The sequence below is a fragment of the Narcine bancroftii genome, chromosome 13 (genome assembly GCF_036971445.1).
Source record: "Narcine bancroftii isolate sNarBan1 chromosome 13, sNarBan1.hap1, whole genome shotgun sequence".
NCBI lineage: Eukaryota > Metazoa > Chordata > Chondrichthyes > Torpediniformes > Narcinidae > Narcine > Narcine bancroftii.
The window spans coordinates 66,178,721-66,319,937 of NC_091481.1; the positions used below are offsets into that span (position 1 = coordinate 66,178,721).

The following is a 141,217-nucleotide window of genomic DNA, read 5'->3' on the forward strand; positions in this document are numbered from 1 at the left end:
AAGACACGCAGGAAAGATAAAAAGAAAATGATCCAGTAATGTTGCCACGAGTGGCCTGAGAATCCAATTAAGGGGTCTTCAGTATTTTGGCCAAAATACGGTTTGGATGAGGATTGGGTATGCCAGACATTGAATACCTGGCTTTATGAGCATAGACCTGAGGACTCCGAAAGTAGAGATTATGCTGCCTGCTGATTGTTTGTAGAATTTGACCAGATAGTGATGAATACAAGGGATCCGGTGAAATCTAAGGAACAGGAGCCTTTGGCTCCTCTTCCTGAATATTGGGACCCCTTGCAGGCATTACCTCCACCATATCCTGAGCCGGCTCCTCCCTTGCCCTCTCCTCCCCGCCCGCTTTATCCTCCCCTTCCTATGTCTGCCACTCCAACCCCTCCTAGACTCATCAATGAAAATGAACGAGAAAACACGATAAGGACTAGGTTACAAGCTAAGGGTCCTCCGCCGCCTCTTACTCCCCAGGTATATAACCCAGACTGTATGGGATTATTAGAAGAGCAGTGTGAAAAACTTCATGAAGAGAAGGCTGGGGAATTTGCTTTGGGTCCCAGACATCATAAGGAAGATCCAGTTCCATCAGGAGCCTGGGGACCGGACTCTTCTCAGGCGCAAATGTTTCCCCTTCGCGAGGTACCCTTGGGAGGTCCAGGGGGTGGAATAGGCTTTGTAAATGTTCCCTTGACTAGCACAGAAGTGAGAAATTTTAAACGGGAAATGAAGTCTTTAATTGAAGATCCTCAAGCCTGTGCAGAGCAATTAGATCAGTTTCTGGGACCTAACATTTACACCTGGGATGAGTTAATGTCTATATTCAAAGCTTTATTTTCTTTAGATGAGAGAGGAATGATTTGACAAGCTGGAATTAGGGTGTGGGATCGGGAACACCAGGGAGGTCCAGGAGCAGTTGCTGGAGAGGACAAATTCCCTCTGGTCAATCCACACTGGGATAAGGGGACGGTAGATGGTCGCATTTGGATGGAAGAATACAGGGTGAACCTGATAAAGGGAGTGAGGGAGTCAGTACCAAAAGGACAGAATTTTAAGAAAGCATTCGAGGTTTCCTAGGGCCCAGAGGAAACACCCTCGGCCTTTTTGACTAGACTGCGGGCAGCAATACAACAATATGGAGGATTGGATATAGAGTCACCAGTTGGGGAACAATTAGTTTTGACAGGATTTGTTACAAACTCAGCCCCAGATATATGAAAGAAACTTCAAAAGACTGAAAATTGGCATGAACAGGGATTATCCCAGCTCCTACAAAGAGCCCAAAGGGCATATGTCCAAAGGAGTGAGGATAAGCAGAAAGGAAAGGCGAAGATATTAATGCAGATATTAACCAACGGTCCGGGCGGATGGATGGGAATGAGAGAAAGAGGAGGGCCAGGATCTGAAGGATGGGACGAACCCCAGGGTCCCCGACCACGAGTGCGGACTCCAAGAGGTGGTCCCAACAAAGGATGGCAGACAGGGAATTTCCCCAGAGGGCCAGGGACACACGATCCTATGTCCTGATGGAGGAGGAAGATTAGGGGAGTCAGGGTTCTCTCATAAAGAGTGCCGTGGGGCAACATGGAGAACCATTGGTAAACTTAAGCGTAGGACCCCACGAAGAAGATATGATTTTTATGGTAGACTCGGGAGCTGCTCGTTCTAGTATTTTAACCAAACCCAAGGGAACAGTTTTTAACGGGAGGGTGATTATTTCAGGGGTCGGGGGAATCTAACTTTGAGGTTCCTGAATTAAGGGGCCTTAGGATACAAATGGGGAGAAAGGTGATAAGGGGAGACATTCTACTAGTCCCTCAGGCAGGAGTTTGCCTATTGGGTCGAGATTTGCAGGATTTGTTAGGCATTGGGACTCGGCCCCAGGGGAAAGGGATCGGAGTCCAGTTCTATACATTGACACAAGAAGATCACGAGTTGATTGACCCCAAAGTGTGGGCGAAGAAGGAAAATAGAGGGGGGTTGGGTGTTCCCCCACTTCGGGTCACGTTAAAGGATCCCAATCAGACAGTTAGGCATAAACAGTACCCGATTTCTATGGATGGAAGGAAGGGATTGCAACCCGTAATGGATCAACAACTACTGGATGGTTTGCTTGAACCCTGTATGTCCCCCTTTAACACCCCAATACTGCCAGTCCGAAAACCAGACGGTACTTATCGGCTGGTACAAGACCTACGAGAGTTAAACAAGGTAATTTTGGCCCGATACCCCGTTGTACCTAATCCATATACTATTATGGGAAAAATAGATCCAATTAGTAAATGGTTTCGTGTGATAGACCTGAAAGACGCCTTTTGGGCTTGCCCTCTGGATGAGGGCAGTAGGGACATGTTTGCCTTTGAATGGGAGAACCCGTATACTGGACGAAAGAACCAGTATTGCTGGACAGTTCTTCCGCAAGGCTTCACAGAGTCCCAAATCTGTTTGGCCAGGTATTAGAACAAGTGTTGGAAGAAGCTCCAAAAAGATCAGATTGTCAGCTTATACAATATGTGGATGACTTATTGATTACGGGGGAAGGACAAGAGTCTGTTAAACAATATACGGTGGATATGTTAAACTTTCTGGGAGAAAAGGGGTTGAGAGTAAGTGAGGCAAAATTGCAATTTGTGCAGCCAGAGGTAAAATACCTGGGCCATCTAATTAGTCAGGGGTGTCGGCGAATAAGCCCGGAGAGAATAGGTGGCATTTTGCAGGTCCCACCTCCCAAGGATGCCCGAGAGCTCAGGAAGTTCCTTGGTCTGGTGGGATATTGCCGAATTTGGATAGAAAATTATTCTAGTTTGGTAAAATTTTTGTATGATAAGTTAGCTGGCCTAGATAATTCTCTTTGGACAGAGGAAGAAATGGAGGGATTTAAGAGGATAAAGAGTTGTCTCGCCAAGGCTCCAGTGTTGGCATTACCTGATTTGAATAAACCATTTGACTTATTTACTAATGCAAAGGTTGGGGCAGCTACGGGCATATTGACCCAGGAGCGAATGGGGCTCTGGCAACCAGTGGCGTTTTTGTCCAAAATATTGGACCCAGTTTGCCGCGGATGGCCGGAGTGTGTCCAGGCTATTGCTGCCACCGCTGTCTTGGTAGAAGAGGGTCGAAAGATTACCTTTTGCGCACCCATGACTGCCCATACCCCGCACACCATCCGAACTATTCTGTTACAGCAAGCGGGGAGGTGGTTGACTGAATCGAGAATTCTAAAATATGAGGCAATTTTGATGGACCGAGATGATTTGACGCTGGTTATTAATCAGGACCAGAATCCAGCAGCATTCTTGGTATCTCCGTCAAGTGAGACAACTTCTGACTAGTTAGAACACGAATGTTTGGAAATAATAGATTTGCAGACTAAGATCCGGAGCGATCTAGGAGATGAGCCTCTATGTGAGGGAGAAAGATGGTTTATAGATGGTTCTTCTCGTTGTATAGAAGGAACCCGCTACAGAGGATATGGCATAGTGGATGGCAAAAATGGTTCCGTGATCGAAGCTGGTCGCCTCGGTCCCTGGTCGGCTCAGACATGCGAGTTGTATGCGCTGTATTGAGCCCTCCAGGGACTACAAGGAAAAGTGGGAACAATTTACACAGATTCTAAATATGCTTATGGGGTTGTACATACCTTTGGAAAAATTTGGAAGGAACGGGGGCTGATTACAGGAAAAGGCCAAAAATTGGTTCATGAAAATTTTAATAATTAAATGCTTGGATGCTTTAATTGCTGTGGTCCATGTGTGGGGACACCAAATAGGGGAAAGCCCCGAAGCCCGAGGTAATAGACAGGCAGATGAGGTCGCAAAGGAAGCCTCTATGGGAGAGACTATACAAATGCATGTATTGTTACCTGTACCCCAGGAGTTACAGAAAAATCCTATTTTTACCGAGACAGAGCAGAGACAGATGGAGACACAGGGGATGTATTAAACCCGAGATGGATTGTGGTGGACAACAGACGGGTTACAAGTATTAAATCAGGCCATAGCAAGACAGGTTATAACCGGACTCCATCAGGAATCGCACTGGGAAACGCAGGCATTTGTTGATGCCTTTAGTAGCCGGTACTATTGCTTTGGTATTTATACCCTCGCTAAGCCAAGTGTTCAGGGGTGCCCCCATGTCAACAAGTTAATAAAGCCTCTATGAGTAAGTCCATGAGTGGAGGTCGGGACCTGACTGTGCGCCCCTTTCAGCATATGCAGGTTGATTTCACCGAATTACCCAGGTCCGGTAGTTAGAAGTACCTGTTAGTAATGATTGATCATTTTACCCGTTGGGTTGAAGCCTTTCCTACTTCAAATGACTGAGCCGGAACAGTGGTTCGATTAATTCTAGAACAGATAATCCCACGATATGGCATTATCGAGACTATTGATTTGGATAGAGGACCCCATTTTACGTCCTGTGTGTTGCAGGAGGTCTGTAGATATTTGGGTGTAGATTGGCAATTGCATACCCCGTGGCACCCTCAGAGTTCAGGACGAGTTGAGCGTATGAACCGAACGCTTAAACTTCAGCTTACCCGCCTGTGTGCTGATACAGGTCTCCCCTGGCTTAAATGCTTACCTTTGGCTTTGATCCATATTCGTACTGCTCCCCGCCGGGATATTGCCGTCTCCCCGTATGAAATGCTGTTTGGCCTCCCTTATTTGGGCTCACATGCCAAATACCGGAGGCAAATGATCAATTTATATCCAAGTACTTGCAGGAGCTTTCCACCACATTGGCTGATTTGAGAAGGAGGGGAATTCTAGCACAGACACCACCTTTAGAATTCCCCATACATACCATTCAACCCGGTGACTGGGTATTGATAAAGTGTTGGAAAGATGTTAAGCTGATGCCAACCTGGGATGGTCCTTATTGTGTCCTTTTAGTTACAGACACTGCTGTTCGGACCCAAGAGAGAGGTTGGACACATGTACAACAAGTAAAACGTTTTTGTCCTCCCCCTGAAAATTGCAAGGACTCCAAAGGCTCAGAGTGGCAATCTGAACGACATACCGATGGACTTAAATTGACTTTGCAGAAGAAGAATCTAAGAAAATGATGAATATGTATCTTTTATTTTGTGTTATTGTAATGGGATGTTTCTCGGTTAATGTTACGTCACCAAATCTTACTCACTGTATTAAGAAAAAGGGGGAGAAGGAATGTAAAAAATCTGCCATACCTCCCTGTTCTCAGTTTAGTTGTGTGAAGTCCTATTGGAGAAGGGGCCGCACTGGGAAAAGATAAAGGGGAAGTTTGGAAAGTTAAGTATTTTGAGGAGTGGTCAGGTACACAGGCAGGATGCTTAATTCAACAGGAAAGTCTGAACTGTTTGTTTCTTGAATGTTCCTGGTGCGGAAACGAGAATAAAATCTATACTGTCCACCGAAGTACAGGGGAGGGCTCTAAACGAAGTAGGTCTCACCTATTGGGCCAATATGCTTAGCTCAATTGGGAAAACAGGGGGAACCCCTTGTCAGGTCATCATGGTACCTTGGTCGGGATCTTTCTAAAGTGGAGCGCCAGAATACAACAGAGAGGCCTCAAGATACGCCTGCTCTGCCACAAGGGGATCCAAAAGATTTATACGAAAGGGCAAGAAAACAAGCCAACAAACATAGGCTCGGGGATAACCTATGGGTCGATATCAACTTACAGTCCAAGAGCTTGGTGTTCGCAACTGTTGGATTTGTAGCGGACCAACCCGGGATGGAACTTGGCCATGGAGAGGTGAGCCATTAGATGATCGTACACTCCTTGCCTCCAATATTTCTACTAGCGCTTCTGGTCGATCCCGTGAGTTTTGGAAATTGGAAAATCATCCACAAGGCTTTGAGTGCTTGGTAAAAGAACACGGCAGGTACCCAAAAGACGATTTGGCTTGCCGGCGCTGGAAAAATATCACTAGTGGAAATTGGGTTCCTGCCCCGCCTACCGGATTTCTGTCCCTTTCTAATCGATCAGATGTTCCCTGTGTTCCCCTGGTTCCCATTAATGACACATCTGACCTTGTCGACGCTGGGTTTTGGAATTGCACTGGTTTCAACCTTTATCAGCCAATTCCTGCGCTGAGATCCTTCTGGGAAAATTCTAGTCCTTCTGGCTATGCACCCAACGGTTTATATTGGATTTGTGGTAATATGGCTTATACATACCTACAACCACACTTCCATCTTCTTCCTCCAGATTCTGATAAACATATTTCCACTCGACTACATTCCCCCATACAACGCCGTTCGGTTGAGATTGGCAGATGGGGGGATGACTGGCCCCCTGAATGCATAATTTCATACTATGGACCAGCTACGTGGGCACAGGATGGTTCATGGGGGTACCGAACTCCAATCTACATGCTCAATCGTTTAATCCGTTTGCAGGCTGTCCTAGAAATAATTACTAACCAGACAGCTACTGCTTTAGATTTGTTGACAGAGGAACAGCAACAGATACGAGCAACAGTTTATCAAAACCGCCCGGCCCTGGACTATTTATTGGCTGCAGAAGGTGGTGTGTGTGGCAAGCTGAATCTTTCTAATTGTTGCCTTAAAATTGATGATAATGGACAAGCTGTTAAAGACATATCTTCAGGTATACGGAAACTCTCTCATGTTCCGGTGCAGACATGGCACCCCGCCATTGACTCATGGTTTTCTAAATGGTTTAGTGGTTCCTGGTCATGGATACATTCAGCACTTGTCTTCGTTGCCTTTATACTTCTTGTCTTAATTCTAATCCCTTGTATTCTTCCTTGCCTCCAGTGTTTAGTTAAACGAGCCGTCCAACAAATCAGCCCCATTATGGTTCTGCAACAACAGAATTATGCTGAAGCAGCAGAGAACCTTCTGAAACTATGGGAGAAAGATACCTCTATTATTTAGACAGGTTTGAAAGCGTAGCTCTTTTTAAGGGGTGGATTGTAGGAGTTTAGTTACTATTTTAATGGAACTTAGAAACAATTATAGAAGGTAGAAAAAGCAAGGAAATAGCTAAGATGTTCTTTGTGTAAAATGGCGCATGAAAAAGTAGAGAGAAGATAACAAAGGAATTTAAGCAGATATAGAAATATGCACGTACACACAAAGAGCTTGTTTAACAGGGGGTGGGGAAAGGAGGTGTGAGTACGGGATAGGAGAAAGTCGGAGTCAGCCAAGAGTCAGGCGAATAGGGAAAAGTGCCAAACCAATCCAAGAAGGATATATGTAAGAAAAATGTAAGGGGAGGTGAATTGAAAAATGTATAAAAACAAAGAAGCTTCCCGCCCTCGGTGTACTTTCCCGAGGTAGGGGGAGAGTATCCAACCTTGCAATGTTGTAAATGTAAATAAATGTTCTTTGTTCTCAACTTTTGTCTCGAGCATATTTTGTGAACGTGAAGGCACTTCTCACAGGCTTGTGGGCCAAAGTTGCCTGTTACTGTGCTGTGTGTCTAAATCTAAATGTAAAATTTTTTTTGAAATTGGCATTATCATGGGGAGGCCAAGCTGTGAGCGTTGTGGGTAGATGGGCCTGTTTCTCTGCTATGCCACTCTGAGAGAAGCAGAAATAAGGACAAGCCAGATGATTGTGGCCAATATTTACTGGCGGACCCTCATTTTAACTTGGTTCTCACCGACACCCCCCCACCCCCGACACTACCAATGTGAATGCCAGGACCACTAGGCATCTTAAATTAATTATGAGCAGAAGACTAGAAATCTTTATGTAGAAATAAAAGGCCTTCCTGGGTTGTCCACATCACATTTAGAGAATATATTGGGGTAAGCTCATTGGAGTAGTGGGCCCTATGGACAACTTTAAATTGTAATAGGGAATGTCGAGCACAGAGAGAGGATGAAAGCAGGCATTTCAAAATAAACTCTCATGCATCTTCAGCAAACAGTAGTTGATGTTTGTTTAAAAATAAAACTATTGCTAAATCTTAAAAGTGGTTCAGTCCTTTCTGATTAGTTCTAAAGTTATACACTTCCCAGATAAGATTAAAATCTAAGTCTTGGGGAAGCCTCAACATTAAGGAGTTTAAGAAACTCCTAATCTGTAAAGAGCGAACAAAATGTTGATTTGGTCAATTAAATTTGGTAGATTGTTGCTCAGAAGAAGCAAGGTTTTGGTCTATATACGTCCAAGAAAAAGTGAATCCTGTGACAGACTATTTAGAGGTGGTTTGGGAGGAATTGTTAGGGCAGCTTGCACACACACACATTTTAAAGCACAGAATATTTGCAGGACTTTTGCAGAATGCTTTTCGCAGGAGGTAACAAAGTATCGACACCAGCTTGCCTGGAAGAGCAAGTGATCTTTGCAGGCAGAGGAGAAGAGGTTTGCTCTCAAAGAAGGAGGGAATGAAACTGAGAGGAGAGACACAGAAATCTTTTCCAGAAGGACAAAGCTGGCAAACTTTGGAAGGCTGCCTGGTCAAAAGAGAAGACTGGCTGTGTGAAAGGTGACCTGAAAGAAAGAGGCTCATCTGGAGAACCCTGAAGGGGGCAGGTTTTGTCAGCAAGACTGATTGAGAAGGAATCAGTTGTGGATGTCCTGGAAAAGGAATCTCTCTCTGAAAACCAGCAAGAACTCGCCTGAGTAATAAGTAAAAGTTTAATTCTGTCTTCTTGTTCAAATATCATTTAAAACTACTTTTGTTTATGTTACCCTGTCTTGTGGTGCATATCTACTACTGCTGGTTTTTGGGTCCTCTGGACTCCGTAACAATCCCCAAACTAGACCATTGAGTACGTTCTGGTGATGTCCCTCCCCTTTGGAAGGAGGTGTTTACTACACTATTTTTAATTCTTGATATAAATCTCTCTCCGAGGCCTTTCGTTGCTATTTTATTTTGGAACGAGTGGCCCGACGGAAGGTCTGGCTCCATCTCAGTCCCATGTTTTTGCTTCCCTGCTTGCCGCGGTGGAAAGACATTGCCCCTCCCATGCAGGCACAATGGTTACCGGATTTGATGGCGAATCAACTACTAAAACAAGTTAAAGAAAAAGAAAATAAGGTCCCTCTCCGGAGTTCTTTTTTCAAGTATTTTCAGAATTTATAGACCAGGGGTGTCAAACTCAAATTCACGGAGGGTCAAAATTAAAAACTTGGACTAAGTTGAGGGCCAAACTAAACATTTATTGAAAATTTTCAACAACATCTGCATGTTTTCTCTTCTTTCAACATATGTAATGTTAAACTTTAGGAGGGCGGGCCACCTCTAGTACATTTTTAAAATGATCTTGCGGGCCAAATATAATTATATCGCGGGCCAAATCAGCGTGGGGATAGATACAAGAGCGGGACAGTGAGATGAGCGTGGGGACTGATACAAGAGCGGGGCAGTGGGATCAGCATGGGGACTGATACAAGAGCGGGGCTGTGGGATCAGCGTGGGGACTGATACAAGAGTGGGGCAGTGGGGCAGTGGGGTCAGTGTGGGGACTGATACAAGAGCGGGGCTGTGGGATCAGCGTGGGGTCTGATACAAGAGCGGGGCTGTGGGATCAGCGTGGGGACTGATACAAAATCGGGGCAGTGGGATCAGTGTGGGGACCGATACAAGATCGGGGCAGTGGGATCAGCGTAGGGACTGATACAAGATCGGGGCAGTGGGATCAGCGTGGGGACTGATACAAGAGCGGGGCTGTGGGATCAGCGTGGGGACTGATACAAGAGCGGGGCAGTGGGATCAGTGTGGGGACTGATACAAGAGCGGGGCTGTCGGATCAGCGTGGGGACTGATACAAGAGCCGTGCTGTGGGATCAGTGTGGGGACTGATACAGGGTTTTGGGGATACTCAACATTATAGCATAGTCTAGGCAAAATTCAAAGGAGAGAACGGATTCTACCTTCTGAACTTCAAAAAAATCATGAGGAACCTTCGTAAATCGAGGACTGTGCAGGCAAAGTGTTACAAAATGTCATGAACACTTTATTGGAAAAATATCATTCAGGATTCACTGTTGAACTTTTACATATCAATTTGTCTGAGTTTGTTGGGGCCACAGGCTCAGGTCTTGCTTTTCCTACATCACAACATTGACTCCAACATCTGGAAAATATCATGGAACAGTCAGCTGCCATAAACTACAGGAGTAAACACTAGGGGACAAGAAGTGGAGTGCAAGCTCGGTTGATGTCACAAAACTTCACAGAGAAACTCAGCACAGTGTATGAATGAACCTTTCATTCCCTCCACTCAGGGCTCTGGAATCAGGTTACTGCGCAGGATTTGTTCATGTGCTCTGTGACCACTTGGGTTTCGCCAACATTCCAAACGGGTGTGAGTGTGTGTGAGTGTGTGTGTGTGTGAGAGAGAGAGAGTCTGTATGTGAGTGTGAGAGTGAGAGAGAGTCTGTATGTAAGTGTGAGAGTGAGAGAGAGTCTGTATGTGAGTGTGAGTGAGAGTGAGAGAGAGACTGTATGTGAGTGTGAGTGTGTGAGAGTGAGAGAGAGAGTTTGTATGTGAGTGTGAGAGTGAGAGAGTCTGTATGTGAGTGTGAGTGTGTGTGAGAGTGAGAGTCTGTATGTGAGTGTGAGTGTGTGAGAGAGAGTCTGTATGTGTGTGTGAGTGTGTGAGAGTCTGCATGTGAGTGTGAGAGAATCTGTATGTGAGTGTGAGTGTGTGTGAGAGTGAGAGGTTGTATGTGAGTGTGAGTGTGTGAGAGTCAGTATGTGAGTGTGAGTGTGTGTGAGAGTGAGAGCCTGTATGTGAGTGTGAGTGTGTGAGAGAGAGTCTGTATGTGAGTGTGTGTGTCAGTGAGAGTCTGTATGTGAGTGTGAGTGTGTGAGAGAGAGTCTGTATGTGAGTGTGAGTGTGTGTGAGAGTCTGTATGTGAGTGTGAGTGTGTGTGAGAGTGAGAGTCTGTATGTGAGTGTGAGTGTGAGTAAGAGAGTCTGTATGTGAGTGTGAGTGTGTGAGAGAGTCTGTATGTGAGTGTGAGTGTGTGTGAGAGTGAGAGTCTGTATGTGAGTGTGAGTGAGAGAGTCTGTATGTGAGTGTGAATGTGTGTGAGAGTGAGAGTCTGTATGTGAGTGTGAGTGTGAGTGAGAGAGTCTGTATGTGAGTGTGAGTGTGTGTGAGAGAGTCTGTATGTGAGTGCGAGTGTGTGAGTGAGAGAGTCTGTATGTGAGTGTGAGTGTGTGTGAGAGTGAGTCTGTATGTGAGTGTGAGAGTGTGTGAGAGTGAGAGTCAGTATGTGAGTGTGAGTGTGTGTGAGTGAGAGTCTGTATGTGAGTGTGTGAGAGAGAGTCTGTATGTGTGTGTGAGTGTGTGAGAGTATGTATGTGAGTGTGAGTGTGTGTGAGAGTGAGAGTCTGTATGTGAGTGTGAGTGAGAGAGTCTGTATGTGTGTGTGAGTGTGTGAGAGTCTGTATGTGAGTGTGAGTGTGTGAGAGAGTCTGTATGTGAGTGTGAGTGTGTGAGAGTCAGTATGTGAGTGTGAGTGTGTGTGAGAGTGAGAGTCTGTATGTGTGTGTGAGTGTGTGAGAGAGAGTCTGTATCTGTGTGTGAGTGTGTGAGAGTCTGCATGTGAGTGTGAGAGAGCCTGTATGTGAGTGTGAGTGTGTGTGAGAGTGAGAGGCTGTATGTGAGTGTGAGTGTGTGAGAGTCAGTATGTGAGTGTGAGTGTGTGTGAGAGTGAGAGCATGTATGTGAGTGTGAGTGGGTGAGAGAGTCTGTATGTGAGTGTGTGTGTGTGTGAGAGTGAGAGTCTGTATGTGAGTGTGAGAGTGTGTGAGAGTGAGAGTCTGTATGTGAGTGTGAGTGTGTGAGAGAGAGTCTGTATGTGAGTGTGAGTGTGTGTGAGTGAGAGTCTGTATGTGAGTGTGTGAGAGAGAGTCTGTATGTGTGTGTGAGTGTGTGAGAGTCTGTATGTGAGTGTGAGTGTGTGTGAGAGTGAGAGTCTGTATGTGAGTGCGAGAGTGTGTGAGAGTCTGTATGTGTGTGAGTGTGTGAGAGTCAGTATGTGAGTGTGTGTGAGAGTGAGAGTGTGTATGTGAGTGTGAGTGTGTGAGAGAGAGTCTGTATGTGAGTGTGAGTGTGTGAGAGAGTCTGTATGTGAGTGTGAGTGTGTGAGAGAGTCTGTATGTGAGTGTGAGTGTGTGAGAGTCAGTATGTGAGTGTGTGTGTGTGAGAGTGAGAGTCTGTATGTGAGTGTGAGTGTGTGAGAGAGTCTGTATGTGTGTGTGAGTGTGTGAGAGTCTGCATGTGAGTGTGAGAGAATCTGTATGTGAGTGTGAGTGTGTGTGAGAGTGAGAGGTTGTATGTGAGTGTGAGTGTGTGAAAGTCAGTATGTGAGTGTGAGTGTGTGTGAGAGTGAGAGCCTGTATGTGAGTGTGAGTGTGTGAGAGAGAGTCTGTATGTGTGTGTGAGTGTGTGAGAGTCTGTATGTGAGTGTGAGAGAGTCTGTATGTGAGTGTGTGTGTGTGTGAGAGAGTCTGTGTGTGAGAGAGTCTGTACGTGAGTGTGAGTGTGTGTGAGTGAGAGTCTGTATGTGAGTGTGAGTGTGTGAGAGAGAGTCTGTATGTGAGTGTGTGTGTGTGTGTGTGAGAGTGAGAGTCTGTATGTGAGTGTGAGTGAGAGTCTGTATGTGAGTGAGTGTGTGTGAGAGTGAGAGTATGTATGTGTGTGTGAGTGTGTGAGTCTGTATGTGAGTGTGAGAGAGTCTGTATGTGAGTGTGAGTGTGTGAGAGTCTGTATGTGAGTGTGTGTGTGAGTGAGAGTCTGTATGTGAGTGTGTGAGAGTGAGAGTCTGTATGTGAGTGTGAGTGTGTGTGAGAGAGTCTGTATGTGTGTGTGAGTGTGTGAGAGTCAGTATGTGAGTGTGAGTGTGTGTGAGAGCGAGAGTTTGTATGTGAATGTGAGTGTGTGAGAGAGTCTGTATGTGTGAGTGTGTGAGATTCAGTATGTGAGTGAGTGTGTGTGAGAGTGAGAGTATGTATGTGTGTGTGAGTGTGTGAGTCTGTATGTGAGTGTGAGTGAGAGTCTGTATGTGAGAGTGAGAGTCTGTATGTGAGTGTGAGAGTGTGTGAGAGTGAGAGTCAGTATGTGAGTGTGAGTGTGTGTGAGTGAGAGTCTGTATGTGAGTGTGTGAGAGAGAGTCTGTATGTGTGTGTGAGTGTGTGTGAGTATGTATGTGAGTGTGAGTGTGTGTGAGAGTGAGAGTCTGTATGTGAGTGTGAGTGAGAGAGTCTGTATGTGTGTGTGAGTGTGTGAGAGTGTGTATGTGAGTGCGAGAGTGTGTGAGAGTCTGTATGTGTGTGAGTGTGTGAGAGTCAGTATGTGAGTGTGTGTGAGAGTGAGAGTGTGTATGTGAGTGTGAGTGTGTGAGAGAGAGTCTGTATGTGAGTGTGAGTGTGTGAGAGTCTGTATGTGAGTGTGAGTGTGTGAGAGTCAGTATGTGAGTGTGTGTGTGTGTGAGAGTGAGAGTCTGTATGTGAGTGTGAGTGTGTGAGAGAGTCTGTATGTGTGTGTGAGTGTGTGAGAGTCTGCATGTGAGTGTGAGAGAATCTGTATGTGAGTGTGAGTGTGTGTGAGAGTGAGAGGTTGTATGTGAGTGTGAGTGTGTGAAAGTCAGTATGTGAGTGTGAGTGTGTGTGAGGGTGAGAGCCTGTATGTGAGTGTGAGTGTGTGAGAGAGAGTCTGTATGTGTGTGTGAGTGTGTGAGAGTCTGTATGTGAGTGTGAGAGAGTCTGTATGTGAGTGTGTGTGTGTGTGAGAGAGTCTGTGTGTGAGAGAGTCTGTATGTGAGTGTGAGTGTGTGTGAGTGAGAGTCTGTATGTGAGTGTGAGTGTGTGAGAGAGAGTCTGTATGTGAGTGTGTGTGTGTGTGAGAGTGAGAGTCTGTATGTGAGTGTGAGTGAGAGTCTGTATGTGAGTGAGTGTGTGTGAGAGTGAGAGTATGTATGTGTGTGTGAGTGTGTGAGTCTGTATGTGAGTGTGAGAGAGTCTGTATGTGAGTGTGAGTGTGTGAGAGTCTGTATGTGAGTGTGTGTGTGAGTGAGAGTCTGTATGTGAGTGTGTGAGAGTGAGAGTCTGTATGTGAGTGTGAGTGTGTGTGAGAGAGTCTGTATGTGTGTGTGAGTGTGTGAGAGTCAGTATGTGAGTGTGAGTGTGTGTGAGAGCGAGAGTTTGTATGTGAATGTGAGTGTGTGAGAGAGTCTGTATGTGTGAGTGTGTGAGATTCAGTATGTGAGTGAGTGTGTGTGAGAGTGAGAGTATGTATGTGTGTGTGAGTGTGTGAGTCTGTATGTGAGTGTGAGTGAGAGTCTGTATGTGAGTGTGAGAGTCTGTATGTGAGTGTGTGTGTGTGAGAGAGTCTGTATGTGAGTGTGTGTGTGTGAGAGAGAGTCTGTATGTGAGTGTGTGAGAGAGTCTGTATGTGAGTGTGAGTGTGTGTGAGAGTGAGAGTCTGTATGTGAGTGTGAGTGAGTCTGTGAGTGTGTGTGTGTCTGTATGTGAGTGTGAGTGAGACTGAGAGTCTTTATGTGAGTGTGAGTGTGAGAGTCTGTATGTGAGTGTGTGTGTGTGAGAGAGAGAGAGTCAGTATGTGAGTGTGTGTGAGAGAGAGAGTCTGTATGTGAGTGTGTGTGTGTGAGAGAGAGAGAGTCAGTATGTGAGTGTGTGTGAGAGAGAGAGTCTGTATGTGAGTGTGTGTGAGAGTGAGAGTCTTTATGTGAGTTTGTGTGTGAGTGAGAGAGTCTGTATGTGAGTGTGTGAGTGAGAGAGAGTCTGTATGTGAGTGTGTGTGTGTCTGTATGTGAGTGTGAGTGAGAGTCTGTATGTGAGTGTGAGAGTCTGTATGTGAGTGTGAGTGAGTCTGTATGTGAGTGAGTCTGTATGTGAGTGTGTGTGAGTCTGTATGAGTGTGAGTGTGTGAGTCTGTATGTGAGTGTGAATGTGTGTGAGAGTCTGTATGTGAGTGAGTGTGTGAGTCTGTATGTGAGTTTGTGTGTCTGTATGAGTGTGAGTGAGAGTGAGAGTCTTTAAGTGAGTGTTTGTGAGTCTGTATGAGTGTGAGTGTGTGAATCTGTATGTGAGTGTGAGTGTGTGTGAGAGTCTGTATGTGAGTGAGTGTGTGCCTGTATGTGTGTGTGTCTGTATGTGAGTGTGAGTGTGAGTCTGTAAGTGTGAGTGTGTGAGAGAGTGAGAGTCTGTATGTGAATGTGAGTGTGTGAGTGTGAGAGAGTCTGTTTGTGAGTGTGTGTGAGAGTCTGTATGTGAGTGTGAGTCTGTATGTGAGTGTGTGTGAGAGTGAGAGTCTGTATGTGAGTGAGAGTCTGTATGTGAGTGTGTGAGAGTGAGAGAGTCTGTGAGTGTGAGTGTGAGAGTCTGTATGTGAGTGTGAGTGTGTGTGAGAGAGTCTGTATGTGATGTGTGTGTGTGTGAGTCTGTATGTGAGCGTGAGTGTGTGTGAGAGTGAGAGTCTGTATGTGAGTGTGTGTGAGAGTGAGAGAGAGTCTGTATGTGTGTGAGTGTGAGAGAGTCTGTTCGTGAGTGTGTGTGTGTGAGAGTCTGTATGTGAGTGTGAGAGTCTGTATGTGAGTGTGTGTGAGAGTGAGAGTCTGTATGTGAGTGTGAGTGTGTGTGAGAGAGTCTGTATGTGAGTGTGTGTGTGAGTGAGAGTGAGTCTGTATGTGTGTGAGTGTGAGAGTCTGTTTGTGAGTGTGTGTGTGTGAGAGTCTGTATGTGAGTGTGAGAGTCTGTATGTGAGTGTGTGTGAGAGTGAGAGTCTGTATGTGAGTGTGAGTGTGGGAGAGAGAGTCTGTATGTGAGTGTGTGTGTGTGTGAGTGTGTGTGAGAGAGTCTGTAGGTGTGTGTGTGAGAGTCAGTATGTGAGTGTGAGTGTGTGTGAGAGCGAGAGTTTGTATGTGAGTGTGAGTGTGAGAGAGAGTCTGTATGTGAGTGTGTGTGAGAGAGTCTGTATGTGTGTGTGAGTGTGTGAGAGTCAGTATGTGAGTGTGAGTGTGTGTGAGAGTGAGAGTCTGTATGTGAGTGTGTGAGAGAGTCTGTATGTGTGTGTGAGTGTCTGTATGTGAGTGTGAGAGAGTCTGTATGTGAGTGTGTGTGTGAGAGAGTCTGTATGTGAGTGTGAGTGTGTGTGAGAGTGAGAGTCTGTATGTGAGTGTGAGTGTGTGAGAGAGAGTCTGTATGTGAGTGTGTGTGTGTGAGAGTGAGAGTCTGTATGTGAGTTGAGTGAGAGTCTGTATGTGAGTGAGTGTGTGTGAGAGTGAGAGTATGTATGTGTGTGTGAGTGTGTGAGTCTGTATGTGAGTGTGAGAGAGTCTGTATGTGAGTGTGAGTGTGTGTGAGAGTCTGTATGTGAGTGTGTGTGTGAGTGAGAGTCTGTATGTGAGTGTGTGAGAGTGAGAGTCTGTATGTGAGTGTGAGTGTGTGTGAGAGGGTCTGTATGTGTGTGTGAGTGTGTGAGAGTCAGAATGTGAGTGTGAGTGTGTGTGAGAGCAAGAGTTTGTATGTGAATGTGAGTGTGTGAGAGAGTCTGTATGTGAGTGTGAGTGTGTGAGAGAGTCTGTATGTGTGAGTGTGTGAGAGTCAGTATGTGAGTGAGTGTGTGTGTGAGAGTGAGTCTCTATGTGAGTGTGTGAGAGTCTGTATGTGTGTGTGTGTGAGTCTGTATGTGAGTGTGAGAGTCTGTATGTGTGTGTGTGTGAGTCTGTATGTGAATGTGAGAGTCTGTATGTGAGTGTGTGTGTGTGAGAGAGTCTGTATTGTGAGTGTGTGTGTGTGAGAGTGAGAGTCTGTATGTGAGTGTGTGAGAGTCTGTATGTGAGTGTGAGTGTGTGAGAGTGAGAGTCTGTATGTGAGTGTGAGTGAGTCTGTGAGTGTGTGTGTGTGTGTGTCTGTATGTGAGTGTGAGTGAGACTGAGAGTCTTTATGTGAGTGTGAGTGTGAGAGTCTGTATGTGTGAGTGTGTGTGTGTGAGAGAGAGAGAGTTAGTATGTGAGTGTATGTGTGAGAGAGAGTCTGTATGTGAGTGTGTGTGAGAGTGAGAGAGTCTTTATGTGAGTGTGTGTGTGAGTGAGAGAGTCTGTATGTGAGTGTGTGAGAGTGAGAGAGAGTCTGTATGTGAGTTTGTGTGTGTCTGTATGTAAGTGTGAGTGAGAGTCTGTATGTGAGTGTGAGAGTCTGTATGTGAGTGTGAGTGAGTCTGTATGTGAGTGAGTCTGTATGTGTGTGAGTCTGTATGTGAGTGTGAATGTGTGTGAGAGTCTGTATATGAGTGAGTGTGTGAGTCTGTATGTGAGTTTGTGTGTCTGTATGAGTGTGAGTGAGAGTGAGAGTCTTTAAGTGAGTGTGTGTGAGTCTGTATGATTGTGAGTGTGTGAATGTGAGTGTGAGTGTGTGTGAGAGTCTGTATGTGAGTGAGTGTGTGCCTGTATGTGTGTGTGTCTGTATGTGAGTGTGAGTGTGAGTCTGTAAGTGTGAGTGTGTGAGAGAGTGAGAGTCTGTAAGTGTGAGTGTGTGAGAGAGTGAGAGTCTGTTTGTGAGTGTGTGTGAGAGTCTGTATGTGAGTGTGAGTCTGTATGTGAGTGTGTGTGAGAGTGAGAGTCTGTATGTGAGTGAGAGTCTGTATGTGAGTGTGTGAGAGTGAGAGAGTCTGTGAGTGTGAGAGAGTGTGAGAGTCTCTATGTGAGTGTGAGTGTGTGTGAGGGAGTCTGTATGTGAGTGTGTGTGAGAGTGAGAGTCTGTATGTGAGTGTGCGAGAGAGTCTGTATGTGAGTGTGAGAGAGTCTGTATGTGTGTGTGAGTGTGTGAGAGTCTGCATGTGAGTGTGAGTGTGTGTGAGAGTGAGAGGTTGTATGTGAGTGTGAGTGTGTGAGAGTCAGTATGTGAGTGTGTGTGAGAGTGAGAGCCTGTATGTGAGTGTGAGTGTGTGAGAGAGAGTCTGTATGTGAGAGTGAGTGTGTGAGTGTGAGAGAGTCTGTATGTGAGTGTGAGTGAGAGTCTGTATGTGAGTGTGAGTGTGAGTGAGAGTCTGTATGTGTGTGTGTGAGAGAGTCTGTATGTGTGTGTGAGTGTGCGTGAGAGTGAGAGTCTGTATGTGAGTGTGAGTGTGTGTGAGAGAGTGTGTATGTGAATGTGAGTGTGTGAGAAAGAGAGTCTGTATGTGAGTGTGAGTGAGAGTGAGAGTCTGTATGTGAGTGTGAGAGTGTGTGAGAGTGAGAGTCAGTATGTGAGTGTGAGTGTGTGTGAGAGTGAGAGTCTGTATGTGAGTTTGTGAGAGAGTCTGTATGTGTGTGTGAGTGTGTGAGAGTCTGTATGTGAGTGTGAGTGTGTGTGAGAGTGAGAGGTTGTATGTGAGTGTGAGTGTGTGAGAGTCAGTATGTGAGTGTGTGTGAGAGTGAGAGCCTGTATGTGAGTGTGAGTGTGTGAGAGAGAGTCTGTATGTGAGAGTGAGTGTGTGAGTGTGAGAGAGTCTGTATGTGAGTGTGAGTGAGAGTCTGTATGTGAGTGTGAGTGTGAGTGAGAGTCTGTATGTGTGTGTGTGAGAGAGTCTGTATGTGTGTGTGAGTGTGCGTGAGAGTGAGAGTCTGTATGTGAGTGTGAGTCTGTATGTGTGTGTGAGTGTGTGAGAGAGTCTGTATGTGTGTGAGTGTGTGTGAGAGTGAGAGTCTGTATGTGAGTGTGAGTGTGAGTGAGAGTCTGTATGTGTGTGTGAGTGTGTGAGAGAGAGTCTGTATGTGTGTGTGAGTGTGTGAGAGAGTCTGTATGTGTGTGTGAGTGTGTGTGAGAGTGATAGTCTGTATGTGAGTGTGAGTGTGAGTGAGAGTCTGTATGTGAGTGTGAGTGTGTGAGAGAGAGTCTGTATGTGAGTGTGAGTGTGTGAGAGAGAGTCTGTATGTGAGTGTGAGTGTGTGAGAAAGAGTCGGTATGTGAGTGTGAGTGTGTGAGTGAGAGAGTCTGTATGTGAGTGTGAGTGTGTGAGAGAGTCTGTATGTGGGTGTGGGTGTGAGTGAGAGAGTCTGTATGTGAGTGTGAGTGTGTGAGAGAGTGAGAGTCTGTATGTGAGTGTGAGTGTGTGTGAGAGAGTGTGTATGTGAATGTGAGTGTGTGAGAAAGAGTCGGTATGTGAGTGTGAGTGTGTGAGTGAGAGAGTCTGTATGTGAGTGTGAGTGTGTGAGAGAGTCTGTATGTGGGTGTGGGTGTGAGTGAGAGAGTCTGTATGTGAGTGTGAGTGTGTGTGAGAGTGAGAGTCTGTATGTGAGTGTGAGTGTGTGAGAGAGTCAGTATGTGAGTGCGTGTGTGTGAGTCTGTATGTGAGTGTGAGTGTGTGTGAGAGTGAGAGTCTGTAGGTGAGTGTGAGTGAGAGTCTGTATGTGAGTGTGAGTGTGTGTGAGTGTGAGAGTCTGTATGTGAGTGTGAGTGTGTGAGAGAGTCAGTATGTGAGTGCGTGTGTGTGAGTCTGTATGTGAGTGTGTGTGTTAGTCTGTATGTGAGTGTGAGTGTGTGTGAGAGTGAGAGTCTGTAGGTGAGTGTGAGTGAGAGTCTGTATGTGAGTGTGAGTGTGTGTGAGTCTGAGAGTCTGTATGTGAGTGTGAGTGTGTGAGAGAGTCAGTATGTGAGTGCGTGTGTGTCTGTATGTGAGTGTGAGTGTGTGTGAGAGTGAGAGTCTGTATGTGAATGTGAGTGTGTGTGTGAGAGTCTGTATGTGAGTGTGTGTGTGTGAGAGTCTGTATGTGAGTGTGAGTGAGAGAGAGCCTGTATGTGTGTGAGTGTGAGAGAGTCTGTTTGTGAGTGTGTGTGTGTGAGAGTCTGTATGAGTGTGAGAGTCTGTATGTGAGTGTGTGTGAGAGTGAGTCTGTATGTGAGTGTGAGTGAGAGAGTCTGTATGTGAGTGTGTGTGAGAGTGAGAGTCTGTGAGTGTGAGTGAGTGTGAGAGTCTGTATGTGAGTGTGTGAGAGTCTGTATGTGAATGTGAGTGTGTGTGAGAGAGTCTGTATCTGTGTGTGAGTGTGTGAGAGTCTGCATGTGAGTGTGAGAGAGCCTGTATGTGAGTGTGTGTGTGTGTGAGAGTGAGAGTCTGTATGTGAGTGTGTGAGAGAGTCTGTATGTGAGTGTGTGTGTGTGAGTCTGTATGTGAGCGTGAGTGTGTGTGAGAGTGAGAGTCTGTATGTGAGTGTGTGAGAGTGAGAGAGAGTCTGTATGTGTGTGAGTGTGAGAGTCTGTATGTGAGTGTGTGTGTGTGTGAGAGTCTGTATGTGAGTGTGAGAGTCTGTATGTGAGTGTGTGTGAGAGTGAGAGTCTGTATGTGAGTGTGAGTGAGTGTGAGAGAGTCTGTATGTGAGTGTGTGTGTGAGTGAGAGAGAGTCTGTATGTGTGTGTGTGAGAGTCTGTTTGTGAGTGTGTGTGTGTGAGAGTCTGTATGTGAGTGTGAGAGTCTGTATGTGAGTGTGTGTGAGAGTGAGAGCCTGTATGTGAGTGTGAGTGTGGGAGAGAGTGTCTGTATGTGAGTGTGTGTGTGTGTGTGAGAGTGAGGGAGAGAGTCAGTATGTGAGTGTGAGTGTGTGTGAGAGAGTCTGTAGGTGTGTGTGTGTGAGAGTCAGTATGTGAGTGTGAGTGTGTGTGAGAGCGAGAGTTTGTATGTGAGTGTGAGTGTGAGAGAGTCTGTATGTGAGTGTGTGAGAGAGAGTCTGTATGTGAGTGTGAGTGTGTGTGAGAGTGAGAGTCTGTATGTGAGTGTGAGTGTGTGAGAGAGAGTCTGTATGTGAGTGTGAGTGTGTGTGAGAGTGAGAGTCTGTATGTGAGTGTGAGTGTGTGAGAGAGAGTCTGTATGTGAGTGTGTGTGTGTGTGTGAGAGTGAGAGTCGGTATGTGAGTGTGAGTGAGAGTCTGTATGTGAGTGAGTGTGTGAGAGAGTGAGAGTATGTATGTGTGTGTGAGTGTGTGAGTCTGTATGTGAGTGTGAGAGTCTGTATGTGAGTGTGAGTGTGTGAGAGAGTCTGTATGTGAGTGTGTGTGTGAGTGAGAGTCTGTATGTGAGTGTGTGAGAGTGAGAGTCTGTATGTGAGTGTGAGTGTGTGTGAGAGAGTCTGTATGTGTGTGTGAGTGTGTGAGAGTCAGTATGTGAGTGTGAGTGTGTGTGAGAGCGAGAGTTTGTATGTGAATGTGAGTGTGTGAGAGAGTCTGTATGTGAGTGTGAGTGTGTGAGAGTCAGTATGTGAGTGAGAGTGTGTGTGAGAGTGAGACTCTATGTGAGTGTGTGAGAGTCTGTATGTGTGTGTGTGTGAGTCTGTATGTGAGTGTGAGAGTCTGTATGTGAGTGTGTGTGTGAGAGAGTCTGTATGTGAGTGCGTGTGTGAGAGAGTGAGAGTCTGTATGTGAGTGTGTGAGAGAGTCTGTGAGTGTGAGTGTGTGTGAGAGTCTGTATGTGAGTGTGAGTGAGTCTGTGAGTGTGTGTGTGTCTGTATGTGAGTGTGAGTGAGACTGAGAGTCTTTATGTGAGTGTGAGAGTCTGTATGTGAGTGTGTGTGTGTGAGAGAGAGAGTCAGTATGTGAGTGTGTGTGTGAGAGAGAGTCTGTATGTGAGTGTGTGTGAGAGTGAGTCTTTATGTGAGTGTGTGTGTGAGTGAGAGAATCTGTATGTGAGTGTGTGAGAGTGAGAGAGAGTCTGTATGTGAGTGTGTGTGTGTCTGTATGTGAGTGAGTGAGAGTCTGTATGTGAGTGTGAGAGTCTGTATGTGAGTGTGAGTGAGTCTGTATGTGAGTGAGTCTGTATGTGAGTGTGTGTGAGTCTGTATGAGTGTGAGTGTGTGAGTCTGTATGTGAGTGTGAATGTGTGTGAGAGTCTGTATGTGAGTGAGTGTGTGAGTCTGTATGTGAGTTTGAGTGTCTGTATGAGTGTGAGTGAGAGTGAGAGTCTTTATGTGAGTGTGTGTGAGTCTGTATGTGTGAGTGTGTGAATCTGTATGTGAGTGTGAGTGTGTGTGAGAGTCTGTATGTGAGTGAGTGTTTGCCTGTATGTGTGTGTGTCTGTATGTGAGTGTGAGTGTGAGTCTGTAAGTGTGAGTGTGTGAGAGAGTGAGAGTCTGTATGTGAATGTGAGTGTGTGATTGTGAGAGTCTGTTTGTGAGTGTGTGTGAGAGTCTGTATGTGAGTGTGAGTCTGTATGTGAGGGTGTGTGAGAGTGAGAGTCTGTATGTGAGTGTGTGAGAGTGAGAGAGTCTGTGAGTGTGAGTGAGTGTGAGAGTCAGTATGTGAGTGTGAGTGTGTGTGAGGGAGTCTGTATGTGAGTGTGTGTGAGAGTGAGAGTCTGTATGTGAGTGTGAGAGAGTCTGTATGTGAGTGTGTGTGAGAGTCTGTATGTGAGTGAGAGTGTGTGAGAGTGAGAGTCTGTATGTGAGTGTGTGTGTGTGAGTCTGTATGTGAGTGTGAGTGAGAGTCTGTATGTGAGTGTGTGTGAGAGTCTGTATGTGAGTGAGAGTGTGTGAGAGTGAGAGTCTGTATGTGAGTGTGTGTGTGTGAGTCTGTATGTGAGTGTGAGTGAGAGTCTGTATGTGAGTGTGTGTGAGAGTGAGAGTCTGTATGTGAGTGTGAGTGTGAGTGAGAGAGTCTGTATGTGAGTGTGAGTGTGTGTGAGAGAGTCTGTATGTGAGTGCGAGTGTGTGAGTGAGAGAGTCTGTATGTGAGTGTGAGTGAGAGTGAGAGTCTGTATGTGAGTGTGAGAGTGTGTGAGAGTGAGAGTCAGTATGTGAGTGTGAGTGTGTGTGAGAGTGAGAGTCTGTATGTGAGTTTGTGAGAGAGTCTGTATGTGTGTGTGAGTGTGTGAGAGTATGTATGTGAGTGTGAGTGTGTGTGAGAGTGAGAGTCTGTATGTGAGTGTGAGTGAGAGTCTGTATGTGTGTGTGAGTGTGTGAGAGTCTGTATGTGAGTGTGAGTGTGTGAGAGAGTCTGTATGTGAGTGTGAGTGTGTGAGAGTCAGTATGTGAGTGTGAGTGCGTGTGAGAGTGAGAGTCTGTATGTGTGTGTGTGTGTGAGAGAGAGTCTGTATCTGTGTGTGAGTGTGTGAGAGTCTGCATGTGAGTGTGAGAGAGCCTGTATGTGAGTGTGAGTGTGTGTGAGAGTGAGAGCATGTATGTGAGTGTGAGTGGGTGAGAGAGTCTGTATGTGAGTGTGTGTGTGTGTGAGAGTGAGAGCATGTATGTGAGTGTGAGTGGGTGAGAGAGTCTGTATGTGAGTGTGTGTGTGTGTGAGAGTGAGAGTCTGTATGTGAGTGTGAGAGTGTGTGAGAGTGAGAGTCTGTATGTGAGTGTGAGTGTGTGAGAGAGAGTCTGTATGTGAGTGTGAGTGTGTAACTGTGTGAGAGTCTGTATGTGAGTGTGATTGTGTGTGAGAGTGAGAGTCTGTATGTGAGTGCGAGAGTGTGTGAGAGAGTCTGTATGTGTGTGAGTGTGTGAGAGTCAGTATGTGAGTGTGTGTGAGAGTGAGAGTGTGTATGTGAGTGTGAGTGTGTGAGAGAGAGTCTGTATGTGAGTGTGAGTGTGTGAGAGAGTCTGTATGTGAGTGTGAGTGTGTGAGAGTCAGTATGTGAGTGTGTGTGTGTGAGAGTGAGAGTCTGTATGTGAGTGTGAGTGTGTGAGAGAGTCTGTATGTGTGTGTGAGTGTGTGAGAGTCTGCATGTGAGTGTGAGAGAATCTGTATGTGAGTGTGAGTGTGTGTGAGAGTGAGAGGTTGTATGTGAGTGTGTGTGTGAAAGTCAGTATGTGAGTGTGAGTGTGTGTGAGAGTGAGAGCCTGTATGTGAGTGTGAGTGTGTGAGAGAGTCTGTATGTGTGTGTGAGTGTGTGAGAGTCTGTATGTGAGTGTGAGAGAGTCTGTATGTGAGTGTGTGTGTGTGTGAGAGAGTCTGTGTGTGAGAGAGTCTGTATGTGAGTGTGAGTGTGTGTGAGTGAGAGTCTGTATGTGAGTGTGAGTGTGTGAGAGAGAGTCTGTATGTGAGTGTGTGTGTGTGTGTGAGAGTGAGAGTCTGTATGTGAGTGTGAGTGAAAGTCTGTATGTGAGTGAGTGTGTGTGAGAGTGAGAGTATGTATGTGTGTGTGAGTGTGTGAGTCTGTATGTGAGTGTGAGAGTCTGTATGTGAGTGTGAGAGTCTGTATGTGAGTGTGAGTGTGTGAGAGTCTGTATGTGTGTGTGTGAGTGAGAGTCTGTATGTGAGTGTGTGTGAGTGAGAGTCTGTATGTGAGTGTGAGTGAGTGAGAGTCTGTATGTGAGTGTGAGTGTGTGTGAGAGAGTCTGTATGTGTGTGTGAGTGTGTGAGAGTCAGTATGTGAGTGTGAGTGTGTGTGAGAGCGAGAGTTTGTATGTGAATGTGAGTGTGTGAGAGAGTCTGTATGTGAGTGTGAGTGTGTGAGAGAGTCTGTATGTGTGAGTGTGTGAGATTCAGTATGTGAGTGAGTGTGTGTGAGAGTGAGAGTATGTATGTGTGTGTGAGTGTGTGAGTGTGTTGTATGTGAGTGTGAGTGAGAGTCTGTATGTGAGTGTGAGAGTCTGTATGTGAGTGTGTGTGTGAGTGAGAGTCTGTATGTGTGTGTGTGTGAGAGAGTCTGTATGTGTGTGTGAGTGTGTGAGTGTGAGAGAGTCTGTATGTGAGTGTGAGTGAGAGTCTGTATGTGAGTGTGAGTGTGAGTGAGAGTCTGTATGTGTGTGTGTGTGAGAGAGTCTGTATGTGTGTGTGAGTGCGTGTGAGAGTGAGAGTCTGTATGTGAGTGTGAGTGTGAGTCTGTATGTGTGGGTGAGTGTGTGAGAGAGTCTGTATGTGTGTGTGAGTGTGTGTGAGAGTGAGAGTCTGTATGTGAGTGTGAGTGAGAGTCTGTATGTGTGTGTGTGTGTGAGAGAGTCTGTATGTGTGTGTGTGTGTGAGAGAGTCTGTATGTGTGTGTGAGTGTGTGAGAGTCTGTATGTGTGTGTGTGTGTGTGAGAGTGATAGTCTGCATGTGAGTGTGAGTGAGAGTCTGTATGTGAGTGTGAGTGTGTGAGAGAGAGTCTGTATGTGAGTGTGAGTGTGTGAGAGAGAGTCTGTATGTGAGTGTGAGTGTGTGAGAAAGAGTCGGTATGTGAGTGTGAGTGTGTGAGTGAGAGAGTCTGTATGTGAGTGTGAGTGTGTGAGAGAGTCTGTATGTGGGTGTGGGTGTGAGTGAGAGAGTCTGTATGTGAGTGTGAGTGTGTGAGAGAGTGAGAGTCTGTATGTGAGTGTGAGTGTGTGTGAGAGTGTGTATGTGAGTGTGTGAGAAAGAGTCGGTATGTGAGTGTGAGTGTGTGAGTGAGAGAGTCTGTATGTGAGTGTGAGTGTGTGAGAGAGTCTGTATGTGGGTGTGAGTGAGAGAGTCTGTATGTGAGTGTGAGTGTGTGTGAGAGTGAGAGTCTGTATGTGAGTGTGAGTGTGTGAGAGAGTCAGTATGTGAGTGCGTGTGTGTGAGTCTGTATGTGAGTGTGAGTGTGTGTGAGAGTGAGAGTCTGTAGGTGAGTGTGAGTCTGTATGTGAGTGTGAGTGTGTGTGAGAGTCTGTATGTGAGTGTGAGTGTGTGAGAGTCAGTATGTGAGTGCGTGTGTGTGAGTCTGTATGTGAGTGTGTGTGTTAGTCTGTATGTGAGTGTGAGTGTGTGTGAGAGTGAGAGTCTGTAGGTGAGTGTGAGTGAGAGTCTGTATGTGAGTGTGAGTGTGTGTGAGTCTGAGAGTCTGTATGTGAGTGTGAGTGTGTGAGAGAGTCAGTATGTGAGTGCGTGTGTGTCTGTATGTGAGTGTGAGTGTGTGAGAGAGTCAGTATGTGAGTGCGTGTGTGTCTGTATGTGAGTGTGTGTGAGAGTGAGAGTCTGTATGTGAGTGTGTGTGAGAGTCTGTATGTGAGTGTGAGTGAGAGAGAGCCTGTATGTGTGTGTGTGAGTGTTTGTGAGTGTGTGTGTGTGAGAGTCTGTATGAGTGTGAGAGTCTGTATGTGAGTGTGTGTGAGAGTGAGTCTGTATGTGAGTGTGAGTGAGAGAGTCTGTATGTGAGTGTGTGTGAGAGTGAGAGTCTGTGAGTGTGAGTGAGAGTCTGTATGTGAGTGTGAGAGAGTCTGTATCTGTGTGTGAGTGTGTGAGAGTCTGCATGTGAGTGTGAGAGAGCCTGTATGTGAGTGTGTGTGTGTGTGAGAGTCTGTATGTGAGTGTGTGAGAGTCTGTATGTGAGTGTGTGTGTGTGAGTCTGTATGTGAGTGTGAGTGTGTGTGAGAGTGAGAGTCTGTATGTGAGTGTGTGTGAGAGTGAGAGAGAGTCTGTATGTGTGTGAGTGTGAGAGTCTGTATGTGAGTGTGTGTGTGTGAGAGTCTGTATGTGAGTGTGAGAGTCTGTATGTGAGTGTGTGTGAGTGAGTCTGTATGTGAGTGTGAGTGTGTGTGAGAGAGTCTGTATGTGAGTGTGTGTGTGAGTGAGAGAGAGTCTGTATGTGTGTGTGTGAGAGTCTGTATGTGAGTGTGAGAGTCTGTATGTGAGTGTGTGTGAGAGTGAGGGAGAGAGTCAGTATGTGAGTGTGTGTGAGAGAGTCTGTAGGTGTGTGTGTGTGAGAGTCAGTATGTGAGTGTGAGTGTGTGTGAGAGCGAGAGTTTGTATGTGAGTGTGAGTGTGAGAGAGTCTGTATGTGAGTGTGTGTGAGAGAGTCTGTATGTGTGTGTGAGTGTGTGAGTCAGTATGTGAGTGTGAGTGAGAGTGAGAGTCTGTATGTGAGTGTGTGAGAGAGTCTGTATGTGTGTGTGAAAGTGTGAGAGTCTGTATGTGAGTGTGAGAGTCTGTATGTGAGTGTGTGTGAGAGAGTCTGTATGTGAGTGTGAGTGTGTGTGAGAGTGAGAGTCTGTATGTGAGTGTGAGTGTGTGAGAGAGTCTGTATGTGAGTATGTGTGTGTGTGTGAGAGTGAGAGTCTGTATGTGAGTGTGAGTGAGAGTCTGTATGTGAGTGAGTGTGTGAGAGAGTGAGAGTATGTATGTGTGTGTGTGTGTGAGTCTGTATGTGAGTGTGAGTCTGTATGTGAGTGTGTGAGAGAGTCTGTATGTGAGTGTGTGTGTGAGTGAGAGTCTGTATGTGAGTGTGTGAGAGTGAGAGTCTGTATGTGAGTGTGAGTGTGTGTGAGAGAGTCTGTATGTGTGTGTGAGTGTGTGAGAGTCAGTATGTGAGTGTGAGTGTGTGTGAGAGCGAGAGTTTGTATGTGAATGTGAGTGTGTGAGAGAGTCTGTATGTGAGTGTGAGTGTGTGAGTGTGTGAGAGTCAGTATGTGAGTGAGAGTGTGTGTGAGAGTGAGACTCTATGTGAGTGTGTGAGAGTCTGTATGTGTGTGTGTGTGAGTCTGTATGTGAGTGTGAGAGTCTGTATGTGAGTGTGTGTGTGAGAGAGTCTGTATGTGAGTGCGTGTGTGAGAGAGTGAGAGTCTGTATGTGAGTGTGTGAGAGAGTCTGTATGTGAGTGTGAGTGTGTGTGAGAGTGAGAGTCTGTATGTGAGTGTGAGTGAGCTGTGAGTGTGTGTGTGTCTGTATGTGAGTGTGAGTGAGACTGAGAGTCTTTATGTGAGTGTGAGAGTCTGTATGTGAGTGTGTGTGTGTGAGAGAGAGTCAGTATGTGAGTGTGTGTGTGAGAGAGAGTCTGTATGTGAGTGTGTGAGAGTCTGTATGTGAGTGTGAGTGTGTGTGAGAGTGAGAGTCTGTATGTGAGTGTGAGTGAGTCTGTGAGTGTGTGTGTCTGTATGTGAGTGTGAGTGAGACTGAGTCTTTATGTGAGTGTGAGAGTCTGTATGTGAGTGTGTGTGTGTGAGAGAGAGAGAGTCAGTATGTGAGTGTGTGTGTGAGAGAGAGTCTGTATGTGAGTGTGTGTGAGAGTGAGAGTCTTTATGTGAGTGTGTGTGTGAGTGAGAGAGTCTGTATGTGAGTGTGTGAGAGTGAGAGAGAGTCTGTATGTGAGTGTGTGTGTGTCTGTATGTGAGTGTGAGTGAGAGTCTGTATGTGAGTGTGAGAGTCTGTATGTGAGTGTGAGTGAGTCTGTATGTGAGTGAGTCTGTATGTGAGTGTGTGTGAGTCTGTATGAGTGTGAGTGTGTGAGTCTGTATGTGAGTGTGAATGTGTGTGAGAGTCTATGTGAGTGAGTGTGTGAGTCTGTATGTGAGTTTGTGTGTCTGTATGAGTGTGAGTGAGAGTGAGAGTCTTTATGTGAGTGTGTGTGAGTCTGTATGTGTGAGTGTGTGAATCTGTATGTGAGTGTGAGTGTGTGTGAGAGTCTGTATGTGAGTGAGTGTTTGCCTGTATGTGTGTGTGTCTGTATGTGAGTGTGAGTGTGAGTCTGTAAGTGTGAGTGTGTGAGAGAGTGAGAGTCTGTATGTGAATGTGAGTGTGTGAGTGTGAGAGTCTGTTTGTGAGTGTGTGTGAGAGTCTGTATGTGAGTGTGAGTCTGTATGTGAGGGTGTGTGAGAGTGAGAGTCTGTATGTGAGTGTGTGAGAGTGAGAGAGTCTGTGAGTGTGAGTGAGTGTGAGAGTCTGTATGTGAGTGTGAGTGTGTGTGAGAGTCTGTATGTGAGTGTGAGTGTGTGTGAGAGAGTGTGTGTGAGTGAGAGAGCGAGCATCTGGAAAATGAAGGGCTGGGGAGAATCAGAGTGAGAACAGAATTTCTCGGTGAGTTTGCAGACACCAATGATCAGAATATCATCCTTCTATTTATAAAGAAATATGGAAATTCTCATCTAATTTCCTTCAAAGCCACAACTAAACCTGTTCCAAAGTCCAGAGATCTCAGTCTTCTGATGGGCTGTTTTGCCAAGTCCATGGTTCTTAACTGGTCTGAAGGGACAGTCGACAAAGACGATGCGGTCAAACAATAATCATGGCCTTTTATTAGCAATCAAGAAAGACAATAGGTGCATGTACAGTTTTACCCAAGGAGAGTGTCTTTCACAGTCGAGAATGTACAGCAAGGCAAGCCAAAGGGAAGACAGACACAGCTTGGCAGAGATTTGCCACACTGACTCGTAACTTGGTTTTATTCGTTGGTCTCCTATTTATTCCCCATTCCTAATTATCCTTCAGAAAGTCTTTTTAATTTAAAGATAGTGCAATGGTAACAGGTCATTTTGGTCCGTGCTGCCCAATTACAATCCTTTATGAGTGACATTGCACCAGTTCCTATTAGCAAAGGGTATAGCCACCAGCTGGAGGTGAAGCCATGGACATCCAGTGACTCTGAGGGGTGGGGGAGATTCTTCTGCTTCTCTTTCCTTGGCTGTAAGGGGTCACCGAGCAAATTTTTCCTGATAGCAAATCTTTGCCTGCCATATGGTAGGCTAAAGGAAATTTTGTGTAATATATTTTCTATTTTACACAAAAATAAAAATCTTGAGAATGTAAAATGGTGAAACTAGCTCTGAAATTTATCTAACAGGGAGTGGGGGGGTGGAAGAGGAGAGAAGAGAAATGTCAGACAATTCTAAAAATTAAGTCCTTACAGAGAACAGACAGGTGAATGAAGGATAATCCTGAAGCTGAAGAGTTAAAGATCACCATGACGGCACTTCAAACCATCTTCGGTATTTGTGCAAGATTGGAAACTAGTTCAAAGTCCCTATATTTTTTTCCACACAGCATTTAACAAGAAAGCCTCCATACAATGGCAAAGCTTCTCACAAGCTGCATGGCTCCAGTGACTGCAGCAAACTGAAGGACCCTGGTCTGATACTTACCACACAGACGAACAAACTTTTTTTTTTATAAATCATATTTTCCATATAAACCATGTAAAAGTCAACCCCCTTATTTTTGGCCCCGGCCACCCGCCTATCCGAGCTGCCGATGCCCCGACCGCAAACCTTCCCCTCGGCTGTCCACCTGTCCGAACTTCTGAACGCAGATCCTCGCCCTTTCCGCTCGCCCAAGCTCTCGATGACCCGACCGCTCCCAGGTCCTGACGCCCCAACTGCGGAGCCTCACCCCAGCTGCCCACTGGAGGTCCCGACACCTCTCACCCTGGCAGCCGCCAGAGGTCCTGAGCATGGACTAACCACCTAGTCCCAGCCAACCAAGCTCCCCGTGCCTTGAACGTTGCAGGTAATTACGGTGGGCAAAAGGTATGACCCGTGTAAAGGTCGACAACCGCCAGCAAATTTGACCCAACAAATTGTCCATAAAACTTATCTCTTACACAAATAAAGACAGAGTCGAGGTGCAGGAGAATGTAACATTACTCAGTGGCTCCATTACCATTTGTCATTTATTTAAAATAATGTAAAAAGCAGCTTGTTAGCAAAGAACACTGAAGCTCTGACTTGGAAAATTCCAAAAATTTATCCGGAAACAGATTTCAAAGGAGAAATTTTTGAAAAAATTCAGACCAAGGGTAACAGCAATGAAATGCCTTAAATGCTAATGGTATATTAGATGTGACTAGGGCAGTAGGGTGAAGAGTTGCAAAGTTAACCCATGTCAGGATTTGCAGGCTCTGAGGTGTGCCGTAGAACAGAGCAACTGAGGAAGAATCCTTGGTGGAAGCGCGCTCAAGACGGCTGCGTACATCTGCAGCAGCTTTGCAGGTGGGTTAAGTAGTTTTGACTTGTATGTTTTATCTGGTGCTCATGCTCGCTCATGACAGCAGTGCAGATTTGCAGTGGCTTCTGAGGTTGGCTGAGCGGTGCGCATGGGCCGTCTCTGCCCAAGAGAAAATATGCTCAAGCCCAAAGTTTATTTAAATTTCATTCAATGTGACCATGTTTCTAACATCAACACATCTAGAGAAACTTTAATGACATTTTTCTACCAACAGCAAGAAGCACCAAAAAGCTCAATCTATTCAATCATGACTTGGAAGTAGAATGCAAGTCAACATTTCCATTGCTCGCATAGGTTACCCTTCCAAACTTGGCCATAATGGGGACATTTAATGACTGTACACACAGGAAATGTGCAGAGGATCTATCAGACGCAAATAGGTCTCCAATCATTTTTGGATATTAAACACGGAGAGAGAGGTGTTGCCCCTCTCATTTTGGCCCGGATTCAAACAAGGCTTTAAAGCTCCCTGGCAGTAGGCAATTCTGGCAAGAACACTTCCTGCCTGACTTTTGTTCAAAAGATGAATCACGCCAACTCATTACAAAAGTAATGACAAGATTCATAAAGAGAAGGAATGGCGGCCAAGGCGAAAGTGCCAGGTCATTCACCGATCAGATTGCGATGGAAACAATAACTAGAGCCGGTGACTATGGGGGCAGCATCCTTCCAGTTGGACAGACCTGCTCAATCACATTTTGTGATCCTGATTGTAATTTCCCAATCCCACAAAGGATTCCAAGTCAAGTTCTTTTCTCTCCCCCCACCCCAAGTAAGAAGGGCCTTGGTTTGTGAGGACAAATTTCCATTCTGTAGTGCCTGTTGGAATAGGAATTCAGGAGGGTTTTGACACTTCCTCATCCAGTATCTGGTGACCTAGGGAACTGATAGGGGCCATCAATAAACATGTGAATTGGCAGAAAACTCATTTCACGGATAAGGAAGCAACTACAGTTAAAGTAGGGATGGCATGAGGAGGAGGAGGAGTGCGAGAAGGCGTTCAGTTCTCTACAGAATCCCATTCAATTGTGCAAAGAACCTATTAGAAAGCTTCAAAAGTCAAGTATGTTGCTCATTCTAAAGGTGAACAATGCGTTGAGTCTCTGCTTTCAACAGCAACTGTTGATAGGCTACACTTGCTATTTTAATAATATCAAAAAACATTTGCCAAGAACAGGCCAGATATGTTGTATTAGATCACACTAATATCTAATCAAACCATTCACATTACAATGGAAGTGACAAAAATATAACTAGATAGAACTACCCTTCTCTCAGTGCTGAGAATCTTTGGTTGAACCCCACCTGAGCTCTGGACAGATTGGGTTGCCATTCTCTATCCACCTGGTTCTAGTTGGCAAAGATCTCTCCCATGGGGATCCAGATATTCTTGCACTGTGTTGCATGATACAGGAACTCCTCTCCTGACCCCTGCTGAGAGTTGCGCCAGGCACGCCGGACCCCGTAGTTCACCCAGGTCCGCTTCAGGTTTTCCGCTGATGACCACTCCACAAACTTCGACCCCTAAAGGTTAAAAACAGGCATGTGTTTTGACAATTGAAAGCAAAACACCAGATGCCACCAAGATCAGCTTGGTGACCTGGAACTAGAATGAGGACAAAGAAAAATTGTTAGTATTTGATTGACATTATTCAGTTGCAGAACACGGCAAAAAATCTTTGAAGTCGATGAACTGCTTTGGAAAGTCACTGCCGTTTTTTAAAAAATCAAACACATACTTGCTGGATGCATTACAGCAAAGATTTTTGGTACAGGAGCAGAAATAAACATGATAAGCTTCAGACACAGTCACTGTAGTGAGAACACCAAAATGCTGGAGGAACTCGAGTGGTTTAGTGAGCATCAAGGATCTTTCTGACAAAGATATACCTTCAAAGTTTCAAGCCTGAGCCCTTCTTCAAGGATATATCAGAAAGTCTCAGGATTCAAACAATGGGAGAGGAAACCATGCCAGCAAAAGATGTGATAAGAATCTGGGTGAAATTCATCATGTCTGCATGAAAGGAGACCGTAAGCAGGGCGGGGGGAGTTTAACAAAGGCCAGAGAAGTCAATATTGATGCCGTCCATTTGGAAGGTGCCCAGTCAGAAAATGAGGGGTTGTTCCTCCAATCTGTGGTTGGTCTCATTCTGGCAGTGCGTGAGACCATGGGCAGAGACGTCGGCAAGGGAGAGGGATGGAGATTTGAAATGGGTGGCTACTGGGAGATCCACATTATTGGGGCAGACAGAGCCGAGATGCTTAACAAGGCGATCTCTCAGTCTGCGCCCAGTCTCTCCAACCTAGGTGGATCTTGCAGATTCACAAGTGAAACATTGCTTCACTTAGAAGGCCTGTTTGAAGCTGTTCTGCTCAAAGTTGGAAGACCAAGGGAGAACATAATGCAAAATTTCCTCTCTTGGTGGACCCCATCGCACCTCCTGCAAAGGAAAGGCAGCCAATGCACTGACGCTCCATCATCACCCAGACGTGCACACCTCGCTCTCTTCCCATTGGGGAGAAGGCTCAAGAGAGTGAAAGCAGCACTAACGGGCTAAACGACAGCTTCTACCCCATACCCATACATTTCTGAATGAAACCAATGACAATGCTCTCACGCTGCCCTTGCTTGGTTCTTATCGATCTTCCTTTTCATTGCAATCCAACGCACTGCAAACAAGTGCTCTTTACACGGCTGTATGAATGTTAGCTAACCTGCGGCTCTGCTCGCAGAAGAACCCTTCTCACTGGATTAGACATTTTGTGATAAAAATTTAACTTCAGAAATAATGTCACAATTTGCATACAAGCTCCTACAATGAGTAAGGAAGTGTGGGATGAGGGAGAGTGGTCAGTGAAGATACCAAGAACAAGTCCTCTTTCAATGTCATGCAAGTTTCTGCCTGCCCCAACAGATACCTCATTCTCAAGACCTAGTGACCCGAGTGACAGAAAAAAAAGTCTTTTCCTTAATTTCTCTTTAATCTTTCAACCTTTCTGGTCAGAGAAAAGTACCTGACTAGGCCGCCAGTAAATGTGCACACTAATTAAATCTCACTGAGCCACCTCAAATCTAAAAAAAAAACCAGTCTTGTCAACCTTGCATGAATAAAGTTTCCAGCTCTGTCCCCAGTTTTGTATATAATATGGTAAATTTAAACATGCAACACAGTAACTGGTCATTTTGCCCATGAGCAGATGCCACCCAAATGATCAACGTCCGCAGTAAGTTTTTGAATGGTGGTGGGAAACTGGAGTCCCGAGGGAAAACCCACGCAGATACAGGAAGAATGCACAAACTTCTTACAGACAGCACAGGGCTCAAATGCTGGTCTGATTCCCGATCATTGGTGCTGTAAAGGCATTACGTGACCCACTACACCAACTGTGCCACTTTTTTTTTTTAAAGACACAACCTATTTATGTGATTTCCTGCTATATTTTAAGTCTGCTAGTAATATGCCCACAGCTGTTTTGGTCAATCCAAACATTCTTTGGCCCTCAGGTGCTATGCAAATGTTTTCTTGGACCTGGGCATGTTTAGCCAGGATAGATGCAGTCATGCTATAAAAGCAGATGCAATGCACATGCATATATCAATATCCATTACATTGATATACAGTACAACTCCGATTATCCAAAATAGAATTCTTCAAAATTCTCGTTTATCCAAATTTTTTTCCAGAGATGAATTGACCTCAGGTTAAAAAAAATTCCTTCGACGTGAAACTCCCTCTTTACTTCTTTACCTTCCCCTATCGTCTTTTCTTTCCCTCTCAAACTGCGCACCACTGTCTCCCAGCAGTTGGAAGAATCTCTTGTCCCCAGCATCATCAAGGAGAGGCGCCTTCCAGGCAGGACCTGGAACTCTGGCTCAGTGGCGTTCCCTACCTCCTCTCCCCTTCCTGGCACAACAGAGCTCCCAACACCAAACCCTCTCTTCAGCCTACCGGACTCCCCAGTGTGTGCACAGTTGACTTAGGGGAGGATTTGGAGTCGGGTCGGGAGTCAGGAGCTTGTCAACTCGCTGAATCTTTATTATTAATTGCATTTTAAACACTTTCTCCATGACAGAAAACACTCTAAAGCTCTCCGATACAACCTTCATTTGTAAGGCTATTTAAAATTCAACTCACAGCACGTGATATTCCCCACGTACCCCCCTACCACTAACCCCTGTTATCCCTAGCATTCCAGAATTCAAAAAACCAGATGTTTACGTCCATCCAGCATGGAATATTGCCAACTTTTTCCAGTGTAACTATTTTATTCAGGGTCTCTAAAGGCAACATATTATTGCCCATCATTAATCTGCTTTGAGTTGGCAAAGAGGCTCAAACGTCTCCTGGCCTTCTGCTGAAGAGCCTCCCATGGTCGACTGGGGAACCCGATCCAAGACTGAGTGACCAGAATGGCGTGTTACTTTGGTGGGGGGTGGGAAGTGGGGAAAATACTTTCAGATGGTGCCATGGTTGGCGCAGGGGTTAGCGCAATGTCATTACAGTGGGGTTCGAATCCCGCGCTGTAAGGAATTTGTATGTTCTCCCCATGTCTGTGTGGGTGTTCCCCAGGGGCTCTGGTTTCCTCCCACCATAACTTTTCTAAACTTACTCACATATTAAATACACATTCACTTAAAATTAGAAGGGGGTTGTTAGGTTAAGTTAATAGTAATAAGTTAAAGTTTGATCCTGTTTTCATGTTTAAAGATAATTAAACGCATGTTTTGTTTAAGTAACCATGGGTCTTGGTGACTATCTATTGCTGCTGGGTTTTGGGGTCCTCTGGGCTCATAACACAACCTTAATGCAAGGTTAGACTCATCACTGGATTCCCAGTGACTTCAACTTTACCAGGATGCCTTGTTGCCATTTTTGGTCAAAGGATGGCTTGACATCCTGTGTACAAACTTTCAGAAATGACAACACCATCAGCTCTCAAAATTAATTTAACTTCCACCACCAGCTAAGATCTCTAAACAAACACCTCTGCTAATGTCAGGGCTTGTACCAAAAGATAAATCTCATTGGTATTGGAAAAATTAATGCACAAATTCCATTTTACAATGTTCAAAAAGGTCATTTTTGACCGTCAGCCTGAGAAATGTGATAAAGTCTCTGTAAGGTTGCGTTAGAATGAAATGGCAGTGCCCAGGATGAAGAGCCACTCGCGATCCTCCCAAAATGCCTCCCTACCTCGCCGAGCAAGAGTTTTTAATCTTTATTAGTATTAAATATATTAGTGATGTTTTTTCTGAAACTTGGAGTTAATTATGACGGCGGCATGGTTAGTGTAGCCAGCAACTGGGATTCAAATTTAAATTTAGCAAGTCACCTGATTAAAGTGAACTTTACATAATTAAGGTCTACAATACTGGTTTTTTTTCCCAAATTAATTTACACATTGCACTTTGGTCTTTTAATCAGTGTATTCTTAATGCTGGTATATTAGTTAGGTATTGCAAGAGTGAGTTCAGTTAACCAGAGAATTTGCCTATCTGGCATCCGCGATCTTCATAGATGCCAGATACTGGGGATTTTACTGTAGAGTGCTTTATTTTTAAGTGGAAACAAATGTCACAAATATTCATTGCCACCTCCTAGTTATCTCTTTTACTCCTCTGCCATACTGGTCTCGTCAAGGTTCAGAAGGAAATGATAAAAACTTTAGAAGTTACCCACTTTATCCCACAGCCTCCTCATGTGGAAACAGTGACTGCAATAACTGGTCAGCACTCCATTGTGGGGAAAATACTTAACATTTCCAAAATCAGACTTAATCAACCCCAACAGGAAATGAAGTGAAATTGAGGTCAGCATCTATTTTAATCATTAGTGAGAACAAACCAAAGAAATTAAATGAAATCAAAAAGTTGAACACAATCTACCAAACCATCCAAATTCACGCTTTCATTAAACTAGGGCAAACTTTCAACTGTGTGTGTTCTGGTTGATGAGCCAATGCATTCCCTGCCTTAACTCTATAATCTCTAAACTGTAGATTCAATTCTTGCACTGTAAATGGCCCAGATATCAACACCTCAGCTGCCAATAAAAACTGATTACAAAATCAAGTGGCAATGAGGAAGTGTACAGGAGGGAGATAGATCAGCTAGTTGAGTGGTGAGAACACAAGCCAGCCCTCAGAGGGCTCAGTGGTGGCAAGGGTTAAGAACATCAAATTCCTAGGTGTCAACATCTCCAAGAATCTGTCCTGGAGCCTCAATGTTGATGCAATCATGAAGGCGGCTCGCCATCGGCTAGAGGAGTTTGAGGAGATTCGGTACGTCATCAGAAACTTCTACAGGTGTACCGTAGAGAACATTTTGGCTGATTGCCTCCCTGACTGGTAAGTAAATGCCAACACAAATAAGAAAAAAAACTACAAAGGATTGTTAACTCAGCCTGCAATATCATGGGCACCAGTCTTCACTTCAGCAAGGACATCTACAAGAGGTGGTGTCTAAGAAAACAACCCCTATGCTCAGATGCCCACCACCCAGGCCATGCCCTCTTCACACTGCTACCATCAGGAAAAAGATACAGGAGCCCGAGGATAAGCACTCAGCAGCACTATTTTTATTTATTTTGTAAGGTGATTTATAGAAATGTTTTGTACTGTGATGCTGCCACAAAACAACATGACATGTTCACGATAATAAATTCTGATCCCGATTATGAGAGTGAAAAAGTGAAATTGTGAGGCACCGGAAAACATTAAAGAATAAAATTTGAGTAATTGGGAAAAAAAAATCTGTTCAGTTTTCTATTCAGTGATCTGTTCAATTTTGGCATTTGAACTTTGGCTTTCCCAGTCAAAAATACATTCCAAAAGTCAAATCCCCTGGTCTCTCTGAATGCCAAGACTCTCTTCAATAATCACTGGAGGAGGACATCACATGTGCCTTGAAAGTCCTAAAAGGGACCTTGCATTTAATGGCAGAATATGAAAATAAACCTCAAACACCAAAGTTAAACTCGGCCAAGTGAGTACAGTATAACTCAGATTATCCAAAATGGTCGGGACCGGGCCCATTTCGGATAAATGTTTTTGTCTGGAGAACTGGTCACTTGTTTAAAAAAAGACAGCCCAGAACCAACAGCAAATCAGTTATAACAGTGTTTAAACCAGAAACAAAAAGGGAATAAAATAATGTTTAATTCTCAACAACAAAAAAACTGCTGGCCATGGCTGATCACTGACACCTCACTACTGAGGAGGCCCTGCTTGAGGTCCCTGGTCAGTTCAGCTCCAAAAACATTTCAGATAAATAAGGATTTATGAGAATCCGATTTCGGATAATCGGAGCTGTACTGCATGTTCTCCTTGTGTCACCATGCAGCTCCAACTACCAGATTTTTGTTTGCATGGTTCAAGCACCATCTTAGCAGTGTGGAAACAGAACAGGAGGGTTTCCAACTTGATGAAATGTCATGAGTACAATCTGTAGTTACTGTTTAATCAAGGCATGTTCAAATAATTTCAAAACCTGTCATTAAAAATTTCAAAGAATACACTATATATTGTAAACAGGTGAAAGAAACTTTGAAAATCGCAACAGGAATCATATTAAGCTCATTGTTTACAATGCAATCTGAACTCTTAAATTATATGACATTGAAACTGGCTGCTGGGTTTGTTAATTTGATAGAAATCAGTTTAAATTTTAATTAGATTGTCGTGTATTCCCTTGTACGACAAAAACTGAAAAACATTTGATGAGGCTCCAGCCTTCAGATCACTACCTGGAGACTGAAACTTGCTGCTTCCAACCTTGGTATGACATTTGATTTCCCAGTTACCTACACTAAGCCCATCTAGTTCTCACCTCACAAGGTCAGAGTCTGCCTTCCTGCAATTCATCTGCTCTGGAAACCCTCATCCATGCTCTTGGTGTTGCCTGCTCACCCAGGCAGGTTTTCTACCTACTCCATCACTTTGTCTTCCTACACTTGTATGGCCAGTACAACTTGCACGAAACCTCTTTCCCACATGCTGCATCCCTGCCTCTGCCAACCTTGGCCGAATCCATTTTAAATTTCAGCCCATGAACCCGTGCTTCTCAATTACACCCAATAGACCTACAACCACCCCCCACCCCCAACCCAGGAGGAAACCTGAATATCTGGAGGAAACCCACAGTCACGGAGAGAATGCACAAACTCCTTACAGACAGCACTGGGTCCTAACCCCGATCACTGGCGCTGTAATGGCATTGCACTAACTGCTTTGATAACCATGACCCATAATAACACTCATATGTGAAGTACCTTGACAAAAAAAATGCAAGGAACTGCGCCAAACTGCAAAGATCTCAAACATTATATGCTGACCCTACATCTCTTTTTGCTTTACCTTATGTGGATTTTTCCCAATAAAAACAGCAACATACTTTTGTTTTCTCAGTGACCCAACTGCTTGGTCACTCCCAAAGCTGGAGAGGAGAAAAAAAAATCAGGTCAACCTTTCCCAATGAAAAGCAATCATAAAGCAACAGTCACCTTTGCAGAACCAAAGTACCACATGGCTTGGACATCCTGATGCTCAACCAGGAACTTGCTCAGATGATCTCGTGATCCAGTTAGAATATTCACCACACCAGCTGGAAGGTCTGAGGTTTCAAAAACCTACATTAAAATAAATAGGTCATGTAAGAGAGGATAAGTTGGCAACAAAGCTCAGAGCAAATGGTTGGAATTCTAAGAGGCATAGATAAGGTAGGCAGCCAGTGCCTTTTTCTCAGGGCGGGAGTAGCAAACACAGAAGATGCTTATAAAGTGAAGGGAGGATGGTTTAGGGGAGATTTTAGGAATAAGTTTTGTTTAAAGACGCAGAGTGGTGGCCTAGAATGCCTTGCCGGAGAGGTGGTGGGGGCTGAAACATTATGGGCATTTAAAAAGACTCTTGGGCAAATGGGGGTTACGAGGTAGGAAGTTTTAGTTTTTTTTTGGTAGGAACATACAGGTCCGCACAACCGAGGATCGAAGGACCTGTTCTGTGCTGTTATGTTGTGTTCCAAATGAAGGGACACTTCCTGATAATTTCACATTGCAAAACTGTGGCCGTGGATTGAACGAACGACGCTCCTAAAATGTTACTGAGATATAAATCCGTATAAGAATATTTTTGAAAGCTGCTTTGTAGGTTTGAAGATAGGCTGAGGGGTGACCTTGTAGAGTTCATAATATGAGGGGGCTAGAAAGGGTCCATAATAAGAATAGCTTTTTTGTGATGGAGGGGGGGGGGGGACAGAAGAGAGAGAGGAGGCTGAGAGAGCAATTTCCTCACCTACTGGGTGGTTTCAATCTGGAATGCTGTCTGAGTGGAGCAAAGTTTCTCAACTGAGACCAGCTGGACACAGTGACCAACTCGCATATATCTTGGATTTTTAAAATTCTCTTAAATCAACAGTCATTAGGATGAGTATTGACCACGGATCATTAGTCTTTAGCTCGACGTGTGATAGGTTTCTTTGCATTCAAATGGCGGAGCAGACTCTATGGCCTTATTCTGCTTCTACGTCTAAAGGTCTTATCTGCAGGGCTACAGACATCACGATGGAAGAGAAGGAAGCCAGTGAGCTCAGGGGAAGGAACAAAAAATACAAAAGTGCCAAAAGACCATTTACTACATTCCGAGCATCGGCAGACTTTTGTGTCTCATCGTAATGTCTTAAGAGTGCATAAATTAGCAAAGAAGGAGAGCTTGAAATGCATAACAGGTTGGATGAGTGCATGGATGTGAGGGGTTGGAGGGTTATGGGCAGGGAGCAGGTAGGTGGGACTAGTGGAGTTCACTTAAATCAGTGTGGACTAGAAGGGTCGACATGGTCTGTTTCCGTACTATAATTGTAATATGGTTATAAATCGTACTGAAAGGTTTTGACTCTCACCTGGGACACCACAGGTGCTCATTGATCTGAGTCTGTTTAACATTATCAGAAGTTGACACATTTCAAAACGAATAGGGATTGTAAGTCACTTGAGTAATTGGGCTGGAAGGGTGTGTTACTGTGATGTATGTGTCCTCACGACCATCCCACCTTGCCTGTAAGCCTGTGTCTATTCTGAAATATGGAGGAGGAGGCGATTTGTCAATATTATAAATCTTTGTGGGAGGTTGAATGTATTCTTGGAATTTTGTCATTAACCTCTTCCAATATCTCTTTTTATGGGTTGGAAGGAAACCAAAATACAAATAGATTTTCTTGCTCTCTTTGTGTGTGAAATCATGTTACAAGTGATGCTTAACGAGTGAGCTGGGATGAATGACATTATAGTGTGAGAAAGAGTGCATTGTTTCTCAGCCAATAGCAACAAGTTGAGGGTCTGACCATATCTAACCCATGGCAAGTATGAGAGAAGAATGCTGGGTCTCAGTCAGAGGTGGGGTGCCAATGGTGCACCTTTATTTTTTTTTAAAAGAAGGGCAGCAGGGAGAAGGATCAGATCCAAGAAAATTTTTCACTGAATGGATTCCACAAGTGTTAGGACAAGATAAGTTTCCGGAAGGCTTAATATTAGAATGAGCCCATAGAGCTTTGAGAAGAAAGCCTTTTCCAGGACAAAATCCAAGACCTGTTCTGGTTCGTTGTTTAAATTATTATGATAGAGAGACAATTTTGCGTGTGGCTATAAGAAATGCACAACAAAGAAGATCTCCTTTGATGGTTCAGAACAATCGTGTTTTTTTTAAATCTGGATTTGAGTCAAGAAGTTATGTCTCAACGACGTGAATTTAATCCTGTGAAAGAAGTGTTGTGGGAAAAAAGGATATAAAGCAACATTTAGATACCCTGCTGTATTGAAGATTTTTCAAGATGGCTATCAACCAAAATTTTTCGATAACCCTAAGGAAGCTATGGACTTTGCTCAATTGTTGTCAATTACGCAATTTCAGGAAAGACGTAGTCCATCACGGTCTCCAAGGAGAGTAGAGACACAAGATGGGAACCGAATTCCAAGAAGAAATGGAAACAATGGTGGTCGGAGTGATAAAGCGGATTAAAAAAAGAAAAATTTTCTGAGAAGGTTTCAGATAATGATGATAGCTTAATGTGAAACGGGAGTTGGGAGAGGGAGCTGGGCGGGCATCATTTTCCAGAAGTCATCAGCTATGTGTGGGTTATCTCACACCCAATACCTTGTGGGAGTTACCGCATTGAGCGGTTGAGACAGGAGGAGGTGGTTGCAACCTCCTACCTGTTTTTTTTCATTAATTTTTGGATTAAGGAGTAAAGTTTTTTTTAATTATTATCTTTAATTTTTTTTTCTTTTCTCTTTTTGTAGTTTTAGGAGGGGATAAGGGGAGGGGGTGTTTTTCTTTTTTTCCCCTTTTTTTCTTTTCTTTTTTTTCTCCTCTTTTTCTTTGTGTTATTGTAAGTAATGTCTAAACTTAAGTTTGCCTCTCTTAATGTTCAGGATTTAAATAATCCTATTAGGCGTAAGAAAGTACTTGCTTACTTAAAAAAATTAAAAGTTGATGTGGCTTTTTTGCAGGAAACTCATTTAACAGATAAGGAACATTTGAAACTTAAACGTGAATGGGTTGGACAAGTTTTCTATTCTTCATTTAATTCAAAGGCGAAAGGAGTGGCAATTCTGGTGCATAAGAATTTACCATTTCAGTTACAGAATGAAGAGAAAAATGGAGGAAGATTATTAAAATTGAATTGTACAATTCTTAATGAGGCTTGGACTCTGCTTGATGTTTATGCTCAAATGTTGAAAATACAGCTTTTATTGTAGATGTGTCTTTATTACTTGGACAAGCAAACTCTAATGTGATGATTGGGGGAGATTTAAATGTGGTATTGGAGCCTTTATTGGACAAGTATCCAAGAGTAATTAAGAAATCTAAGATGGCAGTACAAGTGACTAATATGATGAAAGATTTGAATTTAGTTGACATCTGGCAAAGACTTAATCCTACAGAGAAAGATTTTTCTTTTTATTCTTCACGTCATAATTCCTTTTCAAGAATTGATTATTTTTTAATCTCAACACATTTGCAGGATAAGGTTATATCTGTGGATTATAAGGCAAGATTGGTCTCAGATCATTCATTATTATTATTAGAATATCAGAGTTCACAAGATGTTCAGAGAACTCCAAGATGGAGATTTAACACTATGTTATTACAAAAACCAGAATTTATTAGTTATTTAAAAAAACAAATTGAGGATTTTATTAGTAATAATGTTAACTGTTTCCAGTCATTTTGTTTTATGGGACGCAATGAAAGCTTTTTTACGAGGTCAAATTATTAGTTATGCATCCAAAGTAAAGAAAGAGAGAATTAGAGAGATTGAAGATTTAGAGAAAAAGATAATGCTACTGAAATGCTACTGAAATGCAAAAGAACCAGTTAATTAATTTAAAATTAAAGTATAATGAATTACAAACATATCGATTTGAATGTTTAATGAAACATAAGTTTTATGAATGGGGCGAGAAAGCTCATAAAGTTTTATCATGGCAGTTAAAAAAAAACAATTATCCAGGATTATACCAGTAATTAGAAAAAAAATTGGGTATTACTTTTAGACAAAAAGAAATTAATGAGGAATTTTGCAATTTTTATAAAAAATTATATACATCTGAGTGTAAAGATGTAAGTGAAGATGCAATAGATTCTTTTTTGAAAAATATTAATTTGCCACAGCTGAATCAAGAAGATAGACAAGAGTTGGATAAATCTTTTACAGAAAATGAAATTGAAATGGCCATAAGAGATATGCCAAATGGAAAGGCACCCGGTGAAGATGGGTTTTCTATAGAATTTTATAAAACTTTTTATGTTGATATATCTTCTATTTATAAGAATGTAATACAGCAAATTTATAAAACTTTTCAATTACCTGAATCTTGTTCTAATGCAATAATTACGATTATACCAAAAAAAATCCTGATATATTTTTATTAGGGAATATGCAATCATTAATTGATTAGGATTAAATAAAATTGTAGCTAAAGTTATGGCTAATAGATTGGCTCAATATTTACCTAAAATAATACACAAAGATCAAACAGGATTTATAAAAAACAGATATGCGTCTGATAATATTTTGCGACTAATTACTTTGATAAATAAATTTAAATTTCAAATGAATTATCCAATAGTGGTTTCATTAGATGCAGAAAAGGCTTTTGATAGAGTGGAATGGAAGTTTTTATTTAAAGTACTTGAAAAATTTTGTTTTGGTTCTTCGTTTATTGGATTGGTAAAGGCTTTATATAATAGTCCGAAGGCTAGAGTTGCTACTAATGGAAAGATCTCATAATCTTTTGATTTAACAAGGTCTACTAGACAAGGATGTCCATTGTCACCTGCTTTATTTGCTATAGTTATTGAACCTTTGGCACAGTTAATACGTCAAAATGAAAATGTTAAGGGTATGAGAGTTTTCAATGAGGAACATAAGATTAATTTATTTGCAGATGATGTTTTATTATATCTGGTGGACCCTGATATTTCTTTACCAGCAATTCAAGAATCTTTAGAAAATTATGGTCAATTATCTGGCTATAAGGTAAATTGGGCTAAAAGTGAAATTTTGTCAATTTGTAAAGATGATTATTCGATATATAAAAATTTTACGAAATTGAAGTGGACACAACAAATTAAATATTTGGGAATTAATGTCAATACAGAATGTCAAGATTTATATTCAATTAATTAACTTCCTTTAATAAAAAAGATCAAACTAGACTTGATTAGGTGGAAGGACTTACCTTTAGGTTTACTGGGGAGGATTAATACTATAAAAATGAATATTTTTCCTCGGATGCAATATTTATTTCAATCAATTCCTTATTTTTTCTTTAAAAAGTTTTTTTTAAGGATTTATACAAAGCAGTTAGAGAATTTTTATGAAAGGAAAAATTTCCGAGGGTAGCAATGAAAAAATTGATGTGGGACTTTCAATTTGGAGGTTTGAGATTACCTAATTTTCAATATTATTATGAGGCAGCTCAATTTAAATTTCTTAGTGCACTAATGAATATGGAGGATCCACCCAGTTGGGCAAAGATAGAACTGGCAGTTATTTTAGAAAAATCTCCACATGAATTTTTGTTTCGATGGAATAAAAATTTGTTACGAACTTATGATGTACCAATATTGAAACATTTATTGAATCTATAGACGAGTAAACTTGATAAAATGGGGCTTAAAAATAAATGGTCTGGGCGATTGCCATTATATAATAATCAACTTGTTCCTTTTATGGTCTCCAATATCACTTTGAAACAATGGGAAAGGAAAGGAATAAAAAAACTTATCTGATTGTTTTTTTGAAGGACATTTTTGTTCTTTTGAGGAATTACAAAGGAAATTTGGTATTAGTGGAAATTCTGTATTTGTGTACTATCAGTTAAAATCATTTGTAAAACAGATATGTGGTCGGCAAATGACTTTATTGCCCAAAACTAGCTTTGAGAAATATGTACTTTCAATATCAAAAAAGGGGTATATATCTGATTTGTATTGTATTCTACAAGAAAATGAAAGTAAGAAAGATTGGGATAAAGATAAGTTGAAATGGGAAAAAGATTTAGGTTCTACAATAGCTGAAGAAGCTTGAATGGAAATTTGTCAAAACAGTTGATTAATGCTAGATTAGCGATGATTAATTATAATTTTATACATCAATTATACTTAACACCAGAAAAATTTAAAAAATTTGGTCTTAGTAAGTCAGATTGTTGTTTTCGTTGTGACCAGAAAGCCAGTACTTTTTTACATACTGTCTGGTCCTGTGACCGATTGCAACAGTTTTGGAAAGGTATTCAATCTATATTTAATAGATTATATATTTGTGCTGTATTAGATCCTGATATATTTTTATTAGGGAATATGCAATCATTAATTGATTAGGATTAAATAATTATCAGATTTCTATTATCTATTTAGCTTTAGCAGTGGCCAAGAAATGTATAGCGTTTACTTGGAAAGATAGAAATATACTAACTTTGGACAGGTGGTATTTAGAGATGAAGTCTTGTTTAATTATGGAAAGGATATCTTTTTATGTTGAAGTGGACTCCATTTGTTAAGTATATGCAATTAAGTTTGATTTAAGTATGCTCTTAGATGTGATATTTTAGATCTGATAAATCTTTTTCATTATTTTTATGTCATATTATGTATTAAAAAAACACAAAAAAGGAAAATATTATTAATTTTACTAATTCTTCACTTTTTATTTTGGGGAGGGGAAGGGTGGGTTTTTTTATATATAGATATATGTAGGGGGGGTTAGATTGAATTAAGTTAGGTTATTAATGTTGTATTGTAATTATATTATTTTATATATTTTCTTTAAATGTAATCTTTCTTTTTATTCCTGTGATAAAACCTTTAAATAAAGTTTAAAAAAAAGGACTTGTCAGTCACCAACGAGCCTGCAGCAGACGTGGACATACCCCTCCATAAATCTTCGTCCGTGAAGCCAAGCCAAAGAAGAAAAGAAGAGAATTTATGTACTTTCAGGAAAGATGGCTTTTCATGAAAAAAAATCATGTGCTCAAGATCCTAAATGATCCAACAACCACAATAGGTATTCATGGGATCAAAATCTGGCCAGGTAACTAACTACCCCTGTACATGGACTGTCAGACCAGTATTTACTCAGAAGTAGTTTTGGATGGTCAGTCTCACACCTCAATCTTCAAATTTGCCAACAACTCTACAGCAATGGGCCAGGTATCAATAATGATGGAATAAGTAAAAGACCAAAGTCTGCAGACAGAGTGACTGAAAAGCACGACACTGGAGAAACTCAGCTGGCAATCAGTGGACTTTATACAGCGAAGACAAAGATGCAGAACCAACAACTCGGGTTTGAGGCCTTCATCAAGGTACGCTTTCCATATGGCCTGTGTAAAAACATTTTGACCCTGACCACACACCTTTCCAAGTTCCCGATAGTCCAACTGCAGACCCTCCCTAGGCCGCCCCCTGCAGCTCCCACCCACCCACGGCAGCTCTCAACGCTCCGTTGCCAGGCCCTCACCCTGGCTGCCCACCTATCTGTGCACCAGAGGCCCCGAACTCCGACTTACCACCTGGTCCCGGCTATCTAAGGTCCCGATGCCTTGAACGACCGAGATGCTTAATACTGCCAAAAGTAATACGCACTCACCCCAAAATTGACATGAAAAATTGGTCCCCAAATCTTGACTATTACATGAATATATACAGCAATTCTGAAAACACCCAGCAGGTTACGATCTTCCAGCATAAGTTTGATTCCTTTACTAATCTGCAGACACCGGCGCAACCTCTTCCCTACTGACCTATCCCACTCGAGCAACCATATGCCAAGTCTCTCATGTCCTTGAATATTTTTCAGCGATCTGGTAATCCTCCCCATTATCAATGAGGGATAGTCTCCAATTTCACTGAACAATGAAAATTTAGCTTCCTCAACACCTTTGGGTGTATTTTATGGATTTTTGATGCTGATTGCGAAAGCCCAAAAAAGATCACTTTTCACTTAGTGCAGATGACATCCCGTGGTACTGCTCCACAAGAACCCAGCACACTTCAGATGTGAATATCGTGTCTGTTCAACGTAGAACTCCTCGAACTGAACTTAGTTATATCCCATTTCTAACTGCAGTCTGACCATTGTAACATTGGGAAGTATAACACAAAAGTCTGCAGGCACCGTGGTTGAAGTAAAAACACAACGCTGGAGAAACTTGGTAGGTCCAACAGTGTCCTTTATGCAGCAAAGATAAAGGAACATAACAAAAGTTTTGGGCTTGAGTCCTTCATTGAGGCACAGAAAAATATCAGCAGGCATCTGAACAAAATGGTAGGGGTGGAGTGGAGGGGTATGGTCCCAAAGGCACTTGTCAGGAGAAGCGGAGAGAGCAGCAATCAGTGCTGTGTTGGCACCAGAAATCTTTGTGGGGAGCCAAATTGGGAGGACTGGAATTGGAGTTGGAAACCACAAGGCAAAAGATGGTGGCGGAGACTAGTCTTTTTTTCTTTAGCTTGGCTTTGTGGATGAAGATTTATGGAGGGGTATGTCCACGTCTGCTGCAGGCTCGTTGGTGACTGACAAGTCCGATGCGGGACAGGCAGGCACGGTTGCAAGGGAAAATTGGTTGGTTGGGGTTGGGTGTTGGGTTTTTCCTCCTTTGTCTTTTGTCAGTGAGGTGGGCTCTGCGGTCTTCTTCAAAGGAGGTTGCTGGCCGCTGAACTGTGAGGTGGCAAGATGCACTGTTGGAGGAGATATTAGCCCACTGGCAGTGGTCAATGTGGCAGGCACCAAGAGATTTCTTTAAGCAGTCCTTGTACCTCTTCTTTGGTGTACCTCTGTCTCGGTGGCCAGTGGAGAGCTCGCCATATAACACGATCTTGATAAGGCGATGGTCCTCCATTCTGGAGACATGACCCACCCAGCGCAGCTGGGTTTTCAGCAGCGTGGACTCGATGCCTGCGGACTCTGCCAGCTCGAGTACTTTGATGTTGGTGATGAAGTCACTCCAATGAATGTTGAGGATGGAGCGGAGACAGCGCTGATGGAAGCCGTAAGTGATGGCGGTAGAGGACCCATGATTTGGAGCCGAACAGGAGCGTGGGTATGACAACGGCTCTGTACACGCTGATCTTTGTGTGTTTCTTCAGGTGGTTGTTTTTCCAGACTCTTTTGTGTAGTCTTCCAAAGGCACTATTTGCCTTGGCGAGTCTGTTGTCTATCTCGTTGTCGATTCTTGCATCAGATGAAATGGTGCAGCCGAGGAAGGTAAACTGGTTGACCGTTTTGAATTTTGTGTGCCCGATGGAGATGTGGGGGGGCTGGTGGTCATGGTGGGGAGCTGGCTGATGGAGGACCTCCGTTTTCTTCAGGCTGACTTCCAGGCCAAACATTTTGGCAGTTTCCGCAAAACAGGACGACATGCGCTGGAGAGCTGGCTCTGAATGGGCAACTAAAGCGGCATCATCTGCAAAGAGTAGTTCACGGACAAGTTGCTCTTGTGTCTTGGAGTGAGCTTGAAGGCGCCTCAGATTGAAGAGGCTGCCATCCGTGCAGTACCGGATGTAAACAGCGTCTTCATTGTTGAGGTCTTTCATGGCTTGTTTCAGCATCATGCTGAAGAAGATAGTAAAGAGGGTTGGTGCGAGGATGTAGCCTTGCTTCACGCCATTGTCAATGGAGAAGGGTTCGGAGAGCTCATTGCTGTATCTCTCCCAACCTTGTTGGTTTTTGTGCAGTTGGATAACCATGTTGAGGAACTTGGGGGGGGGGGGGGGGCATCCGAGGCGCTCTAGTATTTGCCAAAGCCCTTTCCTGCTCACGGTGTCGAAGGCTTTGGTGAGGTCAACAAAGGTGAAGTAGAGTCCTTTGTTTTGTTCTCTGCACTTTTCTTGGAGCTGTCTGAGGGCAAAGACCATGTCAGCAGTTCCTCCGTTTGCGCAAAAGCCACACTGTGATTCTGGGAGGACATTTTCGGCAACACTAGATATTAGTCTATTAAGGAGAATCCTAGCGAAGATTTTGCCTGTAATGGAGAGCAGCGTGATTCCCCTGTAGTTTGAGCAGTCTGATTTCTCACCTTTGTTTTTGTACAGGGTGATGATGATGGCATCACGAAGGTCCTGAGGCAGCTTTCCTTGGTCCCAGCAGAGCATGAAAAACTCATGCAGTTTGGTATGCAGAGTTTTACCGTCAGCCTTCCAGATCTCTGGGGGGGGGATTCCATCCATACTTGCTGCTTTGCCACTTTTCAGTTGTTCAATTGCCTTATATGTCTCTTCCCGGGTAAGGACCTCATCCAGCTCAAGACTCAAGGGCTGTTGAGGGAGCTGGAGCAGGGCGGTTTCTTGGACTGAGCGGTTGGCACTGAAGAGATTGGAAGTGTTCTGACCATCGATTGAGGATGGAGATCTTGTCGCTGAGGAGGACTTTGCCATTTGAGCTGCGCGGAGGGCTTTGGACTTGGGGTGAGGGGCCGTACACAGCCTTTAGAGCCTCGTAGAAACCCCTGAAGTCGCCAATGTCGGCGCTGAGCTGGGTTCGTTTGGCGAGGCTAGTCCATTTTGGATCTCCCGGAGTTTGTGCTGAAGATGGCTGCATGCGAGACGGAAGCCCGTCACACCACATTCACTCCCACATAATGGAAAGGTAATCTCCAAGGGTGAGGGAGTCCGCGGTTGTCCCTACTTCCAAGGTAAAGGCCAGGCCGCTCAACCAGGAACTCATGGGGGCGGTTTGGAACCCGCGGGCCGGCCTGCGGCTCTTGCACCATGCACCCGGAGCCCCAACTGGTCAGCGGGCCCCCACAAAACACAGACAGACTGGGCCAGGGGCGAGCCCCAAGTCTACGCCCCGCCAGAGCGGCCTTGCCTGGGGAACCTCCGGGGTGTTTTGCAAGGCGTGGGAAAGGTTGTGGTCCTGTGTGTTCCTGCCCACTCAACCCTGCGTGGTATAGCCAGGTTTGGAAGTAATCGAGCCGCCTGTCCGGGGGCTCCAGGGCCCAGCAGGAGGGGCAGAAGAAAGCTCGCCCACACTGCCAGCACTCAGCTGCAGCAGGAGTAAACGCACGCAGGCCAATTCCAGGGCGCACCACTCCATAACTGTGGGCAGCAGTCGTAGATCTCCAGATATGGTTCAACCTAAAAGGGGAGGCAGGCCTCTTCAGCCTGGTTAAGTAACCTGCATAGGAGAATGACACTCCGATATAAAACCTATGACCCAAGGACCTCGCTGCCACGTCGCAGCTTGCTTGGCCATGGCACACACACCATGGGTGTAAAGGGTGGGGCCAGTACCGCGCACACTGCACTCCACCTAAAAGCTCCTTTGCGCAGGCCCGAGGACATGTCCACGTCCTCCCCCTCAAAAGATGCACACAAACTCAAGCTAGCATGCTGGAACATCTGAACCATGCTAGACAAGGCTGACAGCCACCGACCTGAACGTCAGTCTGCCCTCATCGCACATGAACTCCTCAGACTCGACAGCGACATAACTGCTCTCAGCGAAGTCCACCTTGCAGATGTAGGCAGCCTCCAGGCAGAACCAGCAGAAAAGGACAAGTTCTACACTGATCTGCGCAACCTCATCCAACGCACCCCTACAGCCGACAAGGTTGTCATCCTTGGCGACTTCAACGCTCGCGTCGGCAAAGACTCAGAAACCCGGCCAGGAATCCTTGGCAAGTATGGTGTCGGCAAGTGCAATGACAACGGGCGCCTCCTGTTGGAGCTCTGCGCAGAACAGCGCCTTTTCATTACTAACACCCTTTTCCAGCAGAGAGACAGCCTGAAGACTACCTGGATGCATCCCCGATCCAAACACTGGCACCTCCTGGACAATATTCTGGTGCGAGGAAGAGACAAACGAGATGTGCTCCACACCAGGGTCATGCCCAGCGCGGAATGGCACACTGACCACTGGCTTGTTCACTGCAAGCTCAACCTTCACTTCAAGCCAAAGTTCAAGAACGGTGGAGCCCCCAGAAAGAGGTTCAATGTTGGAAATTTGCAGTCAGACGAAGCGAGAGGAAACTTCCAGGCAAACCTCCAAGCAAAGTTCGAGGATGCAATCCGCCTCACGGACCCGTCCCCTGAAACCCTCTGGGATCAGCTGAAAATGGCCAAACTGCAATCCACTGAAGAGGTACTGGGCTTCTCCTCCAGGAAAAACAAGGACTAGTTTGATAAAAACAACCAGGAAATCCAGGAGCTGTTGGCAAAGGAGTGATCTGCCCACCAGGCTCACCTTGCAAAGCCTTCCTGGCCAGAGGAAAAAACGAGCCTTAGTAAGGAAGTATTTGCCTTTGGGACTGTGCTCCTCCCTCCACTCTTCCCCCCCACCCCACATTCTGTCATACCTCGATGAAGGAAGGGCTCAAGCCTGAAACGTTGGCTGTTTCTTTATCCCTACTGTATAAAGTACACTGTGTGACCTGCTGAGTTTCTTCAGCGCTGCATTTTTATTTCTTTTTATTCTAACATTGGGTCCTAGATAGACAGCAGCAACTATTCTACACATCAAGGGTTGGAGTGTCAACAATAATGCATTTTTAATCTACTGGTGCAGCTCTTGAGAGGAGCCCATTACATTTCTACTCTCTGTGGCACTGTACCATAAAAGTCCAACAGCAGGCTTGAGATTTTGGCAGTGCCATTTTTACTTGTCGCACAGCCACGGAATAAACCGTGCAGTGAACCCATCTAGTTTAAAGGAAGTGGAAAATGGCAGATGCCAGAATCTCCAGCAAACATCGAGAACCCAGAGGAAGTCAGCAGGTCAGGCAGCATCCTTGGGTAGAGATGGCCAGTGAACATCATGTGCGGATTGAGACGGAGGCCTTCAAAGAGGGTCAGTGGTGGCGCAGCAGAACAACTACTGCAGGACAAAGCAAACTGGGGAGCATTTATCTGTAGTTAAACAGGGAAGTCTTCAGGTGCTGTGACTATAGTTCAATATACAATGCAGAAGACCATCGAGTCACGCTGAACCAATGTTTTTGTCCTGAACCCTTCATCAAGGTACGAGTGTAGAGGTCTGTACCTGATAGAGTTCCAAGGCTGGCAGAGGGTACCTCTCACTGGGGACAATAACCACCACATTACCACGAACGATGGCTGGGGCAAAGAGGCTCACAAAGTTGAGCAGGGGGTTCTCATCCGGGCAGGCAATGGCTATCAGACCAACAGGCTCTCGAACCATGATTGTTGCACCATACAGCTGTGTTTCCTGATATAGAAAAAGGAAAATGCATTTCATTGCCAGAACTTCTTGGCCCTTCCACCGAACCATGTGAGAAACATTGATTTTACTGAATGGATGGGAGCAAAACAACAAAAACAGGCAAGGTTACTAATCCAGAAACAAGAGAATTAGACAGCTAATAATATGGAAATACTGGGAGCTCACAAACTTTCATACAATGTTTGTACTTTCTGAAAAAGTAAACAATAAAACGGTTCTTATCTTGATATATTAGTTTGAAGAAGGAGCCACATTTCTATTCCCTTTCTTCATTTATCTCCAGGTTCCCCCCATGAGTCATGATTCACCAATCTGTACTGGAGATTGGGGCCATTTAACTTCCCCTGCAGCACTAGTGCACACATATTGCACTCCCACATTCCAGGAGCCATTTTGCAAATGTCAAAAAAAAATCAAGAATAGATTAACAATGACTATATGTTTTATTGTTGGCTGATAAAACAGCTCAACTGTGAACCCCACCTTCAGTCACCACTCAGGTACAAGACCCTACATCCATCAATTAGCACAGGAACATAGTAATATCCATTCTCGGCCTATTACGATGTGCTTTGCAATCTTTCAATCCTCTCAAGGTTGCCAGGATAGTTAATGTGGGATGTTGGGTTTCATTAATGGGGGAAATGAGTTCAAAGGTCATTTGCAACTCCCCAAATCTCTGGTGAGACCACAGTTGGAATATTGTGTTCAGTTCTGGTCATCTCATTATGGGAAGGATGTGGAAACTACAGAGAGTGCAGAGATTTACCAGGGTGTTGCCTGGATTGGAAAAATAAGTCTTACGAGGCAAGGTTAGCAGAGATGGAACTATCCTCTTTGGAGCGCAGGAGAAGACAAGATTCTGAGAGGCATAAATAGGGTGGACCGCCAGTGGACAGGAATAGCAAACACCAGGGGGCCTCTTTACAAAATGAGGGAGAAAAATTTAGGGGGGGGGGGGGATATCAGGGATAAGTTTTTACATTGAGTTGCAAGAGCCTGCAATGCCTTACCATGTGAGTTGGAGGAGGCTGAAATATTAGAGACTTTTAAAAGACTCAGACAGACATATGGATTTTAAAAAAAAAGGGTGATGAGGTAGGAAGGGTTTAGAACTTTTTTTTTGGTCAGAATATACAAGCTGGCACAACAACACTGAGGCTGAAGGGCCTGTCCCTTTGCTGTAATGTTCTATGTTGACTCTATATTGCTAACATTCATTTCCCTGCACTTTATCAAATATATACAATAATTGTGAAATAAGGATAAGGGATCAGTCATTTTGGACTGAGATGGGAAGTGTTCTTTTCTTGAACTTAGTAAACAAAAAAAAGGCCTCTCTTTCTTCACTACACACCATCCTGAAATGTATATATATTCAATGATCCTTTCATCATGACCAAAATCAGGGAGGGATGGAGTTGATGGGAAATCTCAAATGGAATACAGGCAAAATCATTGAAAATGATAGAATCATGGGCCAAATGGTCTTCTCTGACACAAAGATACAGCTTTATTCTTCCCAAAGCATTTACTCAGTTTCCCCACCTGGACAGTGCCGCCGTACTTGTCGCAATAGGCAGCCCAGTAGAAAAGTCTCTCGATGCAGGCGTTCACTTCACCTACAGCTTCCTCCGTGCCAACACCAGTCAGAGTGCACAGCCCACGAGCCACCTCTTCCCGGCGCAGCTCCAGGTTCTCAGCCACATAGTAAATGATCTGAGCCCGGTTGTGAGCAGCTCGTTTGCCCCAACTGCAGAGACAAGTCAGAATCTTTCACTTTCTGGCCTCACTTTCTTTGCATGCTCGCCTCAATCTATTTTTGTTATACAAAAAGGACCAATTCGGCAATAACTGCACAGTTTTAATTAAGCCAAATCATCAGGGTGGGAAGAAACCAGAGTTAACCAAAGCAGACACGGGGAGAATGTACAAACTCCTTGGACAGAGAAATTCGAACCCTGGTAGCTGGTACTGTAAACCGCTACGTTAACTGTGCTGCTTGGCTCATCCTTTTTTTAAAAAATTCTCCCCACGTCATCAACTCTCAAGAGCTCCAAATTTACACCATTATGTACACATCTTTCCCTGTGCTTCCAAGAAGATAGCTCTAACTTTTCTTTACTAGGGAAGCCCACTCTATCCTTCAAATGTCAGTCTTCAGTGAATTCTCATCAAGTTCCAAGACTGAAGAACTTAGAACTGAAGATTCTGATCTGTTTCATCCATTTCTTGCCTCGGGGCCCCACTCATACTGGAGACTGGCCTCACCCTAAGGGTGTTCCCCACTTGCAAACTGACAAGGATAGCCAACACCTCTGCTCTTTCACTCCCAGATTCATAGAACTTCAGAACAAAACGGTGACCAACACTCACCCAGGAGCTGCTGCACGAGCTGCTTCCACAGCATTTCGAACATCCTTCCTGGTGCAATCACCAACATAACCAACAGCCTTGCCCTCATGGTCAAAAATGGGCCGCGAGTACATACCAGAAGACCTCTTCTGAGCTCCTCCATAGTACACTTTGTATGTACGATCGACACTGTAGACAAACCAAAGAACAGGAAGTTAAATGAATATCTGAACACACCTGGGTTTGAGACTTCATAGCACCAATGCCACAGATGCATACCTTCAAGTTTACCATCATCCGACTACAAATACAATCCAATGAATCAGTGTTCTCCAGTCTTGGTGTAAGAACATGCAAGCACACATCCAGACATAATTCATACAAACGATACCTATACAGTGCATATATATGTGTGGACCAATTTTTAGGCTAAAATTTAGGGGGTCGACTATTATACGCATGCTACTTTTGACAGCGGTTGAGGGCCTGCATCGTCTGAGGCATCGAGAGCTTGGATGGGCGGTCAGCCAAGAGACCAGGTGCTAAGTCCACAGTCGGAGCCTTGGCATAATTCCACGTTTTGGGCATCAGGAGCTCCAATGGGTGGGTGGCCGGGCAAAGAAATAGGGAGGGTCAGCTTTTACACATGATATGGAAAGTACTAGATTTTTGGGCCAAAAATAGAGGATCAACCTGGTTTTGACTATTACATGAGTATACGGTATACATAAAAAATAACTAAATCTTGTTTAGAGTCTCAGAGAGTTTGTATGAGCAATTAATTTAGTCATTCAGCAGTGTCCATGAGAAGAACAGTACCTTGGAACATCATCAATCTGGAGCAACTTGGGCTGCATTATTTGCCCAGGGATTGGTGGTGTATCTGCACCATGTACAGCTGCAAATGTTTTGTACTCTATCTCTCCTGGCATTGGGTTGGGTCGTTCCTCCCAAGCAGATCTCACAAACTCGTACAAGCCCTGAATGGGAGAGATGGGCAAAAGGATGGAAAGGCAACTATAAATATCCAGACTAAATTAGGATCGCATGCACATTGCGCACTGGAGAATTAATTAGTAATGGATTTAAAATGCGTCAATGCCACTGGGTTCTGGATCTGCTGAATGAACTTAACCCCAAGAGGAACAGATGCTAAAAGAGCTCAAGTCTGAGAATCTGGAATACTCAGGAGCCTTGCAGAACCTTCACAGGCAGGCTCTTGGTTCGAGTAATGATTCAGTCTTTCACCCACAAAATCTGGACAGTAATGTTTTCAATGCAAGATAGCAACATGTCTCCTTCTGATTTTCATCAGTCTTCCTCAATTTGTTAATTTCTTACCCCTATTCCACCCCCAGCAACTATCAAATTTTCAATCTCCATGGTGCAACAATTAAAAATTGTCTGCATGTGTATTGGGAAGGGTTGTGGCTACCAGCTGCCAATCAGGTTTGGTTCCGCCCCACCCATTAGTGCACACCTTGCTGTTGGGCACGTGTAAATTACCTGGGCTGCTCTCTCCAGCCTGCCTGTACTTGGCCTTGGGCCATTGGCTGTAGTCATTAGATTAACCCTCCTGCCACTGAGCTATTGGCCCCCCAGTAAATGATGTGGGCTTGTCCCTCCAGCACTATAAATGTCCCATGTGCTCCTTGTTCTCTCTCTTTGCCAGTTTGGGACTATCCTGCTTCACTCCAAGCCTAGAAATGTGGAAGGGTGTTGGAGAAACTGTTGGTAAGATGTGCACTGGTAAAAGGCTTGGGAGCGTTTAATTAGTGTCCCTTGTAGCACAGAGCTGTGCCTGCATTGAGTCGAGGGGGGGGGGGGGGGGGGTGTGTGTGTGTGTGTGTGTGTGTGTGTGTGTGTGTGTGTGTGTGTGTGTGTGTGTGTGTGTGTGTGTGTGTGTGTGTGTGTGTGTGTGTGTGTGTGTGTGTGTGTGTGTGTGTGTGTGTAAAATCCTTCCTCCATCAAAACTGTGTTGAGTCCTTGCCTTTGTCACCTACCAAACCGGTTTCCCCACTCACAACATGCATGCCAAGAACATTTACTGTATTCTAATCCTAATGTAGTTAGTAGAATTTTTTTTTTAAGCATAATTCATCCACGTGTGGTACCCTGACCCTCAAGTTCCACATCATCTTTGGTGTTCTGTCACTGACCTCTTTCCCACCAGATCGTCCAAAGCCACTCTCTTTACAGCCACCAAATCCAGCCGCGGCATCAAACATGTTGTGCCCATTCACCCAGACGGCGCCAGCTTTTAAACTAAAGAGAGAATCCGTCAATAAATCAGGAATACCAGCGGCAAGAAGGGCTGGTGTCATTCATGGAGAGAAAAGGGAGAGCAAGTAAGAGAGGTGGAAAGAGGCAGAAAAGAAGCAAATAATTTCCATTATCTGCCAAAGGTTGAAACATATTGTGTCACCTCATTGCCACCTCCAGGGCCAAGGGCAGGTTTTCAGTCCAAATGCTGCCTGCAAGTCCGTAAGGGGAATTGTTTGCCAGAGCAATAGCCTCCTTCGTAGTGCGGAATGTCATGGCTACCAAAACTGGTCCAAATATCTAAAGGATTAAGGGGTTATGATTTATTAAATTCAGTGACAGTTCTGATCCACAATACCGACACACCCATTAACTTAACCCTTTGGACTCCAACCATTTTTAACCTTTCATAATATATATTCTGGACTGGGCTCATGGGTAAACTGTAGTACAAACCAGTTGGCAATTGAGTGTAAAACCAGTCCAGGGAAACAGAGTAGATGCGCTTGTTGGCAGTCTTTGAAAACAGGAACACGGAGCTAAAAGTGTTAAAATAAAGATTATAGTCAGATTAAAATAACTTCTTGGGTCAAAGAAATGACCCGAAATTCACACGAGTTTCCCCCTGAATCCATTTGCCAAGTTTTTTTTTTAAATCTCCCTATCAATGAACATTCTCATGTCACTCCCTTTTATTAACAGTTTTCTCCTCAGTTTATAGATTTGGATGAAAATGTAGGTATGCTGATTAAAAAAGCTTGCAGTCATGACAAAAATTAGAGTTGTGGAAAGTGAGGATGGTTGTCGCAAGTTGGTAACGTGGGCAGAGGGAGTTTTATTCAAACAAGTGCGACGTTTATCACTTTGGGAGGCTAGAAGTGGGGTGACCTTCTGTAAAGTTTAGGACCCCAAGGAGCGATGATACAGAGGGATCTTGGAAGGTAAAGGTGTACGTTGCGTTTTAACCCGCTCATTTCCTGTAAAAAAAAAAAAAAAATTCATCATTTTTTTTATTGCTTTGCCTTTTTCTTCAAACCTTTGAACAGGCTCTTTGAATAGTCATCAGGCTGATGGGAATCCAGCGTTAATCTTCAAGCCAAATTACCAACTGTTTTCTCACCACTTAGCCGCTTTAGAAGGATGTTTTCACGTGCTCAGAAATGCACGCTTTATCCTTTATCATGGCTCCATCGATTGAACGACTGAAATCCAACACTCTGCCAGCTTCTGATACCATGTCTTCCTTTTAAGATCGCTTAATTATCTCCACTTTTTTTGCAATTGACTTTTCTTCGCTTCACTACCATCACATCAGATTAGAAGCTATTTATTGTCATGCAACAAAACAGAAATGTAATATTACACAAAATTGCCTGAGCCAGACCATTAGCACTGCCCGGCACCCCCTATAGTTAAAAGAGAAGCAACACTGTCCCTCCAGAGTCACGAGTGTGCATGAATTGGCCTCCAGCAGTCCTGCAACCTCAAGACTCCAGTGCAGTTCAAACCATTAGCAATCTGAGCCCAGATCCAAACATCAGATGATAAGGAAGCCTTCAGCACACAAGGCCCCTTGGGAGCCCTTCTTGTCTTCACATCCTCTCAAATCCCGGTTCCGATACCTGGTTCTCACGAGCCAGTCTCCAGCAGCTCACAGCCTGGAGCGAGTCCTTTGACCTCAAGTTGCCAGTAGCCTGCATGGGTTCCTCACCCATAAGTCGCCAATAGATAATTGCCTGTATGGATCCTTCAGCCATAGAGCCCCTTGCTGATCTACCACCATGGTCACCATCCATAGGGTCAGCTTCTCTGTTTCTCCATGGGGGTGGGGAGAATGTTCTTCTCATTTCTGGTGCCCTTCACCAGTCCGCTGCTCCCCCCCCAATCTGCAACCCCTCGAAACTGCTGTCGAACATTGGTGCTGCCATCTTTTGGTAGACATAGCAACAGCAACACACCAAAATTATATAGAATGAGACCTGGACACTGTTTGTAAAGAAACAAGCACTATTCTCAAGACGACCGAAACGAGGAGAGCTTGGGTAGTGTTCTATCATGTTTACATTCGCCCAGTGGGAAGGAAACTGCTGTGTGTAGGAATGAAAATCTTTAAAACTTTTTAATTTATGAGAGTACATACAGGACACCCATGTCAGACATTTGTAACCTGCGAACAAACTATGCAAGGACAGTAAAACCCTCGGTATCCAGCACCTACAGGAATTGGTAGATATCAGATAAGTGAATTGTCTGGCTGCTTGTGACTGCATGTTGTGGGAATGGTGAGGTGTGCCAATTTTAAACTTCAGTATTTTTTTTACTCATTTATTTTCTGCAATTTTTTTTGCAAGTTGTTTGAATTCCGGATAACCCAGATTTTACTGCACATCTTGTATATGAAGGGAGACTCGGCCTGAAAGAATTTGCAGGCCATGAACTCACCAGGGCCTATACAATTCAGGCCATCTTTCTCTCAATTCAAATCCTCTTGCAATAAAGGGCATCATTATCATTTGCCTTCCTAATTACCTGTACCTTGCCGCAAGTTAGTTTTGTAAATAATTCTGCCTTTATGGCACCGATTAGTTGCTATCTGAACTTGAAATCACTTGCTGATATCGTGATAGGTTTACTTCAAAAGTACAATTGAATCAACATCAGAATTGTGTCAGAACACTGAAGAGTGACAACATAAGCTGGAATGTAGTGCATTCAGACGTGTGTAAATTGAAAAGGCATTGAAGATTGCAATAAATTATTTGTTACACAAGAAAAATCAAATTCTATTTTGGATGAGAATTTCAATGACCTCTTCACGAACCACACGGGAAACGGTATTCACGTTGGTAATGAGAGTGGGTGGGTAGAAGGGACCCTTTTCTTGATTTCCATCAGACAGCTGGAACACCTGAAACAAGAGTGCGCAAACTCAGCATCAGGCTCCATAAATCTCCAAAGACAAAGAGGAAAAATATTCATTTTTAATGTGCCTTTGGAAATTTTAGGATGTCTCAAAAGCACTATATGGTCAGTGAGGTTTCTTTTGAACGTAGGACAATAGGGCAATTAATTTTCATTTAGCAAGTGCCCAAAACCATAGAACATTACAACACAGAAACAGGTTCCTTCAGTCCTTCTAGTCTGTGCCAAACCATTTTTTTTTACCCCCAAGTTCCAATGAGCTGCACCCAGTCCATAGCCCTCCATATCACTTATCAGTGAAGCAGTCAAAATTCTTAAATATTAAAATCGAGCCCGGATTCACCAGCTGGCAGTTTGTTTCATAATCCTTACCTCCGCTCCTTCACTCCTGGCCTCTTCCACGTACTCTGCAATCATCTTCTTCTGGGATTCATCCACCAGAGCTCCCATGTCAGTGCTTTTGTCCATGCTGTTACCCACCCGCAGGCACTGCATGCGCTGCATCAATCGGGCAGCAAGTTCTGGAGCAATCGATTCCTGCATCAGGAGCCTGGAGCCTGCACTAGACATCTACAGTAAACGAGAACACCAGCAGCAATGAGAGGATCTGGCAAGTCTTTGGTTATTCAAAATCTGGGACAAGTTTTTTTTTTAGAGTGAAACATAAAAGTCTGCAGATTGTAGATAAAAGCACAGAGAAATGCTGGAAGAACTCACCGCAGTCCCCATAGGAGGTAAAGATATATTACCGACATTTTGGCTCTGAGCTCTTCTCAAGGTATGAGCAAAGAACAAGAAGGCATCAGAATAAAGACTGAAGACTGGCCGGGAGAGGAGTCCAGACCCACAAAAAATGTTAATTGGATACAGAGGTGAGAATTGATTTTGGCTCTGTGAAAGGAGGGAAAAGGGAAAAAAAGACAGACACAGATGGTGGGGGGTAGGCAGCAGGGAAAAATATTTCTCTTTTCCCTCTGTCTCCTTTCACAGAGTGAAAGGTTAATCTGAATGGTGAAAAGTTAAGAAAGGGGAGGTGCAATGAGACCTGGGTGTCATGTGGCTTCAGTATTTGAAGGGTGGAATGCAAGTATAGCAGATGGTGAAGAAAGAAAATGGCATGTTGGTCTTTATTGCAGGCAAGCAAGAAAATCAAGGGCTGGGTCTAATGCAGAACAAAAAGTGCTGGAGAAACTCAGGTGGTCACACAGCAACCTCAGAAAGGAAAATCATGGTTGACAAACCTAACACAATTCTTTGTAGAGATCACAAGTCAGAAAGAGAGGGGAGATGCAGTGGATGTTGTGTATTTCAACTTACAAAAGGCCTTCAACAAGGTGCTGAACGAGGTTGCTTGATGAGAATCCATGGAATTATGGAAAGGATACAAGGATGAACAGAGCATTGGCAAATCGGCAAGAAACGGAGTAGGAAGAAAGAGGTCCTAATGCAGTACTGTTTCACAGGGGCCAGTGTTAGGATCATTTCTTTTTACGTTGTACATAAATTATTTGGATTATGGAATAGATGGCTTTGTGGCTAAATTTGCATATGGTAAGAAAATAGGTACAGTAGTAGGGCGGAGGGTGCTGAGGATATAGAAAAGCTGCAGAAAGAGACAGATAAAGAGAATGGACAGAAGTGGCATGTGTAATACAATGCTGGAAAGTGTACTGTCATGTACTTTAGTAGAAGAAATAGACAGGCACACTATTACTTAGATGGGGAGAAAATTCAGAGTTCTGAGAAGCAAAGGGACTTGGGAGTGCAGAATAACCCAAATATTAATCTCCAGGCTAAGTCAGTGGTGAAGAAGGCGAATGAAATGTTGGCATTCATTTCTAGAGGAATAGCATTTAAGAGCAGGAATGTATAATGTATAATAGGGCACTGGTAAGACCTGACCTGGTAGCTAGATACAGTTTTGGGCATCTTATTTGAGAAGACTTCCTCGCGTTGGAGGGTTCAGAGATTTACTGGAATGATACCATGGATGAAAGGGTTAGCATACGAGGAATGTTTGTCATCTTAGTCTGTACTCATTGGGAGTACAGAAGGAGGAGGCATTTTGAATGTTGAAAGGCCTTGACAAAGGTAGATGTGACAAGGTTGCTTCCCATAGTAGGGAGTTTAGGATAAGAGGGTGTAACTTCAGAATAAAAGGCTGTCAAATTAAAACAGAGGTGGAAAAAATTCTTTATCCGAAGTCTGTGGAACTTGTTGCCACGGGCGGCTGTAGAAGTGACGCCACTGGGTGCATTTAAGGCAGAGATTGACAGGTTTTTGATTAGTCAGGGCATTGAGGATTATGGGAAAAAGGCCAGCTCATAACGGTGGAGCATACGTGAAGGGCTGATTGGCCTACTTCTGCTCCTACATCATGTGAAATAAAAGGCAGCTCATTTTATTTTAAGAGGTTTTCACTGCAGGTCTCACTGCATTTGTATAGGGTCTTGCTGAAGCCATGCCTTAAGTACGGTGTGCAGTTTTGGTCTCCTAATCTGAAGGCACCCATTCTCGCTATTGAGGGGTAGCAGCGAAGGTTCACCAGATGGATTCATGGTATGGCAGGCCTGGCAGGTGTAGAAAAGCTGGATAGACCAGGGTGATACTTATTAAAATTTAGAAAAATGAGAGGAGACTCCGGTATCAGTCTTGCCATCCCAGGTATCCATCTGGTGAACCTTCGCTGCAGGTATGGGCAACAGGTCTGATCACTCCACAACATTCTCAAACCCCCTTTATTTATTTAGTCATACCTCCCCCTCTACTTTATGATTTAAAAACCCCAATGGACAGACATACCCTTATAGAACGACAGCTCCTTCAGACTTAGCCTAAGCGGCCAATCTTAATAAACAAAGCTAAGCATCGTCAAGGTAACTGAACGAAAGGATGATCACCATGGCAGAGTTACAACCAGAGATAATCAAATACTGAACTGGGTGCGTCCATAGCTCCCTAGAAGCTGCCACACAAGCAGATAGGGTAGTAAAGAAGGGGCATGCCATCTTTGCCTTCATAAATTGGGACGTTAATTAAGAAAGTTGGGAAGTCATATTGCAGCAGTATAAAGCATTGGCCAGGCCTTATTTAGAGTACTGTGCATACTTCTGGTCAATGCAATTAATTTAGATTTTGTTTTAAATTTAGACACATGGCACGGTAACAGGCCTTTTTGGCCACAAGCCCATGTGGCCCAATTACCCCCCAATTGACCAACACCCCATGTATGTTTTTGAAGGGTGGGAGGAAGCCCATGCAGACACAGAGGACATGCAAACTCCTCACAGACAGCGCAGGATTCAAACCACATCCCGGTCGCTGGCGCTGTAACAGCATCGTGCTAACCGTCACGCACTGCAGGAAGAATATGGAGGCATTGGAGAGGGAACAGGATGTGCCTGCATTAGTAGCATTAGTTCCAAGGACAGGTTGGACAAACATTGAATTTTTCCTCTGGAGGTTGAGGGATGAAGCTATGAGATGTGGAAATGTCAAATACTGGAGTGTGTGGGGTTAAAAGTGATTTTTTTTGAAAAAATAGTTTTAAATTTTTTAGAAATTGAATTTGGATGTACAGCACAGTAACATGCCCTTTCAGCCCACGAACTTGTGCCACACAATTACACCCAATCGTCCTACAACCCCTGGACATTTTGAACAGTGGGAGGAAATCAGAGGGCCCAGAGGACGCTGCAGGAGCCGCTGTGGTGCCAGCACTGCCACTGGTGCAGACCAGCAGGGAGTGTGGGTGCAGATATGAAGTGCTCCCGCCGGGTCCAGCTGCCAAAAATCAACTGCCGCCGGCTCAGCACAGGCTTTGTGGTTTATTTAAAATTCCCCAATCGCACGTCTTCACCCAGGATGGCAGCACCTATTAATCGGCAGCATCCATGAGGGGCTGCAGACTCTGGAAAAGTGGAGGACTGGAACAGGGCACCAGAGGATGGGAAGATCACCCTGTCTAAGAAGAAGCAGAGGAGATGACCCAAAGGGACGGTAACGGCCATTGAGGGGGCTCTACGGCTGAGGGACCAGTGCACGTGGCAGGCTGCTGGCGACTTGGGGGGGGGGGAACAAGGAACCCGCGGAAGCTGTGGGCTGCTGTCAGACTTGCGTCAGGCTGCAGAATGCTGGAGACTGACTCGAACTGGCTGGAGAGTACCAGGTATCGGACCAGAATGTGAGGAAGTGCCGAGGGTGCAGAAGGGTTCCTGACCTTGTCAGATCTGGAGCTCAGGTTGCCAATGGTATGGCTGTGGAAGCACTGGAGGCAGGACACTCTTAGACTGACAGTAAGAGGTGCTAAGGTAATTCCTGCTGGTGGCGAATCTATCTGCTTTGAAATCCGCCTCTTATTACTATAATAAATTGAATCTTGAAAGGCGTGCAGACATGGGGAAGAACGTACAAACTCCTTACAGATAGCGCAGGATTTACAGGTGAGTGCGTTTTTGTTTTAACACAGATGATAGGTGCCTGGAACAGCCTGCCCGATGTGATGTGCAAGCAAATGCAATTCCAACGTTTCAGCAGTTCGACTGACACACGGACAGGCAGGGAATGGAGGGGTATGGATCACTGCAGGCAGATGTGCAGTTTCAACTGGCATCACACTCGGCACGGACTTCTTAGCCCAAGGGACCTGTTCCTGTGTTCTGGCCAGCTGGAGCGATCTGCACTTTGTGGGGAGTTGCACGGCAGAATCTTGTGGGGGGGCTACTCGTGAATGTGGGGAGAATAAAAGAAAGTGCGGTTAGTATCGGATTGGTGTAACTGGGTGGTTGATGTAGACTGAGTAGGCCTATTTCCCTAGGATTAAGATTAATTTGCCATCTTTGGTAAAATCTCTAAATATTGTTACCATAATCTGTAACAATCTTATGGCAAGTTCACAATTATCAAATGAATGAACTCCAGGTCATTGAATGTAAAAAGTATGTTTTGAAAAAAAATTTAGACATACAGCACAGTAACAGGCTCTTTTAGCCCGTGCCGCCCAATTACACCTTATTGACCTACAAACCCCAGTACTTTTTTTTGTTGAATGGTGGGAGGTAACCCAAGGCCCTGGGGAAAAACTCACACGGACAGGGGGGGAGAATATACAAACTCCTTACAGACAGCACGGGATTCGAACCCAAGTCCCAATAGCTGGCACCGTAACAGGTTTGCCTTGACTGCTACACTAATCGTGCCGCCCATTGAGGGCTGATCCTCTTGGGGTCACGACGGTTGGGGCCTGGAGAGCACCTTTAGCACACTGGGTGCATTAAATCTGTATCATCTGAACTCTTGCCAACACTCACCTGTCCTTGGTTGCACCAAATGGCATCGACAAGACCTTCCACCACACTATCCTGATCTGCTGTGTCGAACACAATGAAAGGAGATTTCCCACTGAGTTCCAGTGACAGCTTCTTGCCGGTGCCAGCGGTAGCTCGACGGATGTGGCGCCCCACCTGTGTGGCACAGTACGTCTTGTGATCAATCAGCAGTCTGTACCACCTGCCCCTGAAACTCCTCTACCACAACTTCATTCTCACATTTTCTGAAGATTTTTATGATTTTTAGCTTTCAAGTCTGCTTATATCCTTGGCTGCATTGCCAGAAGGTTTGCCCATTGTTTGAGAACTGAATGAAATCATTTGTAGGGATATTTAAACAAGAAAATGAGTTTATCCTAGCCCCAAAATATTCCTTCTGTTTATTGGCTACCTCAAAAACACCCAGTGCTCAATAATTGTGTTTGGTACTTTATTCAAGGATCAGCCCTCTTGAGCTGCTGGTCCATGAAGCCCATTTGTCCCATTAGACACTAGTTATACAATGCACTGGGAAGAGGCACATTTTGTCAGACAACAAATGCTACAGAGTGTACAGGTGTCACTAATACACACACCAGAATGGGAATGATTTAAAGAGCCCAAAATGGCAAAAGAAATTTGAGAAGATTTAACGGAGAATTCATCAGGTGCATTACCTCAGTACAACCTGTGAAGGCAACCATGTCCACATCTCGGTGCATTGCCAGCTTGGTACCAAATGCTGTGTCCCCTGTCACCACGTTGAAGACTCCAGATGGGAGGCCAGCCTCTGAGCAGATCTCAGCAAACAGTAGGGCAGTAAGTCGAGTGTAGGTGGCTGGCTTCAACACCACAGTGTTACCTGCAGAACCGGGGTGGGGGGTTGGAAATCATTAGATTAACAATCGTCACTTAAAGCAGTGCTACCTTCCAGTATCAGAGCCCATAAATACACACTGTCTAGTCACTACATGGTCAACTCACTCACCTTTTACCACGTCGTAGACATATTAATCAGAGTTGCAGCTTGGATGGGAAGCAGTATATAACAATAATGATGCAACTTGCACGTGAAAATATTAGTCCCCTTTTAAGCCTGCTCTACCATTCTCCTTGAAAGTGTCAAGAAAGTAAAAAGGGCAGTAAAAGCTGCACATAGTCCGCTTGCATCCTTGGGGCAGGACGCTGAGTGCAAGTGTAAGGAAGTTCTTCTTTTTCCTCAACTGTGGATTTCCCTTGTGGTTGAAATACATCTCAGGTTCCAAATATTTGTCAGCCCCAACTCATCTTGACCTGACCAGAGCAAAGATTAGGTTTGTTTCCTCGTCTTCATCACATCAGCCCCTACATTCAACGCCAACATCTAGCATCTCCAAAAGCATTCTATCACCTGGAACATCTTCCCATCCCTTTTATCATTCCCCAAGTACTCTTTCCCCTTGCTTGCACCCTGGTCTTCCAATTCCACCAATCCCACTCCTCTTCTCATAGCGTTCTTATGCACTGATGGGCGATGCAGAGACCGAAGCACTTCACATTCTGCTGGGTAGTCTCCAATTGTAGGAGAGAAGAAGCAGTGACATTTAATATACTGCATTTGGTGCTCATAATGCAGGACTGTACATCAGATAAACCAGACGCAAATTAGGTTTGCGGAATACCGTGTTCAGCCAGCGAAGAATCCAGTGGTCTATTCCACTTCCAACCTTGCCACAATGATGTCTGAATAAGAAAGGGTACAATCCTTGGGATTTGGTCATAATCCTTCCCTGTCCCATGAGATCCAGAAGATCTATTGCAATTAAATTTCTGAATCATTGAATTCCAACTGCCAGTTTTAGAATGGTGCAATGACAACTGTGGACTAGCCTATCATAGACGTACCCCGTCCACTCCACCTCCCATTTTCTGTTAAAGGCACACATCCCACTTCACTTGCTTTGATAAAGGCCACTTGATCCAAAAGATTTCTTGCCCCGCTGACGCTGACCTGTTGAATGCTTCCAACATTCTGTGCACGTCATCAGAATACTTTGGGAGTACAGAAGGGACCTTTAACATGACTTAAGAGCATATATCATGCAATACAGGGTGTCCCCAACAGCGGGACCATCCCTTTGTACTAAATGATAAGAAAGTGCTGTAAACAGAAGTCACCCAGCATCTCCGGAAGGAGAAAAGCTAACATTTTGGATTTAGGACCCCCCCCCCCCCCCTCAACTGGGAGAGAGAAAAACAAGTTCGTTTTCAGAAGGTGGGGGAGGCAGGCATCGACCAAGAGGGAATATCTCTGGGTGGGTTAGTTAGTACTGGTGAATGCTTTCATCGTTTTTCTCTCAACTAAGCTATGAGCTGATATGGGAGATTTGGTCAAGGACAAGTGCTCTTTACTATAAAGAACCAGTACTTCAAAGTTACTATCAGTAAAAAACAAAGCATTTGAAATAAATTTTTCTCAACTAACAATGGGTACATCTGCAAACACTAGGTAAAGGTAAAACAGGTCCAATAAAACAAAAACACACAAGGCAAGATAGCATTATTTCTAGTTGAAGGCATTTTGATTCATGTGGCTGCTAAGAATCAACAGTGGTTCCGCATAGGCTGACGATGAGGCCCGCAGGCCACTCACCCAGATCCCCATTCCTTCCCAGCACTCTGCTATTTTTTTCCTCATGGCTATCCCATGACTTCTTGGTAGCCCATTTAAATGCTTTTCCAACATTCTCAGAGCAAATGATTTCCAGATCATAACTGGAGGTACCAGATGGCAGTTGGTGGAATCTAGAGCAAAAACAACCTGGAGGAGCTCAGCTGTAGCAGCAATGAGACGATCCATAATATAGGTTAGGCCCTTGTACCAGTACCCTTGCCTCATCCACAGATGCTCCTTGTGAATAACTTGATCCATACAATGGTAAGCTGGTGTGAACTCAAGATTCCGAACATCTGAACTAAGATATTTTTCCATCAAAATTAATCTACTTCATTTGAGCCTCAGCAGTTTAGAACAGCAAAGATGTGCACATTAAATAAACCTCAGAACTGAAGCTTCAGATAACAATCTTGCTTTGAAATGAAAAGCAACAAATGAATGCAAACCAAACCGACCAGCGTCTTACAGTTATCTGGCAATAGGGTCGAAAACTGCATTTCTACGTGCCAAAATGCACTTCTGACCAACCTTGCTGGGAAATATGACTATTTATGCTCAACAATTTTTTTTCTGTTGCCCTGATGCCTTACAAAGCAGATCTTGGAAATTAGAAATACCACCTGAACTCAAGGCACAAGAGTCTGCAAATGCTTGAATCTGGGGCAAAGAACAAATTGCTGGAGGAACACTGCAGGGGCTGAGGAGGGGAGGGTTCAGAACGAAAATGGAATGAGATAACCTAGGTGAATCAAAATGAATTGAGGGAAAGATATGGAGAGCCCCAAGGCCTTCCTAATGGGGGATAGAGAGGTAGAAGGACTAAATGCCCACTATAGTGGGGACCAGGGAACTGAAAGTTGTTAACCTTGTGGAAAGCAGGTGAGAAGTCCTGAACGTAGGGAAATAGGGATTGGACAAGGGAAAACAAGTTTTAATAGGGAAGGATCAGCCAGAAATAATGAGCCAACCAGGGCAGGTCTGCTTGGGAGCCTTGGGTAGGAGATACAGGCAGAGCAGATTTTGGGTAATATTAGGTTGGAGGCTGTGCAGCGAAGGTCTTTTATAGCATGAGATTTGTGATGGCGTGGAAGTTAGTGGGCTGGTATTTGTTGGTGGTGTCATGATCTAGGGGTGGGTTTGAGAGCTGCTAGCCAGCCTCTGCAAGGTAGAGACAAGTCTATATCATCCTTGACTGCAAGCTTGATGACAAGGTGGGACTGGTGCAGAGAACATGGAGAGTTAGTTGGAGCACATAAAAGGAATTCAGAAATGAAGGTGTTAATGTCATGGGAGCAATTAAAAATTGAACGGTTTGAGAGAGGATGAAAGCCCAAAAGGCGTGTTGCAGACAGGAAAGGAATGTTGTGGGTATCAAGGACACCTGGCCAGAAGAAAAGGGGCTGAGGTGATGGAAGAGCTCTACATCATGACAAGCCCGAAACCCCGAGGTACAAGGTGAGGACTACAAAGGGAAGGCCTCAGCTGAGAGCAGACAGCTCAGCACGAGAGAGAGAGAGAGGGAGGTCACATCATAACCTCTTCTCAATGCTCCCTTCAATACACAAACCTGAAAACACTGGATAATGAAGATTTCACTTCCTGAACACTTTAGGGTGTATTTTATGGATTTTGGGCTGCTGATCACAAAAATCAACTTAATATCAGGATCCTCTTAATACTGGCTAGCTCTCCTCTAAACTTTCAGTCCCGATAAGGGTCTTGACCTGAAATGTCAACCATCCCCTTCCTCTCTACAGTTACTGCTCGACTTGCTGAACACTGCCAAAAGCGTGCATAAAAATGCCAAAGTAGTCCAGGTAACAGTGAAGAGGAAAATAAATTATTGCTTCAGCTTGTGGAGCAAGTTTGCCTTTCCATGACCTGAACCACTCTTGATTACATTTATTTGGAAATAAATGGACCAAGTTTCCTTCATGGAATCACAAAGGGATACAATACAGAAACATGTCCTTTATCCCACTGGGTCTCTGCTGGTCAACTGCCCATATTTACCACTATTCTACCCTCACCCATTTTATTCTCCAACCAACACCCTACAGGTTCAATAACTCACCTTCATACAAGGGGCAGCCATCTGACCAACCTGCACAATGTTAGGAAAATAGAATGCCAACACCAGCGACCCGGTTCAACCCTGACCTCTGGGGCAGTGAAGTTTGCACTCTCTGCAACTGTGCAGGTTTCTTTGTGCTCCAAATTCTTCACGCCTCCTCCACTTCAGACCCAGCCTCTCAAAGCTATCCTGATAATTGAAATCCTCCATCTCAGGAAACATCCTGGCAAATTTCCTCTGCGCTCTCTCCACCCAGCACTGTAACATCCTTCAGGCTTCTCTGTCTATGGTTTTTAAGTTCTTCAAGTTTATTTATCATCCAATTGTGCAAATACAACCTGACAATGCAAATACACAATGCAAATACACAAGACATGCAGACAAGAAATACATATTCAGGACAAATATACATTTATAAAAATAAATACAGTAAAGCCCGTTATTGGAATTCAAGCAAGCAGCAGCCTCAAGCAACCAGCAAGGAAAATAAAAATGTAAAAATTCAGGTTTGAAATTGGTGCATCTCACCATTAGTTCGCCAATCACACAATCTCAAGTAACTGGAAAATTCACTTATTCAGTATCTACCAAATCCAGCAGGTGGCAGATACCAGGGGTTTTACTGTATTATTAATAAATAGCAGAGTCATGCTTTTGTCATATTCAAGAAAGGGCCGCTGCAACTTTGAACTCAATGAGATCCCACTAGTTTTGGTACAGCAAGCCCACATTACCCACCGGAATCTATAAGGAGCATGTGCGGGATATTATGTTCATTCCTTACCCATGGCTAGAGCAGGACAAATCTTCCAGGTTAGTGACATTAAAGGAAAGTTCCAAGGAACAATTGCAGCAACAACACCTGCGAGAGAAATAATTTAGACATTGAGATATTTAATAAAACAGGATTCTTCATTGAAAAGACACAAAAGGGTGGCACGGTTGGTGTAGCGGTTAGCGCAACACTGTTACAGCGCCAGTGATCAGGACCTGGGGTTCGAATCCCAAGCTGTCTGATGAGTGTTTGTACGTTCTCCCTGTTTGCATGGGTTTTCCCCAGGGACCAGTTTCCTCCCACCATTTGAATTGTACTGGGGTGTAGGCTAATTGGGTGTAAATTGAGCAGAACGGACTCATGGGCTGAAACAGCCTGTATGTCTAACTTTTAATCTAATTTTGATCTTTTAAATTTTAAAGAAACATTTTGAGTCTTTCCCCCCCCCCACCCACCCTTTTAAAAGTATTGTTGAAATTTAACAAACCATGATCTGGAGTACAGGAACAACAGTTGAGAATCCTGCATTTTCTGCTGGCTTGAACAGATGTTTTTGTGGAATATTATTTAAATGCAGAAATAATTTGTAACAGACCAAATCCAATGTACACAATATGAAATCAGTCAAATTTAACTATAACAATTACAGCACAGAAACAGGCCAATTTGAGCCTTCTAGTCCGCACTGATCCAAGTACCCTCCTCTAATCCCACTTACCAGCACTCTGCCCATATCCCTCCATCCCCTTCCCATCCATATACTTATCCAACTCTTTCTTAAATGACAAAATTGACCCTGCCTCCACCACCTTTCCCAGAAGCCCATTCCACACAGTAATCACTCTCTGAGTAAAGAAGTTCCCCTCATGTTACTCTAAACCTTTGCCCGTCAACTCTCAACTCATGACCTCTTGTATCCATCTCTCTTACTCTCAATGGGAAAAGCCTTTCCACATCAACTCTATCTATCCCTCTCATTATCTTAAAAACCTCTATCAAATCCCCTTCTCAGCCTTCTACGTTCCAAGGAATAAAGACTTAATTTGCTCAATCTCTCCTTGCATTCCAGATGCTGAAACCCAGGCAACATTTTTGTAAATCTTCTCTGCACTCTCTCTATCTTGTTAATATCCTTCCTATAAATCGGTGACCTGAACTGCACACGGCACTCTAAATTTAGCCTCACCAATGCCTTGTACAGTTTCATCATTACTTCCCAACTCCTATATTCCATGCACTGGTTTATATAGGCAAGCATATTAAAGGCCTTCTTCACCACCCTACCCACATGCGCTCCTACCTTCAGGGAACAATGCACCGTTATTCCAAGATCTTTCTGCTACACTGCATTCTTCAGTGCCCTCCTGTTTACCACATATGTCTTGCTTTGATTATTCTTTCCAAATTGAAGCACCTCACACTTAGCATTAAACTCCATCTGCCATCTTTCTGCCCACTCCTCTAAGCAGTTTAAATCCCTCTTCATCATTCACTATTTTAGTATCATCTGCATATTTACTAATCCAATTTACCGCCCCATCCTCCAGATCATTAATATATATATAACAAACAGCAACTGTCCCAATACCGAACCTGGAGGTACACCGCTTGTCACCGTCCTCCATCCTGTCAAACAATTATCTACTACTACTCTCTGGCACATTCCTTCCAGCCACTGTTCAATCAATTCGACTATCTCCAAATTAATAGCCAAGGACTTAGCCTTTCTAACTAACCTCCCATGCGGAACCTTATTGAAGGCCTTACTGAAGTCCATATAGACAACATCCACTGCTCTACCCTCCAACATTCCTAGTCACCTCTTCAAAAAATTCAACAAGATTGGTCAAACACGACCTTCCACGCACAAATCCTTGTTGAGTGTCCCTGATCAGACCCTGTCCTTCCATATACTTGTATATACTATCTCTAAGAATGCTTTCCATCAATTTACCTAACACAGACGTCAAATTTACAGGCTGATAATTGCTAGGCTTGCTCCTCGAATCCGTTATAAACAAAGAAACCACATGTACAACACGCCAATCCTCCAGCACTATACTAGTCTCTAATAACATTTGAAAAATCACTGCTTCACTAACTTCTCTCAAGGTCCTGGGGAAATTCTTGTCAGGACCTGGAGATTTATCCACCTTTATGCTTCAAAATCTCCAGTACTACCTCTTTCTTAATCACTAAAGTCTCTATATACCAGCTTTTCTTCCTTTATCCTGCAGAGCTGGCCTCCCCCCCCCCCCCCGAGCTGGCCTCCCCCCCCCCCCCCCGAGCTGGCCTCCCCCCCCCCCCCGAGCTGGCCTCCCCCCCCCCCGAGCTGGCCTCCCCCCCCCCCCCACGAGCTGGCCTCCCCCCCCCCCCCACGAGCTGGCCTCCCCCCCCCCCACGAGCTGGCCTCCCCCCCCCCCACGAGCTGGCCTCCCCCCCCCCCACGAGCTGGCCTCCCCCCCCCCCACGAGCTGGCCTCCCCCCCCCCCCACGAGCTGGCCTCCCCCCCCCCCACGAGCTGGCCTCCCCCCCCCCCACGAGCTGGCCTCCCCCCCCCCCGAGCTGGCCTCCCCCCCCCCCCGAGCTGGCCTCCCCCCCCCCCCGAGCTGGTGGTCCCCCCCCGAGCTGGTCCGTCCCCCCCCGAGCTGGTCCCCCCCCGAGCTGGTCCCCCCCCGAGCTGGTCCCCCCCCGAGCTGGTCCCCCCCCGAGCTGGTCCCCCCCCGAGCTGGTCCCCCCCCGAGCTGGTCCCCCCCCGAGCTGGACCCCCTCGAGCTGGACCCCCCTCGAGCTGGTCCCCCCTCGAGCTGGTACCTCCACGTATTGATGTAAAAAGCTATCCTGCACACATTTTACAAACTCCAACTCATCCAGCCCTTTCACAGAATGCGTTTCCCAATCAATATTCGGAAAATTTAAAATCCCCCACAATCACTACCCTGTGCTTATTACAAATATCCACTATCTCCCTACTAATTTGTTCCTCTAATTCACATTCCCCATTCGGTGGTCTATAATACACCCCTATAATTGTAATTTCCCCTTTCCCATTCCTAAATTTCACCCAAATGGCCTCCCTGGACAAGCCTTCTATTCTATCGCACCTAAGCACCGCTGTAATATTTCCTCTAACAAGTGGTGCAACCCCACCCCTTCTTGCCCCCACCCCCCCCACACCACTGGTTCTATCACACCAAAGCAACTAAATCCAGTAATATTTAGCTGCCTGTCACATCCCTCCTGTAACCAAGTTTCACTAATCGCTACCACATCATGCTTCCAAGTGTCAATCCATACCATCAGCTCATCGACCTTCCTTACAATGCTCCTAGCATTAAAATATATGCATTTTAGAGATTTCCCACTTTTTACTTCCTGTATGCCCCTATCTTTACCAACAGCTCTCTTCTGATCTTTTGCAAACGACCTCTGTCCATTTTCATCTATCACCTGCCTTCCCCCCCTCAAACACTGTCTACAAGCATTCTCTGATTGCACTCTAACCTTCTCCTTGCTGTTCTCCTTCATTTGGTTCCCTCCCCCCAGCCATTCTACTTTAAAGTCTCCTGAGTAACACTAGCAAACATTCCCGCCAGAATCCTGGTCCCCCTGGTGCTCAAGTATCAGTCAGAACAGTCGCACGCAAGGTGGAATTCAGATCAGATACCATTTATTGTCACAAAATAATGTAATATTACATGAAATTATCATAAGGCAGACAAGATTGGCCATTAGCATTGCCTGGCACCCCTTACAGTCAGAAAAGGAGAAGCTGGAATTGAAGGAAATGCTTTCACCTGGTAGGCATACACTCAAGTCTTTGGACTAAACATGGGAACTAGCCAAGTTGTATGACGGGACTGTGCTGGAGAACACTTTACTGAGCAGATAACTCATGCTGCATGGGCTAAAAATAAAAGGGAGATTAACTGCATCTTGTTATTAAAGGGACCTGCTCTGGGAGGGAATAATGGGGGAGTGCAAGGGAAGCTTTTGCCTGCCTTTACCCAAGCATGATAGTTCAGGTGACCAAGTACAACATGAAACTTCAGGCAACAAGGAGAACACCTCTCCTGTTTGTAACACACCTTTTAACCATATGGGTGAACAGTGTGCTGCACCACTGCCCAAGACCATATAAAAAAGGTGATTCCTTTGACTGGTGATAGTTGTCATACCCACACCGGCATGACCTACGGCTCCTAGAACGCTTCCACCAGCGTTGTCTCCGCTCCAACCTCAACATTCATTGGAGCAACTTCATCACCAACATCAAAGTACTCGAGATGGCAGAGGCCGACAGCATCGAATCCACGCCGCTGAAGATCCAACTGCGCTGGGTAGGTCACATCTCCAGAATGGAGGACCATCGCCTCCCCAAGATCGTGTTCTATGGCGAGCTCTCCACTGGCCACCGAGACAGAGGTGCACCGAAGAAGAGGCAAGAAATCTCTTGGTGCCTGCCATATTGACCACCGCCAGTGGGCTGATATCGCCTCAAACCGTGCATCTTGGCGCCTCACAGTTCGGCAGACAGCAACCTCCTTTGAAGACCGCAGAGCCCACCTCACTGACAAAAGACAAAGGACCCAACCAACCAATTTTCCCTTGCAACCGCTGCAACCATGTCTGCCTGTCCCGCATCGGACTTGTCAGCCACAAACAAGCATGCAGCTGACGTGGACGTTACCCCCTCCATAAATCTTCGTCCGCGAAGCCAAGCCAAAGAAGAAGAAAGATAGTTGAATTACAATCTTCAGTGAAAGGAAATTTTGCAACAATAAAAGAAAATCCAATGAAAATTTTGCTAGTAGTCTGTCCAGAAACTTCACATCAGCACTTCCGAACCAAGAGCATCATCATTCCCCATTCTAATCTCACCTGCTTTCACAAAATATTGCCAGGCCTTTACCAAGTTCTTTTTGCCTATGTGTACCCAAAATATTGTCATGCCTATGTGTACTACCGGCCAATGCATTCTCTTTGAGAGAGCAACAAACAATTAATAAAATCGAGAAAAAAAAGAGAAACACAAAAGATGCAGGTGTTAGAACCTTGAGTGGACGAAGCTGGAGGAACTCGGCAGCTCAGGCGGCATCCACAAGTCGAAATGGTCAGTCAACATTACAAGTCAGGATCCTTCATCAAGATTCAAGTCGGAAAGGATGAAAGGAGGGGGAAGATGGGGAGAGGCCAAGAGGTGATAGACTATTGGATGGAAGGTTGGAGAGGTGGACAGACAACAGGGGAGTGGAGCAAGTTAGAGAAAGTTTAGGAGTATGTTAAAGGAAACTGATAGACGTTGGGTTATCCAAATTTGGAGGGGGAAAAATAACAATCAATATTTATGCCATCAACATAGATCCAAATTTCAGGTAACCCCAATCTCTCTCTCTGTTTCTCCTTTACTTGCTTCTGTTCTTACTTTTAGAACCTTTTCACTCCCCATGTCTCTCTCTCTCCCTCAACCTCTCAACTTCAGTCCAACACCCAACCCAGACTATTTTGCCCTAGGCCACACTGAGCGCAGGGTGGGGAGCCTCTGACTGGAGTGGGAGATACTGGACGTTAGTCAGAACCAGGGCGTTCATGACACAGAGGTGCCAGAGCTGTTGGAATCACTCTTCAACTGCGTCCCTCTGGGGTCTGAACCCTAAGCAGTTGCCTAACTGGCCTAATGGTAGCACCGGCCCTGACCCTACCATTTTTTAACTCCTCCCTTCCCCACATGATACCAGACCAACGACTTTCATAGGGACTTGATCAACAACATTTCTCTCCATTGATGCTGCCCAACACACAAAATCCCTCCATTCTCTTTGTTCACTCAAGAAAAAGCAGTTGAGTATAATGGAACCATGCATCTTGAAGGGCTCAAGCCTGAAATGTCAGTAATATATTCTTTACCTCCTATAGATGCTGCTGAGTTCCTCCAGCATTTATGTGTGTGTTTTTTTGTTTGAAACATGCTAGTATAATGTTTAATTTATTCAACTGCAAATGCAACATCTCGGAGTAATAATTCAGACAACAGCCACCGTAGCAACATCATCAGTTGAAATTTAAAAACAAGTTATTTGTAATGATGAGAGACTGGAGGGAGTCAACAGGTCAGACAGCAGCCATGGAGAGAAATGAGCAGTGAACGTTTGGGCAGCACTGCTCCGCATGGTCCAGATGCTGATGGCACTGTACAGACTTTAAACAGCCTATTAAAGGAACCAACCTTGTTATTTTTTTAATAAATCCTGCAATCACGGAGATCTGTGCCCAAGATAGCACCGCCTTTGCTGGGCAGCGTACCATGAGGAGTTGCAGTCTCCAGGGGAGCAGTGGACCTGGGTGGGGCCCAAAAAGTGGAGGAACATCCCCTGTTGGAGGAGCATGGGAGAAAACCTTACGGGGAAGGCAACAACTGAAGTAGAGCAGCGAGGGGCTCAGCAGCTAAAGCACCCTCACAGGCTGCAGCCGACTTGCGGTCGAAGGACCCACAGAGGCTGCAGATCCAAAAGGGTGCTGAGGGTCACAAGGGCCTCAGGTGCTGAAGGCCTCCTGATTGCATTGGAGAATTGGACCTGGAGCTCAGGTTGTCAATGGATTGAAACAGTCTGTGCATTGTTCGGGAGTGCTGGCGGTGAATCCATGGACATTCAGTCTCCAAAGGCACCCTCTTGTTTCTCTTACTGTAAGGAGTGGCGGACAATACTCATTGTAGACAAAGGTTAAAGTATATAATTTATATTACATTCTTATGTATTATGTGATAATAAAAGAAAACTTGAACTTTAGTTACAATGACAGCACTGGTACTGGATTGTCAAGAACAATTCTGTTTTATTGATGCTGTTTGAAGAGGCAATTTGCTATTGTTGGCCTCTGGCCAATAGGTGACTTCAGACTCATCACTGTGACCAGCTCTTAATGCCTACTGTTCAAGTTTACCTTGACAAATACTGGAACCTGCCAGCAATGCCCATAATCCAGAACAAAACAATACATTAAAAAAAAGCATACGTGTACAAGAGATGAGCAACAGAGGAAGGCTCTGAATGAAGTTCATTTCTGGAGTTTCGGAGCCAGGTTCAAGGGACTGCCAAGCTGTTCTCTCTTTAGTCATGTTAGGGCCGTTGGCTCCACCTAGTGGCAAAATTCAATGACGCACAAAGAAACCCAGGCGTAGATGAAATACAGTGGGACCCCAATTTAAAGGGAATTCGGATAGAACATGATGAGTCATTGGACCCTGATATTATACAAGATATGTGCCACTTAACGTTCTTCGATAGGACGTAAGTAAGCCCATTTTAAAAGATGCAGCTCTAGAGGAGACCACACTGTGGCGCAGTAGATGTTTAGAAGTTGCACATCTAAACAATTAATGTTCATCTTGGTAGGAAATTCATCACATGCATGGGGGTGGGGGGGGGGGGGGGGGGAGTTGAGTGGAAAGAGAGAGTGCTGCCAAACCATTTGGAGGGGGGGTGGGGGTTTATGCTGCAATCAACGTGTGTATATAGTGTACACAGTGAAACCCCAATTTAGCTCAACCCTGCTTGCGTCGCGATGAGAATTTTTTTTAACATCCCAACTATTGCATTATAAACGGGGTTCCACTAGTATGCTTCTCTTTGGATTACAATCAAACTTGGGTTGAAGAGTTAAAAGTACTTTTTTTTGCAGCAACTTTATCTTGAAATACCAACATATCCAATTCTTGCAAGTCAACAATTTATCAAATGTAGTCCCTGTTACAATGCAAGAATAGACAACTTGAACTCAGCAATCTCCCTCTACAATGTGCAACGGTGGGATAATATGTTCTGGTGACACGGAGAATATTGGCCAGACTGCAGGGAACAACCACAATGCATTCTGCCAGAAAAGGGACAATGGACTTTGGGTTCACGCCTCCTCTTCAAAAGCACCTCTCAGTGAGATCCAGTTCATTAAACAAAGCTGACATTATACACAGATGTGCACGAGCATCTCTATTTTTAATATCCACCAGCTATTCTTTGGCAGCTTTGACATATAAACATTGCCAAATTAGCTGAGCGTGCACAATAAAAAAAAATGGCAGCAAAGCTGAAGCTCCTGTAACGGCAATGCTGCCGCAGACCCACTGCTCCAAAGGATTCCACCGCCTAGTCCCAATACCATTGTCCCCCACAGGTTTTAAACAGACTGTTAAAGAAATCAATGGTGTTTGTAAATAAAATCCTGCAACCACAGGGTCTGTGCCCAAGCTGGCAGTGCCCGTGCTGGGCAGCAACATGAGCAGTTGCAGCCTCCAGGGGAGTAGCAGACCAGTGCAGGGCACCAGAAGAGGGAAGAACACCCTCCATTGAGAAGAAGCAGCAGAGGAGATGATCCTACAGGAAACCAGTGAAGGGGTCAGTGGCTGAGAGACCAACACAAGCTGCAGGAAACTTGCATTTGGGCGACCCGCAAGAACTGCAGGAGACTGGCTCAGGGGAACCAAGTATCAGAGCCAGGATTCGAGAGGTTGCGGAGGGCAAGAAGGGCCTGAGGCACTCAAAGCTTCCTCTTCAAGTCAGAGGTTTGGATCTGGAGCTCAGGATGCTGATGAATCAAACAGGCGTCTATGCAGCATCAGAGGATGTAGGAGCACTGGAGGCAAATCCACAGATACTCAGCGACTCGGAAGGAACTCTATCTCTCGTACTGTAAGGGGCACTGGGCAACATTAATGGAAACTGTCTGCCTTATGGCAGGCAGAAGGCAATTTTATGTAATATTACATGTTCTGTGCTATTACATGACAACAAAGGGATCTTGAATCTTGTGCCAATGGACTGGTTGGTGGCAAATAAAATACTGTATGGAAATGTCAGCCCTGTCTTTTATACTAAAGTTCCTGGTTTGGGAATTGAATACCAGGGAAAGTAGCTCACTTGTTGACATGTAATCCCACCACCTTTCGCTCCCTCGCTCACCACAGTTACAAGGATTCCTTCAACAAGATGCGCTGCAGTCCCAACACTTCCTAAACCTGCAACCTCGATCGCCAAGGATGATAGGTCAGCAGACACATGAGAAGTTGACCAAATGGAACTCTCTCCTCATCCAGACTTTAGAAATCTATAGCAATTCCATCTCTCCCACTGGATCTAAACCCTTTAATTCCCCATTCAAATGCACCAAAGGGTAATAACTTTACAAGTCAAATTACTGGGATTCAAGGCAGTTCATCACAACCTGCTGATGGCAAATTTGGAATAGAACTGTTAATGCAGGGCTTCACACTGATAAAGAAACTTAAAATAAAAAACCTACAACCATCCGATACAGAGGCAAGAGGTCAAAGGTCCCCGACGTTGAACTCATACTGACCTAATGGTTTCCAATTCTTCATTTCAACATTCATTAACTGCGCCCAGCCAGCATGGTGATAGAAGTGCCGTACTACCTGTGGAACGTCACATTCTCGAGACACACGAATTGGCTTCCCATTGTCCAAGCTCTCCAACACGCTCAACAGGCCCTGATGCTTCTGAACATTTCTTGCAATGCTGCCATATGGAACAAATTTTTCAGTTATAATATTTCAAATTATCTCAAGGCACTTAAAATGCAAACATACTAAATCAGAGTTATTTGGGAAGATCTCTCTTAAGCTGGATTGAAGGGATTGCTTTTTAAGAAACGTTTCAATATAAATGTAAATTAACAGAGTTCCAACAATCAATAGGGATACTCCACTAGCAACTTGTTAAAGCAAGCTAAGCACATTTTCCTGCAAGTTGAGACCTCTGTTTATTTGACAAATTAGTAGGATTGGACAACTGTTTTGAGCAAATGGGGTTTAGTAAAATGGTGTGCACAAACTTCCTCAATTTCAGTGATTTAATAACACCAAACAAGGCTGAGCAACATATGTTACCTGTACAGGTGCCTCGCTCTTACATGACATGGAAGCTTGCTCCAAACCTCAAATGCTTGCTTTGCTGCATTTACTGCCAGTTCCACATCTGCTTCCTCTCCTTCAACAGTGGTGGCCAGAGTTTCCCCTGAGGGAAATAAGAGACATTCAGTATGATTGAATTTATTTTTTTTGTTGATGTTAACAATTCAACAGGGTAGAAGCTGATTCTGGATGCTGAAACCTACGCCACCCGAGTAACCGACCAACCTCGCAAGTTTTTAGAGGGTGGGAGAAAACCCACGCAGATCACAGGGAGAACATATAAACTACTTAGAGTCCTGGATTCAAACTTGGGCCGTTGGCTCAAATGGTGCTGCACTAACCATGCCGCCCACACCAGAGTCTACCTCGAACATCATGCCAACAAGGCCTTTGGCCCATTCTTTTTTTTTTTTTTTAAAAACTTTATTTATTCGTTCAAAATACAGATAAGTAACATATATAACAATAAACTAAACATGAACAAAAATTTCTATTTATTTATTTATTTATATATATAAAAGAAAAAAAGGAAACCCCCTTTCAGCCAACTCTAAGGAGAGCCATAAAGAGAAAAAAAATTAAAGAATTAAGCATACATATTAAGATCTAATCAATGTAAATCAAAATGTAAATAATCTGAATATAACCACTTATTGATGAAAACTATAGTTATCCCGCAAAACATGCGATTTTTTCCATTATTAAACAATATTTCATCTCATTATGCCATATATTAATATCAATCATATTCGTATCTTTCCACGTACTAGCAATACATTTTTTCACTACAGATAATGCTAAATATACAAAAACAAGTTGAAATTTATCTAATCCCAGACCTTTCAGAGGTTGCAAACTACCCAATAAAAATACTGTCGGATCTAAAGGTATTTTAATCTTATACAGGTATTCCAGAAACAATTGTACTTTCTTCCAAAAATATTGATCAGCGTGGACAGAGCCGTTGTCATACCCACACTCCTGTTTGTCTCCAAATCATGGGACCTCTACCGGCATCACCTATGGCTCCTAGAACGCTTCCATCAGCGCTGTCTCCACTCCATCCTCAACATTCATTGGAATGACTTCATCACCAACATCGAAATACTCGAGCTGACAGAGTCCGCAAGCATCGAATCCATGCTGCTGAAGAGCCAACTGCGCTGGGTGGGTCATGTCTCCAGAATGGAGGACCATCGCCTTCCCAAGATCGTGTTCTATGGCGAGCTCTCCACTGGCCACCGAGACAGAGGTGCACCAAAGAAGAGGTACAAGGACTGCCTAAAGAAATCTCTTGGTACCTGCCTCATTGACCACCGCCAGTAGGCTGATATCGCCTCCAACCGTGCATCTTGGCGCCTCACAGTTCGGCGGGCAGCAACCTCCTTTGAAGAAGACCGCAGAGCCCACCTCACTGACAAAAGACAAAGGAAGAAAAACCCAACACCCAACCCCAACCCACCAATTTTCCATTGCAACCGCTGAAACCGTGCCTGCCTGTCCCGCATCGGACTTGTCAGTCACCAACGAGCCTGCAGCAGACGTGGACATACCCCTCCATAAATCTTAGTCCGCGAAGGCAAGCCAAAGAATACATACATGACCAAACCACATGAAAAAAGTTCCAACAGCGTTAACACATCTAAAACACAAATCTGATTCATAAAACCATTTTTTTTTTAGCTTTTCAGGTGTTAAGTAGAATTGATGTAAAAAATTATAATTAATCATTGCATCCCATACTACAAATTTACTGTGAACAGAATTAGAATTTTCCTTCAAAAAGAAATTAATTTGTTCTTTCAAAAAATCAATAAATTCCGTATTTTTAACAACATTATATTAAACCTCCAACAATAAGCCACTTGAACTTTCTCAGAAGTTATATATGTAAAGTATAACAGAGAATGATCCGAAATCACCCTGCTTTATATTCCGCTTGTTGTATTTTCCCCTGTAAATATGCCGATACTAAAAAAAGTCATTCCTTGAAAATGATTCGTGTCTAGCTGAATAAAAGGAGAAATCCTTCTCTGTCGGATTAAGAAGTCTCCAAATATCCACTAAATTGAGATCTTTCATCAACGCTTGAACCTGAACTGCCATCTTAGATTTCTTAACTTTCTTCGGGGACTTATCTAATAAAGATTCCAAAACACAATTAAAATCACCACCAACTAAAACATTCTCATTAGCCTGACCCAGATATAAAAATGCATCAGAAATAAATGTTTCATCATCTTCATTTGGGGCATAAATATTAAGTCTAAAATTCACTAAAAATCTTACAATTTAATTTAAGAATACATCCTGCCTTTTCCTCCCATTGATTGTAATTCAAAAGATACATTTTTATGTATCAAAATTGCTACACCTTTAGCCCTGAGTTAAATGAAGAATATACATGCCCTAACCAATCCCTCTTCAATTTCATACTTTCCTTGACATTCAGATGCGTTTCTTGTAAAAAAAAGTGACATCAATTTTCATTTTCTTAATATACGCCAAAATGCGTTTACGCTTAATCAGACTGTTTAAACCTCGAACATTAAAAGTAGCAAACCTCAACTTTGACATGTCTACTAATATTACTAAGAACTAATAATATCGATATATAAAACTCAAATCAACGTAAATAGGCCCTCCAATAGGAGAAAAAGAAACCACAAATTAAAGACTAAATAAAATGAAAATGAAAACATAGAAAAAAGATAAAGTAAACCCCCCCCCCAAAAAAAACTACCAAAAGGTAGTAATCCCTAAACCAAACTTGGGTATGGATCACCCACCAGTGGCTGATGACTAATAGAACATAGAGCAAATCTCTCCTTCACCCAGCCAAACAAAGAATAACAACAAGATATCATAATGACATAAAAATAAAGTAAGAATGAGAAAGTTCTTCTATTCATCCAAGAGATTCCAAACTCGGCGACCCCATTTCAAGAGAGTTAGACTCTTTCCATTCCCATTTCTACCATTTCCAGAACAACCAGATTTTTCTTTAGGAGACAATGGTGGACTACGTCTTTGTCCTCTTACATCTGGCATCGAATCATTATCCTGCGTGCTCCCTCTGTTAGAGTTGGCAGGCAGCCAGAATCAGGATCTACTTCTTGGGAACACACACCTTCCTCCTGAGAACGAGTAATTCCAGCGATATCCTTCTCCTGTTGAGTAGTAGTCATTTTTTTTTCAGCTCCCACAGGCAATCTTTGTAGTTTAGGCATGGAAGAAATTAAAGCTGAAGCTGTAGCAGGCTGCTTAGGCCCCAAATCTTCAACATTCCAAAAATGTAGTTTCTTCTGCACTTGAGGTTTAATCTTTTTACCATTAATGGCCATAACAGTTCTTAATACTTTAAACTAAGTTTTTAAAAGTTTAAACTTGAAACAAGAGTTAAAAAACAGGTTCTTAAAAGTCTGGCCAGAGAGGTCGAGATTACACGTCTAGACTCTACGCTATCTTGCCACGCCCCCACCCCCCCCCCCCGCCTTTGGCCCATTCAAGGATGTTGTGTTACAGCACATCCCTATCCCAAGTCATTAGTCCCACCACTGCTGTATAAGCCTTCAGTTTTCAGTGAAAAACAAAAAAAATGCAGATGTTGGAAATTTGAAATAAAACAAAATGGTGGAACATTCAACAGATCAGGCAGCAGGAGAATAAGAAAGCCAAGTTAACATTTCATGTCGAATGCGGCTGAGACCAAAAAAAACAGGGGGGACATAAATGTGCAAGAGCCAAGTTCCTTCAAATGCGCACAAAAGGAGAAAATGTAATCAAACAAAGCTCAGCATTTTGTGAAGCAAAAAAATTCCAACAGCTTGAAGATTCACAGTTCTAACTACAGTCCCAAGAGAGGAAAGCAACTGATGCTGAACTGATACCATAGAGGTCCAAAAATCCAGATGCCAGAAATCTGCACCACCCGAGAATCTGACTTCAAAAAATCTCAAAACTTCTTGTAGTGAATTGGGATCACTAGAAGTATCCTGTATGACGACTGGTCCCGCATCTAGGCTTCTCCCCTGGGGGCCTGTATATAACCCTGGTTTCCTGCCTGAACCCAGAACCCCTCTGAAGCCTGTTCACCAACCCTAACTATATTATAAGCTAATAAAAGCGTTAGTTCTCCCTCAAGTCGAGTGTGAGCTTTTATCGATGCAACACTTTTAAAATTTAGTGGGGTTTGAGCGTGCGCCCATGAGCAAGCATCACAGATGCCCAGCAGCAACAAGCGACCAAATGGTCGCCATTTTGAAACAAGTAATCAAACTAGAACAACACTCTAATTTTCTTTCCTACTCTTCCCATTTACCAAATATAGCATTCGTATTTACAAACTCACAATAATGGACCCTAAAATAGATAAGCTTTATGGCATGAGTTGAAATTGAGTGACAAATTTAAAATAATTAAGAAACTAGAACATGGTGTGAACAACTGTTTTAATTTCAAGCCATTGCTTGCTTTTTTGTAGCAAAAATATTTTGTTTACATTTTTGACATGTTGACTTTATTTTTCTTTAAAACTGCTCGTTTTGATAATTTATACATTAGTTAATACAGCGTGCTTCATTTATCAAAATTTACATGTTTCTTTAACCTTCTTAACTGAATTTTAAAAGTACTGTCCGAAAATCTGGAAAATCCAAACCGACCCATTTCCCGGGAAGTCTGGATTTCGGACTTTTACTGTAGTCGTCAGGATTTAGACAGAGCTGCAAGAACGTTATCTTCCACTTGGAAGAGACATGTGCATACATACCAGTAGCTGGATCTTTGGTCACATAGAACTGCCTGTTTTCGGGCTTCACCCAATTTGCCTCCGATGTAGTGACCGAAGGATCGCTTGTGATAATCCAGCCAGGCCTGATCAAAAGAAAGAACCACTGAAAAGATATTTTCTTTGCCTCCAATACAATACCTTTATCCTTAGCTACCGAACATTGGTTGTCATGACTGCAACAGGTAACTGTATGCTCAGCAAGTTTGAGTGAGAGTATCAATGTGATGGGAAGTGGGTTACTTTCCATCCCCTCCCTCTGTTTGACTGGGACATCTGCCAATTCCAGACAAGGCATGGATATTAATGATAATAAAATACTATGACACATAGGATCGTGCTCTAGGCTCGTACCAACCCACTGGAACATTGACATCTTAATAAACCAAGAGATTTGAACAAGCACAATTCTTGGGTAAACGAACTCCATCAAAACTAGGATTTGGTACTTTAACAAAGAGGCAAAGTAAGATTACTTCCTTCCTCTGAGGTCTACGGTGCCAAATGGAAGGCTTTCGATTTGCTTCGCATTTAAATTTTAGACATACAGCACAGTAACAAAACCCTTTCAGCCCAAGAGTTCATGCTGCCCAATTATACCCAATTTACTTACACATATGAGACATTTTGAATGGTGGGAGAAAACTAGGTAAAACCCATGCAAACACAGAAAGAACGTGCAAACTCCTTAAAGACAGCATGAGATTTGAACCCAGTCCTGATCACTGACGCTGTAAAGGCATGGTGCTTAACACTACGCCAACCGTGTCACCCTATTGATCAGGATTATTAATTAAGAAATGAAAACCCATGGCTGGAGAAACAGGAGGTCAACCAATGTACTCTGTATAGCAAAGATAAAGATACATAACCATAATTTGTTGAGGCACCTGTCTACATTTTGTTCATACATTGATGAAGGGCTCAAGTCTGAAACATTGGTTATGTAATTCATCTTTACTATATAAAATACACTGGTTGACCTGCAGTGATTCTCCAGCAGGTTTTTACTTCAATCAGTGTCAGCAGATTTTCATGCTTTACTTCTTATCAGTTAAGAAAACAAGGTCACATTATACTCAGAGACAGGATGATCGAGTAATTTCCCCTGCCAATTAAATCTTTTAAGATAAGTTGCAATAAATAGTTAAGATTGATTTTATTGATTTGCACATCCAGCTGCTCCCAGGTTATTGTGAGAATACAAGCTAAAGAGTGTTAGGTAAAAACATCATGAGTTGGGAATGTAGAGGAGTGCTGGGCCGTAACAAGATCTTGTACTCTCAAGATAAGAGTGGGATGACAAATTGATGTGCAGGAGGCTAGCAGAGAGGGACAGCAACAGTTTATTCATTGGACAATGTCATGGTATGATAATTTACTAAGTACGTATCCTAAGGTATATAAAAAACACCACTTGCTGATAACGGCAGAATGCGCCTTCTCCAGCTAACACTGTTAGTTGCAGTGTTATAATCCGGCAATAAAGAACAAAGAATCTTGATTTCGACTCAGTCTGGTGTTTGACTCACTCATTCATGAACAAAGCAGACCTAACAAGAGGCAAGAGTATCCCAGTCCACATTATCCCTCTGGTGGGAGAACGTGGAGCAGAAGGGTTTGCATCAGAGAGGGAAGCTGAAATTGAGCCTTGAAGGTTGAAGAGAATAGCATGGAGTTAATTGGGGCAATGTTGAGGAATGGCCTGGAGGGAGAAAAAAAGACAAGTTAATTGGATCCTCTTCTACAGGGGTAATAATGAAGAAAGTGGGTTCTTGTCCGATACATTAGAATCCCCAGTATCCAGAACTGGGGCAACCAGCAAAAAAAAAAGGAAATAAATGTAAAAATCTTTAAATGAATAAAAATGTAAACAAATTCAAATAAAAGTTTAAAATTGTAAAAGTAAATTCTGTCCAAAGCAACACACAACCCCTCGGTGAAGATGGGAGCAAATATTCAGCCGGTGGAGTCCCCTGGTCTTGGCCTGTCTGCAGCAGCCATTTGAATAAAGTTGTGTTTTATATAAAATGATGGCACCCAGGATGAAGAGCTGGTTGATGTGACTGGCCGCTGGGGTGACTCTCTCAAAGGGTCTCCCTATGCCTGCGAGCATATTAGTAAGGTTTTATTTGTAAACTTGGGGGAGGGAGGTCAATTATGAAGGTGGTTAGCATAGCAGTTAGTGCAACCCTGTTACAGTGCCAGTGACCAGGGTTAGAATTTAAATTTTGTAAGTTATGGGAATTACCTGATTAAAGAGAGCTTTACATAATTAAGGACTACAATTTTTTTTTCAAAAAACATTTCACACTGTCTTTTGCCTTTTAAACAGTTTATTCTTAATATGGGTGACACCTGATGTCATTGTAGGGGGACTTTGAATCAGTGGATTGGACCCTATTCAAGAATTAATCTTTAAACTTGAATGAATATATGTGTCATGGACTTCATCAAGACCTGTGTGGACGAGTGCTTGTCCAAGCGCACATAACGGGCGCTCCCCAACCAGAAGACTTGGATGAATCAAAGGATTTGCAACATGCTGAGGGCGAGATCAAGGGTGTTTTAAGGCCAGGATCCAGGTACAACCTGCGGAAACCTATTTCTGCAGTAGAGTGGCAATTCCAGAGAAAGCTGGAGGCAGGGAGTATAGGGCCATTACAGCATACAAAGTGAGGGCTTTATAACTAGCGGAGTTGAACACCTCTGCCCACTTTGAGGAGAACCCAACAGTGGCTACAAGAATCCCTGCAAAGGCTGAGGACCCTGTGATATCCATCTCCAAGGCCAACGTCAGAACATCATTCAAGAGGGTGAACCCCCACAAGGAATACCTGGCAGGGTACTGAAAGTCCTGTGCCACCCAACTGATCTGCACTGAAAACAAAATGACAAAAACTCAAAATAGTTCACTTCAATTAAAATAACCAAAACAAACCAGATAACACATATTCAGTTATCCCAGTGCAAACAAAAAGCAGCTGAGCAATTGTACAGACAAGAGTGAAACACAGACACTGATTGTAAAAACACACCAAAATGCTGAAGGAACTCTGCTTTTAAGTATCCACTGGCTTGAGAAAGATATGTTGCCGACCTTTTGGGCCTGAGACCTTCAAGGAATAAGCAGAAGGAGCTAGATGCAGGAAATCTCAGATTCAAATAATGGGGAGGAATCCAGACCAACAGAAGATGTTAATTGGATATGATAAGGAAGAGGTCGGAATTTATTATGTCTGTGTGAAAGATAGGGAAAAGGGAGGGACAGAGCTGGGGGAGGGGTGCAAGGTTTAACAAAAGCCAGAAAAGTCTATGTTAATGTTGGAAGATACCCGGTCGGAAGATGAGCTGTTGTTTCTACTTGCAGGTGGTCTCAGTCTGCCAGTGGGCAGACATGTCATCAAAATAGGAAGGGTGGCCACTGGGAGATCCATGCAATGGCAGCAGACAGAGTCAAGGTGCTCAACAAAGCAATCTCCCAGTCTAATTACAGATTTGGAGCAAGAAATGGGAAAGAGATGGAAAGATCACCACTAGCTGTGTTGGGTGGGGTTGGAGATTCAGGGATACAAAACTACCTGCATCAACTTGGGGTACCAATCCCACTATACTACCACCTCCAAGTGCCCCTTTGTCTTGTCAACCTCCCCTTTCTCTCATTTCCTCCTCACCCCTACTACCCCTGCCCCTCCTCTCCCATCCATCAACTCCCCCACCCTCTTGTTCTTTCTGCCTTGCCTCATCCCCATCCCCAGCTGCCCTCCTCCCCTGCCCACTATCCCTCATCCTCCTTCCCCTTCTCACCATCTCCCCTCACCCACCCCTCCCCACACACACCTCCCCTCAGCACTTTCACAACTACCCACTGCCCCCCCTCCCCTCCGCTCCCTCCCCCCTCCCCCCCTCCCTCCCTCCCTCCTCCCTCTCCCCTCCCTCTCCCCCCCTCTCCCCTCCCCTCCCTCTCCCCCCCTCTCCCCTCCCTCTCCCCTCCCTCTCCCCTCCCCCTCCTTCCCTCCCCCTCTCCCTTCCCTCCCCCTCTCCCTTCCCTCCCCTCTCCCTTCCCTCCCCCTCTCCCTCCCTCCCCCTCTCCCCTCCCTTCCCCTCTCCCCTCCCTTCCCTCCCCTCTCCCTTCCCTCCCCCTCTCCCCTCCCCCTCTCCCCTCCCCCTCTCCCCTCCCCCTCTCCCCTCCCTCCCCTCCCCTCTCCCCTCCCTCCTCTCCCCCTCTCCCCCTCCCTCCTCTCCCCTCCCTCCTCTCCCCTCCCTCCTCTCCCCCTCTCCCCTCCCTCCTCTCCCCCCTCTCCCCTCCCTCCTCTCCCCCTCTCCCCTCCCTCCTCTCCCCCTCTCCCTCCCTCCTCTCCCCCTCTCCCTCCCTCCTCTCCCCCTCTCCCCTCCCTCCTCTCCCCTCCCTCCTCTCCCCCCTCTCCCCTCCCATCCTCTCCCTCCTCTCCCCTCCCTCCTCTCCCCCCTCTCCCCTCCCTCCTCTCCCCCTCTCCCCTCCCTCCTCTCCCCCTCTCCCCTCCCTCCTCTCCCCCTCTCCCCTCCCTCCTCTCCCCCTCTCCCCTCCCTCCTCTCCCCCTCTCCCCTCCCTCCTCTCCCCCTCTCCCCTCCCTCCTCTCCCCCTCTCCCCTTCCTCCTCTCCCCCTCTCCCCTTCCTCCTCTCCCCCTCTCCCCTTCCTCCTCTCCCCCTCTCCCCTTCCTCCTCTCCCCCTCCTCCCTTCCTCCTCTCCCCCTCTCCCTTCCTCCTCTCCCCCTCTCCCCTTCCTCCTCTCCCCCTCTCCCCTTCCTTCTCTCCCCCTCTCCCCTTCCTTCTCTCCCCCTCTCCCCTTCCTTCTCTCCCCCTCTCCCCTTCCTTCTCTCCCCCTCTCCCCTTCCTTCTCTCCCCCTCTCCCCTTCCTTCTCTCCCCCTCTCCCCTTCTTCTCTCCCCTCTCCCCTTCCTTCTCTCCCCCTCTCCCCTTCCTTCTCTCCCCCTCTCCCCTTCCTTCTCTCCCCCTCTCCCCTTCCTTCTCTCCCCCTCTCCCCTTCCTTCTCTCCCCCTCTCCCCTTCCTTCTCTCCCCCTCTCCCCTTCCTTCTCTCCCCCTCTCCCCTTCCTTCTCTCCCCCTCTCCCCTTCCTTCTCTCCCCCTCTCCCCTTCCTTCTCTCCCCCTCTCCCCTTCCTTCTCTCCCCCTCTCCCCTTCCTTCTCTCCCCCTCTCCCCTTCCTTCTCTCCCCCTCTCCCCTTCCTTCTCTCCCCCTCTCCCCTTCCTTCTCTCCCCCTCTCCCCTTCCTTCTCTCCCCCCTCTCCCCTTCCTTCTCTCCCCCTCTCCCCGTTCCTTCTCTCCCCCTCTCCCCCTTCCTTCTCTCCCCCTCTCCCCTTCCTTCTCTCCCCCTCTCCCCTTCCTTCTCTCCCCCTCTCCCCTTCCTTCTCTCCCCCTCTCCCCTTCCTTCTCTCCCCCTCTCCCCTTCCTTCTCTCCCCCTCTCCCCTTCCTTCTCTCCCCTCTCCCCTTCCTTCTCTCCCCCTCTCCCCTTCCTTCTCTCCCCCTCTCCCCTTCCTTCTCTCCCCCTCTCCCCTTCCTTCTCTCCCCCTCTCCCCTTCCTTCTCTCCCCCTCTCCCCTTCCTTCTCTCCCCCTCTCCCCTTCCTTCTCTCCCCCTCTCCCCTTCCTTCTCTCCCCCTCTCCCCTTCCTTCTCTCCCCCTCTCCCCTTCCTTCTCTCCCCCTCTCCCCTTCCTTCTCTCCCCCTCTCCCCTTCCTTCTCTCCCCCTCTCCCCTTCCTTCTCTCCCCCTCTCCCCTTCCTTCTCTCCCCCTCTCCCCTTCCTTCTCTCCCCCTCTCCCCTTCCTTCTCTCCCCCTCTCCCCTTCCTTCTCTCCCCCTCTCCCCTTCCTTCTCTCCCCCTCTCCCCTTCCTTCTCTCCCCCCTCTCCCCTTCCTTCTCTCCCCCTCTCCCCTTCCTTCTCTCCCCCTCTCCCCTTCCTTCTCTCCCCCTCTCCCCTTCCTTCTCTCCCCCTCTCCCCTTCCTTCTCTCCCCCTCTCCCCTTCCTTCTCTCCCCCTCTCCCCTTCCTTCTCTCCCCCTCTCCCTTCCTTCTCCTCCCCCTCTCCTCTCCTCTCCCCTCCCCCCCACCCACACCCACTCCTCTCCCCCACCTCAGCCCAGCTCTGAATTCGGTCCGTCCCGTCCAGTCCACCGCACCCCCTCTACGGCCCGGCCCGAGAGCCACCCCGCCGCTCACCTGCACGTTGCTGGGTTCTCGGGGGCCGTCCCGTAGCTCATGTTGTTGAAAATCTCCCGAACGCTCAACCTCGGCGGCGCAGCACAGGCGGCCATCACTCCTCCCCGTCGCCAGGGTGACCCCGTCACTCATTCACCGGAAGTGGTCAGAGGACCCTCCCCTTCGGCGCCCTCTATGTGTGGCGTCAGTTTAATTGAATGGTCTGACTCTTTAAACGGTTCATTATCTCCTCGGGGGGGGTTCCCCTCATACGATGGCAGTCGAGGTTATTATTTAATGTGTTTTACCCCGCCTTTTTATTTGCTGTGTTTGACGTTTGGGGAACGGCCTGGAGGATGCGCATAGCAACGGGTCCGGCCGCGGGCTCGCTGGGTGAGGGCCCGGGGGTGGGTGCTGCCTGCTCACTGGGGGCCACGTGCTGCCTGCTCACTGGGGGCCACGTGCTGCCTGCTCACTGGGGGCCACGTGCTGCCTGCTCACTGGGGGCCACGTGCTGCCTGCTCACTGGGGGCCACGTGCTGCCTGCTCACTGGGGGCCACGTGCTGCCTGCTCACTGGGGGCCACGTGCTGCCTGCTCACTGGGGGCCACGTGCTGCCTGCTCACTGGGGGCCACGTGCTGCCTGCTCACTTGGGGTGGGTACTGCCTGCTCACTGGGGGCCACGTGCTGCCTGCTCACTGGGGGCCACGTGCTGCCTGCTCACTGGGGGCCACGTGCTGCCTGCTCACTGGGGGCCACGTGCTGCCTGCTCACTGGGGGCCACGTGCTGCCTGCTCACTGGGGGCCACGTGCTGCCTGCTCACTGGGGGCCCGGGGGTGGGTGCTGCCTGCTCACTGGGGGCCCGGGGGTGGGTGCTGCCTGCTCACTGGGGGCCCGGGGGTGGGTGCTGCCTGCTCACTGGGGGCCCGGGGGTGGGTGCTGCCTGCTCACTGGGGGCCCGGGGGTGGGTGCTGCCTGCTCACTGGGGGCCCGGGGGTGGGTGCTGCCTGCTCACTGGGGGCCCGGGGGTGGGTGCTGCCTGCTCACTGGGGGCCCGGGGGTGGGTGCTGCCTGCTCACTGGGGGCCCGGGGGTGGGTGCTGCCTGCTCACTGGGGGCCCGGGGGTGGGTGCTCCCTGCTCACTGGGGGCCCGGGGGTGGGTGCTGCCTGCTCACTGGATGGCATGGGTGGGTGCTGCCTGCTCACTGGATGGCATGGGTGGGTGCTGCCTGTTCACGATGGCATGGGTGGGTGCTGCCTGCTCACTGGATGGCATGGGTGGGTGCTGTCTGCTCACTGGATGCTCCCTGTTCACTGGGCACCATGGGTGGGTGTTAACCACTTGTGTCTTCTGTGGCAGAAATTTCTTAGACCCACAATGGCCTCGTCAGACACCAGCTAAAAGCTGAAGGAGAGTCATTGAGGGACCAGTTATGAAGGTGGTGCCTGCCTTCTGGGACCTGTGAGGAGGGGCTGCTGTGAGGAGCAGGAAGGGTCCAAGACATCAACATTTGAAGTCAGATTTTTGAGAATATTTTTAAAGGATGGTTTCCCATCATTTGTACCACCCAATTCCCCTGATTCGTTTCTTGTCTTGGGTCCTCACGAACTTGGAATAAGCTCATAAAGATTAAGAATAATCTTAAATCTTAGAACGTTGAACACTACTGCATAGTACAGGCCCTTGATGTTGTGGCAAACCAAAAAAACCTGGAACTGTTCCTACCTCAAAACCTCTCTTAAATGCCCCTATTGATTTAGCCTATACCTCCACCCTGCCAAGTTAACATACCAGAACACAGTAACCATAGGCTGCCCATAAACAGCACCATCAGATGCACTAGTTGTTGGAGCACTTTGTTGCTGTCTTTACAGAGCAAAGTTTAATTTTAAATAGAAATGGATACAAACGGGAGCATTATCAGATTTATGTCGTGTTTTTTTTCTCCCCCCCCCCCCCGTAACCATTGACAGTTTTATTGCCTTTGCTCTGACGACTATTGAGAATTCTTCCTGGGTTTTACACCCGCTGTATGCTGGACCATGGCGTTGAAAACAGATGCAAGCCTGCTATCAGCTGAAGTGCAGGAAGAGGATACACTGTATGAACAACTGCTACTCCAGGTAGGCAAGATCACCCACTGCGTATCTGAAGTGGCAGCGTTTGGGCTTGTACCACAAACTTAATTTGCTCATGGGTGCTGGATTGTATGGATTTTCAATATTTTTCCAATTAATACTCCACCTACTTTTAATTCGCTCAGTTATTCCACAGTAATATATATTTTCTGATAAATTTGTTTATTGTCATGAACATGTAATTATTGTCTTATGGCAGCATCACAGTGCAAGCATTGATATAAACCATATAAAATAAATAAAAGTTGTGCAAGGAAAAGAAAAAAGACAAAGTAAGGTAATGTCTATGGTTCATTCAGAAACCATTTTTTTTTTAAATTATTCATATGCACAGATGGCCGTAAGTTGCATAGGTGGTAAGTCGGGGAATAGCTGTAGAGGGAATGTAGAGGTTGGTCAAACCTGAGTTGTTTTCTTTGGAGCATCAGAGGCTGGGGGAGACCAATTTTAGTATTGATTATTTTTTTTTGTTGTTGTTAGAATTGTTTTAGATTAAGTTTTATCTCTTTTTTTTGTAAGTGGGTGTTTTTTTTCATATATAATATTGTCAATTTTATTAACTCTATTTTGGGGGGGGAGGGTTGGACTAATTTTAAGTTAGACTATTAATATTGTGTTACAATTAATGGGGGGGATTATGTTGTGTAGTTTTCTGATGTAATATTGTAATCATACCTTTTAAATTCTTTTTTTCTATTTTTATTTAAATGTAATTCTTTATTGTATTCATGTTATAAAATTTTAAATAAAGTCTTTAAAAAAAAAAAAGAGGCTGGGGAGACCTGATAGAAGTTTATAAAATAATGAGATGCGTTGATATCCCAGGGTATGAGAGGGCATGTGCTTCAGGTGAAAGAGGGCAAGTTTAAAGGAGATATGAGAAGAAGTTGGGTTTTTTTTACAGTGTTAGATTCCTTGAATGGACTGCCAAGAGTAGTGGTAGAAGCAGATACCATGTGGAATTTAGGAGGCTCTTGGATAGAATATTCAGGGACAGAGGTATATATATCTCGTACAGGAAGAAGAGTTTTGGTTGGACTTGGGCATCGTGTTCACGTGTGCTGTACTGCTATATTTTTCTGTAAAATGTTTCTGGAGAGGAAATTACATGTGTTGAAATGAAAGGGGGGGGGAGGTATTTTATGCAATTCTAAAAGCAGACCAACCTTTGTATTAATTCCTACATCGTATCTTGATGAAAGGTTTAAGCCCAAAATATTGGTTTTGTATCTTTATCTTCGCTTTATAAACTATTTTGTTTGACCTGCTGAGTTTCTAGTGTTCTTGTGTTTTTACTTCAGCCGCGGTGTCTTTATGTTTTACTTTGTACTGATGTCTGTGTTCCTCATTTAATTAAAAATCTTGTGTTTTAATTATTTGCTAAATTGCACTTGTTCATTCCCCTCTAGGCTGAAAAAGAGATGCGAAGCAAATTTCCAACACCCCAAGAATCTAAACAGATCAGACCACAGCCAGGTCAGGATCATAATAAAAAATTGCAGAAGTAATGTGTATTGTCTCTTTACTTCTCTACTGATCTAATAGGTTAATCAGGGTTAATACTCTCACCTCTGTGACAGATGATTGCAGCGATGGGCATAAAGATGTCTTGCTTCATGTCTTGTGTGAAAATAAAGATCACGCCGGACCATCCAAAAAAAGTGCAGGGGATGTCCTGGCCAATATTTATCAGAAAACAACTCAAAATCAATTTTTCATTAAACTCCGAGAATTTGGCACCGTCAGATTTTCTGGATGTGAATCATAATTGCGACGAGACCACCAACACACTTTTAATTCATGTTTTTCCTGTTGTATTATAAATTTCATAATTGAACCAGCTAAATTTAAATGGAGCTCAGAGGAACAGACTCCTGGTTAGTTTAAAGGGAGCTCAGGAAACAGAGCTCCAAACAGGAAGTACTGGAATTGAGGCTCTGGTGAGGTGAAGCGAGCAAAAGAATCAGGACCTAATCATTCTCCATACAGTCCTGTGGCTAGTTATATGTTCCACCTTCAACATGTACAATGTTTATTATTATCTCCTAATTTTTACATAGTAAAAGAACTAACAGATAAACTTTGGGCAGTGTTTGATATCGTGACCCTTAGAGCAAGTGACAAAAGCTTCATGAATGAGGCAGGTTTAGAAGAGAAAGGTTTTGGGAGAAAATTCCAGGGTTTGGAATTGTCAGCTGAAGACATGTTGGCCAGAGGTTGAGAGAAGGTGGCTTGCACGGATGATAAATGTATTTGCAAAAATATTTCACCCTTTCCACAGGCTTCTGTGTGAAAACCAGGACAAAAAGCAACGAGAAGGTTTTTGTAAATGTTTGCAAATCCGATCAAATCCCACCTCCACCAGATCTCTCCGAGGAGGACCTAGTGACCCTGCTGGAATCAGAAGATCCTTCAGGATATAGGATTCCCATGAGCCTCGGTGAACCTCATGCCGAAGTTGACAACAGTAAGTACTTGTGGAACACTAGACAGAAGATTTTATTCAAAAAGTTTGCTTCCTGAAAAAAAAAAATTGGGGATTATGATAGACAACTTCAAGCTGAACGCAAATATTATTTCAGATTTGCTGTATCACATAGGAAGTTAGAAAAACATTAAATTAACTTTAATTGAATTTAGCCTGTTTAAACTCAATGATGCTGACGGATTGTGTTAGTTCAACAGAACTAAAATGTTTTGCTGCTGATTTTCATTTGTACTCAGCATCTGATGCCTCTCAGGTCAGTGTCCAACAAGTCGCCCAGCACTGATGGATTCCAATTGCCTTGATACTTCTTTTTCATGGTCGCAGTGTCCTGGTGAAACCTTTCACCGTGTTCGTCACTGACGGCACCAGGATCAGCAGGGAAGACGTCCAAGTGCGAATACAGAAAATGAATTTTCAATGGCATGTTGCTCATCATGGTTTTGTATGCTTGTAGTAGACTTAAAATATCAGGACATCAAAAGAATTGGGCATATCTTAAAATAAAAGATATGTGATTGGAGAATGTCAAGGTGATTTTTGAGATCATCTGCCCAAAATCCTTAAAATATACTCATAAGTGTTCGGGAAGCAAAATCCTCTTTGTCCAGTATAATTTGATGTTATGTAAACTAACCACTGCGTTCAGGAACTTGCAGGGTAAGGCTGTTCAGTATGGAAGCCACTGTCAGCTTAAGGAGTCCCAGAGTCACCACTTGGTTTGTGCTGGGTTCAATGTCACCTTCAGGCAAGACAAGACTGAAATTGGAGAGTGATGCTTCAATGCCTCGGTGGTCAGCCTTGCATGGTGAGCCTATCTGGCCAAGATGCCAGAGGGCATCTGAGGGTAGAGGAAAGTGCCAGTGTAGATCAGGGAAAGGAGGATAATTATTAGATTGGAAACAACTTTGTGATTTAAACTCATTCTACTTTGCAGGTGGTAATGGATGTACTGCATATGACCTAGTCATCAATTCTAAGTTTTACAACAAAATCCAGGTAAGGTATGATGATACACATTGATGTGTATGACGTCAGTGCTTGAAGTGCTACTGATGGGTGGGTAATGACTATCCCATTAAAAGAACAGCCCAGAGGTCAAAGTCCATCATGACCTTGAAAACCTACACATGGTTCAACACTATAGTTGAGAGACTATATGATAGAGCAGAAATAGGTGATTCGGCCCATCGAGTTTGCCCTGCTATTTAATCATCTAGGACTTCTCATAACCTATGCTGCCTTAGCTAATCAGGAACATATCAATCTCTGCCTTAAATACACCCAATGTCCCGGCCTCCACAACTGCCTCTGGCAACAAATTCCATAGATTTACCACCCTCTGGCTGAAGAAATTCCACTGCATCTCTGTTCTAAGTGGACCCCTTCAATAAGAAAGTTGTGAACCATCCTTTCGACATCTACTCTGTCCACTAGGTTCAACATTCAAAATGTTTCAATGAGATCCGCTCTCATTCTCCTAAATTCCATTGAGTGCAGACCAAGAGCAAGAAAGATAACCCTATCATTTCCAGAATCATCCTTGTGTTAGAAATAGATGTACCTTAACAGAAATTGCTCGAGACAAAAATTGAGAACAAAGAACATTTATTACAACAACAATGCAAAGTTGGGTGCTTCCCCTTACCCTGGGAATACACACATACATTGGGGCTCACCCAACTTTTATACAGTGAATTTCAGTATCAGAATACCCTCCCCCTTACATTCTTCTGCCCCCGGATGGGTTTGGCATTAGGCAATCCTTCCTGCCTACATGCAGTTTCAGTGGACTTGGAGGACCAGGGGGTATCCTGTCAGTGTCTTTGTCATTATCCCCATTGTCCTTATTCACAACCCTTGTCCCCATTCACACCTTTCCAACATATGCAGAGTTCGCTAATCATGTCTAGGGTTTACTAATTAAATATGCATAACTTGATAAATCAGTGTATGGCTTACTAATTATGTATGTAGAACTTGGTACTTCTGTCTAGGGCTAGGAGACCCTTATCGCATCCAGACCTCAACTTCCTATTATTCCTTACCTCTCCTTATCTTATTCATACGGTGGGCTCAATGATCCTGTCGAAAAGACTAGAAGATTCTTATCTTACAGAGGCTGACTCTGCTTCCTGCATTCTAATTCCCATACTTAGCCTGTTCATACTGGTTTAATCCATCACTCCACATGTCTGCACTCGTTTCCCCATCTTTCATATTTTTATGTCAAGTTTCCTCATCTCTCACACTTGCAAATCTACTCTGAACCTTCTCCGATATCAGCATCCTCACTTAAGAGAGCCCAAAACTGCTCACAACACTCCAAATGAGGTCTCACCAGTGCCTCATTAAGCCTCAACATCACATCTCTGGTTGCGAGGTTTTTATTTTGACTGTAAAGTACACTGGGTATTGCATATAAATGCAATTTTTTAATATTGGGCAAGAAATTAAATATTTGATACTTTTTTAACAGAATAATAAAATCTTCATGGAATTTTTTATGATTATCGGGTTTGAAGGATTAGAAAACAAATACAACTTGGAGCTTTCCCGAGGTACGTTTTATTTTCATATTGTTCTTAAGGTTTTAACTAATGGTCCTTGCTGGTCTAACCTTAAATGAGCCCTCATTTGGTGAGCCACAATCGACGTTCACCTGACTAACTTTCTGGAGGCACGTAAACAAAGTGTCATTATCATTCAGCCATTTTTCTTCTTTCCATGGGATGAATCTCATTCATAAAAGTTGAAACTGCATAGTATTTTTACATCCATACTTTGTGATTCATAGTGCAAGGCAAGGGTGCAGTGCTTCTGGCACCTCATGGGGCCGCTCCGGATGCCCCCCCTTTCCCCCCCCCCCCCCCACCGCTCAAGTCAAGTCACCTTTATTTATTGTTCATACCATGCTTGCATGGTAAAGATGAGATAGGGTTTCTCCAAGACCACGATGCATATTTACTTAAAAATATGTTAGAATAGAAGTTAAAAACGTTAAAATATGAAGACTTGTTCAGTAAAAGTTCACTGTACCCTATACCCAAATCCTCTGGGAATTCAGGAGTCTGATGGCTTGAGGGGGAAAAAACTGTTGCCCAATCTGGTTTTAAGGGCCGGAGTGCTGCGGTAACTCCTACCAGATGGCAGAAGGGACAACAGTTTACTTGAGGAGTGTGTGGAGTCCTTCACAGTGTTTATTGCCTTTCGCCTGTATCGAGTATTGATGACGTCCTTCATGGGAGGAAGAGAGCCCCCAATGATCTTTTCCACTGATTTCACTATCCTCTGCAGGGTCTTGTGGTCTGAGGAGGTACAGCTTCCAAACCAGGTGGTGATGCAGTTGCTATTCTTTACATACCCTGTACAAGAATCCTGTTTCTTCCATAACCGGTTGTCCTCCTTCCTTGTCTTAGTCTTCACTCTCAATTATAAATGCCAAATAAAACATGGCAGCCACCATGTGGCTCACTAGACCTCCTTTCCGCTGTTTTTGGTGAGCTCTGGTACCTAACATATTAGCACTGCACCCCGGTACAAGGCATATGTATCATTCCATTTGGTTACTATATTTAAATTATATAGTAATACCCCCAGTATCCCAGAACAATGTGGATTGGTAGATGCCAGATAACTGTATTTTCTGGTTGTTTGAAATTTACTCTTACAATGCCTAACTAATACACCTGCATTAAGAATAAACAGTTTAAAAGACAAAAATATTAGACATACACTGAACAAATTTCACTTGCATGTATATTTAAAGCATTTTATTTTATTTTCATTCACATCCTTTGAAAACATTTAACCATCACTGCATCTGCAGGTTCCTCTCCCTCCACAGATCCACCAGAAAAACGAACAATAATATTATAGATAATTAACTCCGACCCCCCCCCCCCCCCGCCCCAAAGTTTACTGATAAAGCTTCTGACCGGGGCAACTCTTACTCAGTAGGGATAAGGAGGAACTTTAAGAGAGTCACCCCAAGGGTGAGTGGCATCAAACAGCTCTTCATCCTGGATGACACCATTGCTGTTTCACACAATTTTATTCAAACAGCTGCTATGAACAAAGCCCGACCAAGGCTCTCCACTGGCTGAATATTTGCTCCCATCTTTACCTAAGGTTTACTTCCCAAAACATTTACTTTTTCAATTTTAAACTTGCATAATTTTTAACCTGTTATTTTATTCTTATTGATTTTAATGTTTTCTATTTACTTTTCTCAAATTTTTTTTGCTGGTTCCTTGAGGCTGCCGGTTGCTTGAATCCTGGATATCAGGGGTTTTACTAGACCAGCTTGGCATCAGTTGTTTTTGTACACTTGCAGGAATCTAAACTATATGCTGAAGCCAATGTGCTTTCCAGTCTCCATCAGACGGTAGGGATCGTTCATGTAGAAAGAAATAAAACAAATTATCAATTACCAAAACTAATATTGACGCAAAATAAGTTACTCCCTTTTACAATAGATAACCTTTCCTTTAGAGAATGGGAGAAAAAAGGGATCAAAAGAATAGAAAATTGTTTTTCAGGAAATAGATTATTATCCTTTGAACAAATGAAAGAAAAATACAATATAACTCAAGATACAGTGCTGGCATATTTCCAATTGAGATCCTACTTGAAGGACAAATTAGGAAGCAGTCTGAGTTTAAGTAACTTTGAATATGTGATTACAGATACAATGATAATCAAAAGATTTATAACAAATATGTATATTAAACTGCAAGAAAAGGAGAATGAGGAAACAAATGGTAAAACTAAACAAAAATGGGAACAAGATTTAAATATAAAGATAAAAAAGGAAACATGGGAGAAGTTACGTTCTGGAACGATGAGAAATACAATAAATACGAGGTTACGTATGATACAATATAACTGGATACACAGGCTATACATTACACCTCAAAAGTTAAATAAATGGGACCCAACAGTATCTGATAGATGTTTTTGATGTAAAAAAGAAATGGGAACAACAATTCATGCAATCTGGACATGTGAGAAAGTAGAAAAATTTTGGGAAGATCTAAACCAAATATTAAATAAAATTACAGAAAACAATATACCAAAGAATCCAGAGATCTTCCTCCTAAGTAACATAAAAAACAAAGAATTTGGAATTGATTTGGATGGTGCACAAAAAAGATTTGTTAAGATAGCTCTAGCCGTAGCAAAAAAATGTATTATGTCAACCTGGAAATCGGAAGATAATTTGAAAATACAACAATGGTATATAGAAATGAATAAATGTATTCCATTAGAAAAAAATAACATATAGTTTAAGAAATAATATTGAAATATTTGAACAAATATGGGAGCCTTACATGAAACACAATAGCGTAAACCTACCGGGGACATTCACTACCTAAATTAACGAAAGGAGAGGAAATGAAAAGAATTGACTCAGTGGAATTTCTTGTTTATTTTTATTGAATGACAACATTGTTTGACTGGTTTAATGTATCCTAGATTTTGTACTTTAAATGGACGGGAGGGGGGAGGTAGGGAGGGTGGGATGGGAGGAGGGAAGGGGGGGGAGAAAATGGCACTGTATATATTTGAAAAGGAAAAAGTATGTATCATGGTTAATGTGGTTTATGGTGTGAAAAATTAAAAAATTTTAAAAAAAAGACGGTAGGGATCGTCACGGTCTATGTGTAAGCTCAAAATCCAGTGGTAGAAGGTGTGCCATCAGGTTACTGTCATTAACAACTTTGCTCCCTCCTAGAATGGCGAATGTTAAAAAACCGGAGGTTTCTAGGATCAATAACAGAACAGAACATTAGAACAAAATCCAAACCTGTTATCCAGGAACTAAAATCCAGGTAACTCATTGAAAAAAGAAACTAATTTTAAATAGCACCCTTAACATCTTCAGCAAATGTTCAATTTATTGCATATCATATGTATGGCAATACTATAAAGCATATTACAAGAATAAGAAGTGTTCTCTTCCAGGAGATATTGATGCAGTTTTCCCAATGTTCCAATCATTACACTTTCACACTTTAAATTTGCCTCATTCGATGTTACACAAATCGTCATAAATTTTACATTGATCCCAGTGTTCCGGAGGACAAAAGCGGGGCTCCAGTGTGTCGGAGGAAGGGCGGGGACCTGGTGTGTTGGGGGAGGGGAACAGGGCCCTGGTGTTATGAAGGGAGGGTGAGGTCCCGGTGTGGCCTAGGGAGGGGAGCGGGATCCTAGTTTGACAATGAGAGGGAGGGACCCAATGTGGCCTGGGGAGGGGAGCAGATCCAGGTGTGTTGGAGGGAGGGCAGGGTCCCAGTTTGGCCTGGGGAGGGGAGTAAGATCCAGGTGTGTCGGAAGTAGAGCAGGGTCCTGGTGTGTCGGGGAGGGAAGTGGAGACATGGTGAGACAGGGAAGGCAGGGTCCTGGTGTGGCCTGGAAAGAGGACCGGGACCTTGGTGTGTCAGAGGGAGTACAGAAGCAGGGTCCCGGTGGGTCAGAACCGAGCAGAATCAGAACAGAAACGAGTCAGAACCACTGATATATATAAGGGAATGCGGGAATTAGCTCTTGGTGATCTTGACACCAAACTATCAGCATTTCCAAACAATCAGATGGCAGATTATTGACCTTTATACAAATCATAAAGAAAACAGAAAAGACCAATTCACTTTGTCAGTTCTTTCCTCTTTCTCTTTGCCCATAACCTGAAAGTGTGCAGAGACCCATTCGTGTTCATATGAAGGCTTTGCACAATTTGGCTGCGGTTCACTTAGTTTTTGTACCGAGATTATAACTGGCAGAAAAAAAAATCAAATCAAAAACCAGCACTGCATAATCACTCAAGCCAGCCTGGTATTTTATTAAGAAGTAAATCACGAAAATCTGTAGAAACTGTAGTTGAAATAAAGACCTTGATGAAGGCCTCAAGCCCAAAACGTTGGTTTTGTAATTTTACCTTTCCTATATAAAGGACTCTCTTTGACCAGCTGAGTTTCTCCAGCTTTGTGTTTTTACTTTGTATTTTATTCACCAGCACTGTGTCCCCAGCAAGATGCTCAGAGTCTCTTGTATCAGAAATAGAAAGGTAAGGTTTAATTCATGTTTCTTCAGGTTAGAAGTTGTGAGGTGACCTGCACCCTATTGGTGTCTCTAGTCCTGATCTTGGATACTGTCTGTGTGGATGTTGCACATTCTCCCTGTGTCACCTCAAAGCAGGCCAGCTTCCTCCCACAAGGCTTATGGGTTGGTAGGTTCATTGGTAGCAATAAATTGCTCCTGCTTTATATGTGAGCGGTAGAATCTGAGAAGAATGTGGGGGAGAGCAAATGGAACACGTGGGATTTGTGCAGATGGGTGGTCAATGGTCAGCACAGACTCGTGGGCTGAAGGGCCTGTTTCCTTGCTTTGTGACTCTGCCAGATTCCCATTTTAAATTTAAATTTAGACATACCGCACAGTAATAGGCCCTTTCGGCCAACTAGCTCATGCCACCCAACATGGAAGGCTCCATCTTGATGCAATCACAAAGAAGGCTATACTTTGTGAGGTGTCTGAGAAGATTCAGCCTGTCGCCGAAGACTTTTGTAAACTTCTACAGATGTACTGTGGAGAGCATTCTGCTTGGTTGCATCACTGCCTGATATGGAGGCACCAACTCTCAGGACAAGAATAAACACCAGAGAGTTGTTAACTTGTCCTGCAGCATCACAGGCCCCAGACCACTCCATCGAGGGCATCTACATGAGATGATGTCTTAAAAAAGCAGCCTCTATCCTCAAGGACCCCCACCACCCAGGCCACGCCCTCTGCTACCATCAGGAAAAAGGTCCATGAGCCTAAAGACAAACACTCAATGGTACAAGGACGGCTTCTTCCCCTCTGCCGTCAGATTCCCGAATAATCAATGAACCAAAGACACTGCCTTAATTTTTGTGCCCTATTATTTTTTTAATAATTATGCTGTAAGATGGTTATAATATGAATGTTTGCACTATCATATGGCCACAAAACTGAATGTTCATGGCAATAAATTCTGATTCTGATTACACCCAATTGGCCTACAACCCTGGTACATTTTGAATGGTGGGAGGAAACCAGAACACCCGGAGGAAACCCACACAGACATGAGGAGAATGTGCAGACACCTTACAGACAGCACAGGATTCGAACCCCAGTAACTGGCACTACAATGCAAGAACATAAGAAATAGCAGCAGGAGTAGGCTATCTGGCCTGTCAAGCCTGCTTCGCCATTCAATACAATCATGGCTGATCTGATGATAGGCTCTCCTCCACCTACCCCATATACCTTAATTCCCTTACTATGTAAAATTCTACCCAACTTTGTCTTAAATATATTTACTGAGGTCGCCCTCCACTGCTTCAATGGGCAGCAAATTGCACAGATTCACCACCCTTTGGGGAAAACATCTCCATCTCCTCATCTCCATCTTAAATCTACTACACCAAATCTTGAGGCTATGTACCCTTGTTCTGGTCTCCCCCAGGAGATAGAACCTCATGCAGAGCTCCAGATGTGGCCTCACCAGTACCTTGTACAGTTGCAGCATAACCTCCTTGCTCTTAAATCCTCTAGCAATGAAGGCCAGCATTCCATTTGGCTAACCACTACACTAAATGTGGCACCCAATTCACATTCAAGTGAGTGAAATGCTTCCAGTCCCAGAGTCTCACCCCTCCCAGGCATGGGGATTTGTTTTCACGTAAAGGCCATTGAATTGGTTGAGGACGGAATCTGTTGCACCATAGTTGTTATCTAACCTTCTCTCCATTCCTTGCAGCACTTGTTTGGAGCCGGAATACAGGATAATGGCTGAGCCTCCAGACGAACACCCCAGCTTTCTTGTTGCAGAAGTTTCCTTACCAGAAGTGGTTAGTATTGAGTTTCCTGCTTTCTGCATTTAAGGAAATGTGGTGACGGGATCTCTGGGACCACTAGGCCAAGATTTAAGATTTTCAGAACAAGACCTAAAAGGATGCAAATTAAATCCTAACATGCTCTGCTGGCTCAGCAGCGCACAAGAAACCTTTTGCTTAACTTGCATCTGGTTCAGTGATATGTGGTCGTGAGGACCATCTTCGTGACTGGGTCTGAAAGTGAATGTCAGAGTTCTACTCTGTTGAGGCAGATGCTCCAGTGTAGTGCTGAGGGTGTGCTGCATTATCAGAGCGTTACAGCAAAGTGCAGGCTCTTCGGCCACAATGTTGTGCCGACCTATGTAAACAGACTCCACAACAATCTACTCCAGGGGTAGTCAAATTATGCCCTGTGGGCCAACTGTGCCCAGTTGCCCATTTTTGCATGGCCCTCATTAGAACATGGTCTCTTGCAATAAATTACACTGTATGAGTATATTGTGCTTCTTTGGTTCATTACTAGATAGCGCTGCTGTAGTTTTAGAGTTTTATTGCTTTAAATTTAAGAGCAGAGGACACCTCAATAATCTACTGCAATTTAATTTTTAATTTAGACATCCAACATGGCCATTTCAGCCCACGAGTCCTTGCCACCCAACTTACACCCCATTAACCCACAACCCCCAGTATGCTTCGAGCAGTGGGAGGAAACTGAAGCCCCCAGGGAAAACCCCGCAAACACTGAGAGAACATACAAACCCTTTACAAACATCGCAGGATTCGATCCCCGATCGCTGGCGCTGCAAAGGCGTTGCGCTAACTGCTACGCTGACAGTTCCCCCTAATGTGATATCAACAGTTAATCTGTTTGGTCGTGTCGTATAGTTATTTTGATAGAAAATTAATTTTCGATGGCACAGAGGCTTTCTGGTGTAAAAATGCCATTTTTCTTGCAGTGTAACTGGTTGAAAACTGCCAGGCTTAATATTTCTTGGCCCTTGACTCCATACACAACCAAAAATGTTGGGCCTTTCCTGGACTAATCCTTCCCATCCTCACATCCATAACCCTATATTCTTTCATGTGCCTATCTAAGGGTCTGGCGTTCAGATGAAATCTTAGCTTCCAGACCTATCAGTCTGAATTGCTTTATCCAGATTAGCAGCTCCTAGCTGCTGGTAAGGGTGGATATAGAACCAGAGAAAGCTAGAGCACCGAAAACCGGCCATTGGACCCTTCTAGCCTGTGCCAAAACACCATTCCTCTAGTCCCACTGACCTGCTTCCATTCCATTATGACTGGAGAAGGTAGCCTTGACTCATCTAAGCTACCATTCACAGTTATACAACAGGGAAACAGGCACTATGCGTCCATGCCAGACAGGTGCCTACGTGAGCTAGTCCGATTTGCCTGCACTTGACCCATATCCCTCTAAAAGTTTTTTATCCTTGTGGGTGCAATTACAATGTCTTTTGAAAGTTGTAATGGCACCCAGCTCTCCTAATTCTTGTGGTAGCTGGTTCCACATATCCACCATCTGCATGAAAAACTTGCCCCTCTCAACTTAAATCTGTGCCCTCTAGTTTTAAACATCCCAGGGTTCTTCATGATTTTATAAGCTAATAAGTTCACCATTTAACCTCTTCTGTCCCAGCTTATAAAACAAGATATAGAACTATGCAGCACAGTATAGGGCCTTCAGCCAAACAAAAAAAAAACCCTTCTTACCACATAACCCTCTATTTTCCTTTCATCTATATGTCTGTAACTCCAGCAACTCCCTGTAACTCATGCCCACCAGCCCTGGCAACATTCTTGTCTGCACCAGCTTCAGGTTATTGATATCCTTCCTATTAGTATGGCAATCAGTACTGCCTTCAATACTTCCATGTGCAATCTCTCCCACGTCTTGCCCCGCTATAACGTGGTGACCCAACATTTGTGGGGGTAAGTGGTGGAATCTATTGAGAGTTGATAGGAACGTAGGGAGCATGGAGCTCCATGAGCATCAGGACCTGCTTCTGTGCTGTGTGATTCCTGGTCTTCGCCCCCCCCCCAGCCCCACAGACCATTATGCTCCATCTAGATATGGAGTCACGTAGCAAAGAGCAGGTTTTTAACCCACAATATCAAAGCAAACCATTGTACTCCTCGATACTCTATACACATTGTCTTTGCTCGTCTTGGTAATTCAAGTGCATGCCACAATCCTTTTGATCTAAGCTTGCAGATGAAGGTTGACATAATGGTCACCATCATGTCATCCTTCTGCAGATGCTCTATCGAGAGAGCCCTAGCTGGCCGCATCACAGTCTGGTACGGTTGCTGCAGAGAAATGGATCAGAGGTCAATCCACAGGGTCATCAGAGTGGCAGAGAGGATCACTAGAGTCTCTGATCCACTGGGATCATTGTCTGAAGAGGGCGCACAAAATCATGGAGGGTCCCTTTCACCCCACATACAGCATTTTTCAGCTGCTCCCGTCGGGGAAGAGATACAGGAGTATCAGAGCCAGCCCCACCAGGCTGAGGAACAGCTCCTTCCCACAGGCAGTGAGAATGCTGAACAACCAAAGAAACTGCTCACACTCACCCTCGAGATTCTCATAATCATGAAACGATATCTATTTATTTATTTATGTGTACGGATGAAATGTTTTGCCTATAGCTATGACTGATTGTGTGTCTCCGTGTTTTGCACCGAGGACCAGAGAACGCTGTTTCATCAGCTTGTACTTGTATGATAAAATTGACTTGACTTCTTGAATATTGTTTGAAAACCTTTCCAACTTTCTCTGCAATTTTATACTTCTAGTTTAATTACAAGCTGTTTCCAGTACTGATGAAAGTTCATCTGCTGGGAAGGCCAGATTTGCTAACCTCTCAGTGATGCCATCTGACCCGCTGAGGTGGGAACAACTGGATGGCTCTTTCAAAGAGCCAAGCCACCACAGACCCAGCAACCAAGGTGGCTCCAGTGTTGTACCACCACAAAATGTAATTCAAATCTGTCTGCTGCAGGATTCAGCAAGGTCGTTACTGCTTGATCTGGGAGAGGACCGGATCGTGTTGTGGGCCAGGCCCGACCTTTATCATCTGGACATTTACATCCCTTACAACATCATCCCAGAGGAAAGTGGTTCTCAGTTCAACAAAAATTCGAGGGTAAGAGAAAGTCTATCACTCTGGGAGGAGTAAAAACTCCAGGTCAAACAGTGAATTTTATGTAGCAAAGATAAATATACCTAACCAACGTTTTGGGCTTGAGCCTTTCATCAAGCTGTGAAAAAATGTCAGCGGGCATCGGAACAAAATGGTGGGGGGTAGGCAGGAGGTAATAGGTGGATAAGGGAGGGAGGGCACAGCAGCCAGCAAAGGGAGGTGGGATGGCTCTGAACGGAGAGGGAAAGGAGTGGAGAGCTGGAAGAAAGAAGGGAAGGGAAGAAGAACAGCAAAAACTGGAGAAGTCGATGTTAATGTCATCTGGTTGGAAAGTGCCCAGATGGAAAATCAAGTGTTGTTTCACCAAATTCCTGGTGGTCTTGGTGGGATGGTACAAAACCATGGACTGGTATGTGGACCTACTGAGTTTCTCAAGCATGGTGCTTTTACTTCAACCATGGTGTCTGCAGACTTTTGTGTTTTACTTGGGTGGGGGGGGGGGGTGTGGGTGGTTTCCAGCAGTTGATTATAGCAGGTGTGGCATGAGATGGCACTGATGTTTTGAAGGCTAAGAAAGGTTAATTCTCTATTTCTGAATGTCTGCTGCCAGTGTACAGGTTCTGGCAGAGGTACAAGCATGTTCTAAATTATCAGGTAGCAGTGAATTGTCTGCCCTGATACACAGTATGCTGTGCAATTTACAAGAACAGAAAGGTATGAAGTTCAAGCCTGAAGTGGCATATACATCTTGTTGGCGTATGCAGTGATTCATTTTTAACTTCTCTCTTATTCTTGGCAGGTTCTGACTATAACGATGCCTGTGCAGCCAGCCTAAGACCATGAATGCTTCCAGGAACAGTGCACCCATGAAGAATGTATAACCAGGTCTTGTCCTTTATCCCCATTTGTTCACCATCAGCATTGCATCTACGTGGTATTTCTTTCACAACATCACAATTGTGTTTTGACGTGGTCTAAAGTTCAGGCCTAGATTCTGTGAGTGCACCTTTGTCCCTAAGATACGGCCTCAAACCACCACATGGTATGTGGCCAAGTTGTCATTCTGTACATGCACGGGAGATGTTATTTATAAAAGATAGTGGGCTATTTCTCAGCAGAGGACTCAATGCTATCTTAACTTGTATCACAATTAAGAGTAAATGATTGTGGGCTAATAATACAACTGTTCCATGGGCTGGCCTGCTTTTGTGCGAAGAACATGCTGTTGAGCATATCCCACATTTCATAAAAAGGCCATTTGTAAAATGTTTCCTTTCAAATACTTTGAAGCCTGGTGTGTGAAAATACTTTCAAGTTTATTTTTTGTTTGCAGCATTCTTTCTTTTATTTAAGTAGCTGGTAAGGGATTAAAGAACAATACTGGAGAACTCGGCATCTGTAGAGACAGAGGATGGTCAACATGTCGTATTGAGTCCCTGCATCAGGGGTAAAAGATTGTTTTATTGCTCAAGGCTTCAGTGCCAGCTCTGAAATCAAACCCAGTGCAGTCAGACCAGTCTAATGGGAGAGTGAAATTGTTAGTACATTTGTTGAGGTTTGTGAAGCACCTGCTGAGTTTTTTGGTTTCACCCATCCTTTTCTGAGGCGCTGACTATAAATAAAGGTGTTGTGCAAAGTTAACAATGCAGTGTGTTAATTACATGATCAACTGTTTGAAAATTGGCTCTGGCGTAGCTGGCCTTTGTATTTTTTCCAAGAACTGGTCACAGTTTACAATTAGGTTAAACCTAGGTTAGCTGCAGGTTCGGAGTGGACCACTTGGGTTTTCAGTCAAAGGGTTGTGAGTTTAAAACCCACTCCAGGGAAACGATCAATATTTCTGGCCTGCTGTTAGCTGCCAGTTGCGATCCCGGCCAAGAAAGGTTTAGCTGTTTCATTCTCCACAGATGTTGCTTGGACCTGCTGAGCCTTTCCAGCATCTTTAGTGATTTTGCCATCTAATGCAGTAGTAGGTATGTGCTGCTATGTTCTGGGCCAAGTCTTGTGGCGAGTTATTGGGGTGAGACCCCATCTGTTCTTTCACTAAATGGATTCCATTTAGTTAGAAAACCATAGAGTTTCTGCCCAATGTTCTGAACTATATTAATCCCTAAATCCTCATCAAAGAGAATCTTATCATTTTCATATTATTCTTTTAGAGACTTTTGAAGACTCAAAATTAGCTGCCAGGATTCAACAGTGCAATACTTCACTGTATATAAAACAATTCGGGGCTCCAAAGAAAGAAGTCTCCACTCTGACTGCTGTTACACAGAGCCGATGTGTGTTATTGTTAAATGTACTGAGCATTGAGCTGATCTCCAATCACACTCTGCAAAACATGTACAAAATTGGGCTTTATTACACTGAAGGAAATGCTGTGGAATTCTGCACATTAACCACACTATGACACGGGACCTATGCAGCACCCATAAGGAGAGACGGGAGTCGCTCACAACTGAAGTCAAATTTGTTGTCATCTGATTGTACAAGGACAACCTGATGAAACAGTGTTCTCTGGCCCTCTGTGCAAAAGACACAGACACACAACCAGAGAGTCTCAGGTGGTGAGTGTGAGCAGTTCCTTTGGTCGTTCAGCGTTCTCACTGTCCGTGGGAAGGAGCTGTTCCTCCATCTGGGGGTGCTGGCTCTGATCCTCCTGTATCTCCTCCCCGACGGGAGCAGCTGAAAGATGCTGTATGTGGGGTGGGAGTCCTCAATGATTTTGCGCTGCCCTCTTCAGACAATGATCCTGGTAGATCACATTGATGGGAGATGGGGGGGGGGAGGGGAAGGGGGGGGGGAAGGGGGGGGGGTAGGGAGACCCATGTGATCCTCTCTGCCACTCTTATGGTCCTGTGGATCATCCTCCGATCCATTTATCTGCAGCCTCCGTACGGTGATGCAGCCAGCCAGGCTGCTTTCAATAGAGCTCCTGTGGAAGTTTGACATGATGATGAACGATAGCCTTGCTTGTTTCAGTCTTCTCAAGAAGTGCAGACACGAAGGGGGAATGGTGTGATGGCATGGAAAACACCTCTCCTGGCAGAATTAATTAATAATCGACTTTTTAAAAAATATTAAAGTATTAAATAATTTTAAAATTTTTCTAGAGGTGTTAAAAGAATCTAGAACACAAACTGCAAAAAAAATGGCTGTAACTGAAATTACTGTAATGGAAGAAACTGGGCCTACCTTGAAGCCTCGGCCTCCAATCCTGGCTCCTCTCCAGCCTCGTTTTTCAAAGGCTCTGTGGGTAAGAATCCAAACTTGGGGAGCTGGAGAAGGTGGCGCTGGAGCATGGAAGAAAACTACACCGCGCATGCGCACTGCGGAAGTGTTGGAGTCGGAGTCTGCGGACCCCGACTTCTTCAGTGGTTGCAGGTCAAATAAGGGCTAAGCAGAAAGCCTGCCTGCAATTTCAACCATTAGCAACTTCCACAGAGGAAGAAGAAGAAGAAGAAGAGGTAAGAGTAGAAGAAGAAAGCCTTGTGCCACAATCACAGGGAGAGGAATCCGAAGAAGAGAGAGATCAATATATCCAAGGTAAAATGGATGCATATTATGTTACCCAAAAGCCTCTTGATCCACAGATTTTTCATGATTTTTGAAAAAATGAATTCAATTAGTGAAAAAAAATGGATGCAAATTAGATTTTACCACTCAATTGGGAGCTATTAATGACTGCAATGAAGACAGATATGGCAAAGTGTAATAAAACTGTTGACAAAATTAAAATTCAAAAACTTGAAGACTTTCAGGAATGTCATGGAGGTAGAAGAATCCCAAGATTCAGTTAGTAAGATAGAAGATTCTTTTATGGCGTGGAAAATACAGAAGAAAAATTTATGGCAAAAAGTTGACACGTTGGAAAATCAGAGGAGAAGAAATAATGTAAAAATTGTTAATCTGCCTGAAGTCTTTGAAGGCATTAATCCAGTACAATTTTTTCAAAATTGCCTGCCTGAAATCTTAGGTCCAGAGAATTTTCCAAATGATTTGGAACTTTAGAGCTCTGAGGGAAAAAAAAACCCATATCCAGCACAACCGCCATGCTCTATTTTGATTAAATGTGTTTGTTACCAAGATGAATGATTTTGAAAATGGCAGTTCAAAAAGCCAGGGAACAACAAAGCCCTTTAAAAATCCAGAATAATAGTGTTATTAGAGCAGATTTGAGTAATGAAATTGTCAAAAGAAGAAAAGAATTTAATCCAGCAAAGTCAATTTTGTGGAAGAAGGGATATAGATTTGCTTTTTTGATATCCAGCGGTTCTTAGTGTTTTATGAACAATTTCAAGCACAATTTTTTGCTAATGAGTCTGAAACTTTGGAATTTACCAGTTCATTGCCTAATATTAAGCAGAATGGAGGATGGTGTCTTTTGTCTCAACAAATGGAAGGGAGGGAACTTCAAGTCCCATTGCAGCTCACATCCAGGACCTACCTAAGGAACCACTTCTCTACTGCTGGTTTATTCAACCTTACAAGCGCACATAATTTCCACTGACTGCTCTTGCCCATTAAAGAGCTGAATCTTTATGAGCTTGCGGGTCCTGAGTTAATCCCCCAGCCCTACTTGACATTTACATGACGCTCATGGTTCCAGATTTTCTAACTTGGGGATGGACAGAATCTTTTGGAGCTGTCAAAACAAAGATGATCTTGGCCCTCAGATCCCCACTGATACAGGTGCTCTTGATGCACAGTAGTGACACTGACGCATGTTGTAACTTCCACATTCAACATCATTTCTACTCTGGTTTCAATCCTGCCAGAGCTGATACCCTGTTCTTCTGCCTGCCCCCTGTGGGCTATGAGTTCTCGAGACCCTTCTGTTCTTGTCTAAACTGGCCCTTCTCCAGCCAACATTAAAAGATACTTTCAGGTTTGCTGATGAGGCATGAGCTGGAGGTTTTCACCATTCAAGGGCTTTGGTTAAATACAATATGTACACGTGTAGTAGTCAATGTCATGTAAAATTGGACACCCCCGCCCCCCCCATTTTTGGCCCCGGTCTCCTACCCACCCGAGCTCCCTACGCCCCGTCTCCCTGCTCACCCAACCTTCCGACGCCCTGTCCGCCTGCCCACCCAACCTCCCGACGCCCCATCTGAGCTCCCGATGCCCTGTCCGCCTGCCCATCCGAGCGCCTGACGCCCCTTCCGCCTGACCATCCCACCTCCCAACACCCCAGCCCAGCCACCCATTCGAGCTCCAGATGCCCCAAGCGACATGGGTACTTATCACAGTCAAAAATAGTATGCGCGTAATAGTTGACCCCTACCTAAATTTTAACCTGAAAAATAATAGGTCCACAAAATTCGCCAATGATACGTGTAGCCATCCCGACCAAAGTGTGAATGCCTGGGGAGCAGCATCGATGAGGGCCGTGCAATGTGAGAAAGATGGAGGATCTGTGTGTGTTTCTTCTTGGAGCAGACATGGTCAAAGGGGATGAAGCAGGGAAGTTCTCAGCATCTGTGGAGAGGAAAAAGGTCCAAAACCCTTTATCAGAATCAGAAGTTCTCCCTCATTCCCTCTGTCTTCTGTCCACCCCTTTCCCTCACCATTCACAGAGCCATCCCGCCTCTCCCTGCTTGCTGGCATACCGCCCTCCTTTGCCCACCTATTACCTCCTGCCCGTGGGACTGTGCTCCTCCCCCTGCCCCTCCGCTCCCCCACCATTTTAATCATCCCTTGACGAAGGTTGGTTCTGTATCTTTATCTTTGCTGTGTAAAGTACGCTGCTTGCCCCTGCTGAGTTTCTCCAGCCTTGTGTTTTTACTTCAATCCACAGTGTCCGCAGAATTTTGTGTTGATGTTAACTGTTCCTCTTCCCATAGATGCTGAGACTTTCCAACATTTACCGGAAGTTAACGAGAGACCTGAAAGAGAAGGATGGTTACCGCAATGCTGTTACGGCGCCAGAGTTCGAATCCCACGCTGTCTGTAAGGAGTTTGTACATTCTCCCCGGGCCTGCGTGGGTTTACCCCGGGGGCCCCAGTTTCCTAAACCTACCGGGGATCGTAGGTTAATTGGGCAACATGGGCTGAAATGGCCTGTTGCATGTCTAACTAAAAAATTAGAATCCTGTCTTTGTAACTGGGGCGTTGAATACAAAGCTATCACGTTAAAGTTCTGCGTGCTTGCCGTCTGGTGGCAGATGGGTTGTTGTGAACAGAACTGAGCACCACACTGCTGGCCAGAGATCGGCGTTCAGAGAGTGCGCGGTGCAGGGTGCCCGAGATAGAGGACTTCTGTGGAAGGGTTGGAGCCACTGTGATTGTGTGGATGTCTGCCTGGATAGTTTTGCACCGGGGAACGCAGTTTCAATGGCTTGTACAACTGGATGATAATAAACTGGAAGAGTTTTGAGAGAGATAGTTAAAAAGGAAGACCGCCAAAAAGTGTGACAGAGATGAATTTGATTGTGGATTTGAAATGCCATGTGGGTGAATATTTGAAGGTAAATGCGGGTTAACAGGGGAATGAGCAAAGAAGGAACAGTCTGCACTGTGTTACAGAGAAACCGCACAGATACAAGAAGCTGAAGGTAATTCCATTCTAAGATCCTACCTATGAGAAATGGAAAGTATTCAAAGTTCAGATTTATTGTCAGAGTACAGACACAACATCGCATACAACCCTGAAATTCTTCCCCCCCACCCCCCCCCCCCCCCCCTTGCGGGCCAGGCAGAATTTCTATTTATTGATAGTTTTTATTTTGGTGAGAATATATAGGTCGACACAACATCGAGGGCCAAAGGGCCTGTATTGTGCTGCAATGTTTTATGTTCAAGGGAAGGTTAGCGCAACCCCTTTACGGCGCCACTGATGGGGATTGGAGTTCGAATCCCACGCTGTCTGTAAGGAGTTTGTACATTCTCCCCGTGCTTGTGTGGGCTTTCCCTGGGGGGGGGGGGGGGTTCGAAAGGTACAGAGGGTCGCAATGACCTGTCACCATCCTGCCATGTCTAAATTTTAAATAAAAGTAGAAAAGAGAGGAAGATGTGTGAAAGGGAAAAAGACATGAAGGGTGACCGGGCAAGGAAGGAACCGAGGCATCGGGGTGGAGAAATTGCAGGCTAGAGGAGCGAGATTCGGCAGGGCTGCCTGCACCCACGGACAGGAAGACAGAAGTCCAAGTTAATGTTTCAGGCCTGGAATCCGTCAACATTTTCTGTTTCACTATTCCAGCTCCTACCGTGTATTACTTTTGAGTCTCACAGAGGCAAGAAAGGGAGATGACGGTGGGGGGGGGGGGGGGGGGGGGGATGTTTAGCGAGAAGATTCGGGTTGTCAGAACATGAAAAGACAGCCACCGATGATGGAACAATTCCAGTCCGAGAGGTGAAAAGGGAGGTGTTGGGAGAGAGTGGGTGTCTTGAGAGAGGGACTCGCATTCCATCGAGGTGTGCACTGCTTGACTGAACTTCACAACCCCTCCATGGTCCATGTCCCACCACAACCCCCTGTCCTCCAAAAGGTCCAGCTCCAATTCTGGGCCCTTATTCCTCCTTTTGTGCTCTGTCTTCAGCCATCCAAGAGAAAGGATGGAACGGTTAGCGTCGCGGTTTGCGGAACGCTGCTACGGGGTGTTGTCTGGAAGGAGTTTGTATGTTCACCCCATGTCTTGCTCTGGCTTCCTCCCACTGTTCAAAATGTACCGGGGTTGTAGGTCAGTTGGGTATAATTGGATGTCAAGGGCAAGTGGGCTGGAAGGACCTGTTACTGTGCTGTATGTCTAAAAAAAGAGCCAGTTCTGCACGACTCCTGGTGATGGTGCCTGAGAACCTATTGTGTGAGCATGTAATTTGAGTGTGTGACATTGGGTGGCAGTATCGGCACACAATCCAGCTTCAACAGCAAGGACAAGACTTGTACTTCAAGCAGAGAGACTGGAACGAGAGGGCAGAGGGGTCTGGCACTGAGGAGCAGAGGGGTCTGAAAGGCAAAGGTTCCAGAACTAGAGGGCAGAGGGGTCCGGAACTGGAGAGCAGAGGGGTCTGGAACTAGAGGGCAAACTGGAGAGCAGAGGGGTCTGGAACTAGAGGGCAGACTGGAGGCCAGAGGGGTCTGGAACTAGAGGGCAGGCTGGAGGCCAGAGGGGTCTGGAACTAGAGGGCAGACTGGAGGCCAGAGGGGTCTGGAACTGGGCAGAGGGATCTGAAAGGCAAAGGGTCCAGAACTGGAGGGCAGAGGGGTCCAGCAGACTGGAGGGCAGAGGGGTCTGGTACTGGAGAGCAGAGGGGTCTGGAAATGGAGAGCAGAGGGGACTGGAACTGGAGGTCAGATGGGTCTGGAACTGGAGGGCAGAGGGGCCTGGAACTGGAGGGCAGAGGGGTCTGGAACTGGAGGGCAGAGGGGTCTGGAACTAGATGGCAGAGGGGTCCAGAACTAGAGGGAAGAGGTTTAAGATGAGAGAAAAGGATGTTTTAGAAGAGCTAAGGGGAGTGTTTTAGATTCAAGATTATTGTGTAATAAAACAGTACATTGTATGTGATATTACACAGCATTTCATTGAGGCAGACAAAGATTCGCCATCAGCAGAAATTGTCCAGTCAGAGAAAGAGAAGTAAAAGAGATTTCCCCCCCTCAGAGTCACTGTGTTGTGAAATCTCCTCCAGTGCTCTTGCAGTCCTGCAGCCACGCAGACTCCAGTCCAAACCATCAGCAACCTGAGCTCCAGATACAATCAGAAAGCCTTCAACACCCTTGGTACCCTCTTGGATCCCGTTTCCGAGACTCTGTATCCCTTCAGCCAGTCTCCAGTCCGCAGCCTGCACAGGTTCCTCGCCCCGAGTCACCACCAGCCCACCACCTGTGTTTCTTCAGCCTCAGAACTCCTCGTTGGTCCACCGCATGGTCACTGTACTGAAGGATCGTCTCCTCTGGTTCTCCTTCTCAAACTGGTGTGGGGGGGTGGTGAGTGGTGGTCTCTGGTTTACCAATCCAAAGGGCCCAGAACTGGAGGGCAGACCTCAACTTCTCCGGGGATCTGCAGCCCCCCCCCCCCACCTTCATGGCCCCTCTTTGGCACAGACCTCCACGGTGGCGGGATTTTAAAATAAACCACTGTCAGCTGTTTAGCAGGCAGTTTAAGGCCTGTACGGAGTCGATGGTGGATGAACTGGAGCACTGAAACTACACTCCCTGTGTAGAGGTTAAAACCTTGGGTTTATGATTTATGGTTGTTTTATGACTTTCCCTATAAGGATTAATTAGTTTTGGAGAAGTTACCATGGTGAATATGACATCGTATTCAAGCGAACTGGGAGTTCTCATTCTTGGAATGACCATGGAAGAGATGTGAGCTCTCGAGAAACTTCTTGAATTTTTCATTATCATTCATTATTAATCATTTATTATTATTTTAATTTGTTTTTATTTGTTTGAAGTTTAGTATCATTATCATTTACAATATGCTTTATTTTACTGTTATAAAGTGTGAAGCTATGAAAATTAAAACTATTTACAGCTGCAGTTATGAAGTTTGATTCACTACAAAGTTGTTGATTTTTTTTAGACATACAGCCATTTCAGCTCATGACCCCCGTGCCACCCAATTTACACCCAACTGACCTGCAACCCCAATATGTTTTTGAACGGTGGGAGGAAACCGGAGCCCCCAGGGAAAGCCCACACAGACACGGGGAGAATGTACAAACGCCTTACAGACAGCGTGGGATTCGAACCCCTGTCTCAATCGCTGACGGCGTAACAGTGTGACACTAACCTCTACGCCAACCGTGTAGTGGAGGGTGGTCATCCCTGCTCCTCCTGAAGTCCACAATCATTTGCTTCGTCTTGTCCACGCTGATACTCGGGTCGTTCCGCCTCTTCTCCGCGGTGCGACTCATTGCTGTGGCGTTGAAGACACTCTTGGAGCTGGATCTGGTGATGGGATCGTGGGTCAATAGCGTGAACAAGAGCGGGCTGTCAGCCCGACAGTGTTCGATGTTCCGGTACTGATCCGGACGGACGGTGGATGTACAAACAGAATCACCTTTTCCCTGCACGGCTTCTCCCTATCTTGCTGCTCCTCTCCCTGGAAGCTGTGAGCGAGAGGGAGCTAGACCATCTCAGCATTTTATAGCCAGCTGTGAAAATCCTCAACTTCTTCTGAGGGCAGGAACATTGTTTCTGTGTGAAAACTTGGTTCGATAAGCTTCTTTACCCGTACACAGGTCCCCAGCCAGCAGTGACATCGCCAACCCCATCTGCGGGAGACTCCGCAAAACACCACATCAATTACTTTCTATAGCACCATTCACAGCTCCTGGACATGCCAACATTTTTCTGCAGATAACTTTTGAAGAGTCGCTATAAATGGGGTGAAGTATTGGCAATGCTGTCCTCCACTTTGTGATGTGGGGTCTTTACATCTCGACTGAATGATGGGGCTGTTGACTGTGCAGACCTTCCCAGCCTTGCTCTCTCGGAAGGTGATGGTTAGAGGAAGGGTTTCTAACTGATTGGCATCCTGGCCCTCCAGGATGTCTCGGATGGCTGGTTGTGAGGGAAACTAGAATATCTACCATGCAGCCCAGAAACGGGCAATTTGGTCTGACCAGACTGTGCTGGGCTGCATACTTTCCTCAACCCCTTCCACCTTTCCTCAACTAAACCTATCGAACTGAATTCATTTGTTTAGTGTCACATGTACCAAGATGCCGTGAGAAGCTTCATTCTGTGCGCTATCGGGAGTCAACTTGTACTTAAGTATTGCAGGTAATGTATTAATAAGACAAAAATGGAGGGTGCCGGGTTACAGTGAGTTCACAGATTGTAGTGTGTAGTGTTACAATGAGTCACAGATTGTAGAGTGTGGTGTTACAGCAAGTCACAGAGTTCAAGGTGTAGTGTTACAGTGAGTCACAGATTGTAGGGTGTGGTGTGAGTCACAGAGTACAGGATGTGGTGTTACAGTGAGTCACAGATTATAGGGTGTAGTGGGTTTTTTTTAAACTTTATTTAAAATTTTATGACATGAATAAAATAAAAATTACATTTAAAGAAATAATAAAAAATAAGATAATAAAAATTAGAATTTTTCTTCTTCTTTGGCTTGGCTTCGCGGACGAAGATTTATGGAGGGGGTAAAAAGTCCACGTCAGCTGCAGGCTCGTTTGTGGCTGACAAGTCCGATGCGGGACAGGCAGACACGATTGCAGCGGTTGCAAGGGAAAATTGGTTGGTTGGGGTTGGGTGTTGGGTTTTTCCTCCTTTGCCTTTTGTCAGTGAGGTGGGCTCTGTGGTCTTCTTCAAAGGAGGTTGCTGCCCGCCAAACTGTGAGGCGCCAAGATGCACGGTTTGAGGCGTTATCAGCCCACTGGCGGTGGTCAATGTGGCAGGCACCAAGAGATTTCTTTAGGCAGTCCTTGTACCTTTTCTTTGGTGCACCTCTGTCACGGTGGCCAGTGGAGAGCTCGCCATATAACACGATCTTGGGAAGAGCCAGCTCTTCAGCGCTTGACGTCCTGCTTTGCGGAAACTGCCAAAATGTTTGGCCTGGAAGTCAGCCTGAAGAAAACTGAGGTCCTCCATCAGCCAGCTCCCCACCATGACTACCAGCCCCCCCACATCTCCATCGGGCACACAAAACTCAAAACGGTCAACCAGTTTACCTATCTCGGCTGCACCATTTCATCAGATGCAAGGATCGACAATGAGATAGACAACAGACTCGCCAAGGCAAATAGCGCCTTTGGAAGACTACACAAAAGAGTCTGGAAAAACAACCAACTGAAAAACCTCACAAAGATAAGCGTATACAGAGCTGTTGTCATACCCACACTCCTGTTCGGCTCCGAATCATGGGTCCTCTACCGGCATCACCTACGGCTCCTAGAACGCTTCCACCAGTGTTGTCTCCGCTCCATCCTCAACATCCATTGGAGCGCTTACACCCCTAACGTCGAAGTACTCGAGATGGCAGAGGTCGACAGCATCGAGTCCACGCTGCTGAAGATCCAGCTGCGCTGGATGGGTCACGTCTCCAGAAAAAATTAGAATACTACATCATTAAACTACACAAATTAACCCCCCCCAATAATTATAACACAACATTAATCATCTAATTTAAAATTAGTCCAACCCCTCCCCCCAAAATAAAGAGTGAAGAATTAATTAACAATATTGTAAATAAAATAGAAAAAACCCCACTTACAAAAAAAGGATAAAACTTAACAACAAAAAAAATTACTAACAACAAAAAAATCAATACTAAAATAATACCCTTAAACATATATTTAAATCAACATAATCCATGTATTTAACAAATGAAATCCACTTTAAAACTAAGTTCAAATATTAAAATCATATATCAACCACATATCTGTTATTCAAAAAAATCATAATTAATAATACATAAATACAGTTTTCCATTAATACCAAGTTTCCTTTATAATTCATCGAGAGAACAAAAACATCCCTTAGAAAAACAATCAGATAAACTTTTTATTCCCTTCCCCTCCCCTTATATAAAAAAAAGAAAAAAAAAGAAAAAAGTTCAAACTCTTATAAAATACTCCATATTCTTCATTTATAACATCTTCAAAATTCTCTATCGAAATTAACTTAATTTTATTAAACTCTTCTCCCTCAATGTATTTGTACTTAATTTTCTTCTTTTTCTTCTTATCACCTTTCCCCTCATCTTCCTCTTCATCTAATTCAACATCCTCAATTTTTGACTTATTATCTTCTGTGACATCATTCTCTTAAAAAAGAAAGAAAAAAGAGAAACCCCCCCCACAAAAAAAGAGAAAAAAAGGAGAGAAAATAAAAAACCTCCTAATTCCCTCTCAATTACAATCAGAAAACAAAAAGAGTTTAAAAAAAATATTTATTTTTTAAAAAATAATAATAAAAAACCTTCACTTCTTAACCCAAAAATTAAAAAGAAAAAAAAAACAGGTCGGAGGTCACAACTACCTCCTCCTGTTTAAACCACCCAAAGCGGTAACTCCCCCAAAATATTGGGTGTGAGATAACTCTCAGGTAGCTGATGACTTCTGGAAACTAGTGCCCACCCAGTTCCCTCTCCCAACTCCCATTTCATTAAACTATCATCATTATTTAAACTATTTAAACTCTTCTCAAAAAAAAAGATAAAAGATTAATTTTTTTTAAATCAACGTTACCTCTTCGGTCACCATTGCTTCCATTTCTTTTAAAAAACTGGATCCCACCTTACATCTCTACTCTCTTTGGAGACCTTGAAGGACTACATCGTTCCTGAAACTGCATGATTGGTAGAGACTGATCAAAGTCCATAACCTATTTAGGATTGTCAAAGAACTTTGGCTAATTTCCATCCTAAAAAATCTTCAGTACTGCAGAATACCTGAATGTTCCCTTATGTCTTTTTTTCCACAACCGTTCTTTCACAGAATTAAATTCGCCTCGTTGAAACATAATTTCTTGACTCAAATCTTGATAGAAGAAAACAGGATTATTCTGAACCATCAAAGGAGATCTATTTTGCTGGGCATTTCTAATAGCCGTACGTAAAATTGTCTCTCTGTCACAATAGTTTAAACAAGGGATCAAAACAGATCTTGGATTCTGTCCTGAAAAAGATTTTCTTCTTAAAACTCTATAAGCACGTTCCAGTATTAAACCTTCAGGGAATTTATCCTGTCCTAACACTCATGGAATCCATTCAGTAAAAAATTTTCTTGGATCTGGTCCTTCTATGCCTTCTTGCAAACCAACAATTTTCACATTGTTCTGTCTAGATTGATTCTCCAAATAATCAACCTTTTTTGCTAAATTTTTATTTTGGATCTGCAATGTTTCAATTATTCTATTTTCATCTTGCAGTTGATCCTGTGCATCAACTAAACCTTGATCACACATTTCAAATCTTTCAATGGTTTCAAGCTTAAAAGCTCCATTAATGACTTCCGCCATCGCATTAATCTTGGAAGTAAACAGGTTCACAAAATTAGCTAAGTGATTCAATACAGAATATATCTTATCTTCAAGATCCTTAACAGACATTTCAACAGAAGTAGATTCAGGCATAATGGGGTCTTGCTGTTCCTTAGAGACCACGGGATCTTCTGTCCCTTCCCTTAATTTAGTATCTTTTCTAGCAGTTTGACTTCGTATAAAAATCCCTCTCAAAGTCCCCCCAGCAATGCCAGGAGACTGAAGATCAGGGCTATCTTTAAGCCAAATCTCTTTAATCATCTTCACTGAATCGATGTCTGGAAAAACCGTTGTAATTGAAGATGCATTTTGCAGGCCACCACTATAGCAGTCGAATGACAACTCTTTAACTCTCCAGCTGGTGGCGCCCCAGCTGATTCAACTGTCAAAGCCTCAGCAACAACACCTGCAGTGGCCACCGTGCGAAACACTGGCACCCGTCCAGCCCCTTGTTCTGAAAGCTGTTGAGTGCGACCTTCAGAGAGCCTCACCGGCTTAAAACGAAGCTTCAATGCCGAACTCTGCACGTCCTCCTCTGGATCCATTCTACGCTGAGTCCTGGCTTCTTGTAAACAAGTAGGCTCAGACAATTTCGGAAAATGTAGTTTTTTAACAGTCTGTTGATATTTTCTTTTACCTTTTTTTTTGCATATAAACCATTAGGCACTAATCCAACACCTCTTATTATTTATAAACTTTTAAAAGAAGTTTAACGGGCACTTAAAGACAAAACAATAAATCAGAGTCAGGAGAGGTCTGGAAGGCACGTCTGTTCCCTACGCCATCTTGCCACGCCCCCCATAGGGTGTAGTGTTACAATGAGTCACAGATTGTAGGGTGGGGTGTTACAGCAAGTCACAGAGTACAGGGTGTACAATGAGTCATAGATTGTAGAGTGTGGTGTGAGTCACAGAGTACAGGATGTGGTGTTACAGTGAGTCACAGATTGTAGGGTGTGGTGTGAGTCACAGAGTACAGGATGTGGTGTTACAGTGAGTCACAGATTGTAGGGTGTGGTGTGAGTCACAGAGTACAGGATGTGGTGTTACAGTGAGTCACAGATTGTAGGGTGTGGTGTGAGTCACAGAGTACAGGATGTGGTGTTACAGTGAGTCACAGATTGTAGGGTGTGGTGTGAGTCACAGAGTACAGGATGTGGTGTTACAGTGAGTCACAGATTGTAGGGTGTGGTGTGAGTCACAGAGTACAGGATGTGGTGTTACAGTGAGTCACAGATTGTAGGGTGTGGTGTGAGTCACAGAGTACAGGATGTGGTGTTACAGTCAGTCACAGATTGTAGGGTGTGGTGTGAGTCACAGAGTACAGGATGTGGTGTTACAGTGAGTCACAGATTGTAGGGTGTGGTGTGAGTCACAGAATACAGGATGTGGTGTTACAGTGAGTCACAGATTGTAGGGTGTGGTGTGAGTCACAGAGTACAGGATGTGGTGTTACAGTGAGTCACAGATTGTAGGGTGTGGTGTGAGTCACAGAGTACAGGATGTGGTGTTACAGTGAGTCACAGATTGTAGGGTGTGGTGTGAGTCACAGAATACAGGATGTGGTGTTACAGTGAGTCACAGATTGTAGGGTGTGGTGTGAGTCACAGAGTACAGGATGTGGTGTTACAGTGAGTCACAGATTGTAGGGTGTGGTGTGAGTCACAGAGTACAGGATGTGGTGTTACAGTGAGTCACAGATTGTAGGGTGTGGTGTGAGTCACAGAATACAGGATGTGGTGTTACAGTGAGTCACAGATTGTAGGGTGTGGTGTGAGTCACAGAGTACAGGATGTGGTGTTACAGTGAGTCACAGATTGTAGGGTGTGGTGTGAGTCACAGAGTACAGGATGTAGTGTTACAGTGAGTCACAGATTGTAGGGTGTGGTGTGAGTCACAGAGTACAGGATGTGGTGTTACAGTGAGTCACAGATTGTAGGGTGTGGTGTGAGTCACAGAGTACAGGATGTGGTGTTACAGTGAGTCACAGATTGTAGGGTGTGGTGTGAGTCACAGAGTACAGGATGTGGTGTTACAGTGAGTCACAGATTGTAGGGTGTGGTGTGAGTCACAGAGTACAGGATGTGGTGTTACAGTGAGTCACAGATTGTAGGGTGTGGTGTGAGTCACAGAGTACAGGATGTGGTGTTACAATGAGTCACAGATTGTAGGGTGTGGTGTGAGTCACAGAGTACAGGATGTGGTGTTACAGTGAGTCACAGATTGTAGGGTGTGGTGTGAGTCACAGAGTACAGGATGTGGTGTTACAGTGAGTCACAGATTGTAGGGTGTGGTGTGAGTCACAGAGTACAGGATGTGGTGTTACAGTGAGTCACAGATTGTAGGGTGTGGTGTGAGTCACAGAGTACAGGATGTGGTGTTACAGTGAGTCACAGATTGTAGGGTGGGGTGTGAGTCACAGAGTACAGGATGTGGTGTTACAGTGAGTCACAGATTGTAGGGTGTGGTGTGAGTCACAGAGTACAGGATGTGGTGTTACAGTGAGTCACAGATTGTAGGGTGTGGTGTGAGTCACAGAGTACAGGATGTGGTGTTACAGTGAGTCACAGATTGTAGGGTGTGGTGTGAGTCACAGAGTACAGGATGTGGTGTTACAGTGAGTCACAGATTGTAGGGTGTGGTGTGAGTCACAGAGTACAGGATGTGGTGTTACAGTGAGTCACAGATTGTAGGGTGTGGTGTGAGTCACAGAGTACAGGATGTGGTGTTACAGTGAGTCACAGATTGTAGGGTGTGGTGTGAGTCACAGAGTACAGGATGTGGTGTTACAGTGAGTCACAGATTGTAGGGTGTGGTGTGAGTCACAGAGTACAGGATGTGGTGTTACAGTGAGTCACAGATTGTAGGGTGTGGTGTGAGTCACAGAGTACAGGATGTGGTGTTACAATGAGTCACAGATTGTAGGGTGGGGTGTTACAGCAAGTCACAGAGTACAGGGTGTACAATGAGTCATAGATTGTAGAGTGTGGTGTGAGTCACAGAGTACAGGATGTTGTGTTACAGTGAGTCACACAAGTATGTGGTGTGTTACAATGGGTCACAGATTGTAGGATGTTGCACTTCAAGAGAAAAGTGCAGGTGAAAGGGAAAAATGCAGTTCAAGGCAACAGTTCAGGGGCATCATCGTTCACCAAGAGTCTGATACTGACAGAAACGGCCCTTGAATCCAGATTATTGATGTCATCCTCTCTGCCTTAAACCCTAATCCTCACCTCAATCACTCCCAGTGGGAGGGACTTCTGCATTCTCAGCGATCTTGGAATAAAGAAACTTTTCTTTAAGTTCTTCTAGAATTCCTTATTGATTCTGTTTTGGACCTCTCTGTTGATTCATGGGGATAGCAGAAGGAACAGGTGGGAGGTGAGGGAATAAATGGCTTCCCAGTGAGCACGGTAGCTCTGGCCAGCACAGGTCCGTGTGCAATGGTAACACGAGTAGCCAGCTAGGTTACCAAGGATCTCCACGATGCAGAGGGAAATGCAAGATCTCAAAAAAGAAATTAGTGCAGGAGTTTCTGGCTACAGATTAGATTTGACGAGAGGCTGAGTTGCCCATGCAAAATGCTGTTAAGTATCCCTGTGATCTTATATTTAAGAGCAGTTCTCTGATGAGATTTAGTAACACAGAAGAAGGCTTAATGCTGTATACCATTTCACCAGCCTTATGCAATGCTTTCTGTCAAAATGTTCCATAAATATATTGATTGTCAGAGTGTAGCAGATAATTGATTTGTAACATAAGCGCACTTTAACTCATCCCTAATTTGATCTCCTAATTCAACTCCCTCTGATTAAAACAAAACAAATCCAAAATATTCTACCTGGCTAATATGTTGACTCTTCCAACGGCAGTGGTCTGACTGTATATTATCACTCCAATACTCAGTCCTCATTAAGCCCTGTCAGTTACATGGTGAGCTATCAGGGATTCGAGGGCAGGCTCTCATGACTGACTGCAGTTATTGGAGAAAGGGGAGAGACAGAGCTGTCCAAAATCTTCAAAATAATCCTGGGGAACATGATACTTTGGTGGATCAGCGCAAAACTGGATCTGCCATGGATTCTAAATCGAGAGTCTCAGGGGAGATATCTGAAGAGCACTTAAGGTTTGCAGAGTAAATGTGACGACACAACTCCTATCATCTTGTCGTGACCTTGAAAGCATTAAGGTGTTCAAACCAGCAATGCCTTCTCAACAGCCTCCTCAAAATCTCTGTTTGTTCCCCATAAACATGAAAGAAAACTAGTAATGCCGACATGTCCCTGGCCTTATGCACTGCCAGACCAAGACTAATCACAAACTGGAAGAACCTCATCTTCCATCTGGGCGCCCTCCCACAGGTTGGCATTAACATCAACTTCTCTGGTTTCCATTAAACCACTCCTCTCTCCCATCTTCATCCCCCCCACCACTCCTTTCCTCTCACCATCTCTCTCTCTCTCTCTCTTCCCTTTTCCCTCCATCTCCTTTCATGGAGCCAAAATCAATTCTCCTCTTGTATCCAATTAACACCTTTTGTTTATTGGACTGGCCTCCTTCCCCCTTTCTCTCTCAGTATTTATTAAGGCACCTGTCTGCCTTTTGCTTAGACCTTGAAGAAGGGCTCAGTCCCGAAATGTTAGTGATATATCTTTACCTCCTATGGATGCTGTGAGAGCAGCTGAGTTCCTCCAGCATTTGCTGTGTTCTTAATGCAGAGCTGAGTGGGCATCTTGACAGAAGAGAGGTGATGAGGGATTCTATCTCACTGGCATTGAATGTACCTTCTCAGAGGCAGGCACTGGAGATATAACAATTTCCCCCTACCAAGTTGAAATGGGTGAAAATCCGAAAGAGCTATAGGTGCGGGAAATCTGAAACAAAAGCGACGCGGTTAGTGTTGCAGTTAGTGCAACGCTGTTACAGCGCCAGCGACTGGGGTTCAAATGCCGCACTGTCTGTAAGGAGTTTGTACGTTCTCCCCCGGGGTTCCTCCAGGGGCTCCAGTTTCCACCCACCCTTCAAACCGTAACAGAGGTTGTAGGTCAATCGGGTGTAATTGGGCGTCATGAGCTCATGGGCTGAAAAGGGCTGTTACTGGGCTGTATGTCTAAATTTGATTAAGATGGCGGTGCTGCCACTGGGGTGGATGGGGGAGAACAGGGAGCAGAGACAGAGCACAGAGACACACCACCCAGTCTGACGGCCATCATCTCCGCACAGGCTTTAAATGGCCTGTTAATGGAGCCGACGCTGGTTGTACTTAAGAATACTGCAACGGCAGGCTCTGCACCCATGATTGGCAACAGCCATGAGGGGTTGCAGAGGACTGGTGCAGGGCCCCAGAAAGCCACCACCCATTTGAGAGGGTGATGCAGAGGAGATGACCCATGGGACAGTGACCACTGCGGCGGACCAATGAGGGGCCTTGAGGCTGAAGAACCCGCAAGCGGCGGGCTGTTGGCGACTCAAAGTGAAGAACCCATGCAGGCTGTGGGCTGGGGCAACTGCAATTGGGGAGATTCACACTGGGCTGCGGACAGCTGGAGATTGGCTTGAGACCGATGCGAGAGGGTACCGAGGGCGTTGAAGGCTTCCTAATCGTGGTTGGAGGTTTGGAACTGGAGCTCACGCTGCTGTGGGTTTGGCCTGGACTCCGTGCGGCTGTAGGGTCGACGGCAATGCTGAAGGTGAATGCACAGACATTCGGGGATTCTGAGGTGACTCTCACTTGCTTCTCTTTCTCTGACTGTAAGGGGCGTTTCAGGCAATTTCTGCCGATGGTGAATCTGTTTGCCTTATGGCTAACAAAATGCCATGTAGTATTGCACAGTCCTTATAATAACGATTTGAATCTTTAAATCTTGATCCTGAATTTAAATATAAAATGCCCTTCTGTCTTTAAGGGACAGGTCAATGGGACCAGGCAGAATAAGAGTTCGACCCAGTCTCGAAGGGTCTGTTTCTGTGCTGTAATGTTCTACAGTTTGAAGCTATTTCACAACTGCTTGAGCCAAAGTGCATGGATTTATGAGGCAAGGATCAGTGGGAATAAAAATTGTCTTTATTTATTTTTAGCCAAAGAAAATCAGTGTAAGCGTAAAGTGATTTTGTCCGAGTGCCTTTGGGAAATCTAAGTTTGATTTCTGTTCCCCACTGGTACAGTTATGCTTAATTAACTTTGCTACACCATCCTGGTATGAATAACAAATGTAATAACCAGTGTGAAAAATCTATTTAAACGTGTCTGGTGAGGGTCACTGACATTGGAACCCTGGGAATTGGGAAACCATTCCTGCAGTGAGTTAAAAATAAGCATTTTACACTTTACCAATTAGCTGCAGTCTCGTCGAGAGACAAGTGAGGCGGAACATGTCGTTATATTATCAGAGAGTGAGAATGTTAATTCTAGAGTGGATAATGTGTTGTCATCAATGAGGTTCGTAAACATTACCAGGATAGTGTAGCCACAGAGGATATATAAAGGATACACTTCAGGTTAGTAGAGGGGTGGGCGTAGGACACAGAGGTTGATCCGAATGTACAGTGAGACTCCAAGCCAAGACTTGGTCATAGCTTTGGAGAGAAGCCCCGGCACGGGCCCATGGGCCAGAAGGGGCCTATTACCGTGCTGTGTTTATAAAACCAGGGACACAGAGTTTATGCCCTTGTTGGTAGTCGCTGAAAACAGGAACATGGAGTCCAAAGGAGTCAGATTAGAAAAAAGTCAGAATTGCAGTTCAGGGGTGAGAGATCTCTGACATGAAACATTAAGTCTTGTTTCATTCTCCACAGATGTTGCCTGTCCTACTGAGTGTTTCCAATACTTTCTTTCAGATGTCTGACATCTGCAGGTGTTTTGATCTTCAGAGGGAAATATTCCTGGTTCCCACCTCCTTCCAAAAAACCAGCACATTTTATATCTGGAATTACAAAGCTCACAACAAGTGGAGAGGGCAGTCACATTACATGTAGACTAAGTGGGAGACCCTCTGGGGCCGCCGGTGAACTACCTCTACTCTCATTAAAGGTCATCATGGTTATCATAGCGGTCAGTGCAACTTTGTTACAGCGCCAGCGACGGGGACCCTTGTTCGAATCCGGAGCTGTCTGTAAGGAGTTTGTACATACTCCCTGTGACTGCATGGGTTTCCTCCGGGGGGCTCCAGTTTCCTCCCACCGTTCAAAACATACCAGGGTTGTAGGTCAATTAGGTGTAAATTGGGTAGCACGTACTTGTGGGCCGAAAAGACCTGTTACCCTGCTGTATATCTAAAAAAAATGAAATTCCAACCTCGTCCCCCTGTTTTTCAGGAAGCTCCCTCCCTGAGGATCTCCACATTGGCCTGTGGTCATGAAAATGGAATGGAGGAAAGTCATCCTTAGTCTTTGAGGGTCTTCCTAAAAAGACTCAGTGCCTTGCCAAAGTTACTGGAATGATATACCGACTGCATCACGGTATGGTCTGGGGACACCAATATCCCTGAGCGCAAAGGTAGTGGACACAGCCCCGAGCAAAACCCTCAAAAACAGGCTCTACTGAACCTGGAACAGGTGCTTCCCCCCTCCACCATCAGAGTCCTCAACAACAAACTCAATCAGGGACTCATTTGAGGTCTCTGACTAGTGCACTTTATTGATTTTTTTTTCCTCTCTGATTGGCACAGTCAGCTTGTTGACATTTCTTTATTTGTTTACTTGTGCACATTGAGTACAGTTTTATTTTTGCATGACCAATAAGTGGTGGTTCTGCTTCACCCATGGGAAAAAGAATCTCAGGTTGTACGTGATGTCATGTAGATTCCTTGACAATAAATCGGAATTTTGAATGTGATTTCAGATCTGGAAGAAGGGTGGGGAAATGAGGTAGGGTTTGTGAAATCGGAGTCAGGAAAGGAAAGAAACTACTAAAATAATGGGCTCACTGCAGCCCATTCCTGTCACTGCCTCCTTGATTTACGACATCCTGATCAAATTATTTGCTTACATCGCCACAGGAAGACAATTTTCCAATTGACAACTCATCAGCCTCTTGAACTTCGACCCCTTTTGTGTTTAGATTGGTTGTGGATTTTTGAAGTAACTGTTCTCCACCGAACACACTTCCTCCTTTAATTCCACACAGTTCCTACTCAACAAACTCAACTTTGTTCCAATGTATAAACCTGAATGATGTTTTATTGCATTACGTGAGGTGTTGACAGGGTTGGCAGACAGAGTCCCTTTTCCCTGTGTGGAAATGTCAAATACCGGAAGCAGACATTTGAAGTTGGGGTGGGGGGAATGGGGGAGGGAGATTTGTGAGGAGTCCAGGGAGTAGTGGGCGCCCAGAATGGGCTGCAAGTGGAAGTGGTGGAACCAGATATGATAGAAAAGTTTACAAACCACTTCAACTGGCTGGGATTGGAGGGACACAGATAATGTGCAGGTAGATAGGATGAATTTAATGTGGTATCATGGTCAGCACAGACATGGAGGGCTGAAGAGCCTGTTCTTCTGCTGTTCTCTGTTCAAAAGATGGTTGGGTAGATAGTGATGTGTATCCTGGTGCATTAACTCCATAAATGTTGGCAGATATGAAGGGGAATTGTGTGGGTGCTGAGCTGCCAGCTGGACAAGGTGCAGAAAGGAACCTTTGTGTTCCACGGTGATTACCAGTGCAGTATCAATAGGAATTACTCATGGGTGCCCTTACTCACATGTGATGAACAGTGGCAGATGTGGCTCTAGCTCTCCCTCACTCGGTCCCGATGTGGTGCCAGATGCTCCATCACTGCACTGATATGGGATCAGGAACTCCCTCACTGCCCCAATGTGGGACCAGGGTGTCCCTCACTGTCCCAATGGGGAACCAGGTGCTCCCTCACTGCCTGATGTGTGATCAGGAGCTCTCTCTTTGCCCTGATGTAGGATCAGATGCTCCCTCACACTGAATCTCAATGTGGACAAGGTGAAGCAGATAATTGTGGACTTCATGAGGACCAGGAGCAACCACCCTCCACTAAACACCAAAAGCCCTGTAGTATAGAGAGTGGAGAGCACCAAGTTACTTAGAGTTCACTTCACTAGTGACCTATCGTGGACACACATCTCCTCACTTTGTCAGGTCGGCTGCACTTCCAGAGAAGACTGAAGCGGGCAAGGTTATCAGCCACCATTATGTCAACCTGGCCAACTGCATCACAGTGTGGTAAGGTGGCTGCAGAGAAATGAATTGGTGGTCAATCCACAGGATCAAAAGAGCACAGAGAGTTTCCCCACCCCCATCAACATGATCTACTGGGATCCTTGCCTGAAGAGGGAGCGGAAAATCATTGAGGACCCCTTCTACCCTGCACGCAGCACCTTTCAGCTGCTCCCTTCGGGGAAGAGATACAGGAGGATCAGAGCCAGCACCGCCAGGCTGAAGAACAGCTTCTTCCCACGGGGAGTGAGAACGATGAACCATCCGAGACTCATATTCACAAAACAATATTTATTTATTGATTTGTATGGATGAATACTTCCCCTGCATATGTATTGTCTGTCTGTCTGTGTGTAATGTCTAGCTATGTGTCTGTGTGTTTTGCACTGAGGACCAGAGTCGTACTTGTACAATCAGATGAAAAGAAACTTGACTTGACTCCAATGTGGGATCAGGTGCCCCCTCATTCCATCCCAATGTGGAACCATGGACTTCACCTGAAGTGTTGTTTCCTGCTGGCCCCCAGTTAAAGTTCCAACTAGCTGGTTCTTAGTTCAATGTTATTTTATATCCTGCTCCATACATTTCTTCCCATCTTTCTAGCTTCTTCTCACAAGGTTTTGTATATTATTTCTTTAGGATAATTTTTGTCAATGCTCTGAAGATCCTTCCTTATCATAATTTACTCATGGAATATGTAACTATGAATGTATTCGCACCTACACCTATATATTTAGCCAATAATAACGGTTGTGGTTGCCCATGGTTACTGCTCAGGCAGATGTTGCTATCAATGCAAATTTATAATGTATTTTTAATATGCTCTCTGCCAAGATAGCCAGGAGTTCAATATATAACCCCCTCAAAGCAAAAGTGCTTAATTTTCCTCTGAACATCCTTTTCCAGGTATCAGAATCGGACTTAGAATTCAATGTCATTATCATGTAATAGAATTTGTTGTTTTTGGCAGTGTCACTGATGCAAATATTGTTCTAAATTACATTTAAAAAATAAATAAATAGGGCAAGAAAATAAAAGAGGGTGAAGGTAGTGTCTGTGGTCCATTGTCTGATGGCAGAGGGGGAAGAAGCCATCCTTGTGTCACTGAGTGCTCATCTTCAGGCTCCTGGACATCTTTCTTGATGGTAGCAGAGTGAAGAGGCCTGGGTGGTGGGGGTGGGGGTCCTTGAGGATAGAGGCTGCTTTCTTAAGACACCACCTCTTGTAGATGTCCTCGATGGAGTGATGTTGCTGGCCGAGGTCACAACCCTCTGGAGCTTTTTTCCGGTCCTATGCATTGGTGCCTCCGAACCAGGCAGTGATGTAACCAGACAGAATGCTTCACAGATATTTTAGATTTATTGTCAGAGTACATACGTAATATCGCATATAACCCTGAGATTCTTTTTTTCCCGTGGGCCAGGCAGAACCGCCACTTATTAGTAATGCAAAAAATAAACTCTTCTCACCGTATACATGTAAACAAATAAAGAAATTACTCAGAAAGCAAAACTTAAAATAGCAACATTAAGCAAGGCAGGTGATTAGTTTTCCAGAAGTATAGAATACCTTTTGAGAATTTTCATGGAGTTGAAGGAACTCTATACTTGGGGTGGAAGGAAGAAAGCCATCCATTTCCCAGTGCCTTTCACCATCTCAAGATGCTCCCAATGCTTCTTTTCTCTTGAAGTGTGTGGATCTGTCGTAATGTGAAAACCATCTCTTTTGTGGCAGTTCCTCAGGGACATCAATTACCCAACCATTCAAAAATGTTCAATTTCCTCTTTAAATACCCCCAGTGTTAGAGCCTCCACAGATTCCAGGATTTGAGAAGATTTTTTTCCAACATATAGCACTGCAACAGGCCCTTTTGGCCCATGAGCCCATGCTGCTCAGTTACACCTAATTGATCTACAACCCCCGTATGTTTTGAAGGGTGGAAGAAAACTGGAGCACTGGGGAGAATGTACAAATTCCTTACAGACAGTGCAGGATTTGAACCCCAATCGCTGGTGCTGTAACTATGTGTTATGATAACCATACCACACTGTTCCTGTATAACATTCTTGTGGAGATGTCAGAGGAATGAGAAGAGGATGGGTGTAGGTTAGATGGAGAGATCAAAAAGGGAATTAGGCAGATGATGGGGATGGGTAATTGGAGAGTGGCTCAAGGTGATGAAGGTGGTGTTCACCTAGATCAGTGGTTTTCAAACAGCCCCCCCCCTCCAAACTCACATTCAATTTTAAGTAATCCCTATGCCATAGGTGCTCTGTGATTAGTAAGGGATTGCTTAAGGTGAGATGTGAGGGGAAGGGAAGGTTGAGAATCACTGCTCTAGATCCAATTGTTACTGAAATATTTGGCTTGAGAAAAATTGTCATTGGGCCATTTCCTTTGGAGTTCTGAAACAGTGCACATAACGAGTCAATGAGGTTGGTTTTTGAGCCTTTTTATTTCCACTCAAATCCCACCTTAAGCAATCCCTTACTAATCACAGAGCCCCTGTGGCATAGAGATTGCTTAAGGTGGAATGTGAGGTTAGGGGGTCAGTTTGAAAACCACTAACCTGAATGGGTGGTGGACAGAGAGAAGGTTTGGGAGATCATGTCAATGTGATGAAAGGACAAGGTCAGAAAGATGAAGGGCCAAAGGGCCAAGCTGGGAGGTGATGAGTGGATGCAGCAAACAGCTGGAACTGATGGGATCTGGCAAGTTGGGAAGGTGATGAGTGGACCAGATGGAGGTGGGCAGATAGAAACAGGAGAGGGAGGGGGATAGGGGTCCCAGCAGGTTGAGTGTGCGATGATGGGCAGATGGAACAAGGCAGGGGAGGGGAAGAAACTAGATAACAGGAGGGTTGGTGGGAGAGGGGTGGACAGAAGGATGTGGATGAGAGGCATTGAGTGGATCAGAAGAGAGGAAAATGGAGTATGAGCACCTGAAATTGGATAATTTCAGTTGTATGCTCAGAATTATTTTAGTTAATGCCCTGAATACTTGTACCCTGCATACTTGTAAACAAAATAATATTAGAATCAAAATAATTTACTTTATTAATGCGTTGCGAGCTCAGTCCTCAAGGCCAGTATTTATCATCTAGACATGACTCCCCCGTGAATTGTTTGTCCATTCTGCAAACAGCAATGTATCGATCATATTGTGGTGTGGAATTGGAATCATGCAAAAGCAGATCTCCGAAGGCATTAGTGACCCAGATGGATTGTTATCCAGTACTTCTTCCTGCTCATTCCTCGTGAGACTGGCTCTTTGTTCCAAAGATACGCAATTGGCGGAGTTTAAATCCCTCTCCGAGAGGTTATGCTGTGTAAAGCCGCAGTCCGTGTCTATTTCTCAGCATATGGTTCTATTCCTACCCCGCACTTGACTTTATCCAGATTCCCCTTGAATGCATCTATGGATTAGTTCAGACGCTCCATGGGAGTGGGTCTTATCGTCTCTAGATGAAGACATTTCATCTGAATTCTCTTTGCATTTATTACTGTCTCGTGTTTCAGATTCCCTGACCCGTTCTTCAATCCATATATTATACAGATAGATGCACTGTTATAGACAACCAGCTTTTGCATTGTTTGGCCATATGTTCCCAGCAGTTAAGATGATCAAATCTCGGATGGTTACCATAGCATCCACGATGGTAAACCAAGAATGATTGGCTTCAATCCAGTGTCAGATCGCGCTGAATGACACGGCAGAGAGCCAATGGCGAACAAGGTTGGCTCATTAAAGCAATGATGAATGGCAGCTATTGGCAAACGCTGTGAAGTTTAAAGCTGTCCTTGGCCGGTGCCGGAAAAGTTTCAGGGAGCGAGGAGGAGTCGCGAGGAAGCGTGCGCTGCCCGCGATGCTGGGATGCGCAATGAGAGCTGTCCACCCGCCGTGGTGCTGAAACACTCGCCAGGACCCGCTCGTCAAACTTGGGCAATTTAGCTCATGAGTTTTTTTCTCAACTCCGATGAAATGCAGAGGACTTACCGCCCCCGTAGCCAGGTTAATCCGTGATATCATGGCCCAATCGAACTTATCTTGAGCACATGTAATCTGCAGGAAACGAAAACATGGATCTATTTTACTGTAGAGTCCACGCGGCGCTTTATATTTCTTTCAACACTCACCAATAGAGACCACAAGGACGTTGGGGAAGAGAAAGGTCATTGAGTAAAGTTCTGATCCTACTCGGAGCGGCCTTAAGCTCCGTGATGATTGAAAGTGGAATTATTTAAGGTGAACTATTCGTAATAATAACAGCACATTGACGGTGGAATCATTTCTGGCGGAGTTATGGAGATAAGGAAAGAACAATTGAGGAAATTAGCAGGGGATGGATTGGGGCGCTTACACAGGTGAGTGGTTTTTTTTTGTTTAGAGAGAGAAACTGCAATATTATTTGGGGGAATAAAAGAGAATCGTTTGTCGCTTTCTTCGTGTGGTTTGAAAGCGATATTGTGTTTCTTCTCTGAACCATCCGGATGAGATATAAACATTCTCTATATTGGAATTAGTGAAGATTGTCTTTATGTAATGAACGTGTGCCAAACTGTACATTGTTTGTGTAATGGACGCGATCCCATTGGAAACGTCTAAGCAGACTCGCAGATTCCTCTACCGGCTCCTTTCCAGAATGTCTTCTCGTTCTGATCTCTTCTTCGTTTTAATTAATCGTCATTTTAAAATTATTCATTTGCAAGGCGAGAGGGGCTCAATATGAATAACGAATATTATAGGTTAGGAATGAACGGGTGGGTTTACTCTGGAAACTAGAATGCGGAATTTTTTTAACGAAAATTGCATCTAAAGTACTAATTATTGTGTGTTGCTTTCTTGTGACATTAAATTGTTCCCAAAAGCTTATCTTTTTAATGTTCGTGGGCCATACTCTCTCTGGCGAAAATGCTGATCAATTCACCTGTCCCTCACTCTCGACATTTAATATTCCTTATAAAGTGGATTTCTAACACGAAAAGAGGATTTTCACTTTCGGGTCCTCATTTTCTGCCATAATCGGGTCGCTTGCCCTCGAATCAAAGAAAAATGTAGGATGTCTCTTCAACACCCGCCAAGGATACGGCATTTTAACAAAGTCAAGCAAGGGCCTTGACCTTGCGGGAAGAGAAGTCTGTGCCTTTAACTCTGGAATGTAACATATATTGGCAATCCCATCTCTCCATGGAAGCAAAGAATCGACCACTTCGTAACAATTTCACCCCTTGCACCCTCCTTTCCAGTGTTGACACGTTCACTCCAGCCGGCCATTGACCTACACTCCTGACCTGGGTGTGTATTCACAAGTGTTGAGTGAATGTCGAACCATTAAAATACAGAAGGTTCTTTTCCGTAGATCTGCTTAATTTACATTAATATATACATTTCGTTTCATTTTGCTGTTAAATCTTAATAAGATATGACTAATGGCTTCAAAACACTCTATCGATTATTTTCCGTTAATTGCAATTTAATGTTTATACAATACTGTGGCCAAAAATCCCGTTGGAAACGCGATTTCCTGAATCATTATCTCATTTGAATTTCTCCCCCTTTTAGCTTCCTTGAAAATCACTCCCAGTCGAAAAAAAATCTTCGGGTGATAAATAATTTAAGCGAGCAAAGCATCTCCCCCACCCACTTCAAACCCATCCTTTACATGTCGGCCATCTGCACTCACAAAATCAGGGCAGATTTTGGTCCAACATATACAAATCCAACCCTGCTCCGTGTAATCTGCATCCATAAATGTTCTAGAGGGTGTAATATACTTAATATACTTGGTTAAAGGGATGATTATTGCCATGGTTCTACGAGGCCGACTGCGTTCAGTGTTTTTATTGCAATTCTGGAAGTGAAGTTGGAAATGCTGAGTGTCGAGAACATTGAGGTTTATTTTTAAAACGGCTGTTGGCGACTGGAGTAAAATCGTTTTCACATTTAAACCAATACACTCGTCATCCACTTTGGGGAATGGCGGTGCATACTTTGTGCCTGCGTTAGTTGGACATTGCACGAAATATATTAAACCGTGTCGAGCTCTGGGGGTTGGAGATATCCGCAAGACGCTCTGTTTGAGACAGTTGGTCAAGAGAAGTGTTTAAGGGCAAAAAATAACCTTGCAAGATTTATTTCTTGCTCCCCTTTTTTTAAAAAAAAAACGACTTACCAGTTTAACTAGTCTGATCAACCCAAAATTTTTACTCCTTTCTTCAACTATTACACTTTTGCAGAGCAGAACAATGAATGTACTCCGTTTAGAAAATATTTTTGATCAGATTTGCCCAGGCGGCGTGAATATAAGACAACGTTTCCCGTGGACAGCCCAACCCTCGCTATAAAGATTATGCGATTTCCTGAGTGCACCTTCTCGACGCCCATCTAAAAGCCCGTTGATACTGTCTTCAACCTGATGGTCTCGACAAAGGGCTCAGAGCCGAAACGTTGGCTGTCCCTTTCTACCCACGAGTGCTGTCCGACACCGACCTGCTGAGTTCATGCTTTTGCTCAAAACTCCAGCGTCCGCCTTCCTCCAACGAAGATAGAATTTAGGGTTGGAAACCGCCGCAAAAAAAAAGTCGAGAATTGTGTCTGACCACTCTGGAACTATTCACTCGTTCAAAATCCATTATTCCGTGGTAGACAGGCGAGGATGCAAAATCTGAACAAATACTGCTTTGCGTTCTAAAATTCACTTATCAGTAATCGGGAATATTGCACATTTACGGCGGTCAATCGCCTAAGGTTAACGATAACCATTAAATAATTCATAAGGTCAGTCAGCAACTGGCTAGATTTCGTTTGTGTGTGGCTGTTAAATTATAGAAACAGGATTTGGGAGTTGTGAGTCCAAATATCTGTAAAAGATTCGGCCTCAAGTGCGGGACCAATGTACAGCGGGTAAATCTGTCCACCGCTTTAAGCGCGTTGTTGTAGAAGTTCCCTTTCCTCTAGGAGCAAAGGTTTTAAGGGGAAAACTTTTTTATATCAATTATTTTGTAAGTATCATATTTGCTCGGGGAACTAGTTCCCAAAATACAAATGGAACGAAAAATGATGAAACGGCCTGAAATGGGTCAGCGTTTGATTGAAGTTCGTTTCCATTGCCACGTCACGTTCGATTTCTGTATTGAAGATTGTGCCCGGTGCCGGCTCGTTCCGGGGAGGATTGACCTCAGACATCTAAAGCCATCGAGGACTGGAGAAGGAGCTGCTGGCGCCACAACGGCCGGGAGAATTTCAATTTGTAAATCACCCCCCCCCCCCCCACCCCCTTCACTCTATGCACAACAAACAATTCCAGAAGTCAGCTCATCTCCAAAGATTCTCCAGAATCCCTTAACCTAATCCATTGTTCAATTCCTGCCTGTAACCGAGATCTTGACCATAATGTTCACAATGCAGTGAAGAGAAGCCAGTTCCGCGGATTCACACCGAGCTGATGTTGCATTTTAAACTTGACGCGGGGTGGTGAGTCGCCCAAGTCGAAACCCCTTATCCAACGTGAGCGGTGCACTCCCCTCACCGGAGATTTTGTTTCCTCAAGGACACCCTGGCCATGGGTGATGACGGCTGGCCTTTCCAATGTCACCAATATCCCAGAAATGGAGATGAATAATAGATCTTAGATTTCCACGTGATCTGATCAAGGCAGAATCTAATGGCTCTGGGGAACGCTGTTCAGCAATTTAGCCGCCCAGCAGCAGTGCAGGGACTATATATTTTTAAAAATGCCAAACCATCTTTGATTATTTTCCCCTCACAGCAGGGGAAAACTGATGATGTGCAGATCGGAATTAAATCTTCTTTCACAGTCTCCCCAAGATTTTTTATGGATATAGCCAGTGGAGTAGGGTCTTTGTTCCACCAGATGAGGTCGGGAACCAAATAGCCAATAGCCTTGAATTATTAGAATCAGAATTTATTGTCTTGAACATGTCTGAAATTCATTGTTTGTAGCAACATCACGGGTGCAAATATTCATATAAAGCACAAATGACAAAATAAATAAAAATAGTCCACAAAATAAGCCAAAGTGAGGCCGTGTCTGTGGTTCATTGTTCATCCAGGAATCTGATGGCGGAGGGGAAGAAGCCGTCCTTGTGCCCCTGGGTGCTCGTCTTCAGGCTCCTGTACCTTTCTCCAGAGGGTAGCAGAGTGAAGAGGGTTTGGCCAAGGTGGTGGAGGTCCTTCAGGATAGAAGCTGCTTTCTTAAAGACATCACCTCTTGTAGATGTCCTCGATGGACTGAAGTCTAGTGTCTGTGATGTCGCAGGCTGAGTTAACAACACTCTAGAGTTTTTTTCCAGTCCTGAGTGTTGGCACCTCCGTACCAATGCTGTGACCAGCCAGAATGATCATCACGGTACACCTGTAGAGATAGAGAGTCTTCAAAGTATAGCCACTGGCGGGCCTTCTTTGTGATTGCATCGACATGGAGGCTCCAGGACAGATCCTCAGAGATGTTGACACCCAGGAATTTGAAGTTCTTGACCCTCTCCACTGCTGACCCCCTCGATGAGAACTGGGTCGTGTTGATATGCTGGCTGATAAAGCGCGCGCGCGCATATGTGAGAGAGAGAATCAGATTTATCGTTATGAACAGGTCATGGTTTGTTGTATTGTGCAGAACAAGGTGCAAAATTGCTACAAATGACAATTTTGTAAATACAAGATTAAAAAAATAAATAACTTACAAAATAAAGAGAAAAAGTGAGATAGGGTCCATAGGTTCATTGTCCATTCAGAAATAATATGGCAAATGGAAAGAAGCTGCTTTAGTACCTTTGGGTGTTTGTCTTCAAGCTCCTGTACCTCCTTCCTGATGGGAATAGTGAGAAAATGGCATGGCCTGGGTTGTGAAGGTCCTTGAGGCTAGAGGCTGCTTTCTTGAGGCACCACATCTCAAAGGTGTCTTTACTGGAGTGAAGACTGGTGCCCATGATATTGTTGGCCAAGTGTACAACCCTCTGTAGTCTTTTCCAGTCCTGTACATTGGCACCTCCATACCGGGCAGTGATGCAACCCGTCAGAATGCTCTCCATAGTACATTCCAAATCTCCTCAAGCACCTCACAAAGAGTATCCGCTGATGAGCCTGCTTCATAATTGCAGCAACTTGGAGGCTCCAGGATAGATCTTCAAGGATGTTGGCATGCATAAATCTGAAGTTTTTTACCCTCTCCACTGCTGACCCCTCGATGGGGACTGGTTTGTGTTCTCCTGGATTCTCCTTCCTGAAGTCCACATTCAATTCCTTCATTTTACTGACACTTTTTACAGTGTAAGGTTGTGGTTGTCTCACCGCTCAACCAGCTGATCTATCTTCCTCTTGCCGTCTGCGATTCTGCCGACAACCGTGGGGTCATTGGGAAATTTGTAGCTGGTATTTGAAGCATTCCCGGGCACACAGCCAAGAGTATGTAGTGAGCAGAGCAGTGGGCTAAGCGCATATCCTGGAGGTGAGCCTGTGTTTATTGTCATTTCCAGGAGGGGAGCTGCCCTTGAACTAGTGCTATGATGTTGTTATGTAGGGGACTGTTAGGGAGTTACAGGACTCCTGATGCAAAGTCACTATTGAATCAGACCAGATAATTGCATCAAAACTTCACTTGCAAAATGGTTGTCAGCAGAATGTCTGACACCAATTGTTGTGTAACTCAAATGGTGGAATAATCTTCTCTCTTCGATTCTGGGCCTGTCTTTTGACAGTACTTTACCTCTATAATTAACTTTAAATCTAAATTTAGATATACAGCCCATGCCACCCAATTACACCCCATTAACCCACACCACTCCCCCCCCTCAGTAAGTTTTGAATGGTGGGAGGAACCAGAGGCCCCAGGGAAAACCCACGCAGACATATGGAGAATGTGCCATCTCCTTACAGACTGTGCG

At 44.6% G+C, this 141,217-nt stretch overlaps 3 protein-coding genes across 7 annotated transcripts in view; 2 read left to right on the forward strand and 1 right to left on the reverse strand.

The window, feature by feature from the left end:
* Positions 1–7,313, forward strand: part of LOC138747885 (endogenous retrovirus group 3 member 1 Env polyprotein-like) — a 7,740-nt gene extending 427 nt beyond the window's left edge. The window contains exon 2 of the mRNA XM_069907481.1: positions 4,902–7,313. Coding sequence (XP_069763582.1) covers positions 5,652–6,893 — 1,242 coding nt within the window. The 5' untranslated portion in view covers positions 4,902–5,651 and the 3' untranslated portion in view covers positions 6,894–7,313. The remainder of the gene's footprint in view (positions 1–4,901) is intronic.
* A 21,517-nt stretch (positions 7,314–28,830) lies between these two features.
* aldh16a1 (aldehyde dehydrogenase 16 family, member A1) lies at positions 28,831–91,951 on the reverse strand. 3 transcript variants are annotated; one of them, XM_069909096.1, is made up of 17 exons: positions 91,570–91,951; positions 85,341–85,444; positions 80,546–80,672; positions 79,996–80,174; positions 70,651–70,728; positions 65,814–65,998; positions 65,140–65,292; positions 60,203–60,400; positions 59,718–59,816; positions 57,072–57,208; positions 56,806–56,911; positions 55,466–55,626; positions 54,668–54,835; positions 53,840–54,044; positions 52,091–52,276; positions 39,060–39,185; positions 28,831–32,082 (listed from the first exon to the last, which is right to left on the reverse strand). In XM_069909096.1, the coding sequence occupies exons 1-17, from the start codon at positions 91,662–91,664 to the stop codon at positions 31,909–31,911; spliced, it is 2,481 nt and encodes an 826-aa protein (XP_069765197.1). In that variant the 5' UTR covers positions 91,665–91,951; the 3' UTR covers positions 28,831–31,908. The 3 variants fall into 3 exon arrangements, with proteins under 3 accessions (XP_069765197.1, XP_069765198.1, XP_069765199.1); XM_069909097.1 differs by lacking the exon at positions 91,570–91,951 and adding an exon at positions 86,891–86,915; XM_069909098.1 differs by lacking the exon at positions 59,718–59,816.
* On the forward strand, positions 91,700–109,837 carry pih1d1 (PIH1 domain containing 1). 3 transcript variants are annotated; one of them, XM_069909099.1, is made up of 11 exons: positions 91,701–91,834; positions 93,525–93,674; positions 95,099–95,165; positions 95,971–96,156; positions 97,112–97,173; positions 98,654–98,735; positions 101,912–102,008; positions 103,190–103,240; positions 104,957–105,047; positions 108,053–108,196; positions 108,993–109,837. In XM_069909099.1, the coding sequence occupies exons 2-11, from the start codon at positions 93,594–93,596 to the stop codon at positions 109,026–109,028; spliced, it is 897 nt and encodes a 298-aa protein (XP_069765200.1). In that variant the 5' UTR covers positions 91,701–91,834; positions 93,525–93,593; the 3' UTR covers positions 109,029–109,837. The 3 variants fall into 3 exon arrangements, with proteins under 3 accessions (XP_069765202.1, XP_069765200.1, XP_069765201.1); XM_069909100.1 differs by lacking the exon at positions 91,701–91,834 and adding an exon at positions 91,877–91,941; XM_069909101.1 differs by lacking the exon at positions 103,190–103,240 and having other exon boundaries at positions 91,700–91,834.
* Positions 109,838–141,217: the final 31,380 nt, after the last annotated feature.

Coding starts and splice junctions, on each gene's coding strand:
- aldh16a1 (XM_069909096.1), bottom strand. CDS start 91,664: ATGGCCGCCTGTGCTGCGCCGCCGAGGTTGAGCGTTCGGGAGATTTTC. Junction 80,175..80,545: donor AGAGCGAGGCACCTGTACAG/GTAACATATGTT, acceptor TCCATATGGCAG/CATTGCAAGAAATGTTCAGA. Junction 39,186..52,090: donor CAGCCTTGGAACTCTATCAG/GTACAGACCTCT, acceptor ATTTTAATGTAG/GTTTTTGAAACCTCAGACCT.
- pih1d1 (XM_069909099.1), top strand. CDS start 93,594: ATGGCGTTGAAAACAGATGCAAGCCTGCTATCAGCTGAAGTGCAGGAA. Junction 96,157..97,111: donor TCATGCCGAAGTTGACAACA/GTAAGTACTTGT, acceptor TCTACTTTGCAG/GTGGTAATGGATGTACTGCA. Junction 108,197..108,992: donor AGTTCAACAAAAATTCGAGG/GTAAGAGAAAGT, acceptor TATTCTTGGCAG/GTTCTGACTATAACGATGCC.